Here is a 120,979-nt window from a genome sequence, read left to right as displayed (position 1 = left end):
GTGTAGAAACCATGTCTCATGTAAAACATGGTGTCCTTCTCTTTCCTCATTTATTCACTTGCCACATTATTTTTTATCCTAGGTGGTAACTTATTTAATGCTATGGATACCATTTATAGGGTTAGGAATGGCCTAATCCGTTCGAACGACTGCCTTGACCCAAGTTTTTTTTGGAAGTCAGATGTTAAAAAGGACCAAATGGTTGCCAAGAGCTAATTAATTGGTGTTCATTAACTTCTGGCGAAGAGATGTGTTCAAGTTCAAGTTCAACAACGTGTGCTGATCGGTGAGCAACTGTCGCGTAGAGATACGTAACACTTGTCGCAATAAAAAACGTTAAAACACTAGTACGATACTCCCTCCATCTCTAAATCAAATATTTGACGCTATTGACTTTTTAAAACACGTTTGACTGTTCGTCTTATTCAAAAAATTTAAGTAATTATTAATTTTTTTTCATATCATTTGATTTATTGTTAAATATTGCCAGCTCTCGTTTGTTGTCAACTTGGCACTATCATTCATCAATTTTGTAATAGGGCCCGTGCACACCTATCTGACAACCATTCAATATTTTGGGCTGTTCAAATTGTAGCCAAAATAAACCTTATCAAATTTTGATAATTTAATAATATTATTAAAATTTTAGTAGGATTTCTTATGTACTAAAGTTTGGCAAAAACTCTACCAAAAAAATGATATGATTTGAAATGACATCAATATGAACAAGCCATTCAACATATTTTTTTTTCATAAAAACTAATCTAAAATAAAACATGATGTTTTTTTAATATACATTGTACTAGTAAATGTCATATTTCATCAATAGATCGTTCTTTTATGGGACAGTGGGAATAGGAGCAGCCTAACCACCAACCGACGTCCCACCACATGTTGGAATGCATATGACAGTTGATCACAGTCTGACCGCCGGAGATGTACGTACGGCGGCAGACAATGTTGCGTGGGGGTCGGCCACTCGGCTGGACATATCCGCGCCGTCGATCGATCGTGTACGTACGGCGTCCCACTACTCACCGCGCATAGTACTGTACACGTACGACGTATACTACTCCTACCTAAGACCGGTCGAACTAATCGGCAAAATACGACGGCGGCGCCGCACGCACGCGCGCGAGCCTTTGACAACGCGGGACGGGACGGGACGTACACGTTCGTCGATCGATCGATCACCCACACGCCACCACACGTCCACGTACGTTGTTGAAGTTATGATCCAAATTTATTTGCACTTAACAAAGGCCAGCTCCACGCTAAAATCTCGTGTTTTTATGATTGATCTATTATTATTTATCGTTTGTTTGTCTATCATTTCCTAACATACGTATAACTGGGCCAACACGCTCGGGAAGAACGCTCGCGCGCGCCAGGGAGACGACGAGAAAATTGGAGACCGGTATGTGTGACAGCGAGACGCCTTGCCCCCGCGGGCGTACCCGTACGTATACGGAGTACGTTCGTACGCGCGACCGCGACCAACGATGCGCCGCGACTCGCGGGACCGATCGAGCGGACCACTACCCGTACGTCCTGCGCCTGCGTGCGTCCGCGGCTCGGCGGCTGGCTGAGCTGCGTGGATCGCTGTAGCGATCGATCGATCGATCGCCCAGGTGAGGTGGTGGGAACGCACGCGCTCGAGCTCGGCAAGATGTGGTAGTATCAGCGACCGCGGAATTTTCGTTTTCGCTATTCCCAAGTGGGTTCTTCCGGTCGGATGGGCGGGCGGGTGACGCGCCACATCACCCACAGCAAGTATAATAGAAGTACTTTGTAGTGAGGATAATTCTATCATACACTTATACGAAGAGTGTGAGCTCTTATGTAAAACTAGCTTAATACATGTTACAAGACAAATATATTAAAATTAAAGCTAATCCTATAATTAATTTATTATATATATATGTTGGTTTTAAAATATGCAAATAGCTGGTAGTGAGCTCTTAAACTTGCTCTCAGCCGCGTTCGTCAGCAACTTTGTTTATTCCTCTATTCTCCTGCGAACGACACCCAGACTGTTCCTATTGAACAACAAGCTGACATTTTTGAACGAACAGATAAACATAACAGGCACATGCACGTGCTTAATTTTGTTTGCTGTGTACGAGTAGTATCTATAGCATGGATCGACCAAGCACGAGCACATGAGGTGGGGGTGCGAGGTGCAGCTCACCTGGCATGGGTGCCGGATTGCTTTTGACCATAAACTGATAACAAGCTGCATGTGATCTGATCTGTGTTTTTTCTTTATGCTTTACTTACTCCGTGTTCTGTGTGGATTTTGCTGGTCAGTACGTTCGCGCTAGTATATACTTATATCGACAATCAGTTGGTTAATCTAATAATCTCTCGGACTTTGTATCCAACCGTCTGAATTTTGGACCCTTGTCGGTCACATTGTATTTGTATATTCAGAGTAAGCATCGGGCACCTCTCAACCATAAGTACGCGGATAGAGAATAGAGTAGAGTACAAAACTGATGACCAGGTACGCGTTATACGCTACTCCTAACTAAGCTAATCGAGTGGCCGGTGTTGTGCCTTTAACCACTTTGCACGTCAAAATCACAGAGACTCCATCACTGATCAGCTAAAACTGCACTCAAAGACCACATCACAGTCTCTGTCTCCTCGCCCTACGGCGCCGGCGAGCGAGCCAAACCGAGCGCCACGCCATCGATCGGTTTTCAGAAGTAACTCGGTCCCAATTACTCCCCGTGAGCAACACGAATTAACCACGTGATGTTTAACGCGCGATTAAGCAAAGGAATTAGCCTGCTCATTAACAACAACTTGGTTCTGGAGTCCATCCTCTCGGTCTTTAGCTGGCGTTACCGCTTGTAGGGATTTCTCGAGAGTGTAGCGTAGCTTTGTCTTTTCCTACTGTTTGTAGTTGTGTTTAGCCGCTGTAGTTTTTTTTTTAGTTTCAATTTTTGTTTTGCTTTTTCTCCTTTCTCTTGACATAGGCCAATCTAACTGATTATGTTGTGTAACAAAACTATCTTTATTCTAATGTATCGACGTGTAATTATTTTACGTGAAAAATTGCTGATTAATAGCGGATTCGCGTGAGACGTGCCCGGTGGGGGCCCACGTGGAAGCGGACGTGGACGCTGGACCCGGTCCTGGCTGCTTCCGCGTTGCTGCTGCACACGTCCGCGTACACGCGGGAAAACGAACGTTAAGCAGTTAGCTCCAATCCTCCCAACCATTTTAACCGACTTCTCCTTCCACGCTAGCTAGCTCAAACCACCACACGAGGCGGCCTCTGATCTCTATATTTGTTTAGAAATATTAGGAGAGAAGTAAAAAAAAAATCGGAGGAGGAGGAGCTTAGAGAGGGAAGTCAAAGACTCTCTCCTTCTCGTCACCTTCTTCTTCCTCCCCACGCCGCGCTCTCCTCCCCTCTTAAACCACTAGCGCCGCCTCCGCGCTCTCTCCTGCCTCCTCTCCTCGCCTCTCCTCACCCTGTGGGTTGGTCGGCGTGTAGCTGCTTGCTTTGCTCTCACTGCCGGGGCTCGATCTGCTTGCTCTGCAGGTGATTCTTGCGTTCTTGTTGTCTGTGTGTGTGGAGTTCTTTCTTTTTCTTTTATTTTTCTGGTTTGGATTGGTTGGTGGTTGGTTTGGTTCCTAATTTGGGGGCGTTTGAGTGAGGATGACCAAGAACTCGTTAGGCTTTTACATTTGTTTCTATGTGGAGGAGTATGTTGCTGGGTTCCTCGCTCTCTATTTGCTTGAAATTGGGGATCGATTGCGCCTTTGCGGGAGCGACCTCCTCCCGTTCTACGAAATCGAGTTCCATGGATGTGATGCTTGGTTTAGGTCAGCGGGAAGTAGAAAGGGGATACCTTTTCTTGTGTTTGTGATGCATCATCTCATTTTGATGCATGCAAGATTTGGTTTCTGTAGCTGCCAATCCGATTTTTGTTAGGTAAAGCTATGAGGCAAATCCTGGCTTGAAGGAAATGCTAGTTACTCATCGGCGTATGGGAATATGCAGCTTGTTGCTTTCTTGTACTACAAAAGTATAAATAGTTACTCAACTGCTGTGCAATTGCGGAATTAGTTATAGATAGTTAGTATTACTGAAAATTAACAGGCTTTTGCTCTATATCTGAATCGAAATTCATTTCCAACGGGTTTGGTTGCTGCAAAATTTCCACTCGTCAACGGGGATAGTTGGTCCGTTGGGTCTATCAGGCGCTATTCCTTTCAGAAAGACAGGATTAAGGTTGCTTGTGGCAACCGACGTTTCATTTTCTTCAAATTGCTCAGCAAATGGGGTGGATGACTTCTGCCTTGACTTGGTTTTAAGTCTCTTTACATCTTCTTTCTTTGGTGGTTTCACATTTTTATTTCTTTCCATCGTACTAAATGTAGACTTTTTGATAGTAACTTGAGCCATTAATCAAACAAGCAAAGATGTGGTTTCAGTGCAGTTGGTGGTTATCGATGCGCAAATTGTTGTTTAAACAATAACAACTGGCATGTGGGGTCATTAACTTGCTAAGAGTCCTGTACACCTCATTTTACGTTAGTTTATTGTTGCAATATGAATTTACAGTTGTTCTGATGGCTATTTACCTTTGCTCTGCAGAAATTCTTTCCAATTCATTGCTTCTTGTGGCCTGTGGGCACCTCTACAATTTGATTTCAGATGGATTGCTGCTTTATGTTCAGAAAAAAACAACCTGTTGAAGGTGATGATGGTGAGCAGCGTTTGTATATTAGCACGCTTCTTACCTGTATTGTTCAAAACAATTCATCATTCTTACATGCTTGAGTTTGTTGTTTTGTTGTTCCAGGTGAACATAGAGTGAAGATATTTTCTTACAGTGAGTTGAGAAAGGCTACCCATGATTTTAGTGGGGCAAATAAGATTGGAGAGGGTGGCTTTGGCTCTGTGTTCAGGGTAAATATGTCTTACATTTTGTTCACCCTATCAGTGTCTCATGCCCATAGTGTCAAAACAAATCATCTTACATTTCATTTTGTTAATCAGGGAGTGCTTAGAGATGGGACAACCGTTGCCGTAAAGGTGCTGTCTGCTACTTCAAGACAAGGCGTCCGAGAGTTCTTGACTGAACTTACAGCAATTTCTGACATCAAGCATGAAAACCTCGTCACACTTATTGGTTGCTGTGCTGAAGGATCTCATAGGATCCTTGTTTACAATTATCTTGAGAACAACAGTCTTGCGCAGACATTGCTAGGTAACACATTATTCTTTTAAAAAAAGAAAGTAGTAACACATTATTTTGCCGAACTTGTCCTTTACCAACTCCTTCCTTCGCTGCCATACTTAGAAATGTTCTGGCTGTGATATTACAGGATACAAATGTTCTGGCTGTGATATTACAGGATCTAGGGGTAGCAACATCCGGTTCGATTGGAGGACCCGTGTAAAAATTGCTGTGGGTGTTGCTCGTGGAATTGCATTTTTACATGAGGAAATTCGCCCTCCGATTATCCACCGTGACATAAAGGCGAGCAACATTCTTCTTGACAAGGACCTCACCCCAAAAATTTCTGATTTCGGATTGGCAAGGCTCCTTCCACCCAACGCAACTCATGTGAGCACCCGAGTTGCAGGCACATTGTAAGCATAACTAAATCCAAATTTATTTACTCGGTTTACATCGGAAAGTTCTTTCGTTCTGACTTGAAATTCACTTCTGTTCAGAGGATACCTGGCACCTGAATACGCTATCCGAGGCCAGGTGACAAAGAAATCCGACATCTATAGCTTCGGTGTTCTTCTACTGGAAATCGTTAGCGGCAGATGCAACACCAACACAAGATTGCCTTATGAAGATCAATTTCTTCTCGAAAGGGTAAGTTCCCATCATCAAACTGTAAACAACAAAATGAACTCAGTTTTTTTCTTCTCATATAATCAACTAAATTAGAAACTTACCACCAAATCCACCATACAAAGAAACATTACTGAATGCGAGAAAACCTGCAGACATGGGTACGCTACGAGCAAGAACGCCTGGCTGAGATCATCGATGCTGACCTGGGGAATGACCTGGACGTCGACGAGGCATGCCGGTTCCTGAAGATTGGCCTGCTATGCACACAGGATGCAATGGCGCGCCGCCCCAACATGAGCACCGTCGTCAGGATGCTCAGCGGGGAGAAGCACTTCTCGGTGCACCGGATCACCAGGCCGGCCATGATCACCGACTTCGCCGACCTCAAGGTCAGCAGCAGCCAGCAGAAGGAGAACGAGACAACACGGTCATCCAACATGAGATCGTTCAGCACCACTGATGAGACGGAGCCTTTCTCATCGTCAGAGACGCCGACGCAGACGTCTATCTGAAAAAAAAAAACAAAAAGAAGAACTGGAAATGTGGAGACAGGACTAGTGTTTTTTTTGTGTTTGTATATTATTGCTCCGAAAGGGGATAGGATTACGTTCAATTTTTTTTTCTCTTTTTGGAGAGAGTTTCGTGTTTGTTTGATTTTTGTGACGAGGAGATGTTTAAGATAGGCAGCGTATTGCTTCTCGATCTGGGTGTAAATATCTCGAAATGAAGATGTTCAAAGCCTCAAAGATAAGCTCTGCACGATTCACATCTCTGAGTTGTCATCAGTCTATCACATTGCAAATGTTTCTCTGCAACGAACTAACAAACCACTTGGCCAAATCATACACAAAAATTGTCTGAACTCAAATATATTTCAGAAATGAGATCTTAGCTCGAAGCTGTACGTATGCCATGGCGTCTGCAGCTCATCATGCTGATCTGTCAGTAGGAAGAAAATGTCCAAAGGGTGGCAACATCACACACACAATTGCATTACAGGGATGGTCAAGTGGCTCCAAGTCTCTACGGACACTGACGTTTTGGACAAGTTTGGAACGGATCAAAAAGCTCCGAAATCCTGGAAAAGATATCTGAACCCTGAAGTTTGTTAGGCCATGTACGTGGCCATCATCCGTCTCTGTGCGTATGACGTATTCAGAAAAAAAAACTGCCCGGCCTGAATATGTCAAATATGCTTTCTGGATCGTACTCTACCACCGTTTGCTTCGTCAACTCTTTAAAGTGAGATTTCAACAAAGCACAAGTCAGATAATATGTAGGAGTATTCATAACCCATTCACATTTATTTACATGGACATGGACATGTTTTTAGAGAGAGTTGCAGTTCAATGTCTGTCGCTTGCAAGTGGGCCCTAATAGCCAAAAGTGTTCGATGATGAGATTAAAACCATCCGTGAAGTAAACGAAGTAGAAAAAATTGGAGCCGAAGAATCACGAAAAAAAAGGATAGAAAAGGTCCCGGGTCAAACTGTTACACTGATAAACTTGGTCATGCCACTGACTTATAGAAGTACACAGAACCTGAAAATTGTACATATTGCCAGAAATCACTTTCAGAGAGTGTACTGGTAAGGTAGCAAAAGCAGCTTTTTACCGCCAATTGTACCACTCTGAAATTTCTAATAACAAGGAAAGCTGAGCATTGGAAACATCTGACAGTGCACAATTATAAGGTGGGTTCATCAAACCACCGACATTTGCACAGTGCAGACATGAATCAGGGGAAGATGGTAGAAATGGGATTGAACTCAGAACAACAGATATTGCATGGTGCAGACATGAATCAGGAAAGAGAGAAATGTGATTGAACTCAGGACAATAAAACAGGCACACTTTCCAGCAAGGATGATGAATAAAGAATACTGCATAAATTTCATAATGGACAAGAAGAACAAATTTTGAACGAGTTAAAAGAAGTTCCAGGTAAACTGAACTGAATGCTCTATGCTCTCTCCCAAACATTTCATTGAGAGCTCCACGAAAAGGGGGGTGTCATTTTTCTGAATTACAGGTCATTATAGGGGGTAGCTAAGCAGCAGCAAGAAATGGGTGGGTTGCTAAACAAGAGGCATATACGGATTATACCGAAAGAAATGTAATTCAGCACCCCATTATTGCGCAGTTATAAACGAATACACCAGCACGCTCCTTCACCGAGAGCACTTCCCAGTCAGCACCACCATTCCCATCTTCAGGGCACCAAGAATGCAGCAATATTACTTCACCACGGGGTACTCTATGGCCACCAATAACAAGCAATCTATCACCACATGCCTTGAAAGCTAGGCCCCAACCATTGGAAGAGTCAGCTCTGACTGGCAATGGCTTCACTATGTTCCAGGTGTTATTTCCTTTGTCGTACTTCTTTACCACATTTGTTGCCTGATCAGCTGCATAAAGCTGATTATTCACAACAGCAACTAGGGGAGGAGATTGAGAGGCACTAGTCCCTCCAGGGTACATATCATGTATTCTTCTCCATGTCCTTGTTTCAAGATTGTATTCCTCTCCACAAGTCAAAGAATCCCTCTGACTTGACACACCCCCAATGACATAAAACTTTCCATCCATGAAGAAACCGGATGAGAGCCTCCTCGGCAAGTTCATGTCTGGCAAAGTCTCCCAATGACCAGTCTCTGAATTGTACAGCTCGGCAGATTTCAGCACCTGTCCATTCTTATCACACCCACCAGCAACAATAGCAATCTCACCAAAGCTTCCTGAGGCAAAGAGGCAGCGAGGCAGGTTCATTGGAGTGCATCGGGACCAACCACGGGCCAGTAAATTGTACATCCAAATAGCAAGACCTGTATATTCACGGCCAAACACAAGCAGTTGTGTCCCGACGGCAAGCGATTCCTTGTCTGCACAAGAGAAGCACTCGTCGCATGGCATTCTTGGGAGCCTCATCCATCGCTTGCGTGAAGGATCAAATGCTTCCCAGGGCATCAAGCTACACGCTAGATACACCCAGTGTTCAACAATGCCATATTTTCTTCTCAGTCTGTACAGATACCCGCTGTTGATTAACAAATTGAACTTCTTATTCAAACAAGAAAGCGATGGGTAGTCTGATCTGCTCGCCCAAGCAAGGCAGTCCTGAGCCAGGTCGTCGTGAAGGCCAGGAAAGAAGCAATCATTTGATCCACTGGCACTTGAGTCACCTTTTGATTGAGTCTTGACAACAGGTTTCTGCAACTTAAGCTCCAGTTCTTTACTATCCAAATCAGCATACAGCACATCCAAATCTAATTCTGAATCATCACAGCAGTCAAGAAGTTGGTTCTTCCCATCTGAATGCTTCCTTGAATCCCTAGAGAAGTACTCATTCCTGACCAAAAGAAAGTAGGCTAATGTGTACTTCTGCCAGGAATTATCCTGCTGATTAAACAGCCTAAAGAGGTGCAGAACCACAGAACCAGGAACAGCAACAAGGCTTTTGCAGTCACAATCTTGTAAATCTTCCATCTTTTTTGTTAACTGTGGAATGAGCCCGAGTACACAAAGGTTGGACAGATCACAGATCACATCTGGAAAATATTTTGAGATAAATAGCAAAATGAGCACAGCGTATTTGAAATGCACTAAATTTCTGGATCAAGAACAGAGCAAACAATATACATAATTTTAGCTCAGATACCACTACAGAGTTAAACAATGGACTCATCTAGGCATGTTCGTCTTAATAGGTACATTTATTTCACTAAAAAAAATCTTCAGAGTTGATTTGATGGAAAAATATATATTTCCCCCAGCTTTGGCGTATTCAGAATCAAGTAAACAACTAAAATTTTGTACCACTAAGACCAACGATTCCAAATCTTCCGTTAGTAATCATATGCAATCATTTTTTTATTGTTGATACCAACAAAAAATATTTGCCTACATGGCTGATTCTGCTAGCCTGGGCATCCAAACTGGTTTCTGCTTCTTAGCCAACTTGATCCAAAAAAGCATTTGCCTCAAGAAACAAATTATATCCAAAACATTTCTACCATCAAGTTTCATCTAAAACAGAGGAATAATTAAACTTTGTACCAAAGCACCGGCTAGTACATTACTACTATCATCTGCTAGTTCTAGATTTGGATTCAACACAAGAAAAAAATAACCTCTAAGGTGGCTATCTGACCTGACCAATTCACACGGAAGACGACAACTAATTATCTATCCTAACAAAAAGGAAAATCCAGCAAAACAGAAAATAACCCCAAGATTTGCAGAATGCAAGCAAAAAAACCTCTCTATTCTCACCCAAAAAAAAAGAAACATCCGCAAGCAAAAGAAACGGCCACATCTGGTTGCTGCTCTCCATGACACAAAGCTCTCCAAAAATCTCGCATTTTTCTCGCTCTGAACCAAACAGAAAAAAAAATGCAGACGTTTTCCCCAACTAATTCACCAACCACTAACTCACAACAAAACAGAATTAACTTTCCTCTAAATCTACGAGCCACGACTTCAGCTCAAGCACTCACCAAACAAAAAGAGAGAAAAAAAAACAGAAAGACCTTCGCAACCAAACACGAGAGAATTGAGCCACATCCTGACCTCACCGAGGCGCGCCGCCGGCGAGATCCCGGCCGCCACCGCCCGCGCGAGCGCCGGCCGCCTCCATTCCCCCCGGCGCCACCCCAGCCACGACGAGCGGCTCCAAGAAAACCTGCGCGTTGGCGCACGGGCCACAAGGAAGCAAGAGAGGAGAGCGGTTACGCGGGTTTCTCGTGGGACAACGCGCCGCGCGCCGGGGAGGAGAGAGAGAGTGGGGGGGAGCTCACCGGAGACGGCCGGATCTCGTCGGCGGGGAGGGGGTCGCCGGAGCTAGCGGTCGGTCGCCGACGAGCGGGGCCCACGGGGGGGAGCGTGGGGCGGTGGGGACCACCGTCAGTGAGACGGGGAGGGCATGGAGAGCAAGTTTTGGAGGGCTAGGGGGAAAGCCGTATATATATATGTGCCCCCCACCCCATGTGCTTAAGCCCACACAAGGGCTCAAGTGCCAAATGGATTAATTGCAAAGCTTTGCTTTTTTTTTTCCCTTTTCTTTTCCCTTTCTTTATTATTACAGTATTATTTTTTCTTGCCTTCTCTTTCATCACACCACACAAACAATGCTTCTTTTTTTACCACCTCGGTAAACATGCTTGATCCTACTGTTATCTCGAAACCACCCCCACTAATTAAAAAATTCCACTCTTCCTATTGGCGGCATTCTTCTGCCTTGGAGTACAATTTGCAGTACTGATATACTAGTAGTACAAATTTCTGTGTAATTTTCACTAGTACTAGTTTTGACATCTGAAGTAAAATCAACATGTCTACTTTTTTTTCTTGTAAAATCAATGAAGAATCTTTGAGTGAATGCAGGATGAGGATGAACTGATATATATAATACAAGTACTAATTTCTGTGTAATTTTCACTAGTTTTTAAATCTGAAGTAAAATCAACATGTCTCTTTTTTTTTTGTAAAATCCAAGACAAAATGGAAAATCTTTGAGTGAATGCAGGATGAGGACGAGGACACACGACCATGCATGCGCACAAGCACAGCTGCTGAACATGTTGCAGGAGGCTGGCTGTACTTTGCTCTTCTTTTCCTGCCTCTCAACTCTTTTTTTTTTCTTCTTGTTATAATGGAATGTTTTTTTTTCACAGTGTACTTTCCTTTCTTCTCTTGGATTCAGGGCAGCGAGGTTGGAATGGAAAAGAATCTCTAGAGAGAGAGAGAGAATGAAAGAGAGAGAGAGAGAGAGAGGTGGTGACCGAAAGCCACCACTTGGTGTAGGCCATGCACGACCAAATTAATTTACGCACGTTGAAACGGCAGACAGATGAAAAGGACGCCGCATTATCCTGTGATTATTTATTCGTGATTTTCTGCTTTATATTAAGAGGGAAATGGGATTACTGTTATGTAGTACTCCCACCGTCCCAAAAATATAAAAATATAGTATTATCGGAAGAGATATTTAATGTTTGCTCAGATTCGTAGTTTTTATATTTTCGGATGGAAAATTTATACCACCTAATAGAATATAAAAATAAAAAACAATGCATTATCCCTCAATTATTTCTAGTGCCTGATATGAGAGAGGTTGATCCAAACAAAAGGCAATAATATAGTGAATTATTTACGCAAAATTAAGAGGACGGTGCATGATCAGAGATGGATTGGAACTGCACGGGCATACAGTACCTGGAGTTTATGCCAAAAAAATGTATAGTAGAGCATTTTATTTTATTATTACCTGTAGTGAGAGAAACTATAGACTCATTAGTAGGAAAACATTACTTTATTAACCGAGAGATCTGTATTTTATTCCACCTACATTTGTTTAATCTGGTGCCAGGCTGTCCGGTGTGGATAAGGACGGCTGTCTTCTCAACCGGGTAAAGTTACCGCCCCGGTAAACGTGAAAGTTACGCACTAATCGCGCTCGCTAATGGCTGGTCAAGCACCCATCGATTAGCTTCCAAGTGGCCAATTCCCTTTTTTTTTTTACTGAACAGTCACACGTTTGACCCCGACTGCGGAAAAAGTTACCGCACCAGCGTTTGACCCTCCGGCTTTTCTGAAACTTTTTTTTTGGGGGGGGGGGGGGGGGGTTGAGCTAGTGCAGTTAGGTGATGTCAGCAATGAACCGATGAGATAAAAAGGAGAAGAGAAAAAAAAGAGAAAAGTTTGATCTGTTATTATTATTACTACGTTTACATCCGTATACCCGGATCGCTCGTGCCAACGTACGCAAAAAGAAAGTCAGAGATCGTACTTCAGGTAACGGACAAAACTCCTGGGAAACAAACTGTACGTTGTGAATGAATGTGACTTTTATTACTAGTAGGATATCAATGAGCATTTGCCTCAATTTTTGTGAAGCTTTCTTCCAAAATTCGTTCAGCAACCAACACCGTTCACATATATAGCCAGAAATACTTAGGCTGTGTTTAGTTTCCCCCCGTTCTCAACTTTCTATCACATAAAAAACTTTTCTACACACATAAATTTCCAACTTTCTTTAAACTTCTAATTTTTTTCAGAAACTAAACACACCCTTAGGGTCTTTAAGTTTTGTAGGAATTTTCACACATAAAAATAGAAAAAAAAAAGGGGAATAAACCCACATTCCTTTTACTTTTCCTAAACCCACATTCCTATAAACCGAAAGACACTCATAAGAAAAAAAATCCTTAAAAATTTAAATTCTTTAGGTTTTCTTCAAACCAAACAAACCCTTAAATCAGACAACGAAATGCCTGGCTAAGAGAACAGGACACGATAACACGAATGGATCAAAGAACTATCATGGATGATGGAATATGGTTGTAGCAAGGCGAGAAGCAAGCACGACGAGATGGCCCAAGAAGAAGAATGGTACGTACTCCTCCGCTGGCGTGGAGTAGTAGTAGGCGAGTATAACGCTAGCTGTTGCATGGAAATGTGCAGATCTAGTTGCCACATCCGGGAGGCCGCCTAGCCTAGCTTAGCCCGGCCGGGGAGGCCCCACCCAAACAAACAGGGTGGCACATTGCCCCCTGTAGCCTGCACTGCAACAAACACACATCAACAACAACACCACACACACTCGCACAACACTCTCTCACCTGCAACAACAAAGAAGAAAAGAAAAGCTTTCTGTTTCTGTTCCATAGATGCACACGCCACACAGTAGCAGTATATAAATGTGTACACGTATAGCTGTGTATATTTGGCAATGCCAGGGAGTAGCTTTACGATTCGGTTGAGGCTCATCAGCTGCAGCTGCAGCTGCTGTTGCTGCTGGCAGAGTGACTTGATTGCGTGCTGCCGTGCTACGTATACTACTGTATCCGTGGTAGATATAGACCATGTTTAGTTCCTACACAAAAATTTTACACCATGTCATATCAAACGTTTGAACATCTGTATAAAGTATTAAATATGAGCTAATAAATAAATAATTATACAGATTACGACTAATTTGCGAGATGAATATTTTAAACCTAGTTGCTCCATGATTCGATAATGTGGTGCTACAGTAAACATTTGCTAATGACGGATTAATTATGTTTAATAAATTTGTATCATTGTATCGTTGTTTACTGATAGATTTTATAATTCGTTTTTTATTAGTGTCTGAACACCTCATATGACACCTTATATAATACTCGATATGACACACCAAAACTTTATGCCTCTTGATCTAAACACCCCGATAGATAGATAGCTCGATACTATTACTACTAGAAAGGGAGGAGAATCATATGCTACAAGAGGGATGCACGAATACACTGCTACCATAATAAGGGTACTACTACGACTCCAGCAGCATGTGATGCGTCATTATGGAGATTCAAGGCGCCTGACATTGCATACTAGCGCACTTAATAACTGTGCGAATGGGGGTGAACCCTTGTACGTCACCGCCTCAAAAGCTAGAGAATTAGTAGTAGATCAAGTATTAACATGCGTAGAAGTAGAGCACATCGAGTTATGATGCGGATACACACTACAGTGGCATCTACCAGTCATCACAGTGTTTGTTGGTGTGACCTAAAGCTTTGGTTAATAACCAGAAACCGCAGAATGTCGCTACACATGCAGCAACCATTGATCGATCGCATTGATCAGTAGGGCCGTGCCGGCAGGAGGCAAGGGCACTAGTAGATCTATCCATCCATCTATCCCTATAGCTGCGCGAAGAACGCGCAGCGGTATTTATTAGTGCCGAAAATTAGGTGCCTAATTTATTAATCACTTTTTTCACTAACATAAGCACGGCATTAGGCTGCGATTAATTAAAACCCTTTTTATTTATTTTTAACCTCCTGCTTCTCCGTGCAGACGTGTTGATGGATGGGTACTAGGAGTACTAGTAGCTTGGTATGCAAAGGCAAAGGAGGAGCTTGCAGCTGCAGCAGCAGGAGAAGGGGGGATACTGTACTAGGGCAAATGGAGATGTGGATGCATGAGAAAACCTACTACCACAAGTGGAAAGAAGGGGAAGGGGGGAAACGGGAGGGGAGGGGGGGAATTGTTCCATCACATGATGCTCACATGCTGCATGCTCGCATGGTGGTGGTGTGGTGGTGGCGCTAACCAACCAACCCGCGGTCCTTCCCTCTTCTCAGACTCTCACTCACCCACGGCATTTTCTCGCTCTCCTCTCGGCTAATAGCAGGTACAATATAAGATTATTAGCTAGCTATAAACATATTTTAATGAGATAAAAGATGAGAGAGAAGCAGCAGGCCTAGCTGCAGCGCGGATTCCAAGACGCAATGTGTGTATGATATGTGTGACCGTATTAATAATATATTAAATAACTATTATATAAATTAGATATTAAATTAGCTATAATTAAATTGGAGCTAGCAGTGAGCTATAATATTAAAGTTGCTCTAATAAGAGCTTGGTGGTGTTGTTTGCCTTGATGGGTGGAGGTGGTGGTGGCGGTGACAGCGGTGCGGGGGAGCTGGGTGGTGGGGGCCCACGTCGCTCCGCCCTCTTCTCTTCTCGCCTCACTCCTACTGTTCCTGATAGATCCACCAACCGAGCTTTTGCCTCCTTTTCTTCCGTTGGGGGTGGCCCCCCTCCGCCATGTTTTGGACGCTTCCTCCTCCTCCCTTCCTTGCCTGTACTGTATACACACCCTGTCTTTTCTTTTCTAAGATTGAAAATTGTGTATTCACTAAAAAAAATATTTTTGTGATCACCCATGCTCGCTTCAGTTGAGATTTGATTGAATGACAAATAAATTGAAACAGTATGATTATTTAGCAAGGGAGGGAGTCATAGTTGGTAATATGACAAAAGGAGTCATAGTTGGTAATATAGCGCAGCAGTTATATTGGTGTTTTATAAGTGATATACTTTGTGGTAAACAAAAGATCAGGTGCATCCGTGCACAGCAGTATAATAGCACCGTCCAATAATATAGTAGTAGTATAGTAAGATGCCAAGGAATGGGATGGTGAAACACCGAACAGTAGCAGACAAACGAGCAAGGGTATCAATAAGAAATGTTTGACTAACAGCTCGGTAAAACAGTGCTGGTTTTCAGCGTGCCTGTGCACCAGTGCATATGTCGAGTGAGCGAGGCCATGAAAGGGCAGGATTTGACACGAGTTTGGGCTCTGTAGGGGGGGCAGACAACCAAAGTGGAAGCGATCCAAATTTTCGCTTAGATCGCGGCGAAGAAGCAAGAAAACCGGTGGCATCCTTTAACTCCAAGATTGTTGTAGGTGCGCGCGCCGGTGGCGGTGGCACCGGTGGTTCCACGTTAATCCACCCCATCTATCTATCTATCTATCCATCCATTCATCCATCATCCCCAATTCCCTCTCCTCGCACTCCCCCATGTGACCATCGCCAGTGGCAGGTCGCGCTTAATTATTCGCGGCCCCATCCTTCGAGCTCCAGGGTCCCCCCCTTCCCTCCCCTTTTCCCTCTCTTCTCCTCCAACCCTCTCTTTGCCTCACGATATCGATAGCGTTTCGCACGCAGCCGCGGTTTTCGCCACACAAACCAAAAGCCCCAGGTGCAACGCAGAAAAGTGTTATATTACATTGCAACTACACCTCTTCTCGAATCAATGGCCTGGGACTTGGGATGCTGCGTTAGTTAATCTGTATAATCTAAGGTTTTGATGCGTTGCCAGCAACTGAAACCGTTAAGAAAGCATGTCTTTCTTTTTTTCGCCTTTGGGTGGAGGATGGGTAGGAAGGGTACCTTTTGTGCTGGCCGCTATCGACCTGAGGAGACTTTATAAATTGGGGAGCTCATAAGAAAGCTTTTTTAGGCTCGTCCGCAGATACGCCTTAGATCTTCAAAGATCACAGCGAAGTATTATAATGCATCAACTGTAGAGTAAGATAGCAGGAAAAAATATTAGTAGTGGTATGATCATAGATAGGTAGCCCCTGATCTAGGGGCAAGATTCCATGTTTGGTCAGTACCATTAAGCAAGCCAACCAAAACCATCACTATTACACGTTTTTTACCGTTTGTTCGTTTCTGTACGATATCCAATAACTGCACAGAATAAGTACTACAGGATTGAGAACATGGCGGCACAATTTGTGGTAAAATACCAGGATAGCCTAAAATACACTTTTGCCCATACCTTGGTATCTTCCTGGAGAGTGGACACACCATGGAGCAAATGGAACTTAGGAGAGGCACCTGGGCTTAACAGTGCCACGTCTCCAACCCCACAGATCTACCAAGGCTACTACTACTACTACCAACATCATGCTCTAGCTGCTACATGCTTCTACTTTAAGTTGTCTTTAGGTAGTTACTTATAGTGCCACCTAAGTTTGTCAACCTAAGTGCAGACACTTTTAAAGCTTGACAGTTATCATAACTTCAGTTTAAACGCAAAGCAATGTGACAGAAAGAACCATTGGTTCAGGCTCTGCGATTTCGTGGGAGAGCATATGCATGGGCAAGTACCGCTGGTCACTGAAGTTTTCACCACCTGTGTCAGTTGATCAGCTTGGAGTGAATTTTTTCTCAGGTTTTTTTACATGTCATGTGCCGTTGGTACCTGGCCCTGTCGTTGCTGTCGGTGAGGGCTCGAAATCTGCTCCAAACCTGCAGCAGCAGATGCGCTAGAAAGCTACTACTACCACTGAATTCTTACTCACAGTTAAGTCCACTGCAGGTTCAGTTCTTCGGTCCCTTTGAAGGTGGCGGAGGCATTGCTCCCAGCATGGGCGCTTCGTTTGATGTTCGGAAAAGTGCTCGACCTGGCAAAGAAATGCTGAGTAACAGGTTTCTGAATATGGCAAGTTGGAGTATATCTGTACGAGGCACACATTACCAAATGTAAAGTAATTGCGTAATGGAACAGGGAATATCATAGCCACCTTTTTGGCCCATAGCATGGGCGTCAGACTCCTAGGATGCTCTTTCTCCACCACAGAGAGGCCACTGGCGTTGGCGTCACTTGCTTGCCTAAAATCATATTGAAATCACACAATATGATTTAAATAACTCCAACATCACCCAAAAAGCTCACATTGTTGTGTATTTCTGTTAGCAATCCAGAAAATGGTTTTGCACTTAAATGTCAGTATAAATACTGAACATACATACATGATATAGCTGTGCTCAATATTAAACCAAAGAAAAGGAAAATCTGGGGAAGAAAACTACTATGGATCATAAGCCCATGAACCTATGAATTCCAATGAAGGCCTTAGAAGATGCAATAATAATTAAGAAACCATAGTGGCATACTAATATCAAAACACTTGAACTTCAATGTTAGAAGTATCCAAGTCTGTTCTGAACATACCTTCATTTTGCATTGCCACTTGACTTAACAAGGTATGGTGTTTTGCTGAGAGCTTGAGCTCTCATCTTTTTTGCAGACATTGAAAGCGAGTGAGAGGATATCATTTCCTTGGTTTACATTCAGGCATCTTGTCTGCTGCATCTTACTTGGTGACAAATGCCTCCGTCTGTACCATATAAGAAAAAAGGACATAGGAGGTCAGGATAAGCACCATTTGATGCATCTGTTGCACCAGAGGTCAAATAAAAGTAGCATACAAACCGAACAAGCAGAAATTATCATGAAATAAGAAAAATATGGTATATCTAAACTCTACATATCCAGAGGTATGGAAAAAATGAGAGGCCATAAAAATTGGCTAAATCATTAGTGGCTCAAAGATGCAGTTCAGTACATCAGACTTATTCATTATATGCATGGGAGACCCAGGAGTGAGAAGGGTAAGACGGGGTGCTAACGAGAACTCACCAGTCACCACTTGATCAAATTCATCAGTTCTTTCTATGCAAATATATTATTGTTTGTGGTTGTGCCCCCCAATCTGAGCCCTCACTGAGCACTTCATACAGAACTGCAAAGCACCAGCCAAACCATTGCCAACTAGAACAACTTCATCTACAATCATATTCAGTTCAACATCTTCTGCCTTTTCATCTTTTATCAGGTCTTCAATGTTAGTTTCCTCTTTGATCACTGCTAACTTGTCATGTCCTTTGCTAGATGACCTGAAGGAAACCGTTACTGTGTTCATCCATAAAAACATCTCTTGCTTCTGGCGCGCATGTCTCTGAGAAAAGATAATAACACAGTCAATATCAATACAACCGAGATATTAGTGAAATCTAGCATGCTTATTCCAAATTCATTTAAATAAAACTTCAGGCAGGTTACCTTATTCGGAACTACCTGAGATCACAAACTTCATTTGTAGGCCCCACACAAACTCTCCCACCTCGGTTATTTTGTGTGGACCTCCTGCAGCTCTTGGTCTTTGCTGGCAGTAGCTAGTATTGCTACAGCAAGAGGACCAGAATCTGCAGTCTCTTCCTGCTTGCTCCAGTGATTTCTGCAGATCTTCGTAGTCTTCACCCAAGAACTAGTTTTCTTCAACTTCGGTTGTATTTTTCAATGCTTTGTATGCCTCTTCTGCCTTTTGCAAGGACTGCTGCATGGTAGACAGCTTTCTCTTTTCAGCATCAGTCTTCCTCCCTAGCAGATCACCTGCTCCCTATGCAGCAGCACTAAGTTCTGATTCGAGTTCATCAGATCAAGTATTTCCTTCTTCCTAAGGGATTTCTCTTTCCCTGGTTTTTCAACTGAAACATTTCATCAGGAGTATATGTCTGATATCATGTTCATTGCAGAAGTAAGGTTTCCTGCTCTTTTTCTTGGAGACAACGGCCTTCCAATCTTCTGCAGAGCTGGCAACATGAAAATCCAGGTAAAGCAACAACTGCAGAATTTTCAGGATTGCCCACAATACCAATGTTCACATGTAAGGTTTCTAGGGACAAAATTCAGTTACCTCTTCGATATTATTTTCTAAGTCATTATTGAAATTCCCAACTTCATCAAGTGCCGTTCCCTGATGAGTGAAGCAAACAGTTAAAATAAATATCAACATGTGATAAAGCAAATGAAGCATAAAAGCATGCTTAGTTTACCTCTTCTTCCACTGGATCATCATAAACACGAGAGTATAGGTTTCCTTGAGAATGGATCATCACTGAACATACAATCGACATGCAAATTAATAGTACAAAAAGTACAATCTAAGAAACATTTTGCAACAACACAGCTATGAGTATAGTGAGTTGCTTGTCATCATGCATTACTTCCTTATTCCGTTTTTCGTGGACTTGTAAGGTTGAGGGCTTATTCAGAACACAGGATAGGAAAAATGCAAGAACAGGAAAAACACAGGAATAGTATAGGATTACATACGGAAAACAGAGGATTGAAAACTAAGGAATTTGATGACATGAAGCATTCAGAATACAGGAATATATACAACACAGGAATTTTACAATCAAGTAACCTCATAGATTATAATCTAATTAAGCAATAGAATACTATTTTCTATCTAGTCACTACTCTCAAGTACTCTCTAGACAGGAAAGCCTTATCTTATCCCCTTCATTCATCAGTTCATTCACCGCATCATCTTTTTCCCCAATGTTCCAGAGGCATGGGGAGCAGCAAACAGACAAAATCAACAGGGATGGCGAGCTCGGAGGTTGGCGGAGCAAGCGAGGCGGCGGTCGGGTGACGAGCTCGCACGGGCGCGTGGCAGGAGTGAGCTGCTGCTGTGGCCACTCACAAGGTCGAGCAGCTGGCAACCTCGACTTGCTTCTTCCCCTTGTTCTTTTTAATTGGATTGCGTCTTATTCCTATCCTCCATAGTTCTTGCTCAGTTGCTTCGCTTGTGTTCGTAAAAGTTCTTGTTTATTGCTTGATTGCCTCGGTCTTACGCGAAGGAAAACAAAAATGAGGTCGGAGTGGTGTTATTTTTCCTGTGTTTTTCCTATGTAATCAGCAGCAAAGGAATCTTTCCTTAGATTTTCCTATGAATTGTTTGTGCCTTCCGAATGATAGGAAAGGGAAAATTCCCAATGAACAGTATTCCTCCAAAAATCCTTTGAAAAATACTGTAATCCGAAGAGGCCCTCACATCTTTGCTTCTGCTAACAGATCTCAATGTACTCAAGCTGTCAAGCATACCAGTTTGACAGAGTCTACAAAATTATTTTTGCTTAACTTACAAAAATGGTCAAGTAGGGAACAAATATGTACACATACAAAAACAATTACTACCAGTGATAACCGATGATCCCATTGGTCAGAATGCAGGTGTCATATCCAAATCTGTAAACTGATACCGAACAAAGCATTCACTAACTACACTGAACAATTAGTTGATCTAATACCATAGATATACCACATTCGAATCTGATGGGTATTCAAATGTTTCCAATAAAATTGGACCGATGAGTCCATTCCGTAAAGGTTCCCCCATTTCCCATTGGTAGCTTTCCCACTAAGGTCCCGATCAATCAGAAAAAGATCCAACACTAAACTACTGCTACGCATCACCAAACTCAACCGATCAGAAGTTCGGAACCTGAATAAACCCTAATCCTAGCTGAGCACTCGAGGTATGGAACTCCTAGTCTCAAACTGATTCGGAATTAATGGGTAGACGGAAGAGGACCTCGCGTTACCTAGGGGAGGGAAGAGGCAATGCGTATCCGAACGCCGAGGAGGAGGACGCGAGAACCCGCAGAAGGAGAGATCGTCGGCGCCGCCGGCCACCGGCCGCAGCGGCGCCGCCCCGGACGAGCGAGGGAGGAAGGAAGTGAGGCGGAGAGCACGACGGCGAGGGCAATTTTGTAATAAGCGCGTTTTGGGCTTTTACCAGGTAAGCGTTAGCTGTGGGCCTTTAGCGAGGAGGAGAGCTACGGCCCAATATGCTCAAGTCGACACGTGGCTCGCGCTCGCGTGTTCCACGGTGGTGTTGGGCTTCCCTGCCTTTGAATGGTCTCCAAGCCCACTACGAATATTTACTTTATATACGTACCTTTTTGTTTTTATCTTTTGGATGGAAAAAAATATTGTCCATCCCACTAGCTCTTTTTTGGAAAAACAAATGTCATCTGCAAGGTTTGAGACTTTCAGCCTTTCAGGGGACAAGCTATAATTTATGGCACCACATTTTCAAAAGAAAAAAAGTCAAATTATTCGTTTTTACATTGTAAATTATCTACATTTGCACACTAATTATTATTATGTAAATTTTAAAAGTTACACTGCAAATACATAGTATAATTTAATAAGTATATCATAAATTTTCTAATAAGCTATATAAGTGAATTATGATTAAAAGTAAAGTGATAGGAGAGGTATAAATATATACTGTACATAGAGACAACAATCACATAAGGAAAACTGTTATTGGAATCAATAAAAAAATGAGTGTCATATTTTTAGTAAGACTGTTTTTCAAATGTACTTACCTTCTTCAGGTTAGAAAGTCCAAATTCCCAATTGTGATTAGGACTTTGTTCATTAATTCATATAAAAATCCCAATTACATTTAGTCATTTACAGATGTCGTTGCCTGAATTTATTGTGATGACAAATAGTCATGCCGAACAATCATGATGAAGGACAAGGTTTGTGGGTTATCTTAACAGAAGGTACAAGGTTGCACGCACTAAGCGTAATTATATTGTTCAATCAACACGGGGATGACAATTCCATGCAAGGCAAGCAATCTAATTAAGTATCAGTACTCGAGCATGCTTGTAGTTTATAGTATACTCCTAGATGATTAGGTTTGAATAGTTTTCTCACGTACGCGTATGTACGTGCATGGAGGCATCTCATCCATGAAATAATTCTATTTTATTCGTAAGCAAGCAGAAACGGTCAGTACAGTGATTTTCTAATTGACACGATTTTGCTGAGTTGGCTGGCAATTTGGTTCACCGATCCGCCGATAAACAGCTCGTCGGAATGCGCACGTGTGACGTTGTCTGCAGGGAAAGTTTGACAAAATTATGGGTGATGCCAATTTACAGATTTGGGTCAGATTCAGCGAATTCCAGCTCACGTGGTTTCAGCATGTGCTTAAATGATTAATTTACACTCGTAATCTTATCTGAAATGTCATGAAAGGAGCTGATTACAGCTCATTTCATTTTTAATCATCATACTCAAACTGTCAAACTTATGCAACCTTCAGTAGCGTGGAGCAGGGGGCAGTAACAGTGTGATGTTCAGATGAGATGGCAAGTTAGGAAATGTTCTTATGATAAACACCAACTTAGCATATAATTATATATCATGCTGCCGCCCTGCAGGTAGCGGGCTGCTCTGCAGACCTCACTGCTTTCGTCAAAATCACACACTGATTAGATGTGAGTAGATATATATCTACTGCAAGACGGCTATGATCTTCCCTGGTAAATTAATTTGACCAGATTAATATTGTAAAGGAGGTGACCAGAGTGAAACCTGCAGAGCCTTGGCTTACGTGTTTGATAGCCTTATTTTTATCCGATACTGCCAAAGATGACATTAGTTTGTTCAGGTGTATCAATCACAATATGTTACTCAGACCAACTCCCATGTACTTAAAAATTTTCTGAATTTTTGACTTGATGCTCAGTTAGATCTCCGTGGCTCATTCTGCCTCTGGTGATTTTAATTGATGATCTCCTTCCCTGAAAAGGACCGGCATTATGACTTGTAATGAGAGGACTGGACAAAACTGGCCACTGAACTGCTTATCAGGTGTTCAGAAAATTCAGAAGTTGTCAAAGTCATCGCCAAGACCAAGTACGGAGTGGATGGTGTTGTGTTCTTTCTTTCTTCTTCTCCCCATGTTCTTAATTTTGATTTCATCACGAGAACAGTCCATTCCATCCGTGTGCCTTGTTACCTGACGATGAGATGGCGAAAGCAGTTCGCAGAGTAGACTTTGAGAAGTTCGTGTTCAAACTTTCAGTGAGACATATTGCCTGAATTCAGTGACAGACACTGTGCAAGTTCCTTCGAGGCAGGCCAGTGGTAATAAGAGACGTACAACAAAGCACTTGGACTAGATCACTCACTCATCAGTTATCACTGTTAACCTCTTCCTTTTGCTGAAAATGGTTAGCAGCCATCAAGTTTTTCTTCACAAATCTTCAGAGAAAGCTGTAGCCTTTGTCACAGGTTTGCCGTCAGGTCAGGAGTTGCTCGGTAGTAGTGAACAATATGAAAATGCAAGGCATAAATAATACTGCTAATAAATTCAGGAGCAGCCATCTGTTCCTGACGTAATTAGCAAAAGTTTTTCTTCAGGTAGGCTGCTGAAATGGAAATATGCGCATCATGAACATCCTGCTGCTGATCAACAGGCGCGACCTGTTGCTACACATGCTTGGGTGATGCCATTAGACAGTGTTTGTTCGGCGGATTTGGACTAGTAATAAACCAGGGTTTAGTTCAGGGATCAAGTTTTTCTAGCTTTGGACGCGAGTCGCTGATTTGATGTTCCATTAATGACTAGCGGCTGTGTTGTTGTACTTGCGTATCATTTCTTGGGCGGTTTTGGCCCATGGATTTCGCACGGATCGTAGTACGAGAGGCCAAGCCGACCACGCGAATACGGCCTAATTTTTCGTCGTCGGCTCCAACGACAGCAGATTCACTGTTGTGGCGGTGTTGCCGTTGCAGTGACACCGCCGGTGATGACGCTCAGTAGATGCATGATGGAACGATGGATATATATATATATATATATATAATCCCTCCGTCCCATTTTAAACGTAGGCTATTAGTTTTCTGGTCCAACTTTAATCGTCTGTCTTATTTAAATCTTTTTTAATGATTAATGTTTTTGTTGTTATTAGATGATAAAATACGAATAGTACTCTACACGTGACTTATGTATTTTTTTTATTTTTTTTAAAAAAAATTAATAAGATGGACGATCAAGATTGAACACGAAAACTCATGATTAACCTTGTAATGGGACGGATGGAGTATACGGGAAGGGATATCTGACGGCTGAACGGATCGGATGTGATCTGTGACTTCAAATTCTCATATGATTTGGCTGTTATATCTAGGCTAATGTTTGACTGATACTAGATTTGGACATTTGGATGTACATCAGGATAACTACAACAGAACAATGTTCGGGGAGAAAAAACATCACCTAGTGCACATGCTCTTGTACGGGAAAAAAACATCTTTTTTCTTTTTTAAAAAATATAAATTATAATTTCACATAGGGGCATCACTTTATATAGATAAATGAGCAAGGATAAATTAAATTTTCACACTTGGAATGAAAGAAACTAAAATCTAGATATAGTTATATCTCTAAGTAAATTTAGAGGGAGCCGTAGATTCGGAAGACAGTTGGTAAGCGTCCAACTAACTACTACTAGTTAGATATTAGTTTTTTACTCCATCTGTTTCATAATGTAAGACTTTTTAGCATTGCTCACATTTATATAGATGCTAATGAATCTATATACGTTTTACAATGTAAGACTTTTTAGCATTACATGCTAATAATATCTAAATTCATTAGCATCTATATGAATATGGACAATGCTAAAAAGTCTTACATTATGAAACGGGGGAAGTATTATATACTCCCTCCATTTATTTTTGATAGGCATATTTCGAAATCTGAAAAATTATTTTTGATAGTCATATTTCAATCCAACAACATATCATCTTAATGACTTACTCGGATTTAATGTGCGACTCTCTATTCTTCCACACAAGATTGGCTACATGGACATCGAGAAATGTAAATATCAATGAATCGCTTGTTTACGAGGAATAACTAGTAGCATGTTTAAATGTGTGATAAGTAAAATTACTTATCCTTAATATATGTGTCAAGATGAAATATAACTATCAAAAATAGATGGAGAGAGTAATAACTATAAATTCTCGTAATCGGGATGAGAATACGTTTGATAGAGCAAGAGATTAATGGAGTATACTTGCAATTAGTATAAGTTCCACAATTCAAACATACCTTATTCATAACCCATCCATTTTAGATTTTACAATTTTTTTTATGGTATCAATTATCAAACTTGGCAGATGCTTAAAACAAACTGGCGCATATGCCTTGAGCTTAAAATTCCAACTCCGTATAGTATCAAGTACAGCAATTTCTATTGTGTGGCGTGCGTCATCCACAGTAGCCGTCGTTGCGTCAGTTCTTTTCATGGCATGATATAAGAAAAAACATATGTGGTCTTTGCCTACCTACATAGATCTCCCCTATTAATACTCCATCGTGTCCGTGTCCTAGAAAAACTTCTGCACACGCAGCCGACGCCCTTCTCTATCTAGCTAAATCTCCATTTTAATTCCTCTCTCTCTCTCTCTCTCTCTCTCTCTCTCTCTATCTCTGTCTTTCTCAAGGAAGAATTAACCATCAAATCAATATATACAATGAGCTTGATCAGCATGATGGAGGCGAACCTGCCGCCGGGGTTCCGGTTCCACCCCAGGGACGAGGAGCTCGTCGTCGACTACCTCTACCACAAGCTCTCCGGCGGCGCCGGCGAGTTCTTCGGCGGCGTGGCCATGGTCGACGTCGACCTCAACAAGTGCGAGCCGTGGGAGCTTCCAGGTACGGATCAGATCATCTCGTGCAAAACTTCAGCTTAATTTTCTTTCGGAAAGGTGATGGCAGATGCATATATTGATTAGCTCCGAGCAGCACGAACTGTGTGTAATTAATTAGCTTTGCACCCTCTGCACCGATCCAATGGTACATGCATAATTGCATAGCAGTCGCATAACCTGAAGAAAGAACTGTGTGATTATTAACATCTGCAGCTTGCACCCATGACCCATCCATCTGCAATATCTGATTTTCTTTTTTCAGAAAGGCTATACAGAACATCCGCAGCCTGCACAATTCAGAAAATGATTTTAGAAAGGCTATTCAGAACATATGCAGCTTTCACGAATTCAGGCAAAAAAAAAAAGAGTGAGAAAATTGGCGTCACCCGGACTCGAACCGGAGACCTTCAGTGTGTTAGACTGACGTGATAACCAACTACACCACGACACCTTTGTGTTACCCAAATTTAGACTAAACTATATATCTTTAAGATATCATCTTGCACGAATTACTAAGAGCACCAGCTGCACCTCTGTAGATCTCGTTTCGATTTTCCTTTAATTTTGAAACAAGTTCCATTTGCACATTTCTTCACGTCACTAGTTGCACTTGACCTATCTGAACTATATGGTTTTTTTTACTTGCCATGAATCGTTAGCATATTTCTTGCACAATCTGATCATCTTCCCTGCACGCGCACGCGCACGCGCCGCCGGCCGCCGGCGACGAGCAGACGCCGCGCGGGTGGGCGCCACGGAGTGGTACTTCTTCAGTCTGCACGACCGCAAGTACGCCACGGGGCAGCGCACCAACCGCGCCACCCGCTCCGGCTACTGGAAGGCCACCGGCAAGGACCGCGCCATCGTCACCCGCCGCCGCGCCGCCGCCGGCGAAGCCGTCGCCGGCGGCGAGGTGGTCGGGATGAGGAAGACGCTGGTGTTCTACCAAGGGAGAGCCCCCCGGGGCAGCAAGACGGAGTGGGTCATGCACGAGTTCCGCGTGGACGGACATGCCGTTGCCGACCACCCCTCCTCGTCCACCTCCTCCTCCTCATCTAATCTTCTCAAGGTACTATACCACTCGATCTCTGCCACTACATGCCCAGCATTTGTTTTGCGTGATCTCAGCAGTAATTAATTATCGGTGATTAATCACCCAAGCTGGTAAAAAGAGTGAAAAAAAAGAGAGATAAATAATTACTCCCTTGGGTTAAAAAAAACTGACGTTTAGGGTAAGATTTATTCAGTTAAAATTTTGAATTCTAACAATCTAAAAAGTTCATAAACATTTATAAAACTAATAAATTCACACAACACTATCTCCGTACCGAAATATAAATATTTTTAAATGTGAATCTAGATAAGCAAGAAATAATGCTTATATTTTAGGTCAGAGGTACGTACTAGTATTCTTTCGGACACATCTACACACACCAATATTTCCTTTTTAAAACTAAGTATTTGAGAAATGAAGAATGGTTAAAATTTCAAAAATTGATCAGATATTGTCCTGTGCGCCAAATATTAATGATTCTAATGACTAGATTAATTACGTACTGAGATAATACTTATATAAAGTGCGTACTAGGAAGCTTCGTCAGTGTTAGAAGAGTTCTACTCTTGTAAATGCCCATGATTGCACGTCTCTTGGTAAGTGACAGCCAGAGTTAGGATAGTAGTAGCAACATGTTTCTTTCACAGTTTTGTTTTGTTTGGCTCTACAGACTTTAGCCGAATGCTGTTTTTTTTTCCTTTTTCTGAACATTCTGATGTGATAAACTAGTTATGCAACTTGCCAATGATTGTTTCTACTTGACCTAGTCCCATCCAATCATTCCCAAACCTTGTACGTATCACCAATGCTTGCCACTCGAGGTTTGTTCGATTGGCTCCATCGCTGTGCATCATCAGCAACACTAAATTACAATCCTGGATATGTAGGGGAACAATTTGAAAAGGATTTGACTGCTTTTATAGCACAGATTCTTTATTCCAAGTTGTTAGTTGTTCTGTTAAATGATGATTTAAGCACTCAGATTATTGAGGTTTCCACAATATCAAGCATCGTACGAACTGTATATATATCTATCTATCTTTACAAGATAATATAAACTTCATCCCAACCTGAGGTCACCAAATCTTATTTTAAACACGAATGGTAAGTTAAGTACAACTTATTAATCTACTTTGTCTGAATTTTTTTTTGACAAAAAAAAAATGCAGGAGGACTGGGTGCTGTGCAGGGTGTTCTACAAGAGCAGAACAGCCAACCCAAGGCCAGTAGTCTCCGGCGAGGCTGCCGTGTCACTGTCCGGTGAGCTCAGTTTGCCGCCGCCGCCGCCGCCGCCGCTGCCCGTTGCCCCCGCCGTCGTCGACGGCTACACCGGCGGCGGCTACTACGAGCAAGACAGCTCAGCTGGGTATCACCACCACCCCCACCGGCCGCCGACGTCGGCAGCATTGCCGTTCAAGGACCTGACGGACTTCAGGGACCTGCTGAGCAACATGGTGCAAGGCGGCGGCGGCGGCGCCGCCGCCGCCGCCGCGGCGAAGTCGGAGGGGTTCCATCTTGGCTGGAGCGAGGAGGAGTCCTCCGGCTACGTGCAGCAGAGCTCCATGGCGTCGCAGGCGTGGAACCCGTTCTAGCTTAGCTAGAGCTAGAGCTATATATAGCTGATATAAGCTGATCCAGTTCTGAACTTTTTTCAGAAATGGTGATGATATACAAAGGCAAAGTTTGAGGGTGTAGCTTAGACAATGTAAATGTAATATATCTTCGTTGTTTCAGTAATTTTTCCTTTGTTAATTAGCGTGGTTGATTCCTAGTTGTGCTACTGCTAGTTACAGCGTAGTGACAAACAATTTGTAAATGTGGAGATGGCTTGGCTTACACCTTACAGTAACTTTTGAGATATACAAAGGATTGCTCCATTCAGTTCATTGGTTGCTAAAGAAGAGAAATAGGATTCGTTACTCATCTTCCAATGATCCTCTTAGCAAAAGTGGTGCAATTAGATATCTGTTTTGGATGCTTTGTTTTGTTCAACATTTGCTTTATTATGGGCTGCAAGTTTTATTAGCATGCATTGTGATGGTCCAGTGAAGTCCAATTATGGCCCATAATCAAGGCAGGCCCATCACAGCCTGCCTAGATGAATATCTGTCTGAAGTCTGAACATATGATCCTCTTGTGATTTTTCATCAGAAGTTGATGTACTGCACTTGTTGGATTCCTCCCCATTACGGCATCACGGACATCTGCAGTAGTTGATGACACTTGATGGTAAGGCAGTTTTGTACCGGAGTGACCAGACTCTGATATGTCAAGAGCAGACATAATGTTTCTATGCCTCAGCGAAGTACTATAGTAATCAACATGGTTCAACCATGCATTCTTAAATGTTAACAACTGATACATGCACCAAATGTTTATAATTGAGCTTATGCTTCTCATCGAAAGAAAAAAAAGAAGGAGAAGAGCAGGAGGGGATGATTCACAACATACCTGATACTAGTTGCTAATAGATTACGGTTCACTACTTTTCAGAGACAAAAATGCTCTAGTTGAAATGATTGCCACAGGGTGTGGCTTTGCTAGCTGTTGCCCTTGTCAGAGAACATTCTTCATGGAAGTATCATAGTGTTGTGTCTTTAGGTAGATGAATAAATAAAATAGATTGATAAATGCAGAAAGCTTTGGTAAAGTGATTAGCAGCAAGCTAGGCCATGTTCCAAAATCCAAACGGCCTCAAAAATAAAAGCAATGGTTTGCTTCCTCTGGGCGGCCAGATGAAGAGGGACCCAAGTGTTAGAGCATCTTTTGCTCATAGCCCTCACATGGATTGCCCCCCATGCCGGAGATTACAGAGGATTAAAGGGAACATTTGTGACTGTTTAATATAATAGTGATCATACTAAGCACTGGTGTCCCAACTAGTACAAATGTTGCAAACTTCTTTCAGAGACCTGTCCCAATTAATCCAGCATCTGGTGTTAAGTCACCACACTTCTTTTCAGGGAGTCTGATTGATCCAACATCTTGTGTTATGTAACTCTTGGGATGCTAAACCTAAAAAAATCAAATGATAGAAGAGATGATTAAAGAAGGGGTAGGAGTACTTTGCTAGTTCTACATGGATGACAGATTTCAGTAGGTTTGGTATAGTTTGATTGATGAGCAGGTAATAAAGACATGCATGTCCTGCAGAGCTAGATTCTTTTTCCCCTTTGTCTTTGGCAAGGGTAGTTGCAACAAGCTAGTAAGCCAAACTGCCAAGACAGTCGACAGAGACTAATTGATCTCTAGCTGGATTATTACTGTGGCATGTCGAGTAACTAACCAACTTGTGAGCAACTTCTTGATTGATTTTGATTTTGGAATTTAGACCTTCTCTTGATCTGATCTGAACTTATGGTCGCATTTACTTCTTTATGTTTTCTCTTAACGAAAACGTATAGGGGCTTACTTACGTATCTCTGTTGTAATAATAAGATAGAAAAAAGAATTAGTCCGCAATTCGGATTAGTTCAACTAAACAACTATGTATATCATCTACATAATGTACATCTTTATTGCCTGTCTCCTGCATCACGTTTTTCTGGTAAATGTATCAATCAAGTTTCAATGAAATATGTCGGCTGACATTACATGATCTCATTTAAGAAACAGTTTACTGGACCGACGGAAACTGAACAAAAAAGTTCAAAATGAAACCTAAATCTTCTTCAATGATCCGATTAAAAAAAAGCAGATTTTCTGTGTGTTTGCTAGTGAACGTGTCGTTCATCTGATCTACCAAAGTTTCATGTGCGATTCTCATCTATAGTCAGAGGAGAGATATCGTGGTTTCATTACGAATATCCCAACTAATTAGAATGTTTGTCCTCTGCATGCTATGCAGCTCACATTCTAAATAGGCATGGTACGATCACCTCTTTGTCATATCTTTCAATCATTCGACCATTAACAGGGGGCACAACACGAGAGCTTTTGTAAATCGAAACCAGGACATGCTCCAAATCAAACAAGGGATACGGAAATGTAAAGAAATGGAGCAATTATAAACACCGGCGGATTTACGGGCTCTAAAACTCTTGATAAATTTCACTATAGAAAATTACGACTTCGTGGTTTTAACTGTAGGACAAAGTACAAACTCACTTTTAAAGGTTGTTATTTGCTAGCACTCATAAAAATAATGTATTCATACCGACAAGATAACAAGGCCCGATATTTTACACGTTGAGACTCCGCCGCACCGTCCTCGACCAACCTCATCGCCGGGATGCAAGGCTGAACTTCGCTGTTTGGTTCGTGTGGATCTGACCTAAGGGTCCACGCAGTCTTCACCTCTTGGCTGCTGTGGAAGAGGCAATTCTCGCCACCGTCGAACTACACACCCAGATTTGCCTCGTCGGCGTGTTGGAGACTAGTTTGGTTCGCATTTGTTCGAGCCAAACCAGCTCAATATGATCCGGACCTGCACGCAAGGGCAGTTTAGTCACTCCGCGTAAAATATCGGGCCCACGTTGTCTCATCAGCATGAATACATATTTTAATGAGCACAATTTTTATTGATAAATAACCATGTTTAGAGAGTGTTTTTTCTCAAAACCAAGTTTGTGTGGGGTCCTACAATTAAAACTTCGAATACACGATATCCTGTAGTAAAATTTGCCAATTTTTTCATGTTCTGCCATTGTTTTAATCGAACTCAACTTACTTATGTCTAAATATTTTTAAAAAAGTTTAGCAGTATGATACTTAGTTGAAGGTGAGGGGAGGATGGGTTAGTTAGTGACATGGAAAACGAAGCGCCCGATTAGAGCATATTAACTATTATAAATTTAAAATATTTTTTATTAAAAATCTTCTATATATTTTTCTAGTGAAGCACACCGCTTAGCCATTCAGAAAATATGCTCACGATGAATCAGGAAGTAGCTAATCTACATAGAATTCCCTAAATCTAGTCGCACAATTAGTTATATGAATTCTTGAGTTAATAATCTGATATGACAAGCAATGAATACTTAGAAAAATAACAACACCCTAATCCTTTTAAGATAAGATAAGTAGTGACTACAACAAGAGCAATAAGAGTTGGCACCGCCCGGTGACCGCCGCGGCGGTGGTATTGGCGACATGTTCATCTACTACACCTCATTATATACCATTAGTTTTAGAATGTTTCATTTCGTAGCTCTCTACATTGCTCTATTATTAAAAAACACATATATTATTTGCACAAGTTTTCCATGGGAAAATCAGATTGGTCTTAGCCGCTGTGGTGCAAACCTGAAACTAGGCAGGTCCACCGTCCACGCCTCCACTAGAGCCATTTCAGCTGCGCTGCTGATTGCTGAAGCAGTGAAGCTGACCTATGCACACCGGTTTGCCTCGTATTCTCTCTTCTCGGATCCGGTTCACCCCCGCCCGTTAACCCGAAATCACCCGAATATATAGCGAACTTTCCGTGACACAGTGGAGTTAACCACCACTCCGCTAACCAACCTCACGAGCTGAGCTTAATTGATGCGCCATCGCCGCCGGCAATGGCCGCCGCCGCAGTGAAGTCGCCGGAGCCGCCGTTCGCGTTCCGCCCCGCCCGTCCCCCGCTCCCGCCGCTGCTGGACGACGAGGAGGATGGCGAGTTCGAATTCAGCGTCCCCGCGGCCGCCGCCGTGCTGTCCGCCGCCGACGAGCTGTTCTCCGGCGGGAGGCTCGTGCCGATGCTCCCCCTGCCACCGCGTCGTCCCCCTTCTTCTTCTTCCCCGCCGTGCTCGCCCCCGCCGTGCCTGGAGGTTCCCCCCTCCGAGCCGGCGTCCCCTCGCGCCCCGCGGTGTGGTGGGCATCGGTGGCGCGATCTGCTCACGCTCGTGTCGAAGAGGACGAGCGACGGCGAGGCGAAGGATCGGGTGGGTGGGAGTCCGAGGCGGCGGGAGGCGCACGCCCAGCCGCTCCTCTCGCGGGCCTCGTCGTCGTCCTCGTCGGCCTCGTCGTGCGACTCCGGGATCAGGAACGCGCGGCGGCCGCCGCGGACGCGCTCCGCGCCGGTGGCGAGCCTCCTCCACCTCATGTCCAAGAAGCCCGCCGCCGTGGACGCGCCGCCGAAGCGGCGAGACCACCATCACCAGCCGTTCCTGGCCCGCGTCTCGTCGTCGTCGTCGTCCTCGGCCTCCTCCTCCTCCGACTCCGGGAGGAACTCCCGCGCGCCGTGGCACCCGCCCGGCCCCGCGCGGCCGCGTCCGGCGGCGGCCGCCGAGAGCCCGCGGGTGAGCGCGTCCGGGCGCGTGGTGTTCCGCGGCCTGGAGCGCTGCTCGAGCTCGCCGGCGACGGCGGGCATCGGCCCGCGGCGGCCGCGGCCGAGAGGCATGGAGCGGTCGTTCTCGGCCAATGTGCGCGTGGATCCGGTGATCAACGTGTTCGGATTCGGGCATCTGTTCCTGCCATCCTCGCCATCCAAGGAGAAGAAGGCCGACAAGGACAGGGACATCGCCGGCGGCGGCGGTGGCCGGAGGAACAGGCCGGCGAAGCTAGCCATGGTGCTGAGAGATCCGCAAGATTAGGTGGTGGCCATGCTGGAAATAATGCATGATATTCTTCCTGTCTTTGGATTTTTTTTGTAACTTCTTGCTGCTGCTTGATCTAATTCTTCTTTGTCTTTCAGTTGTTGTACACTTGCACTGTAATATACTCTAGATTTAGAACAACAATTTGCAAAATTTCAGAGACACTTCGGTGAATCTGAATTCACTGTTAGCTGTAACTCTGATTAAATGTCCATGTAAAGAAAGGAACTTGATAAAGAACATCCGGTACACCAAAACCCAACCAAAACAAATGACTAAAACGAGTACTGGTACTAAAATGCAATCAAGCTGCAAATAGGATCACAACCACTGGAGAAAATGTGACACCAAAGTTTTGAAATTTCTCCTCGTCCTCGACAGTACGGTAGAACAGGATGCAGTGACTCCTCCTCCCCCTGCTGCTAGAGGGAGAGAAACGAGTTGATTAGCCTCGTGATCTGTGCAGGTTTTGGGGCTCTGTGCTGCTCTGTCCCCACGGTTGCAATTCAAAAAAGATAAAAATATGGTTTGAACAGACCAGTTGTATTTGGATTTATTTGTTTCCAAATCATTTTAAAGTTCACCCGTCGTGTTTTGACACAAACATGAGGATCTCTCGGTACTTGTTGCCGATGCTTTCTTTGGTGCCGGTAGTGACATATTCTTACGAATCTCTGCCTTTTTCTTAAAGCGAAAAATGGGCACACAAGTTCAAGTTGTGTTCTTGTGAGGTGGATCAAGTCCCAGTTGTCACCATCATCCTCGGTTTTTTTTTTTTTTTTTTTTTTTTTTTTTTTTTTTGCGGGGCACCATCATCCTCGTTGATGTTAGCATTATCTCGGATCGGAAGCCAAGCAGAGGCAGCACGACTGGAAACTCATTTTTTCAATCGCCCAAAAGCAGTAGAATACTCATCTACCTAACCAGGATTTGCTGCCGTTGATGGCGACGGCTTACGGCGCCGCTGTCTCGCCGCCACACGCCGGTAAATGTGTTATATGCGCATTAAGAAAAAAATATGAGCGTATTAAGAATTGAACACGGGAGCTACTGAAAACGCTGTGTGCTTTTCTGCTGCCAATGCACTGGAGAAAAATGATGGCGGAGTTGTTGAGCTGACGCGTGTGACCCGAGAGAACGGAAGTGAAAACCGCAACGGCCGCCGGCAACAACAACTACTCCCGTATTGGCAGCAACAGCAACGCGACCTGACGAAACTTTTCAGCTCCACGGAAAGGAAAAGGGATATTTTCCTTTCCTTATTTTTGGGTGATATCATATGATCTCTCCCCGGTGGTCAACGACTCCGCCCCCGACCGCGTCACATTACAACTCACACGCGACGCTGATGGATGGATCATGGATCACAGCAGCATCAGCCTGATTCAGCGTTGGATCAGCAAGCAGCAAAACCGCTCGCGAGGCCGTGACCACCACCACCACCACCACATGTACGTCCACATGCGCGAATTGGCGATGGAAACGGGACGGCGTCGCGTTGCGGCAACGGAGACCTGCGAGAGACGAGAGACAGAGGGCTAGTTTGGGGGGAGTTTCGCTCAATTTTTAAGAAACTATAGTTGTAGAATGAAAGAGAGACTAGAGAACGGGATCCCGTTAGGACATGATATCTTAAGTGACTCCTTCCTGATACTTGGTACCACCTGATACCGTGGTAGCCTGGTATCGAGCTAGTACCTAGGTATCAGAACTTGTATCTAGATACCAGACGTGATACCCCAAGAGAGAGCGAACGAGATGCCGCCACCGCCCGCCTGGTATCCAGGTAGGGCATGTTAGAGTATATGGTAGTTAGAGTCATATTAGAATATGATTGATTTGCGTGGATTCCTTCTATACCTGTAATCCTTCCTTATTTCCTCTCCATGTACTCCTATATATATCGGCCCCCTAAGACTCAATACAATGTGATCCACGTTAAGCAGTATATCTTTCTTCCTATACTATCCAACATGGTATCAGAGCGGGTGATCTAACGCCGCTCTCACGCTTCCACCACCGCTGCCCCCGGGAGTAGCGCGATCTCCCGGGGATGGCCACTGTTTTCTTTTTCCATTCGTCGTGTCATCGCCGTTTGTCGCACACCCAGAGGATTCGATCTCCTAGTGTTGCGCTATCGTTGTCGTCGTCGTCTTGGAGAGATCAATCTTCATGATCGTTCTTCATCGAGTCGTCATCGTCAAGCAGCTTCAGTAGCACATCGGTTTGGACTCGGCGGCCGCCGCCACGAGCACCTCGTCGAGGTCAGCTCCGATCCAATCTGCTCCACCGCCGCCGCACTATACGTCGTCACTGCCGCGGGCATCGACACCGCTGCCTCACCTCCTGCTCCGGCTGGTTGCGCTGGCTCCGTCGCGTCGTCTCTGTCGGCGCCGCCACCGCCGCACTGTACGTTGTCACCGCCGCTGGCATCGACACCTCTGCCTCACCTCTTGCTCCGGCTGGCTCCGCCGCGCCATCCCCGTCGGCGCCGCCGCCGCCATCCACCGCTGTCTGCCGAGCAGCTGCGCAAGCGCCTCGGCAAGAGCCGGTCTGTGTCCTCCTCCATGGCCGCCGCGTCGTCTCCGTCGCCACCTGCCGCAGTCGACCTCCTCTGCCACTAGCCTCACCGGGGATTGCTGGGATTGGAGGGCCTCGTGGACTCCTTCCTTATATGTAATCCTTCCTTATCTCCTCCCCATGTACTATATATATATATATATATATATATATATATATATATATATATATATATATATATATATATATATATATATATATATATATATATATATATATATATATATATATATATATATATATCCCCCTGAGGCTCAATACAATGTGATCCGCGTTACATAGTATATCTCTCTTCCTACACTATCCAACAGGGCATCTCGGCTTCGCTTGAGGCGGAGAGACGCCACTGGCCGCCGCGACTGCTGCTCACATGGGGCAAGACCACGACGGTGCAGCACGTGGCGGTGCGACACCTAGACCACACCTTCGAGAAGCTTGCGTCACGCACCTCCCGCTCGTGGCGGCAACGCCGCTGGTGGACGTGCTACGCGCGTCGCCCGCCGAGCCGCTCGCGCTCTTCAACCTCGGCCGCCGCCTCCTGCTCCGGCTCCACCGGCGAGGCGCACTCTACTTCCTCTGTCTCTTCCCTCACATGTTCGGCCTCCGCGCCCCGCTCCCGCTCTCCCTCTCGCTCACCGCGCCTGCCACCGAGCTCCTCGCCGTCGCCGCCTCCCCTATGGCGGCGGCCGCCGGCTCCGGCGAGCGGTGGGGCGACAGCGACGGGGAGGGCTGCACCTTGGGTGCCATCTGATTTGGGGGAGGAGAGTGAGGGTAGGAGGAGGGGATCTGGATTAGTATCCGGTGTATAGAATTTCTCTTGTAGAATTCAGAAGATTGGTTTTCCAGTTTCTTCAAATTCTCATTAATTATTTGTTAGAACCTTAAGCTTTCTTAATAGGATCGGTCGATCGGAGTACACTCTGCTGAGACGGCGGGATGGACGCCCCGGTTGATTGGTCCCAATTCGCGTGGAATCTCGCCGCCTCGACGACATGTCACGGCGCCACCACACGACCCGCCACGCCACGGCGCAGTTCGTGTCGCGGAACAGGAGGATGCATCATGCATGGGCCTCGCGCGGCGTGTGGGGGAAGCTGCGAATCTCGCGTGCGGATCGTCGCCTCGTCCTCGTCGGCGGGTGGAAGGATTTCTTGGCGCATGCGGTGACGGCACGCACCCTCTGGCCCAGTAGTACTACCCGTAGGGCCCAAGGTGAAGGCCTGGCTGATAATTGCGCACGTTGCGTGATGGGCCTGGCCTGGCGGGGCTGTCAGGCCGTACAGGCCGAGATTTGCAGGAGCCGCAGGTTTTTTGGCTGGTGTTGCCGCTGCCGGTGCCAGCAAAAGGTTCACGAACCCGGCACAGGTTCACAAAACGTCAAAACCGATGAAATTTCACGAAAAGGTTTATGTGACACAGCAGGGTCTCTGTTTATAAAAACCGGTCGGTATTAACCGGTTTTCGTATGATATTGATAAAAACTCGTCGGTTTTTACCGGCTTTTGGTAAACAGGTGAGGAGAGATTTTTACTTTAAAATCGAAAAGTTAAACCGTGCCCAGCCGCTGTGTGTTCGTGTTTTTATTATGATGATCCTTCTGTAACGCTTTCGGACATTTCTACTATGGAGTACATGTTTCACAGATCTCGCTGCGGCAGCCTGCACGTCCCGGTGGTTGCTTCACGGCAGCAAGAGGATCATTTCGGGTCTGCCTATGATGTCGTTGGAGGAGCTCAAGATCATGAAATGTAGCTAAGTAAGTTGTGTGTTAATAAGAATTCAGAAAAGTTAACACGGGTAAAAATCTGAACGGTTTAGGAACATAAAATTCTGAAGGTACTCCCTAATCAAGATCTATATCTCGATCCTCTCGGGCAGTGTGTGGTGTGTGCCAGCTGATGCTATTGAGGCTCAACCAAACAACTTCAATGTGCAAATGGCAATTCACCAATAGAAAAATATATATTCACACAATCAACCTCTTTATCTTACCATGAACTTTTATAATAGTTTCAACTAGTAAAACAACACAGAAATAATAATATTTACATACACACAAGACAAAATGATTTACATGAAAAAATATCCTCAGTGTGATGAGTAAAAAAACACGAGACCATCGGTCCACTCGAAACACCCGCTATAGTCAATAATGGGTATGAATGAAGTATTGTCTAGAGTGCCTAGAGGCATCATCAAGTTACATAGTACTTGGTATCAACATCAATCATAACAACCAAGAGGTATATCAGCAATAAGTGGAGAAATGGCAGATTCTATCCCATTGGTTCGCAGTTGAGATCTCTCAAACCATATAAGCAAACTGCACAAAAATAAACAAAAATGATGGTCTATGAGTCCCTCCCAAGCCATCCAAAATTCAGTCCAATCGAACACTATTTAATCCATCAAACTGACAATCTACCACAAACCGCATATGTTAACCGCAATTACTCGAGCTAAAAAAAAAACCACCACAATTCGGTGCTCTACTCAACCGATCACTCAAATTAATCAGATTGAAGTGCTCCAAATGAGGACTCACCAAGTTTGGTGTCAATCTGATCACGTTTAACACTTCAATCACTGACTTGATGAAGATCAGATAAGAGCCACTAAGCTATATGAACTACACCACCTCTTCTCCACTCTTCATTTCCTCTCTTGTGTTTTGCTGGTTAGCTTTTCTTCTATGCCTACTGCCGACCCTCCTCTCTCCTAAAGGGAAGTTAGGGTCTTTCTTTCCATCTTTATTAGGAGAGTCAATCTCCACCATTGATAGAGATAAATCAATAGCTCATATGTTTTGGATCTTTGAGCTACAATGGGCCAAGAGCAAAAGCTCCCTACAGAGAGAATTTAGCCCAACAGCCTGTACCAATTGGACTCCATGCAGGTGAAGGCTTTGCCGCACTGCCCAGAGCGACTTGTGGAAACGACAGGAGTCCTCTCAAACAAAAGGAGTAAAAGAAACAACAGTACTAGTCAAAATCGGTCGTTGGCCACTGATCACTCGCTGACTCGGCCTTCAAAATCATGCATGGCGGCTGATGGTGGCGCCGGTCGATCGAGACAAAAACGCATGCGTGGATGCATGGTCATGTCCCCCTCCTCGCATCTTGCAGTTTATTGCATGTCGCGCCCACTCGCGCGCGCCGCCGTCGTGGTGTTCGTCCAGTAATCCGGCCAGCATTTGCGTTCAGACTTCAGCAAGTACTGCCACTTACGTTGATGCTAGACTGCTAGTGCTCTTGATTATTGCTATATTCTCTCATAATCAGATGCTATGATTTGTGATAATGACAGTTTTCTAATCTTTAGTTATAGCCGTGGTCCATGATATTACCTGAGCTGATGATCAGTCAAAAGTATATTCATTTGCTTCTGAAATATGGATAAAGTTGTGAAAGTGGCCTTGCTGGTTGCACAAAAAGCTAACCCGATCTTAAATTTGAATATACCAACAAACAGATTAGCAAGCGAACTTCGTTGAAAACTACTAATAGTTCTTGGATTACCCGGCTCGATCTATATATGTCTTGTTATTTTCCCAAGATCGTTCAAAATTTTCAGCTCGGTCGGTGAAGCCAACAAAAATTCCCCTCGGCAAGTTGGTACTTGGTAGCAGACGACGACTAAGCACCATGAGTCCGAGTCATTGCCCTTGTTTTTAGCTAAGCGTGCGTTGATCTGAGCAGTCCAACAAGTGATACACAGAGTTTTCTTTAGCAAATGAAATCGGTGCATTGCAGTTAGCACACTGCAGTATTCAGATTTCAGTATCAACTCGCCTGCTGTTCTGGAACATCCTTCCCTAACTCTTAGACCAGCAATTCAGAAAGTACTACTTGGAAATCTTGATCTCAATGGCAAGAACAATGAACAAACAGAATTGAGCTTTTACACTCGAACAGACTAACAGAACCTTCAGAAATCACGAATTCTCTGGCCAGTAAAGTGACCCAGGTCTGAACATTTTGGCAGTCGAGAAATTTTACGGTTCTTAAAAGTACCTCAAGATATTTATTTTTTGCATTAAAAATCTTAGTACCTCAGGATATTTAGCATCCGAAGTTACCAAATTTTATAGTAGAAAATATGGTACCTCCTGTACTTTTTGAAATATATGATAAATTGTTCTTGACAATAAGGGCCTGTTCTTGGTATAGTTGTCAAAATTTTAGCAACTTGCCAAAATTTTGGCAGGATTTCTTATATAGTTACCAAAATTTGACATCAAACTAAATGTAGCTAATTTTTTTGCAACTTTACTAAAATTTGGTAAGATTGAAAATTAAATCAAAGTGAACAGGCCCTAAGGCAATCACAGATGCTACAATTATGTCGGCATGGCAACCATATCTCAGAATTTCGATGCAACTAGCCGTAGTAGCCTCTGCTAGTTGACTTGCCCGTAACGTAAAGCCGCATGCATATGGTACGCCCATCTCAATCTTCTCCTGCATATATCGTTCCCGCCAAATTTCAAGTCAAAACCTCTCGCCAAACTGACACCTCTCGTCAACCGCGGACTCTTGACCGAAGTTGACGGCTGATGCAATCTGTTCTCTATGGGTGCGTTCGTTTTGGGGGATTGGGTGAGAAAGAGACATCGTTTTCCACGCACACGCTTCCCAAACTACTAAACGGTGTGTTTTTTGTAAAAATTTTCTATAGGAAAGTTGCTTTAAAAAATCATATTAATCCATTTTTGAAGTTTAACATAGTTAATACTCAATTAATCATACGCTAATGGCTCACCTCGTTTTGCGTATCTTTCTAATCTTTTCTATCTTCTTCTCCTCAAACACAACCTAAATGCATAATGCACTTTGCGAATTGAGATTTGATCATGTGTTTGCGTGTAAAAGGGAGAAAATTTGCGAGCAAAATGGTGCATCGCAATTCGCAAGCCATGCATACGCGTGGTGATGGGCTAGGCTCAGAGGTGGATCTACAATATAAGTGTCGGTGTCAGACTGCTATCTATATATTATAACACAATGATTTAAATATAATTAGCATACTATTATACCGATGGACACGTTATGACACCAACGAATCAATTTTCTGGATCCGCCACTGGCTGGGCTGGCCTTCGCTTGGCCATGTCTGTTTCCTAGCTCGAGAAATTTTACAGTCTTTGAAGCCACTAATATAAATTTTTGATACCTTGTAGTATCAGATGCATCAGGAGATATTCTACGTTAGAAAATATGGTATCTTTTAATATTTTCTCAGTGACTTTAAAATCACTCTACCTCGCTTAGTTGCACGCATCGATTCTTTGCATCTGTCACACATGTGAGATGCCACTCACCGAGATGGCTGCGCCATCTTGTTGCTTCATCCACTAACGCAAGATTTGGGTTCAGACTTCAGCTGAATCTACTGGTTTTGTAGCTTCTTTCTTCTTCTTTTTTTCCTCTCTTTTGCCGGGGCACCCCAAGCAGAGTGCTCCTCGCACTATGAGGTTGCCAATGATGATGACAGTGTTCTTTGATTAGTCCATGCTAACGGCCGAGCGAAACCAACCGAAACTAACTATATTCAACTAAAATCTATTCCTGGCTTTCTGAGTCATGCATGGTATGCTGGAAGTGTATTCAATTACAAGTGGCTGCTTTTTAATTTTTTTAAGGGTATTTTACACACGTCTCTTTTCCATATGGCTAAGATTTCTTTTTCTTTTTTTTTTTGCGGGGACATATGGCTAAGATTTCTGATTAGTGGTGAAGCCAACCTTTCTTAACATTAACCAAAGCATGTGAACTTGCTTCTGTCTTGTTCGTCTTGTGCACGCTGCACAGTCCAAAATCTTCAGCCTGATATCTCCGAAAATTTTATACTGCTGCTCTCTCGGTGATCAACTGATCAAGTACCAAAATGACTCTGAAATGCAGTATTAAATTTTTTTTGTGTGTGTGTCAGTACTAGTATTCTCCATTGTGCAATCTTAATTTTCTTTCTGGCAGATATATGAACATGCTTTAAACCGCTCGTACGAAAGGTTTATTATTGGTCCTGTGTTTGATTAGAACGGTGCCCAAGCTAACATTGCCCTGGGTCCTGGGCAAGTTGGTACGAATCAAAGACCAAGAGTGTCCTTGTTTATACCTAAGCATGCGCTGATCTTAATCCTGATTCCTGAAGAGTCCAAAAAGTGTTCGTCCTATTTAATGGCACAACTGATTGCTGAAAAGAAACCACTTTCAACTGGTACAAGGACAAATTTAACACGGTGGATTCAGAATATACCACTTTCAACAGGTCTACCGTTTTGACCACCCCTTTTGAGCCAGCAAAGGATTTTACAACAGAAGAAAAAAGAAGTCCATTTTACTCTCTTAAATAATTTTATTAGATCACTTAACCTCTAAATTATTTTTTGCTAATTTTACTTCTAAACTATTGAAAATAGTCCACTTTACTCCATAATAACATTTCTCCTTTTGTTTCTCTTTATATAAGCTATATTAATTTTAAGCTATGATTTTGTAGAGCCATGTGACACCATTATCAAAGTTCTAAAAATACATTCAGTTTTTCTTTCATGACTGTTTGTTTGAACTTCATAATCTAGATGTTCAAATCAATTCTAGGTACTTCCAACCTAGATAAAACTGTGGCATGAACAACATAAAAATATTGAGACGTGAGTTGTAATACATATATCATCGTCCTACCAAATTCCACTGCACAATACAACTTATACATGTAGAATCATAAAGAGAAATACCATCAGGGAATAGTGAGTAAATTAATCCTGTTTAATAGTTTGGAGGTGTAAAATAAGCTTATAGGAGGTTAAGCGATCTAACGTACGGAGTAATAGTTTAACGGAGTAAAATGAACTCTTTTTTTTTCCCCTTAAAGAATGCCAACCCCGAAGCAACAACGCTTACCAAACTGAACTCTGAACTGAAAGATTAAAAACTTTTTCGGAGCCAACAGAAACGATGAAGCCTTCGCCGTGGTACTGCCCAGAATGCGGCGCGCGCGGCATCTTGGATCGTTTGGTCACATGGAGGCTACGACCATGTCGGCACGGCAAGCAAACGATATCTGAATTTCGATGCAGGAGTAAACTCTGAATTTATTGGTTGCGTGCAGCATCGGGCCGTATGGCCCCATCTCGTCCTCGCCGCAACGGCCAACCTGCCAACCTGGTGTCCTCCTACTACTTCCCGCCACTTTTGGAGTCAAACTGTGGCCTATCTCTTCACACGTTGACGCGACCAGGGAGCTCGTTGACTTCACAGTGGATTGCCACACCAATTCGAAGTTCTTTATATGCACTTGCGATTTTGATTTTGATTTGATCCCATGGTTGCATGGAGAGGAATAAATTTGCAAGCAAAATGTCGCAGCATTACACGAAGACGATTTGCATTGCCGTCGTCTTGGTGGCCGTGGTGTTCTCGTCGGCAGCGGCGGCCGCCGGCTCCGGTGCGTCGGTGTCCGTGCAGCTCGAGGCGCTGCTGGAGTTCAAGGACGGCGTCGCCGACGACCCGCTCGGCGTGCTGGCCGGCTGGAGGGTGGGGAAGTCCGGTGACGGCGCCGTCCGCGGCGGCGCGCTGCCGCGGCATTGCAACTGGACGGGCGTCGCCTGCGACGGCGCGGGCCAGGTGACGTCCATCCAGCTGCCGGAGTCGAAGCTCCGGGGCACGCTCTCCCCGTTCCTCGGCAACATCTCGACGCTCCAGGTCATCGACCTGACGTCGAACGCCTTCGCCGGCGGCATCCCGCCGCAGCTCGGCCGCCTCGGCGAGCTCGAACAGCTAGTCCTCTACGACAACGGCTTCACCGGCGGCATCCCGCCGGAGCTCGGCGGGTTGGCGAGCCTGCAGCTGCTCGACCTCTCCAACAACTCCCTCGCCGGCGGCGTCCCGAGCCGCCTCTGCAACTGCTCGGCGATGTGGGCTCTCGGCTTGGACGTCAACAACCTCACCGGCGCGATCCCTTCTTGCATCGGGGACTTGTCCAAGCTAAGGATATTCCAGGCCTCCATGAACAATCTCGACGGCGAGCTGCCGCCGTCGTTCGCGAAGCTCACGGCTCTCGAGACCGTCGTCCTCAGCTTCAACCAGCTCTCCGGCTCGATCCCGCCGAAGATCGGCGATTTCTCGAACCTGCAGATTCTTCAGCTGATCGGGAACCGGTTCACCGGTGCCATCCCGGGCGAGCTCGGCCGGTGCAAGAACCTGACGCGGCTCGACCTGTACGGCAACGGGTTCACCGGCGCGATCCCCGGCGAGCTCGGCGACCTCGCGAACCTGCAGGCGCTGCGGCTGTTCGACAACGCGCTCACGTCGGCGATCCCGCCGTCGCTCGGGCGTTGCGCGTCGCTGGAATTGCTCGCGCTGTCGACGAACCAGCTCACCGGCTCGATCCCGCCAGAGCTCGGCGAGCTCCGGTCGCTCCGGTGGCTGTCGCTCCATGCCAATCGCCTCACCGGCGCTGTTCCGGCGACCCTGACGAGTCTCGTCAACCTGACTTACCTCTCGTTCAGCAGCAACTCCATCTCCGGCCCTCTTCCGGCGAGCATCGGGTCGCTCCGGAATCTCCAGCGTCTCGTCGTCCAGAACAACTCGCTCTCCGGCCAAATTCCGGCGAGCATCACCAACTGCACGCAGCTGACCAACGTGAGCATGAGCTTCAACATGTTCTCCGGTCCCTTGCCGGCGGGGTTCGGGCGGCTACAGGAGCTCGAGTTCTTGTCGCTCGGCAACAACTCGTTGTCCGGCGACATACCGGACGACCTGTTCGACTGCGGCAACCTCACGACGCTGAACCTCGCGTTCAACAACTTCTCCGGCGGCCTGAGCCGCCGCGTCGGCCGGCTCGGCGACCTCGAGTTGCTGCAGCTGCAGGGGAACTCCCTGTCAGGTGAGATACCGGAGGAGGTCGGCAACCTGACGAAGCTCATCGGCCTGGAGCTCCGGATGAACCGGTTCGCCGGACACGTTCCGGCGAGCATCTCGAACATGTCCTCCCTCCAGCTGCTCGATCTGGGGCACAATCACCTCGACGGCGTGTTCCCGGCTGAGGTGTTCGAGCTGCGGCAGCTCACCATCCTCGACGCCGGGTCGAACAGGTTCGCCGGCCGCATCCCCGACGCCGTCGCCAACCTCCGGTCGCTCTCCCTCCTGGACCTGTCGAGCAACATGCTCAACGGCACGGTGCCTGGGGCGCTGGGCAGGCTCGACCAGCTCCTCACGTTGGACCTCTCGCACAACCGCCTCGCCGGCGCCATCCCCGGCGCGGTGATCGCGAGCATGAGCAACGTGCAGATGTACCTCAACCTGTCGAATAACGCGTTCACGGGCGCGATCCCGTCGGAGATCGGCGGCCTCGTGATGGTCCAGGCCATCGACCTGTCGAACAACCAGCTGTCCGGCGGCGTCCCGGCGACGCTCACCGGGTGCAAGAACCTCTACTCGCTCGACCTCTCCGGCAACAGCCTCACCGGCGAACTCCCGGCCAACCTCTTCCCCCAGCTCGACCTTCTGACGACCCTGAACATCTCCGGCAACGAGCTCGACGGGGAAATCCCCGCCGACATCGCCGCGCTGAAGCACATACAGACGCTCGACGTGTCGAGGAACGCGTTCGCGGGGGGCATACCGCCGGCGCTGGCGAACCTGACGACGCTCCGGTCTCTCAACCTCTCGTCGAACACCTTCGAGGGCCCCGTCCCCGACGGCGGCGTGTTCCGGAACCTGACCATGTCGAGCCTGCAGGGGAACGCCGGCCTCTGCGGCGGGAAGCTCCTCGCGCCATGCCACGGCCACGCCGCCGGGAAGAAGCGGGTGTTCTCGCGGACGGGGCTCGTGATCCTCGTCGTGCTCATCGCGCTGTCGACGCTGCTCCTCCTCATGGTCGCGACGATCCTGCTCGTCAGCTACCGCCGGTACAGGAGGAAGAGACGTGCCGCCGACATCGCCGGCGACTCGCCGGAGGCCGCCGTCGTGGTGCCGGAGCTGAGGAGGTTCAGTTACGGCCAGCTGGCGGCCGCCACCAACTCGTTCGACCAAGGCAACGTCATCGGGAGCAGCAACCTGAGCACGGTGTACAAGGGCGTGCTCGCCGGCGACGCCGACGGCGGCATGGTCGTCGCCGTGAAGCGGCTGAACCTGGAGCAGTTCCCGTCCAAGTCCGACAAGTGCTTCCTCACCGAGCTCGCCACGCTGAGCCGGCTGCGGCACAAGAACCTGGCGCGTGTGGTCGGGTACGCGTGGGAGGCCGGCAAGATCAAGGCCCTGGTCCTCGACTACATGGTCAACGGCGACCTGGACGGCGCGATACACGGCGGCGCCGCCGCGCCGCCGCCGGCGCCGTCGCGGTGGACGGTCAGGGAGCGGCTGCGGGTGTGCGTGTCGGTGGCGCACGGGCTGGTGTACCTCCACTCCGGGTACGACTTCCCCGTCGTGCACTGCGACGTCAAGCCGTCCAACGTCCTGCTCGACGGCGACTGGGAGGCGCGCGTCAGCGACTTCGGCACCGCGCGCATGCTGGGCGTCCACCTGCCCACCGCCGCCGACGCCGCGGCGCAGTCGACGGCCACCTCGTCGGCGTTCCGGGGCACCGTGGGTTACATGGCTCCAGGTAAAAGCTACTTCCTCCATTTCAGTTTATAAAACGTTTTGACTTTTATTAAGGTTAAATCGTTTTAAGTTTGACGAAGTTTATAGAAAAAAAATAATAATATTTTTAACTCACGACAAAATTATTATGAAAATATATTCAATTATTGATTTGATGAAACTAATTTAGTTTAACTTAGTTAAACTTAAAAATGGTTAACTTTGATTAAAATTAAAACGTCTGGTAATCGGAGGGAGTACCAAACTACCAATCCAACCATTTCGTCTCAGTGATCTCTGAACTGAAAACGTCTAACTCTGTGCTGAAAAAATTCAGAGTTCGCGTACATGAGGACGGTGTCGACGAAGGCGGACGTGTTCAGCTTCGGGGTGCTGGCGATGGAGCTCTTCACCGGGCGGCGGCCGACGGGGACGATCGAGGAGGACGGCGTGCCGCTGACGCTGCAGCAGCTCGTCGACAACGCGGTCTCGAGGGGGCTCGACGGCGTCCACGCCGTCCTGGACCCCCGCATGAAGGTCGCCACCGAGGCCGACCTGTCCACGGCGGCGGACGTGCTCGCCGTTGCCCTGTCCTGCGCCGCGTTCGAGCCGGCCGACCGGCCCGACATGGGCGCCGTGCTCTCGTCCTTGCTCAAGATGAGCAAGCTCGTCGGAGAAGACTGAACAAAAAAAAAAAAGAAGAGAAAAGCTAAACTCTCGCTGCAATTCTGCAGAATGCAGCAGCGAAAACGTGCAAATTTCTTGGAAGATTCAGAGTTCAGTTCATGATGATATCAAATGGTTTTTCGAGTTGTTTGCATTGCGAACTTTCTCCATTGATGAGGTGTACTGTTGCTACTGTGCATGGTCAAGGAGCCGTTCGTGTGAGCTTACTGAGGGTGTGTTAGTTCTTCGGGAGTAAAAGCTTTTGAATTATACGGCCACATATTTGAAGTATTAAACGTATACTAATAACAAAACAAATTACAGATTCTGCCTGTGAGATAAATTTATTAAGCCTAATTAGTTCATCATTAGCAAATATTTATTGTAGCATCACATTGTTAAATCATGGCGTAATTTGGCTCAAAAGATTCGTCTCAAAATTTTCATGTAAACTGTGCAATTGTCAAATCATCTGTAATTCTGCACAATGCAGCAGTGAAAACGTGCAAATTTCTTGGAAGATTCAGAGTTCAGTTCATGATGATATGGTTTTTCGAGTTCTTTGCATTGCGAACTTTCTCCATTGATGAGGTGTACTACTTATTTGCTACTGTGCATGGTCAAGGATCCGTTCGTGTGAGTTTGCTGAGCTGAATTAATTGCGAGGAACAGTGCAGGTGCAGTGGTTAGGTATCAATCTCGCCCATGCTGCCTGAAAGCATGGGTCTGAAGTGGTACCAAAGTTTCTGCCTTTTGACCCTCCCAAAACTTTCAGAGCTGCAACATACCTGTATGCGCAGGCCCTGCAGGTGAGAATGGAAGCTGAAAGATTGAAAGATTCGACGGAGCTGAAAACAATATATTACTCGAGCTGCATGAGTGCGAACAAAAGTGGTGAACTCATCACAAACATGTAAACGTGAATTATGGCTTCTCAGATGTAGATGTGTCTTTTGAATCCCCGGCAGTAGCTTGTTGCTGGGCAGAAGAATGTCTCCTGATAACTCTCATTTACTACTACTCAAGATTAGGTGCAGATAATCAATGCCAGTTTTGTCATTACAATCCGTTCATATCACAAGTACATATTTAGCTAGGAAATATCCATTGCTGCAATTCTCTGGAGTACTTGATTAAATTAGCCATGTTGATTTGCTTGTCAGAGCACATAAGCATCAGCAGCAGGAAGTAGACTGTCTGCTAATATACAGTACAGACATCACAAAAAACGCTTTAGATCTTGTATGCACAGAACATGACGAGGAAGCAAGATCAGGATCACCACTATTTATTGACGTACAAAATTAACTAGTTAACTGCATGCAGTAGATTCATCACTCCATTGAGCAACTTGTTTCATCTCCAGGAACACCATGAACTGAATGAAGGTTATGCAGTCTAGAGTAGTAGAGTCTAGACTGCATCTGCTTCTGGATCTCTTAGTAACTCGTCAGGTGGTCATCACTCCAAGAAGTTGTACGATGAATTCCTCTCCGTGATCCAACCGCTGTTGTGGCCACTGCTACTAGCTAGACCTCTTCTCTGCTGCTCCTGCATTAGGGATGAACAACTACTCATCAGCCATGACGCATAGCATTTTTTTTTGAACGAATCGGCAAGCTGCCAATTTCATTGAATAGAGAAGGAGTAAACTTTACAAGTAAGAAAAACCAGGCCTAGGACCGAAGGTCCTACTGAGCTAAAAATAAAAAGCAAGCCAGCTACCAAGAATGACGCATAGCATTGTTCATGTGCAGAAAGTCTCCTTTTTCTCAAGCACTTATAGTACATGTAAATACTTTTCTGAAGTGTTAATTAGTACATATCATGTAACAATCAAACACCATAGACATACATAACCTCATATCAGGAAGATAAAAGCTGTACTAATAATGGCGATAAAGGAGTATATATGGACTACGTACCGGCGTGTACAACTGCAATTTTGGTGGTCTGAGGAAATTTTGAGGTGGCTCTGAAGGGTGCAAATTCTGCATCTGGCTCAAGAAATCCGACTCGACGTTAGACTGTCTCTGTTGGGTGGCGTGGGTTATCTGAAATGGCCGCGGCTCGGAGGGGCGTATGGGAGGAATTTGAGAAGGATCAGCTGTGATATAGTGCATGTATTGTTGCAGCTCAGGAGGAACAACCGGTGCCATTCCCTTCCCCATGACCAGCATCTGTGTGCATGACATGATTATGATCAGAAATCACATGAAATAAATTGCATCACTTGATCTCTACCACAGTTTCAGATATAACTTGCATAAAAAGATCAGGTCTTGGTTCTAATAAACCTGATCATATCTTATGTTTGATGCTATTTGTACCTGGAGTTGTAGTTGGAGTGATTTCAGGTAGTCGATCGCTTCATCCAGCATCGAAACTTTGTCGGTCTGAAGAAACAAGAAGATTAGAAGTTCAGAACTGAATGGCTCTACAATATCGAGATATGTATGACCAAAGATGCACCACATATATTGCATACCTTGGTGCAATTTGGAAGTAGCTCTTGCAGCGCCTTCAGCTTCTCATTGATCCTATCCCTTCTCCTCTACAGGTATCCAGATCAAAGATAAGAAACACCAAGTGCTTATAAACCAGCAATTCTGATCGATTTGCATGATAACAACCTACCCTTTCTGAAAAATTGTGGAACTCAGCAGATCTGCTTCTCCTGGTAGGGGTAGGCCTTCTTGCTTCCATCGGATCTTTTCAAGAATATATTCACCTTCCTGGAAACAAGATGTGCAATAACAGATCTAACATTTAAAGATAACATACAAACAAGAAGAACAATGGTAAAACTGTCTGAAACATATGAACTACTCCTAAGATCATCAGCAGAGATAGGATCATGTTCTTCCTTGTCATGCATACCTGAGTTTTGGTGTCTGCTCTTCTTCTTGGCTAGCTGCCTCCTTGCCTTCACCTCCTCCCCTTATGAACTGATACAGGCTACCAATGGCTGCTAGCTGGTCCAGCCCTAAGCTGGCCTAGAGATGGAGAGTTCTGAGAGCTTTCTTGGTGACAAGATGGTCTCCTCGACCCACCAACCTTTAGCTCCAGGGATAGTAGTATTTATGGCATCTGAATTCTATAACCTTTTGCACCATGGCATGCAGGGTCTGCGCACTGTAGTTATCCTTATCTTTTTCACTCACCGGCCGTGGAATTTCTTGTTTGGATCGATCGTCAGCCTCTACCATGTATCTGAGTCTCTGATGGGACTTTGTTTACGATTTTTGGAGAGGCGCCCATAAGGTCAATCATTTCACCTACCTTGCTATAGGTGATGGCTCTAACTTGACTTGCAAAGAAAGAGTTCGTCAAGGTACAGTACTATGCATAGATTGTTTCTTCAGAGTTCAGAGTAGTGAGGGCTTTCTGCATAAAGACATATACAGTAGATTAGTAAATGTTGAGAGAAATCATGACTGATGAATGTGAAACTAGTATGATGTTTGTCCTACTGTAATCTGTAATCCTTACATGCATATGTTGTTCAGCAATATTTTTTTTGAATGACCTACACCAAACATTGCGAAGATTCATTGAATAGAGTAGGAAAAAAAAATTGCAAGACTAGAACCCTGGGATGCAATAGCCAGGAAAGAATGAAGAAATAACCACCCCCACGCGCCGACAACACCTTCACACAACCCAGGAGAAGGCTAGCACTGGACAGACCGCGCTAGACCAACAAAGAAACTACAACCGAGATCGCCCAAAACCCAAACCTAACAACCATGACCAGACACCACTCTATCCACATCTTTGGATTGTTCAGCAATAATTTCAATTATGATTGAGGATTTGTTAATACTTGGGTATTATCTGAAAAATTTAGACATGATTCTTGAGCTGCTAACCACCAACACTGTTTGCTCATAAAACCGCTAAACTTTATTTTTAGATAATGATAGAAGAATAAAACTAGTGACAAGAAAATTGCTAGTAATAAAAATGATAGTCTGGTTCTGGAAAATTTGAAGATCCAAGATTAATTAGCATCTGATTGGCTGCTCATGTGCATCCTTTATGAACAGATGTGACTACTGATGATCACAATTAAAAAGCATCGAGTAGACATGTGCAGTGAGGATGCTGGCATGCTGCTAGTAGTGCTAGTACCTAACATGATGAGCAGCTAGCTAGCAAGCAGCCCATGCGTTATTTCTGAACACAAAACCCTCGGAACCAGAAGAATGCATGGTATGGTGAAGCAAATTGAAGCAGCAAAGAAACAAAGAACACAATCTTCTCCTCACCCCTAACCCCTACACACATACAATTCTCCTTAATTAATTCGATCGACATCGATCTTGATGATTCCCTGCAAAACCAAGAGATAACTTTCATCATTACATATATACATTCAGGTGAAGAAATTCTGACGATGATGTGGTGAGGTGAGGTAATTAAGGGTGAGCTAGCATCGTCACCGGAAAGGGTAGAGTCCAAGAATCGCCCATGCCGCTGTTGCGAGGGGGGGATGAGGTGGAAGACGCAGGAAGGGAACAAAGGAGGCAGTCACCTCCATTATTTTGGTTGCTTTCGTAGCCCGAATGCAGCAGCTAGTAGAGGCCAACTCCTAGCCCTAGCCCTCCTCCTACTCCTCTGCAATGGTAGATTGCGCCGGTGACTGCACGCGCGTGCGAGCGAGCAGCCGAGCATGCGTACTGCCAGGTTCAGGTTCGGTGACCACGCTGACAACAGACAGATTCCGGCAGCCACCGCGCGCACGCGTGACAACGCCCGATTCGCTGCGTGCGCGACTCGTCGCCGTCGCCATCGCCGCCGCCGCCGCCGCAGGTGGGCGGTGCCCGCGGCGGCGGCGTTGGTTAGTTGGTTAGGGCCGAATAGATCCGCGCGAGATGGGCCGAATTCGCCGGGAAAAATTGGGCCTCCTCGAGGAGACTCATGGGCCACGTTAGGGTGGAGCTGAACTGATGGGCCGAACTATGTATGGTTGGGCCGGGGATGGGCCGACGCCGCGCGAATCTCGAGGAGGAACCGGATGCCTCGTTCTCCCTTCTCCGAGACGAGATCACGAGACAGCTTGGCTGCTCGACTCAACGCAGAACACGCAAGAGGAGTCGTGGGAGTCCAGGAGAGGAGGCGGAGGCGCGGAGGAGAGAGGAGGAGGAGGAGGAGGAGGTGGTTGGTCTCCGCCATGGCGAGCTCGTCGTCCGACCCCGACAAGCTCATGTCCAAGGCCGACAAGCTGCAAGTCCCTTCATCCCCCCATCTCTCTCGCTTTTCTAACTCCAGATGATCCGCGAGCGCCCCATCCGATTTCTGTCCCTTGTTTTTTTAGATTACGGATTTTTTGCGTATTTTCTGTGAATGAGGCCCCTTACTCGAGCGTATTAAGCTGCGCCCTCGTCAAATTCATCACGTCGTAGTTGGCGAATGTTAGATTTTGCGTTTTGGATCAAGGACTGGGAACTCGTGCGGATCTGTACCTGATCTGTAGATGGGGGCAGGGCTACCGTTCCTATTTCCAATTTCGTGGTACCGATTTAGGATTTTCTCAGGAGAGGAATTGCCTGTTAGTTTAGTTTTAGCTTAGTTTGTTTGGTGCAAATTTGGTGAGATTTTATTCAAGGTCATGCCATGTTTTGGGGGGAAAGGTCATAGAAGCGAGCGCGGACGCTTTGTTTTGCGGCAATTTTGTTTACATATGTGTGCTGTGTGGGAGTTACCAGCAGACTTTATCTCCTACTATGTAGTATTCGATTTTCTGTTCAAATATCTTCAGAATACAGAATGCAAGTACGATACTTGTGCTACCTGTATCAATTCAGCAGTGGATGTGCTTGTCTGTGTAACTTCAGAAGTGGAAAATCAGCTACTCGTCATCATTTACAATATTGTTTAGAATGGATATATGTGGTGCACCATTGTTTAGACATGCAAACTAGAGTTCACTTCCAGCACTCGCACAAAAAGATTACTTCTCAATGTGTCTGATTGGGATATCTTGTTTGCTCTCGTTTTCATGCCAGTGCTTTTGAGTTGATTTTGATTTAAATACTGTCATTGTTTTCATGTACTTCCTCTGTTTCGCGTTATAAGACGTTTTGGGTTTTAAATAGATTCGTGTATGATCCATGTATGTGCTTCATATGTATGTCAAAATTCATATGAATGTTAGTGAATCTAGACGAGTGATGGAGGACCCAAAATGTTCTAAGTACTCTCTGTCTTAAATTGCTCCCAGTTCATCCACTTCAGAGTTAGCTATATGCTAAATATGAACATTCCTTTTGCTTCGCAGAACAAAATTGAGCTTCACGAGATGGAATGCCGATTGGAAGAGTGCTACCTCCTTGTATGAGCAAGCTGGTCCGTTACTTTTTTTGCCATGTTCTATTTTCTTTCTGTCAATTTGCTTCCCTGTGGTGTATATGACAGAACTTTCATATCTACTTTAAAGCTATTGCTTATAGGTTCAAAAAGGAGAATGAGAAAGCAAAGGATGCCTTTGAGAAGGCTTCAAAAGGACAGGAAATGATTTCTTCGTATCCTTCAGAAAAAAAATTTATAGCTGTTGTATTTTCACATGATTGAACTATCACTTAATGCACCCTTAACTAGTTTAATATACCCTGGGATGCTGCTAAACACATGGAATCTGCTGGTGCTTTAGCGAAAGAGCTTGGACGCTGGAATGAAGTTTCAGATTTTTATCGCAGAGCATCAGAATTCTATCGTGAATGTGGAAGAGCACAACCTGCCTCTGATGCTCTTGCAAAGGGTGCCAGGTAATTCAAAAGAAATCTGAAACTTACGTGAACATTGTGAAGGATTATTGTTCTAACTTGATGATATCAGTTTCTTGGAGGATAACACTCCAGACGAAGCAATAAAAATGTATGATGAGGCCTGTTCAATTCTAGAAGAGGATGGAAAGGAACAGATGGCTTTCGATTTGTATCGTGCTGCTGCAAGTTTATATGTCAAGCTCGAGAAGTAAGGATATTCCAACATATTCCAACCTGCTTAATATTTGTTTATTATATTATTCTTCTTTCCATTTTTTCTTTTACGGATAGTTTTTAATCTTTTTCTTTCTTGCTGGGTAAGTTGTCATTGTAGAAGGAATTGTCAAGTAAACCAATAATATTTGATCCTTTGTGGCACTTGCTTTAATATCGATTATATGTGGACTGTCTCTGTTTTGATATAATCACTTCCCATTTCACACTTCTCATTAATTACAGGAAGTTCTTTTCATAGACCTACTAGCATATCTGTGCCGGTCCATTTTTCCTGAACAGTTTAACCTTACTACTGTGACGGTTCTTGATAGATTTTTACATTCACCCTTTGAATGATTAGAGCCTATCAAATTGTTTAATTGTTGATGATTTCCATTCTTACTACAACCTTTCAAGCTTGAAGTTATCGGGAATCAATAAATTGTCATTACTATGCATGGTTTTATTTAATTCTGCAACAATACTAGGAGGTTTCGCTGTACATCTGTTTATTATAACTATTGAGGTCAAATGTACCTGGCTTTGATGTGCTGTTTAGGCGTACCCTTTTGCTCTTTGCTTGCACATGTTTTCACACTTTCTTCTATGGTTTTGCTCTTTGTTTGCACGCATTACTGCTAATCTCATTTCTTTGCTCATTTGCATTTATTCCTATCTTTGGCGATCTCTCACAGGTATTCAGATGCTGCAGCAACTTTTCTAAGACTTGGTTCAGCTGCTGATAAGTGTAATGCCATCAACAGCCAGTGCAAGGTAATATTTAAATTGTTTATACTGAGAATGTGGCTGCTTAATTTCGTAGGGGTTTGTACTTGATGACCAAAGCTTAGCTACTAGCTAGAAATACTATGCAATGCAATCTGAGAATTTCCTTTTACAGATAATAAGACACTTCCTTGAAATTGTAAATTTGTTTATGAATTCCAAATGGGAATGGAATAAATATTGATTATCCATGTAAGCATTATCGAAATTTGAGCAATAAACTTATCTGATTCTGTAATTGTTACTTTTAATATGCAGGGCTATTTGAGTGCAATCATCATCTACCTTTATGCCCATGATTTTCAACAAGCTCAGAAATGTTACAATGACTGCTCAGAGTAAGTTGTACATTCATGGTAGTTACTATCACTGTAAAAGTTGGTACATGTGCATTGCCATTGATATATTTTCTTGCACCAAAGCCCAAACATCACTTTCATTGTTATTACCTTCTGCTACATTACAGGGTTCAAGCCTTCCTTAACAGTGACCAGAATCGATGTGCAATGAAACTGCTGTCTGCTTATGAGGAAGGTGATGCTGAAGGAATCAAACAGGCTGCACAATCAAGTGCCATCAAACACCTTGACCATGTGGTAATATTTTGAGTTTCTTAGTTACAAGGCCATCCGATATCTGAACTATATATACCAGGCTGTTATTTCAATCTCATACGATTAGACAGATTGGATAGTTAGTATGCGTAAAACAGTGTGCTAGGAGCTGAGGCGTTACAGGTTGAAGATGTTACTCATGATCTCTTTTTTAGTCAACATTACCACTCTATACTATATTGATTCCTGGATCATTTGATTAAGCAGTGATACCTCATCAATTATCAGGCCATCACTTATCATCATACCATAGGACAAATAATAGTATTATCAGCTAAAACATAGTCTGTTCCATCTAAAATGATATCCGCTCGATTGTTCGTGTGCTTGTTCATCCTTCTTCACTTCGATTTATGGTGAATATTACTGCAGGTAATTCGACTTGCAAAGAAACTACCTACGGGTGATCTGCAGACCATCAAGAAATTGGCAGACGATGACGGCGAGGATTCTTTGGACGAGAATGACCTAACTTAATACCAAACTACCCGTACCGGGAGACGCTGAGAAAGCAAATATTTGAGGTTGACTCATGTTACCGTTGATGAACATGAGCGATTTGTAAAAAGAAGATATCGATGTACACGGTACAAAGTACAAACTTGTGTGAGGCAGTCTGTATCTTGATATTTATCATGCTCAGCTCAACTGTCATATCTGATTTCTGCACATATACATCCTACATTGTTTGGTTTGTTATTCTCGTGCAGCTTGATCTATCTGTACTTCTATACCGATGTACTACGAGGGCAACCGAACCGGCTGTTCTGTTGCGATTGTATTCAGATGGCGAAACTCCAGCCAGTTGTGGATTTGGATCATTTGCCGATGAATTACATTTGTTTTAGTACTTGATTAGTGTGATCTTGTTACTGCTCACTGTCATGAGGGTCTAGGGGCCCACATGTCAGTGACCCTCACTTGCATGTCATGGGAGTCTGAGGGTCTATGGGTCCACATGTCAGTGATCCTCACTTGCATATGTGGAGTGCGATCTTTCTTTTTAGATCTTTTTATGTTTTAATTTTATTAATAGATCTTTTTAGAAAATATTTTTGAAAATTGAACATTTTGGCCACCCCAGCCGAGTGGCTGGCGGTGGTGGCGTGACAAGAGGCTTGCGTGACAGAATAACACTCCCAAACCAGCTACACGTGACGTGATAGAGTTATTTGGCCATGTCAGGCAGGCTGGTGTGGTCAAAAGGTTTAGATTTGAAAATACTTTTGGAAATGGTCTATAACTAAAATTAAAACATAAAAAGTCTAAAAAAATAATAAAAAAAATCCGTGATTGAACACTAGTCGAAGGTCACAAGATGGTTCGAAACTTTGAACTCCGAACCCCCAATGACGGTATTGCTATGAGCAATCTCCATGGAACGCTGAATTTTACGACTAGTTGGGATCTGCTAATACAAGCAACTAGTCCAATCGGTTGTGTCTGGATGTGTCAATGTTGATTGTGTATTAATTCGTCGATGAACTTGTGAAATCTAACTTCATTTTATTTCTAATGGATTTTTTGGATGAACTTCATCTTCTCTCTGTGTGGACTCTGGGGACGTTCAATATTGATTTTGTGATTGTGTCCTTAGGTGACGGGGATGATGGTGAACTCGGGGGGAGCTTGGTGATTGAGATCGAGCTGCTCGATAAATCGGCTCGAAAACCTCAAAAGTGTCAGTTCCGACACATTTATTCCTCCTCACACTAGAGACATTTGCCGGGTGTCGGTTAGAAAATCTGGTAACTATTGAGCGGACTCCAATTTATCTTTTTATATTAGTGTTACCTATATTTTTACCACATATCAACGTGTATTTACGATTCATCGTTAACTGCAAAAGATTAAGGAGAGCTGACACGTCATAAAAAGACCGATGGTTTTCACGTAAAGAACACACCACAACGATCCTCTCAAGGACTCTCTGCTTTGGTACACAACAGAGTATTATTACTACCTCTCAACAACAAGCTTATCTTAAAAAGACATGATGATGAAGAGAGCTATGGAGATTTGTTGTTGACGACGGAGTTGCGAGCAGGAGGATTCCCGGGGACGATGGGCGGCAGCGGCAGGTTGGGTATCAGAGGCGGCAGCAACGACGCCTTCTCCTCGACGACTCCACCGCCGCTGGTGGCCTCGCTTCCCCTCAGCTGTCTCCTACCATCGCAGGGCGGCGCAAGAAGCAGCAGGACGATCGACGCCGCTAGCATCAGCAGAGCGACGACGACGGAGAGACGACGATTGTGGTGCTTGGCCATGACTGCTGCTATAGCTTTCCACTGTTCGGCGAATTCTTTCGCTGTGGGCGGTGTGGCTGCTTAGCTTGATTTGTGTTTGCAACTTTGCATGGGCATATTTATAGGCGAGATGGTGCAACATTGCGAGGATGGAGCAGGGGTGTCGTGTCGATGTAGTGGACTGCCGAGGAGAGGAAAACTGAGAAGTGAAGGCGGCGACTGCGCCGCGCGTCTTCTAGCTTGGGGAAGTAGTACGTGTACGTGCATGCAGTGCAGGGGCGGAGTCACGGGCGCGCGCGGGGGAGGGAGGTATGGAGCGCGGCATGTGCGCGCGCGCGGGCGCCGGTGAAGTGGTTTGTCCGTGGTGAACCTTGGGGCGCGCGCGGCCGCTTCGGCGCCGGCCGGTGGGCGTGGGGATTACACGCAGACTACGCAGTTACTTCCGCACCAATCCACTGTTCGCCACGTCGCAGATTCATCAGACCTATGGTTATGCAAGCACTCATAGTGAACTCTTTCTGTGCACAGCCCTTTTATCGTTGCTGCAGCAAGCTCAGCGTCGAAAGATACGCAAGCCTTATGCGTATTCTAAAAAAAAAAAAATTGTGCAGACCAACGAATGATGTTAAATATATTATTAGCTGGACGGACTACGGAGACCGACCTTAGCTCAGTTGGTAGAGCGGAGGACTGTAGTGTTGCAGATTAATCCTTAGGTCGCTGGTTCGAATCCGGCAGGTCGGATTTTTTTTCCTTTTTCTAATACTATTTTTTAAAATTCTTTTTACGCTTTCCGCAATTCCGCATGTAAAAACGCAAACGTTTTCAAATATTTTATTCCATTTTACGTTCTTCCTATGTATAAAATGCAAACGAAACCAGTATTTTATTCCCTTTTACGTTCTTCCTATGTATAAAAACGCAAACGAAACCGGGAGGAAGGCCACATCATGCTATGTATAAAACGCAAACGAAACCTCACCGTCACGCGGTCACGCGGTCACGCCTCGGCAGCAGCAGAGGCAATCAAACGACGCGCCCTCACCGTGGCGAGGCCACGAGAGGACGCGGCGCGCACGCGCCTGGGCCGCGGCGCTTTGTTCTTCTCTCCCGCTTCCGTCTCGCGGAGACGTAGTACGAGACGACGAGAAAGATCGCGAGCGAGGTCAGCGCGGCGCACGTGGGGGCGGTGGAAAGTGGAAACGCAAACGCTGACTCCGATCGACCTATGGTAAAATTTCCCATGGAACAACGACGACATGGACACACACATGTCGTCTCCACTGACCTCTCTCGCCTCACCGCGCCGTCATCGTCAAGTACGTCGTACACTCGTACTCGTACTTTGAACCATGACAACGACGACGACGACGACGTACGCGACGCCCACACACCTGGTGCTAGAGTTTCCGCGCCCCTTCCAAACACCTTCCCCCGCGGCGACGACGGCGCCCTCAATCTCGCGGGAGAAGCTAGCGACGTATGTGCGCTCCTCCACGAGCGGACGGCGACGGCAGATCACACCATCGTTTTTGCCGGTGCTTTCAGGCTTTCAGACAAACAAAAGAACCTTAATTTGTACGTACTCAAATATGGTAGTACATATAGCTTGGCTTTTATGAGATTAATGTGGATCGGACTCAAAAGGCTGTCAGAATCAGTGGAGATCAGAGTCTGTCACTACCGATGACAGAAGAGGAAAATTCAGGAGAAATGCCGTGTACTGTGCAGGACTAGGAATGTGGCTACCAAACCCTTCCCCTGGCGAGATTATAAGATAGTAATAACACCGGTCACTCTCTTGGCCGCAGCAGCCAGGAAGCTGCAAATCATGTGAAAATTAAATTACCATATTAACGTGCTTTGCTACTTGCTAGTATACTAGAAGCACCAAAGTCCAAACCTCCCGTCGTCTTTCACGCATTCTTGTTTTCTCTTCACCTCAAACCACTCTCAGAACTTGGAAGCAATATTAATTGCAGACTGCATACTGTTGTCTGCTTTTTTTTTTTCTTAGAAGTTACCTGATGATAAAATCATATAATATCTTTGTACGTAGTATGAAATAAATCACCAGATATATACCAACCTGCTACTATGAAGCTTGTCTGGTCAAGAACTCAAGAAATCGTCTGAAAACTTTAATAGATCCGTCTCTTTTACATGTCAATCCCGCAGCGCCTTTTCTGAATAAAAAGCGGGCGAGCATCACCTCATCATATGGCTTCTCAACTAATAAACTAATTTGTTGATCGACAAGTCCAATGCGAAAAGCTGGAACTAATTAAATAGGGCAGGTTTCCTTTTGCAAGATTGGGAAGTATCCGAGAAGCACTCGTCGCGTGACGACGCCGAACCGGCGATTATCTTTGGGGGAGTTGTCATTCAAAAAAAAGAAAAATATAAAGTTTTGGCGTGTCATATCGAATAGTAGGTAAGGTGTTATATAGCGTATTTGGTACTAATAAAAAAACTAATTACATAATCCATCGGTAAACCATGAGACGAATTTATTAAGCATAATTAATTCATCATTAGCAAATATTTACTGTAACACCATATTGTCAGATCATGAAGCAATTAGGTTTAAAAGATTCGTCTCGCAAATTAGTTGCAATTTGTATAATTAGTTATTTTTTCAATCTATATTTAATACTTCATAAATGTGTCCAAACATTCGATGTGGTAGGGTGTAAATTTTTTACGTGGAAACTAAACACATCCTTTCAAGCTCGACGTAAATTTTCGAAGATAATACTACTACGGTTTCAAGTGCAATTTCGGGCTAAATTCCCATGCGGCCATGCTCACACACCTCTTTCCACCTCGCTCGCTCGCTCGCCTCTCCGCACACATAGATAGTATATATAGGCGACTGACACGACACAAGCTTTAACTTGGCTGGCGCTCCCGCCTCCCGCTTCTCGCACTCGTAGGGCTCCTTCCTCGTGGCTTCCTCGCCACGCCTCGTCCGCCGCCGCCGCTCGCCGCCGGCGACGAACAATGCGCCGGCAACCAGGGCGCCCCTACCAACCGCGAGGCGGAGGCGGCGGGGACCTCGTCGGCACGGGCTTCGCGACGGTGCTCACGGCGGTGTCCTTCCTGACCCTCAACACCATCGGCGGCGGCGGCGGCGAGGGGGGCGGGGCGCCGCCGGTGGAAGGATCCGAGCAGCTGCAGCTCGTCCTGGCGTGCGCGATCCTCGCGGCGGGGCTGCTGTTCATCATGTACGGGATGCGGGGGCGCGGCGCCGCCGCGCCGCCGCCGCCGGCGGGGGCGGTCCTGTTCCTCCGCCGCGCCGTGGACGTGGCGGCGGCGGTCCTCTGGAACGCCGACGGCGTCGAGCGGCCGCTGCCGACGCCGGTGATGGTCCTGCTGCTGTGCCCTCTTCTTGCAGAATGGCTCGGTTTCGTCTGAACAGCGAGGCGCAGAGAGAGACAGCAGATCAAGTTCAGGGTAAACGTAGCCCTTTCTTTCTTTCTTCTTCTCTTATCTTCTCTTTTTCTTCAGAATACGCGGTAGAGGTGCTTACCATTGCATTGTTTGTTCTTCTCTTCTGAAGAACTGTAGTTGCGAATAACATGTACATAATTAATCTTCTCTTCTGAAGAAGTGTAGCTGCGAATTAACGTTCCATGTACATACGGTATAATCCAACCACTTGTACTCTAGTTACATGTAAGAAATGTTTTTGCAAGTGAGACCAGGAGTTGTGCACAGCAATGCATTGTCCCCAGTCCCCCCTTGCTTCACATACAAGAAATTTAACTGCTGAGCTTGCCAAAATGGAAATTTAACTTCCAATAATAAGCAAACATCTACTTATTCATATATCCTTTCATTCAACACCATGAATGTTCATACATGATAGTTATCTACCTTGTCTACAACACATTTTCTATTGGTTATTATATTATGCTTTAACGAGTAGAAAAGATTAAAAGAAATGTCAAGAAAAAAAAACTATATGTATGATCCTAAGCCAGGAATAGACGGGCCATTCTTTCTGTATCTTCTTCCAAATGCTGCCAAAAAAAATTCAGAACACTTCTGTGCCTGGCACTATGTTTGTGCTGAAGAACCGATTTTCTGAAGGATATATGATTTCTGCACATGGACCTGAGAATCTGTGTACCTTAAGTCTGAATCTATTAAACCCTGAATCAGGCCGATCCATACCCATTCGGGTGTGCTTTCTGCCATTTCCATGCAGTTGAAAGGCTTTCGCGAAGATCAGTGTAACGGGCTGTCCAGTTCAGCTCGTCATGGATTTTGGATGGGTCACTGTAAACTTCAGCATAGTCTCCTGGTCTCCGGGTAAGGAATGAAACCTTGATGCTAGCTCCTGTTGCGCTCTTACATGCTTCTACAAACTCCTTCACTGATCTACCTGATAAAATCATGAGCAAAGCACAATCAGAAACAAGGAAATACATGCAGAGAAATGAGTACATAATTGTGCATGTGTTGAGATGATTAGTGATATTTTTAACAACCATGTCCTGTGCCAACATTGTAGATTCCAACTTTGCCAGGCTGAGCTTTATCAAGAGCTTTCACATGAGCATCAACGAGATCCGTGACATCAATATAGTCCCTTATGCAAGTTCCATCAGCTGTAGGGTAATCAGTTCCCCGAACCTAAAGCAGGGTGAAATTCATATACCATAGTATGTTACCATGTGAAAAGTCAGGACACATGCTGAAGTGAGCATGTTCAGTACCTTCAAACCTGGAATGATTCCCAGTGCTGCATCAAAGCAAGCACCAGAAATCCGTCCATGCTCACGCAGCTCTGGTCGTGGAGCTTCCCCTAACCGCCCCCCTGGGTCTGATCCAATGACGTTGAAGTATCTAATTCAAAAGAAAACGAAGTGAGTTTTCTCTACGAATTAAATTTTAGTATAGGCTATAGGAGAGGCGGACCTTAAGATCATGACTGCCATTTCTGATCTCTTAGAGAAATCTAAAATGATGTCCTCTGCCATCTTTTTTGCCTTCCCATATGGATTGATAGGATTCTGCATTGGTTAAAAGATTGTCTAGAATCAGTGAATTGTGCATGATATTCTTTAAACTTTGAGATAAGAAGTCCATGCATTGATAAGCCAACCTGAGGGGTTGCTTCTGTGATAGGCATTGTGTCAGGTTCACCATATGTTGCACAAGTACTTGAGTATATCAGAGTTTTTACATTATATGCTGCCATTGCCTCAAGCACTGTCAATGTATTTGATGTTATGTTGTGGTAGTACCTGTTATTGCAGCACTAGCACAGATCATGTAATAGTAACAGCATTAACAACAGATTATTTCTGAAGGATACACAAAAAGGAAAACAAATTATCAACTAAAATCACATACATTTACATTAGGCAGTCTTTCACACTAATCTTCACAGTTCAAATTGCTCGTGCCAAAAGTATGTTATCGGCAAAAAATACCAACATTGAAAAAGATGGAATGCCTATATTTTCCATTTTCACTATATAGTATGTTTTCAATATAGATTGTCATGTTTAGCAGTTTTGTTTAATAATAGAGATAACCAAGAGCAGTTTGCATTGCTCTGAACACATCAAAGGATTGCACATGAACATGCAATATATAAATAACCACCATCTATGTAACATGAGTACAAGAACATTAGCACATCAATGCCTTACCTCAGTGGCTCCAACGTGCTCTCACCAACGTAAGCAACGGCAGCAAAGTGCATAACAGCATCGAATGCATTTTCTGAAAATATTTTGTTAACCTGGCTATTGGTTAAGTGCAAAACAGATCACACCAACACATGAATGTATGGAAAAATGGCTATAATAAGGTATTAAAGTTCACATTGTAGAGAAAAAGGATACAGCTTTCGCATCGCCTAAATCAGCATAAATAAACTGAAGCCTCCCAGGCTCTGGAAACAAACGTTGAAGGACTCTGACAGCTCCCATGTTCCCTCTAGAAAGGTTATCCTGTAAAGATCACATGGAAGAAATTGCTGTAACATAAAAGCTCTTTGAGTTAGGAATAAAAACATGAAGCTGGAATAAGAAATTTACCACAATGGTAACTCGGTAGTTGTCCCTAAGTAGACGAAGAGTAGCATGTGACCCAATGTATCCAGCTCCTCCAGTCACCAACACATGAGTCACACCAATTTCATGGCGAGAGAACTATAGAGCATGTGAATGTATCATGAAAACTAGATCAGATGACAATCTGAAATGCTTCACAAAAACAGCTTTGCTTCCAATGGAATTATGAATGTGCTTTATCGGAAACTATGATGGTGCATAGAAAATAACCACTACTAGCACAGAACACAGATAAATGAACAGTGAATTCATCAAATGGAATGGACGATCAATGTGTTTCTTTCAATCATGTTAAAGGAACCTCTTTCTGTCAGACAATATGCGATTGTTCCAAATGAAACTTACGTGTCACAATTAAATCAAGTTTGAACAATACAACAACGAGAAGTGAGGACTCAACAGCAATCGACAATTCGACAGTGAAGTGGGCTAGTTGTGGAGAGATTCGGCACTTACCACACTTGTACTGGTAAAACCAGGCGACTGTTTCAACACAATGATGCACATGACCGTGAGTGCAACAGCTACGGTGAACTTCCCGACGACATTAGGCTTGCGTCTAGAATCACCGAAGTCCATACCTGCAAATGTGACTTGGCAAATTAAAAGTTGTACCGGCAAATTCGGGTGTAAATTCAGAATTTCCTGCCTCCAACTCTGTATTGAAAGCCACCACAAGGTGTACAACATTCACCCATTTGAGGAAATCAGTATTGCATTTACACGTAAGTACAGGTTAGAAAAAAAAATTGCTAGAAAATTTGATCGGGCATACACACAGTCGAAGCTAAAATTACAAGATAACACACCTCATTAATTAAAACCTAATTCATGAACAACCCAAAATTGGGGCATATTTATATTTGGAAAAAAAAAATGGGTGAAAACAAACTGGAATAAGACTGCGCATCAAAATCAAACGAAGGAAATCATCAGGAGCAAAACGGACGGTTAATTCGACTGAAATAAATCAATCAATCGAAGGATTCCTTTGGAACGCAGCACCTTCACGGGAATCCCGTAAGCAATAAGAACCAGACAAAAATTCCCGCGTTGCAAAAAGAAAGTCACCACCAGTCCGGACGGATCTCCAGACTAAACGCAAGCGGGAGAGAGACCGAGAGAGAGATGCATGCAAATACCTTCACCTTCAAGCCGATCCGAACCGAGAGGCGCAGGGCGGTGGAATGAGGCCCCGAGGCCCGAGGCCCAGCCTGCTCGCCGGAGGCGGCCCCGCGCAGCGTGGAGAGGCTAGCTCGGCGACGGGAAGGAGGGGAGGTCGAGGCGGGCGGCCCGTTCGCCGGAGCCCCCGCGGGCGAGGCGGCGAGAGAGAGGCGGCGGTGGCTCCGGCTGGCTGCGCAGATCGGAGGAGAGAGAGATGGCGAGAGAGGAGAGGAGAGGAGAGGAGAGGGAAGGAGAGAAATAGACGGTGGCGCGACAGTTTGGTCCATTTTTTCTTCTCGGGTTTTCTTTATTTTCGAAATTAACGTCGCTGTCAGTTACTCGGACCCTACGTACAGTACAGCCATGTAGGGGAATTTTTGAAAAGTCAAATTTGTACTCCCTGCTTTGGGACTAGATTTTAATCAGCAATTACTATAGATTTTGTATCATAGATTTAACGTTAAATTTGTAAGAAAAATATATTTAAAACTAAGTATCGTAAAACTATAATATAAATTTATTGTTGAAGTTATCTAGAAACTAATATTTTGAAGGAGCTTAAATTTCTAGTACTAATGTTATGTGGGTGTTATAAACATTGTAGTTTTGTGATTAAATCAACACTAAATTTATAGCTTTTGTGATAAATTTGCTACATAATCCGTAGTTTTGTCATATTTCATCTTAAATCTGTTTTGTGATAGTTTGATCAAAATAGAATAAATTTACTCTACTTAAAAATTTAATACAAATATAGAAAAATATAAGTTATGCTTAAATTACATTTAGTGATATCGCAATAAATGATACTCGTATAGTTTTTTAAGAAGACAAACAGTTGGTTTTATAGGTTTAAAAATATATTTTGTGAGCAAGTAATAAAGGTCAAATTTTGATAATAATGTTCTTTCCATTCTTGACATTTAAATGAATAAAGAATACACCTAGCGTCCCGGGTTTACGTAGGGATTCAATCGTAGAAACAACTTTATGTATTTCCAAAGGATCTACAGTTTGCTTGCGAGCAATATCTACGCAAGAATATATTTTTAGCTTGCCATGGCAACGATAAATAAACTGATAAAGCCATCAGATTTGTGCAAGTCAAAGCTCCACAATTCTGCCACGCTGCTCCTGCGATTGCAAGGCGCCTTCCTCACTTGTTTTACCTTGCCGACCGATTCGTCAGTGCAATTATGTGTGGTGCTGCCTCCAATAAACACAGGTCTCTCTGAATTAAAAATACAGTAATAATAATCTACCAGTAAGTACTTCATCAGTAAAAATACTAAACAACACCAGGAATACGATTCGAATCAGTTCCTAAATACGATAGTATAATGATTCAAACCAATTACGAATCAAATCTGGATACATCGGTGGATCAAGTGTCAGTATTTTGTCGGTGAAAACCAACAATAAATAAACACGAAGAAAAAAAAAAGGATGATGATGATAGAAGCCTACAAGTATAAACGAGCACTGCTGGGTCGGTTGATTGATTGTTTCAGGTTGGCGCGTGCGCAGAGAGAGAGATGGTCAACACTTTCATGCCAAGAGATTTTGAGATTGTGCCTAACAATTCCTACTTAAACGTCAGCACTTGAATTTCTTTTCCATCCATTACGTCTGTTTCCTCCTCTTTTTTTCTTCTCTATTTATTTATTTCTGGGAATCTTCTGTTCTTGCTCTCTGATTGGGCTTCAGCTATGCATGCACTTGCAAGAGTATAGATCGCATCCTGCCTAACTTGCTGCAAATCACTCGTTTTTCATTTAGTTTTTGATGGATCTTTGTGCGTTTGGAGGAACTGCAATCAAGGAGAAAATTTGGTCAGGCTCAACAGTTTCAGTACTCCAGTAGTGGTACTAATGGTCATGGGGCAGAATGGCAGATGGCCCACCTCAGAAACAGTACACGTCTTATGATGGGCTCATTGAAATGATGAAATGTTCAATGTTCAGATCAAGAAAATGATTGATGCATTTGATACCGAAGTTAGGTAGGAGGAAACCCAGCCAAGCCGATGATAGACACGTTTTCAGTAGCGACCAGGCTGAAATGAGATGGGTTAAAATGAAGGCGAAAGCAGCCAAAACCTGAACTTTCCAGCACCAGAGCACCGTTCAGTCACCTGTCTGATTCCTGCAGCATGTGCTGGTCTAGATTGATGCACATTGTGATGACCCTGTTGTCATGTGCAGTGGCTAACCGGCTGTTCTTGTTGGCATTTGCAAACTGAGCACCAGTTCATCAGCATGGACACATGTCCCAGCTTCTCTGCAGTCTGCATAAGCCCAGGGATCTGTGGAGTCTGGACATCTGTCAAGGTAAATCTCAGCTTAGATAGAACAATTAGATGTAAATAAGCTTCTTTTCCATGGAGGCTCCATCATCTCCAGCTTCGTTCATGGCGATGGCGACGATGGGTTCGCCCATGACACGTCGTTCTCAGATCCCCTGTTGCTGCCTGCACTTTTGTCAACCCATTAGTATGACATTGCAACTACTAGCTCTAAAACACTGGAGGCATAAACAGAAATCGCCTTACCAAAGGATTTATTTTTCAGTTTATGTTTCACCAGATCAAAAGTTAATGAGACAGGAGAAATTGTAAGACTAAAGTTAGCTGTAATAGGCAATAGTTCTGTACTTCTGTACCAGCACTGTACTGCAAGATATGCAATTTTTATTCAAGATTTCTGGTGCGGATAGTTGACTAATCATAGTTTACAATGTCAAAGTGTCCAACACAAACTCATGATTATTTTTAGTACGCCGTACATATTAGTCGCTTTTACTTGGTGCAATCAACTGACCAAGTCATCTCAGACTAGTTCCTGATCAACCAATAGACAACTGTTGGTTTGTTGGGCAATCCAGAGATGCGAATTGAACATATAGATATGCATGCCATGCCCGATAAGTTGCTTCGTGCAAAAAACAGAAGACAGGCAATTTCTTGCTCATGCAACCACTATTATCCTTTAATCCTGACTCCTGAACTTCACTTCTTCATGAAGTTACCTCTTTACCGCACCAGATTCTTTTCCTTATAGTACACCCTCTGAAAACTGTAACAAAAAAAAAAAAACTGGGTCCATCATTGTGATTGAAAAATTTTCACCACTTACAGTTCAACAAGACTGTGAGGGTCTCACAGATGTCAGTGAAACCCAGGAAGGCAGGAAGATAGGTGTACTGGCATGATGGATGGTTCAACAATCACATAGTAAAGGAAGGAGGCGAAAAACTATTTTGTAAACACTGTTCCCAGAAAGAAACGGTATGGACGTGAAAAAAAAAAGCAATATCATAAGATGTAAAAGACAACAAAATACCTCATCATGTGCATCTTTCAGGTTGCATGCATGAAATTTAATGGCAAGAAGGTCCAGATTCAGAAGAAAATGATGGGAAGGCCAGAAGGCAAGACTATAAGAGTGAAGATCAGCTGCAATTATATACATTCTCTTCAGATATTTCACATTTTCAATCTCATGGTGGACAAAAGATAGTTACTTTTTGTAAATAATTATCTAATCTCACAAACTTACCAAAACGAACAATACCTTTCCCAGCTTCACACAATCCCGATCTATATTAGATCCTGATCACATACAGCCCTAGTGAAAAGGTCTTGGCCATTATAAGACCCCAATAGTACCAAGCTACCATATCAGAAATATTACTATTTGAATATTTGAGTTGTTCCATAAATCACTGGCATGAGACCACAATCTAGCACATTGATGTAACAAGTTTTGTCCAAGTACCCACCCGAGGAACGAAACCTTGCTCCACCATTTGCTTCAAGACAAGATGCGCGTCGTCTAAACAGTTTACGCTACAGAGTCCATCTATCAGTAACTTGAACGATGAGAAACTGGGCCTCATACGTTCTGCCCTCATCATGCTAACAAGGCCCTTTGCCTCTACAAACTTTCCTGAGCTCAAAAGACCATCAAGAAGTACCTGATATGTCCCTGAATTGGGATAGCATCCCTTAGGAACCATTGACTTAAACAAATTGAATGCCTCTGTTACCCTTTGTTCTCTGCAAAGACCAGCGATCAAAATATTGTAGACAACTGCATCTGCAACAATATCCTCCTTCTGCATTCTCTCACAAAGCTCGAATGCTTTGTCCACCTGACCATGTTGACAGAGGAAATTCATCAATGTAGAGTAGGTCGTCACATTAGGCACGCAACCTTGCTTCGGCATCTCATACAACAGCGAAATCGCATCGCCAAATTTGCTGAACTGACACAAGCCCTTGACAAGAATATTGAAGCAGCAGGTGTCCAATGTCACTCCCAACCTTGACGCGCTCAAGTAGACCTCATGGACAACTTCGTACTGCCTCTTACACACAAGCATGTGAAGAACATAGTTAAAAGTCTTGGTCGACGGCCAACAGTTATACCCGGGCATCGCAAAGAGAGTCTCGATTGCTTTCTCGGGATGGTTCGCCACATTGCCGTACATCTTGATCAGCCTGTAGAAGAACTCATCAGAAAACCTGAACCTCTCAGCTCTTGCCCTGGCCAGCAACTCCTCCACATCACTGAACCTCCTGCAGGATGCTAGCCTGTCGATCATCATGCTATAGAGTGCCTCATTGGGCTTGTAATCCCTTCTATCACAAGCTCTCTTGAAGGAACTGGTAATAAGGCTAGGATCCCTGATGTTCGCGAAGATCTTGAGCAATTCGTTGGGGGAAAGCCAATCCTTGTGGTCCAACCTACCGATCCAGTATCCGTCGTCGCACACCGCGGAGCGCAGCCTCAAGAACGGCGGCAACGATCGGCGCGCCACGGCTCTCGACATGCTGTTGGCTGTGGCAAGAACAAGAAGAAGACATGAACAGTGTGTGTTTGAAAGGCGGGCGCAAGATAAGCGAGGGAGGAGAGGTTGGGGGGGGGGGGGGGGGAGTGAAGGAGTAGTACCTTGGCTGGCGGGAGGTGAACGGTGAACCGGAGTTGGGGTTTGAGGATTCGGGCGGCGGGCGGCCGGCGGCCGGCGGCGGGGGAGGAAGAAGAGAAGGAGGCGGTGGTTGCCACCGCGGGCGACAGCGGCGATGTGGTGCGCGGACTGGACCAGGATGGTGGGCCTTGGGCTCTTTCTTACCAAAAAGCCCAAGTACGATAGTTTTTCTATTTTATAAAGTTTTGTGCTGGGCGATCATACGAAGTGACCGCGTGGCCTAATGGATAAGGCGCTCGCCTCCGGAGCGGGAGATTGTGGGTTCGAGTCCCATCGTGGTCGTTTTTTTCTCTTACAATGTTTTTGAACGTTGAATTCCCAACAGGAAAGGATTCGCATGGTGGTAATTACGATGTAGTACTACATTCAGCAATGTCTACTAGGAATATGCATGCAAATATCTTGATAGTTTTTGCAAAGTAAAGATATAAGGGGTTGTTCAAATTTATGTCAATTTAAATCTTATTATTTTTTTAAGTTATCAAAGATGTACATATATTTAGTCCTTGCACTGTGTTCTTAAAATCAACTACTAATTACATTTCAAAATGGATGACACCATTAATTTTTTCTCGTAATGTTTGATCACTCGTCTTATTCAAAACTTTAATATAAACATGTAAAAATATAAGTTACTATTATATTTTTTATTTGATGATAAAACAAGTTAAAGAATAGATAATATTTATAGTTTTAATAAAACAAAAGATCAAGTTATATGAAAAGTCAACGGTATCATACTTTTGAAATAAAGAAAGTATAACATCCATACTACTATAAAAGACAATAGTGATGGTGGTGGCTTTATCACCAGCCCAGCACCACTACTTTTGCACATTATGTAATAGTTTAATATTTGGTTGAATCAAATGAACATCATATATATTTTAATAAGTATGGACATTTTACCCATAGCAAAGCATGGGTATTTTGCTATTAAAGTTATAATATATGCTCACCTAAGAAGCATGAAAATGAGTGTTTGTGACGAACCGCATCCTACAGTGTCGAGATTATTATCATAGTGAGGCTAGCTCTGTAATAGATGGTTGAATGAACTTGGCCAAACTTCTCTTCTTTTTTATAAAATGCCAAGTCCCACCTCCCATGGTCGATACGTGTCCTAGTGTGTTAGCATTGGATAAAGAAAGTATCTTCATAAATAACTCAAACCTCTACTGCATAAACACACACAAAGCTGGGGTTTAGGTGCTATGCATATCGCTCTTCCTTTCCAAGATATCTGTGAGAATGTGACCCCTTCTCACTGCACAGCCGCCACACCCATCAATCTTGGGCAATTAAAAGTCAAAAATTTATGCATATCCAGGATAAGCACTAGAAAATGGGACATGACCTAATAGCATTATGTTGCGATCGCAGGCGTCACCCGATGAGAAACTGATGATCGACCACTATTAGACATCGGGTTATCAGAGGCGATCCAAAAACCCCCACTAGAGATGGTTTTGTGATTTGTCTATGCACGTGCGTCATTGCAATCTGCCTTAGACATATTTCAACAAACAAGTCAGAAAAACCTACCCACATAATCTACTTATCAGAGATAGTAAAAAAACCGCCTTAGACATATGTCTTGTCAATACAATTATGAACGAGGTACCATATTATATTATATATATTTATAGACAATTCTGTCCTATGAGGATTTCTTATTTAATATTTATGGTTTTATGGATCTATCTTATGACTATATCTCTAGAATTAATTAGTACTCCACCTCAAACATCATGTCCTAGTTAGGCCCGTTCGGTTTATATTATTGAGTGGATAAAATTGACATATATTATTTACTTAATTTTAGAGATAGAATAAATATTTTAAAATATAAACTTAAAAAATATCATCCTAAGATATAAGCATTAGTGGCTATGATTTTAGACTACATTTATCCAGATTGATAGCTAAAAATAGTTATATTTTGGGATAAAGGTAGTACCTTAAAACAAGTGGTCTAAACAATCCAATACAAGGATGCATTTTTGAAGCGTTGAGCGAATAATCCATTTGCATAATCCAGCGAATATGTTGTTGTATGTATCGGACATTGACAATATTATCTGTAGAATATAGCTTTAATCTCCAATTTTTATTTAAAAAATATGTTATATTTGAAAAGATAATGAAATTTGTGATCGTGTTTGGATTCAACCCGAGTTCAAATCCTGGTTAAAAATAGAAACATTTACGCTTAGAATCGACCTATAGAGACAGGGTCCTCGTGTATTAGACACGGGTTGCTTGTTTGGTAGAGCTCCAACTCCTAAATTTAGCTCCAGGAGTTGGGTCTAGAGTGGAGTTGTGGAGCTGCCTAAACCCAACTCCACCTCTCTAGTTCATTCTGTGAGAGAGCTCCACCTAACTCTGCTTCTATTTTAGGTGGAGCTGGAGTTGAAGCTATGCCAAATAGGCCCTTAATTAAGGCACGATTCATAGGGGATAGCTCCTGTCATCCTGTGCAGGGACCTGCTTCTATGGCCTTTCTTGAATCCAAATTTAGGTATTTCTTATTTGAAATACCTTGGGTAGGTATTTAATTTCCCTTAAAGCCGAGGGTTTCTTTAAAAAAAGAAATGAAATTTCGATATTTTGATAGTATTGTTTTTCAATAGAATTTTTTTTCATGTTTTCAATCTACTCATTCCTATTCAGAGAAGTACTGACAGCAATGTTTAACCCCACCTAACCCAAAATCACTAATTTTTTGTACTCAATGGAGTATCTTGCTAGATTTTCCAATTAAGCACATAATCGTACATGCATGCATGTACATTCCACAAAGGATGTATACCTGCATACTCCAGGAGTATTAGTGATGTCATCCGCAAGGATATGGAACTGTCACTTCTTCAGAGACTTCAGTGAAAAGTAACACTTGTTTTAAGAACAGAGATATCCTATATCCAACGTCGCCGCAGGTAGTGGAGTTTACAGAAATCTTTTAACTTGCTAGTGGACGCACGACGCATGTTGGGGCGAAACTGCGTATGAAAATTTTCGTTATCTTCCCCAAATTTTCCACCCATATCGTGCAGGTATTCCACAGACCAAGGATACATATATTATGCATATTTATGCACGTGATTACACTGCATAAACAAACAGTTAGTGGGACTGTAACAAGACAATCAAGCAAAAATAGGTTGTGTCTTACGTAAGAGTAATAATTAAGACAGACACAGCTAGCTCGTATTGTGGTTTAATTGTGGATTCCTACTCAAACTACACACAATGAACAGATTAATTTGGAGTAGTAGTGGAATGCAGTGAATATAATCATGTACTGTATACAGCAGTATATTATGCAAGTAGTCCACTTCTTCAGGGTTCAGGGGTTGCCTTTTACGCCTGTATAAATTGGTACTCTTGCGTAGTTTACAAGCAGCTCAAAACACTTAGCTAGCTAGCTCACAAAAGCATGAGAGTTAACGTACACTCATCTAGCTAGGGAAGAAGAAGCTAACTAAGCCATGGCTTCTCGTGCATTTGCTGCAGTGTTTGCAGCAGTAGCACTTGTAGTGTGTTCTTCAGTCTTGCCTCGTGCTCTGGCCTCTGACCCGAGCCAGCTCCAAGATTTCTGCGTTGCTGACAAACTCAGTGCTGGTATATATATACAAACTCATTTCATCAATATATATGTTGCTACGTGTAAATTACAGGGATATGTCAGGTGCTAATTAAGTCACGGTATTGATAACAAACTTGTTATTCGCCGTTTAATTTAAACGGCTTACTGCATATTCTTTTCAGCATCATGCAGTTGGGTACGTTTTATTATAACAACATAACTTGCAGCAACCCAACTAGCCAGCCCGTGGGGCCATATATATATTTGTCAAAAATACAGTAATGAAATGAGAACAAAAATACACCATCAAATTTGTGATGAGAACATTTTTGAGACTGTATACATTTACTGCACCACATTTTTCATCAGAAAACACTTAAATTTTCCAAGGCATGGTATTTTACCAGCATATTGAATCATATAAGGAACTTCACGTATATATCATCTCGGTCTTTAATTTGCAAAATTGTAATGCAGTGTTTGTGAATGGTTATGAAACTTTGACTACAAAATCCAATAAATTTATAGTATTATGATATTACTTTTCAAAGAAAATCTACGTATACCATTCCTTATGTTTTTAAAACAATCATTTAAAAAAGATATTTTTTATAGTTTTTGAGATGGTACTAAAAATTTAGAACTGTAAAATTTCTCTTTGAAAAAATATTAATGATCAAAGTTTTAAATGTTTGACTAAATCTTATCATAAATGTCAAATAGGTTTGATCAAAGTATTAATCTATGAACAATAAATTGCAAATGCAGTGTTCGTGAATGGTTTCGTGTGCAAGAACCCGAAGCAGGTGACGGCGAACGACTTCTTCCTCCCTAAAGTCCTGGGCGTTCCAGGCAACACCGTGAACGCACAGGGCTCCGCGGTAACCCCTGTGACGGTGAACGAGCTGCCGGGCCTCAACACGCTCGGCATCTCGTTCGCCCGCATCGACTTTGCCCCCAACGGGCAAAACCCACCGCACACCCACCCTCGTGCCACCGAGATCCTCACCGTCCTCCAGGGCACCCTCCTCGTCGGCTTCGTCACATCCAACCAGCCGGGCGGTGGCAACTTGCAGTTCACCAAGCTGCTCGGCCCCGGAGATGTCTTCGTCTTCCCGCAGGGTCTCATCCACTTCCAGCTCAATAATGGCGCCGTCCCGGCCGTCGCCATCGCCGCGCTCAGCAGCCAGAACCCTGGGGTGATCACCATCGCTAATGCCGTGTTTGGATCCACCCCGCCCATCCTCGACGACGTCCTCGCCAAGGCGTTCATGATTGATAAGGATCAGGTCGACTGGATCCAGGCCAAGTTCGCCGCGCCACCGGCTGCCTCTGGTGGTGGCGGTGGCTTCATTGGCGGCGGCGGTGGTGGCGGCTTCCCCGGCGGCGGCGCGCCATAGACGGCCTCATTCTCGACGCGCTTAGCAATGCATGCAAAGGCGTCGTCGTCGTCATGCATAATGCATGTTACTATCTTATAAAACCTTTATTACACATGTAAGCTGCGTGTCTACGTAGCTTGACACGTAGGATACATCTCGATCGTGTCCAATAATCTGGTGAAATCGCATCAGTGTATTATGCTAAAAATGTTACACCTCTTTATGAAATAATAACAAAGTTGGATATTTATGTGCTGCCTATGCACAGGAAGAGCAAATATGATTGGAGTCTGGCAGAAACGTAGGTGCAAAACTTATTTATTCCCTTGAAAATACAGAGGTTCAGCAACATGACCAACTCTGAACTCATACAGATTGAAACTGAGCTGCTAGACACGCCGTTTGATGGACAACACAGATGACAACTCAAGACATCTAGCATCCAAAATTGCAATAACGGCCGGACATGTTTATTTCGAATGCTAAATGTTACAGAAGAATAGATCATGAGAACAGTGCTAAATTTGTTCCTCTTTTGGTGATCTCATTAGCAATGGCTTCATGTTCTGTTATCGCAACCAACGGAGATTCCCAGGGTAAGTAGGAACCGAGGAGCTGTAGAGGCCATTCCATTTGTTTCCTTTGAATATTGCAATCTACAAGGAACAGTAGCATGCACCCCTTGTTTTCCAAACCTGCAACACTATGACCTTGACAACACACCTTTTGAGCTGCGATCAAGTCAAGAAAGATACGTTAATGTTTCAATATCAGCACAGGTCAGAGATAAACCATATGCTTAGCAGGTGTGAAGTTTTTGAATCAGGCATCAACAGTGTAGTTGGGCACAACATAGAATTTCCTAAACGCTATTTGCAATAAGCTAAAACGAACCTGGGGACAGTGCCGCGTCGGCGCAAGTCATATTCTGTTGCTTGTCGAAGGGCTCTAGCAAATGCTTTGAAAGTTGCCTCAATAATATGGTGTGAGTTTTTTCCAGCAAGCTTCATAAGAGCAAAGAAAAGGCAGGCTCAGGTATGATATACGTACTTCTTAGCTCGCTTAACTGGAGGAAAAGCAAAGCTTGACTCTTATGTTCAACTAGGGATGCAATTTATTCAGTGCCAAACAGCACTCTTGTAATAATGATCCAACACTGGATGGAAATTTGATCTGGACCAAAGCAATATGTACCTGACGGATGTGAAGTGTCATCCCAGATGTATTCACAAGAGATTGGAAAAAGTGCTCAACTAGCTGGTCATCAAAGTGAATAAATCAATAGCTGTCTAAGATGATAGCAGGAGTATACATGACTGAAAAGATAGCATGGCATCAATGATAAAAAAAAAGAAGTATTATTTAAATATTTCATCAAAAAGAATTGTCCAATGATAGGAAGAACGTCAGAGGATGAATACGAATGATGCAAGACAACCCAATAGCCATGTCACATTAGACGATTAAGGATAAGCTATATTGGATCTGGCATGACGAAAAGAAACCATCACAAGTTTTTCCCAAAAAAAAAAGGATAATAGCTACATAATTTCAGGAATTACCTGAGTATCGTATGTGCCAACTCTCTCAGTCGGAATACTTAAGCCACAACTCAAATGAGGACGACCAGATAGATCCTAGATATGGGGGAATAGTACATAATAGAGTAAGTCACATTATCAATTAGCCTGACTGATGAAGTGGTAGACATGGATATCCGCACTAACAAAAAAAATTAAGCTAAGATGAACCCAAAATGGCAAATAATTGGTGTATATATGACAAAGGCCAGATGACTGCAGTCATCTTCTTGCTAATGACGTTATAGTGTGATAGATGGGTCTGTGCTACAAAAACATTACTATTCAGTGCAAGTGTTCAAATGCCATTAGTGCAGATGGGCCAGTAAACCAGAACGATAGATACTCATGACAATTATAATATCATTAAAAACTTCATGACTAATTGCAGGACTCTAACTCAATTATGTGCTTGCATGGCATAAGAGAATTATGGCCACATGAATACAAACGTAGAAATGCAGGGAAGTATATACATTTGCAGTATGTAAACGCAATGGCAGGATGATAGCATGTACCAGTATAACCTCAACCGCTGCCTCATCAAGTGGTGCTGTAAAATGCCCAAACCGATTAATTCCTTTTCGATCTCCAAGTGCTTCAAGTAGTGCCTACAAGTGCCAAAAATAAAAAAGCAATCATACTAGACGTTTTGCTTACCTACACAGCTTGCAGACATTTACAGTACTGATGATTCAGCATGCAATCAACAATGTAAATAGTGTGTTGATAACGCGTTCAATTTTGCACAAATGAAGGGGGAAAAGAAGTATGAAATTATGGATACCCTAACCTTCAATTCATAATGATCCTACAAGTATTTCTAGAAGCAGAAATGATAAGGTGAAAGCAACAATTACCGTTCCAATTGCCAAAGCGATGTCTTCGTTTGAGTGATGGTCATCGATGTGAGTGTCACCTTTTGCCTTAACACATACGTCAAAGAGCCCATGAGATGCCAGTTGCTGTAAGTTATAGACACAGAATTAATGGCCAGATTTGACTAAAAGAGCATATTTATGCAGCATGTGTAAAGACTGGTACCTACAAGAGAAACATATACAATAGTAGAACCATTCAAAATGCAGCAAACTAGACAAAAACACTTCTTTCGAATGAAGCGCTGGCAATTTGCTACACGCAACTGATGTTGATAATTTTGCGTGATTTCTCTTGAAATATTGATTCGAGGTTAAAGGACTTGGTCACATGAAGTGGTCATTTATCATGCTCGTGGAATAACCAAAGCCATACATGAGTTAATAGGTGGAAGTTACATGTATCACATCATACCAGGAAAACAAAACTAAATAGCATTTCCCAAATAGTGAACTAATTGCTTGATAGAACAGTTCTTAGCGAACGGCAGCTAAAACACGTGGAACTTGAAAAGCGGCAGATTTTTTCCAAGTAGGACCTATTCAGGCTTTAATGGCCCCAACACATCACTTTCTCCCAACAATAATAAGATTGCACCAGTGGCACTCAAAAACGTCTGAAGTGAATGCAACTTAAGAGCGTCTATTCAACCATTTAGTGGATTTGACCTAAGATGTTTTCGTTAGTTTAATAGGTATTGTTTCCCCTTCCGCACTAAGCGATTGCTTTTCCTCTTCGAATGGTTCAACTGATATTCTTGCTTTAGACAAGCCCCTAAGTCAAAAACCAAACATTTCTACACACAACAGTATACAAGCACATTCTATCTATATAGGAGAAATCCTCATTCACAATCGCTGCCACAGGAAAACCATACTTACATCGAGCATGTGATCCAAGAACGGTATCCCTGTGCTGCAATCGGCAACACCAGTGCCATCCAGGTTGATCTTCACATGCACATTCGTCTCCTTGGTCACCCTCTTGACTTCTCCTATCCTGGACAACGCTGAGAATTCCGAACACAAACCAGAGTTTAAAAAATCAAATTAAATAGGATTAGCTGTCACAAAAGAGAGTAAGAACTCTTGGAATAGCTACTGCTACTGCCTACTGCTAGTGGAGATGTCAAGCATAGCATGGTAGCAAATCACATGAAGCGCAACAGAACAAAAGCCTAATCGACGACGCAGAATCCACCTGTGGAGTCCTCCGGCGCGGAAGGAGAGCCGTTCCCGGCGGCGGCGGCGGAGGCCATAGCAGGCGGCCTCAGGTGGAGCGAGAGACCGTGCGGCCGAGCGGGGAGGGCGACCCCAGCCCTGGACAACCACGACGACCCGGAGACTCGGCCGGCCGGCGAGGGGGACACGCGCGAGAGGGAGGGGGAGACGAACCGCGCGGTGGTCATCGGCGTCGGCGAGAGCTCGCCGCCGGCGCCGCCGGTGACCGCGGGGGAGTGGAGGGGATTCGGGTGGTGTGGACTGCCTTGCGTTTGTTGGGCCTCCGCCCGCCCTCGTAGTCATTGGCTCATCCCTTAGTTGGGCCGGGCTTACATTTTAGGCCCATCTAGTGATGGGCCATAAGCCCAGGAGAGACACCAGGAGTGTTTGAGGAGGATTAGAGAAGATAGGTAAAACGAGTTAGAATCATTAGCAGTTTTTGATACTTAAAAAATAAATTGATATGATTTTTAAAGCAGTTTTTGTAAAGAATTTTTTTAAATAAATATTATTTAGCAGTTGTGGAAACGTGCAGGTGAACAATGCGCTTAAAAGAATCTTATAAACTTTTAACACTGATGTGACAAAATGTGATTATATATTGATTAACTGTAAGTACCAACTGATTAAATCGAACGACGGTTGAGATTTTTGTTTTTAAGAATTTAATAAGTATGTATATCTCTCTTTAAATTGAGTAAATCCTTGCTAATGTAAAGTAGAGGATTGCTAAAAAAAAAATTCTGAGCGTTAAATTTCTTGCAAATTTTGAACTTGTTTAGGCCCATCCGTACTACATGACTTTAATTAACTGGAAACACCTAATCCACATTCCAAACAGGGTCTACTATTAGAAGCATGTATTTAAAACGAAATAAATACAGGTTAATGTCATCCTGCTGGTAGTTGCATGTATACTACTACTCGATAATACCACAATCCTATACCGGCACGTACCAGGCGAGTATAATTGTCCAGAACTATATATAGCTACATCTAACCATATTTAGGAGTGATGATTACATATGCAGCAAATTAATTAACACCAATAGTTAATCACCATTCTTAGCATGCCAAATACCCGGCCCCTTCATAGCAATGAAATGATGAACAGTCCATTATCTCCTCCTATTAGTATCTTTCACTATCACAATGAACAGTGCTAGCTTCTCCTTCCATCTCATTTTTCTTTTTAGGGTGGAGGAGATAGAGAGAGCCATTCAAGGTGCATTAATTGCAACAGTTGGAGCAAATTGACATGCACTGTATACACAAGCCTGCTCTTTCTGTCTTAAAGTAAATTAATTTCTCAAACCCAAATTTGGACTTTAAATATCAAGAATCAAGAAGTTGTATTCTTAAGTATCTTCATCTATCCAGCGGTCAATATTATTTTTATTTTTCTATGTTAATGAAGGATGTTATAGTTTTTTATTAAAATTTATATCTAGATACGAGAGTTTGATTTATTTTATGACGGAGAAGAAAGAGGGAGTACTCCATCCTCCAACTCCAACTGCAGCCAAATGGATTTGGTGGAAGCTTAGATCACCAAGGGTTGATAAATGTGCATGTGTTTTGTTCCTTTGCAAGCATGGGGGGTGCATTAAATCCATAAAAACGACCTCACCCCACCTCTCCCTTCCTCCTGTGTGTGCATAAATTTTCAACTAGGAACCACTCTGCATTCATGGAACCATTAATTGTGCAGGCTTATTATTGAAGACTTGTACTTTTCCTACCTGCTGCTTGCTGCTTTTGTAGGGAGTAATGAACTTGTCTTCTGACTCCTCTCTCTCTTCTTTCTGCTAATCCTGAATATCTCCTCACATTATCCATGCAAATTAAACACAAATTATACAATTATGGAGATGTTTTTGCCATCAGCATGATGACAGTCATCAACTAGCACAGGTGCTGTGCATGCATGCATCTAGTCAATCTTTCTCCAAGCTTATAAGTCACAAGCTTAGAGCAAGTATAATAGTAGATTATAAGCCGACTAAATGTTGAGGTGGAGGAGAAAAGAGAAGAGAAGCGGTCTGTAAATTTACAGTCGGCTTAGACACAAGAATCAAAAAACTCTGTGTGAGAGACAAGTGTGTCCTATATTAATCGTAAAGAGCTAAATATTATATGAATAGACTGAGAGAAGTCTAAAACAAATCTTATAGCCAACAAGTCAGCTATATTATTAGCCTCGCTCTTAATGGAGTTTGTAGAGAACTTGCAATAGCATATTTTAGAGCAACTTTTCAACCTTGTAATAGTAGTTAATTTATTTAATTCGGACGAAAAGACCTACTAGGCATGATCAGTCAAAGGTTCTCCAAACCTACAAGTCACAAGGTTGAAATAGTTTTTCAGAGAATTTGCAACCCATGGAATATAAATTCTAAAACCTTATTAGTACACTGCAGAACGACAGTGCTGCTCATGACTCTGTATTACCAGGCTGACGTGGATCCATCATCGGATAATTAAGGAGTTCGATTGTAGCATCAGGTACAGAGATAACTAACGCCTAAGCAAATGGGACTGGTTCTGGTTCAGTATCACAGTTTTTTCAGACGAAAATTATGGGTGTCACACAAGTACAGAATTGACATTCTGAACATGATGCTGCAGTGTTTTAATTGGGCTCTGCAATTAACTGCAAAATTTTGGTACTACAATGACTGAAGAATACTGCTCCACTACAAGCCAACTACTGCTTGCCAATGCATTTTTCTGTTAATTAACAGAAGCAAGCTACACTGCTCTGGAGTACGTACTTGTTGCAACAGTAGTAATTAATTCCTCGTTTTAATTAGCAGCGTAGCGAGAGTACGTTCGTCCTGCAGACTGCATATACGACTACTGGCAATGGCAATAATCAATGTTGGGTTTTCAGCATTTGGACGAAAAGCATACGTACGCCAATTAAGCTACAATTGTTCTTTTCGTTCATTTATTAATATTACTTTTTTGCTTCTGGTCTCGATCGATCAATCGATGTATATCAATTGGAAGAACGGCGTTGCAAATGCTGCTGCAGTTAATTGAATCTGTACCACTTGGTTCGGTATAGAGACAGTACTGTCCATCCAGTTGTTGATCAACTTGACCTCTGAACAAATCAGCAAATTTGTTTGGTTTAATTGTAAGCAGATAGAAGTCTATGTTTTGTACTGCGCATTGATCGCTTAGCTACACCTAGAAAAATATATACAGGTGGCATCATTATTTAATTGTTATTATTAATTGTCCATGCAAGTTGAGAAATGGGAAACCATATTCAACCTCATATTTTTTTTCTTTCTAAAATAATGAGAAGCCAAGCATTCAACTTGTGAATTTCTTATCCATTTCAGTGGGTGAGAGTCAGCCTTCAGCATGTCATGATCTCTTTTTTTTTTCCTTTTTGACACATTGACTACTACAATTATATGAAGTTTAGTTTTTCAGAGCCGCATAAGAGGACGAGTTTTTTGTTCTCTAGTCAGTTTGATAATGAATTAAACCGGGATTAATTAATAATATGAACACCAATTCAGTACTCTCGATACAGCTGGGCCGTGCATGCATCATATTGCATCACTGTGCTCGATTTGCAAGCTGTGCTTATTGACGGTCAAATTGAGCCGACACGCACCGGCAAATGAAAGATATCTCTGATAATCTCGCTTAATTTCACGAAAGTGAGAGATGGACATTAATTGTAACTACCACTAAATCTGAATAGATCCATTTTTCCACCGTCTCAAATCTGAATGTCAATATCTTGTCGAGTGACCTACGGACACGCGTAAATTTTATACTATCATTCTGGAAGAAATTTTTGTTGAAACATCAGCGTTACTCCAAATAGAATTCTTCCCATGATCACTCCCTCCCTTCCTCTTAAACCGACTCCTAAATATTTTTTAGACAATAAAATGGAAATAGTTTAGGGTGTGTTTCGTTGGATGGATGAAGCTAGATAGGAGATAGCCGTAGGGGTATAAATGGGTCGCCGCGAACCCACTTATAGGTCAAAATAATCAGGTTCGCGGCTTATTTTAGCTTATAAGTGGGTTTCGCTGGTTAGCCACTTACACCCCTAGATAGCCGGCCGATTTTTTTTAGAGGCCAAGATGGATGTGGTCCACAAAAGATAATATTTTCTCAATATACTGGATAAGTAGAATCCGGCATATTTAGCCGGAGGAATCCATCCATGTTTTGGTATTTGGGTGATGTGGCATATTCCGATTTGGCTATGGTTGATTTAATTTTATGTTAGCAAATTCCAAATGATTGTTTTTCTCCTAAACCGTTTGTCTAATTTGTGATCTGATTATACCTTTATATTTACTACAATTAATTTTTTAAAATAATATATCGGATGAAAAGTGTACATGCATTTCCCCCTCACGGTGCGCACGAACATGAGAGAGTAGAACGGTATTGATTCTACAGTGGTGGAGTCGTGTACGTATGATCCTGTTCACCGTAATTTAAATCTTGAGTAAATTACATCCACGGTACAACAACTTGGCAGGTGGGTATGATATAATGCAAGAACTTGAGAATTGAACGTCCGAGTATAACAACTTAACAAGTGGGTGCGTTCTAGTACAAGAACTTGACAATTTAGGATTTTGGTGAATCAATTTGGCTAAGCATATGCTAGGTGAGGTTTTTCACGATGTCAATATGCCAATAAACAGTAATCCTATGGATATTACCTTATAATATTGAATTTAATCTTTAAGAATTATATTGCACATACAATTTACATTCAGTTACCTTTAAGAAGTTTTTGTTTTCTTCATCTTCTCAAATATCAACCGAAATATAATAATTTCTACATCCAGTTTAATTGACTTTCAGTTATTAGTTATTAGAGTTATTAGTTATTAGGATAAAAATATAAATATGTTTACAAATCCACGCTAGTATATTGTCAAGTACTTAAAATTATGAATTTATATAAAAAATGCTCTAAATAATTAAGTTGTCACAACTTCTTAATTTATTGTATCAAAATCGTACCTACCTTGCAAGTTGTTGCATTTATACGATCACATATAAAGTTATTATACTAAATTGCACCTTCTTACCAAGTTGTTGCATTAGAACGCTCATTTTTCAAGTTATTACACCAAATTGCACCCACCTGCCAAGTCGTTGCACCGTGGGTGCAATTTACTCTTAAATCTTAATGCTTATATATATAGATTTGTCTTACAAAAGTACTATAATGAAACTAAACATGCATTTAGTTATCGCATATATCATAATAAAAATACATAACTAACGATATATTTCGGAGCCCGTATCATTGTCTAAAAGACAAGACAAGAATTATGAAACTGAAGGGAATTGACGTATATTAGTGTGTGAGTGTGGGTCTTCCCGTGAAAAAAACAGTAAATATTAGAGAATTACCTAATATCAAATACAAGCGGGCTAACTCACCACCTTGTGAAGCTATCCGGAATACCCTATGTATTTCTAGGTGGGTCTTCCCAGTAAAACAAAACACGTTGAGAGCACACATGTCAACTCGGTGCATCCCCCACAGAGAATCCTGCATTAGCATTGCCTCGCATTAAATGCGAGGATAACCAAAGGCCCAAACAATCCGTTCATTAATAAGTGCAGTCCAAGTATCAAGAAGTTGATCGCATTTAATGGCTGTTTAACTCGTGAGTGTGAAGATTTAGGAAGCTACTTTTCCCATGAGCATTCAGTCGTTGGTGGTTAATTAATTTGGTTTGTTGGAGGTCGTTTTACCTGGCCCTACATCGAACCAATATTGTTTTTAAATTAATTATTAATGCACCTTAACATACTGTTCCAGAAGATAATTCGTCCAACGTAGCAGAAAATAAAATCAGAGTACGTACTGTACGCAGAAAAGGGAAATGGAGAAGATGATTATTGTAACCCTGTTCAAAGCTTTTTTTCTAAAAGAAAAACGAAAACATGTTTCTGAATTAACCGAAAATAATTTTAGCATAATAATTATATTCTTCTATCCTAGCAATCTATAACCCAGCTGAGTTACGAAAGCAGTTGAAAACCTTCTATGTTAATTCTAAAAATTATTTCCTCTGTTCGAAAGTATAGCTAACTTAGTTAATACTCCAACTGTTAGGAGTATATTTTGGGATTAAAGGAGTAGTTCCTAAAAATACAGGTCAAAACACATGTGGAAATATTTTCTGCTTTTCAATCAAACGTTAGATACATGCCATGTATTTATGGTCAAGCTAATGTTAGGAGAGATTAATGGGAGGAAAAGAATTCTTCATCTGTAAACTCAAGTACAGCTAACTACTCCCTCCCAGCTACTCTGGTACTCCTACTTAATTAAGACGTTGATCTGATTCGAAATATCAAAAGTTGCAAACGGGTTTAAAGAGAGACAAATCCAGCGTACTGAATACTACTGAATAGTGTCTTGCAAATTGCAATGCTTGTCGATTCAAATTCAATGTGATCAAGCGAGAGGTTGATCCAGCTTGCGTGCAAATAAAGATCGTCTTCTTCACAGGTTGGTTGCCCATTAAAACCTTTCTATTTTCCTGTACTAGTTATGGAAAACAATCTTCGCTTATTTAATTCGTGATTAGACCCGTTGTGATTACAATATTTGTACAGCTTTTATAACAAAAGATACGTGCACGATCCCTTTTTTTTTCTCCATCTTAATAATGTCGACCTGCTGCAATTGAAATATTGAATCGTTTAGCAATCTGAAAATTGATAGCAATGCTTACCTGTTCTTACTTGCGAGTTGTCTGAATTGTGAACTTCATCAAAGACATATTGTTTTAATTTTTAGAGTGAATTGATGACACCCTATTTGGCCACTAAAATTTTACTGTCATATGCCTGAACTATTTTTTCTTCAATATTCGGATCATATCATTATTAGTAAGATTATACTTCCTTAATATTGGTGTGGGTTGCCACAGATTTACGGAATTGGATCACGAATACATGCCATTTGGCATATCAGCACCATCTTTATAATATTACCACCATTTTAAAATATAGATATTTTTACATGTTTTTAAAAATATATACGGACATCCCTCCATTTTCTAATTTGGAACAAAGAGTAATTAAAAAAATCCTAAAATTGCAATATTATGAAAACAAATTTTTATCTATCTATCTATCTATCTATCGCTTGGCAATGTATTCTATGCACGCACCAGCCCTCATGCACTAATGCAATCAACCCTTTGATTTTAATCCAAAGGATATAATTCAGCCAGAGCGTTTGTATAGAAAGCCATCACACATCTCCTGTTACAAGTTCGCATATAACCGCTCGTTGTATTTCCTCTTCTCTGTCCAACTCCCTTGGATAGTTGGATCTATCCCCAAATCCCTCTCCGTGCGGCAGGGTTAGAGGGTGACGACGGTGGCATCTTGAATCCCTATGTCGACGAACACGCCATCTATCTATTTATCTATCTATCTACCTATCTATCATCTTGTCTATAAAAGAGTGTAGAAAGTAGATATATTAGACTGTTTAAAAGAATATATATCTAGTGTGAGAGAGCCCTTTACGTTAACAAAAAGATATGGTACTAACCGTTGATTAAGTTGATTGTATTATCACGGCTATATATCATATTGAGATTTAGTGTGATATAAAACATGCCAATATACATGGAGTCTTGAGTTTAAGTTTTTTCCAAAGTTCAATAATTTGTAACTAATAAATATGAAGTTGTACCACTTAGAATTATGCTATCAATTTATTATGAAATTAAAATTAATAATTATCATATTATAAATGACATGGATTCCCTTTTAAATCTAAGCAATACTATCACCGTCCCATAATAATTGTATCTGTACGTTTTAAATTTGTGCCAAAATAGTTGTTATAATAGAGTACTAATTTTCCCTTTAATCACTTCTGATTTAAAATTTTCCCTATTCTACCCCCAACCACCACCCCACTCTTACCTATACTCCATTTAATGAGGGACACCTTAGTCTTTCTTCTCAAATCTTAATATATGCTAAATAATACGAAAATAGGACAAAGGTAGTAGTAGTAATTTGGAGAAAAAGTAATCTATGTATTGAACATATGATTCGAATTCTAAGATTTACCTTATGAATAATTGTAGCCATGCATCGCACGAGTTGACGACTATTATTTACAAAATTCGTTGAGATCATATTGAGAGCTAATTTTTAAGATAATTATGAATATATGAGTTTTATACAATCAATCTAAAAAGTTGTTGCCATTCAAAGAATTAAAGGTTTGTTTGGGACGTTTTAATGTTTTTACGACTGCTGGAGTATCCATACCGTGCATGTACTCCAGTATATGACTTTTGACAAAGAGATTAATATTATTCAGCTCCAAGAAATATACGATAACACGTTTTAGCTACGTTCGTTGACAAATCATTGTGATTTATTTTTAATAAGATTATATATCTAAAAACAGATGACGCGCCATGCATATAAATTAATATAGCATGTTCTTTCATGGTAGATGGAACTAATAATGAATATCATAATGGACATCTGTTTCTAGATGAACTAATAACTACACATAAGGAACTGAATAATGCAAATAAATTGAGGATCATTTCTCATTAAAGACATGACACTAAATGAATATATTTGCATCACTGCATAAAAATAGCCCTCTCTAAATGAACCATTACTACAATTTACAGGTGGGCAGATCAGGTTTTCTTCATCTTTTTCTGAATGCCAAATGTGGCACCACACCACAGGTATATGGAATGCAGAATAAATGCAAACTTTAAACCAAAACAAATCCAAAAAATCAAAATGCATTTAAAACTCGACTAGATCAAACCACAGAGAGAGGCCTTCTTTCTTTCTCCTCCTCCTCCTTCCCCCTAGAAATCGGAATTAATTGGCATTAAATAATTCCCCCAACCATTTCCCAACAACACCAATAAATTAGTGGCCGCCCATTCCTTCACTTATATTCATTGACCCCCCCTACCCCCACTGACGCGTGGGTCCCACCTGTCGGCCACGGCGGCGCGCGCCCTCTATATATATAGGCGAGCCGCGCCCACCTCCACCAGCGCCACCGCTTCTTCTTCTTTCGATTCTTCTTCTTCTTGCGGCGACGCGGAGAAGCAGAGGAAAGCCGCCACGGGGGAGAGGGGAATGGCGGCGGACGTGAGCTCTGTGGCGAGGCTGCTGCGAGGGGAGGCCGGGAGGAGGGGCGGGGCGGCGGGGGAGGTCGTGACGATGGATCTGCTCGGCGGGTGCGGCGGCGACAGCCGCGGCGGCGTCGTCGGCGGCGGCGGAGGGGAGGACGAGGTGGTCGACCTCGAGGTGAAGGTTCCCGCCGGGTGGGAGAGGCGGCTTGATCTCATGGTGAGTCCTCGCTCTCTCTGATCTCGTGAGCGCTGGTGATTTCTGAGTTTCGGTTTATGTTTCTTCCTCTGACGAAATTTGAGACGAACTGTTCCATTCGTTCAGTTATTGTTTTTTTTTCTTTGATCGGAGACAAATTCTGCAATGTTTGCAACGATTAGAGATCGGTTCATGTGTTGCATGCTGTATTTCTTCCGAATATTAGGAGATTAAGCACTCTGTTCTTAATATGAAGAACATAAAAAAAACTTGTTCCATCTGAATTTAGTTTCATGAGGCTCTGATCTTGCCATGTTCTTGGTTTGATCTTGAAGAAATGGAGTTTACTGATTTTTTTTTTGTTCTTCTTCTTGCAGTCAGGGAAGACGTTCTTGACTCCTCGGCTCCAGGGCGTCCATGTCGGCCACCAAGACCTCAACCTGCCTCCGCCGCCGTCCTCCGCCGCCGCGGCCGCGTCGACGTCGGCCGCGGTCTGCACGCTCGACATGGTCCGCTCCGCGCTCGAGCGCGCCACGGCCGGGAGGTCGGCCGCGGCCGCCGCCGCCGCCGCGCGTGGCTCCCCGGCCACGTCGTCGTCGTCGTCGGCGTCCACCTCCTCGTCCTCCTCCTCCATCGGCAAGCGCCACCGCTCGCCGCCCTCAGGCGGCGCCGCCGCGACGCCCGCGAGCCCGTCCATGCGTGCGGCCGCCTGCCCGTCCTGCCTCACCTACGTGCTCATCGCCGAGGCGGACCCCCGGTGCCCGCGTTGCGCCGGCAACGTCCCGCCGCTCGCCGGAAAGCCCCGGGAAGCCTCCGCCGGCGCCGGCGACGGCAGCGGGAAGAAGCCCAAGATTGACCTGAATGCGGCGGCCGACGACACCGAGTGATCAGAGAAAAATATTTGGAAAAGAAAAAAAAAAATTGGAAACGAATTTTTTTTTCAGTTAATTTCTTTTCTTTTTTTAGTGATACAGAAACATTCTGATAAGTTTTACTTATTGAGATGGATCAGTCGTGTAGGTCTATATATATACCTCCTGAAAAAAAATTAAATAGATATTATGATCGTAGGATCGGATCAAACCTGCAGCTGGGCAAATATATAGAAGCCCAACCTTTGTTAATCTCTTTGTTCCTTATTTGTTGGTTTTTCTTCAATTTGTAGCTGTACAAACTAATTAGTTGAAACATGTCTTTTGTCAATTTTATTGCTTGTTTATTTGTTTCTTTTGACGTACAAATCAAATCTGATATTACTAAGAGAAAAGGCTAAAAATAGGGCTTCCATCTTCTTTTTTTCACCTATCAATATTGTGGACATCAATAATTAACTTCATACTATACCTTCATAGTTTAGAGCAGATAAATTTATTATCATTTATTTTTAACAAACTGTGGAGAATTCACTTATATACGCCTCCTAAAACCTGAAGTGTGAAACGGTAATAGGTTTTATGTTTTTATCTAATTGCATCGCAGCTAAGGACTTAGCTGGATTCGAATTCGAGGTCTTTTGTGCTGATACCATATTGAATTACATTAATTAATGCACCAAACATATTTGAATTTGAGATCTCAAACTGTGACACTATATTGAATCTTATGCACTAAATAGTTTAACCCAAAAGTTTATGCTAATGAGAAAAATGTATAAATTCACTATACACCAACATCTATAATGCACATGTTTAATCATATTGTTTTTTTTCTAATTATACATCGATAAAAATAGTCAATGGTATAAGTGCAAAAGTATTTCCGTGATAAGCTTAGAAACATCATTTCCACATATTAAATCTTAACTTGTGTGTACATAAGTGACGTAAGATTCTAATTAAGGTTTGATTGTCATCATTAATTGTAAAATGACATCTCTAGTTTATAGAAAAAAAGAAGGTAAGACTAAGCTGAGTGGAAGAAAAAGAGAGACAAAGACTTATATATGCTGAGTAATTTATAGAACAGTGTAGTGTGCATAATACAATACAAGTATTTATAGAAATAAACTTTAATCTTGCTTCAAGTAATTTTACACATGGAGTTCATCTCTAGTTACTGCCTATATGAACAATGTTAGGACATTTATACTACATGGCAGGACCTGTCTTTGCATGGAAAAAACTGTTGTCATACTTGCTAAGTTGCTAACATGGAGTATATATCTCTATGAGCACCATTTATACGTATACCAGAAATAATAATAACATAGATAGTTTACTTAAGTTAATCATGTATTTTATACTATACGCAATACGAGAGTGTCATTGTCCATAATGTTACTATAAAAATGACTAGTGTCACTCCATGATGTTACTATAAAAATGCGTGGTCTCATCCAAGTAAACCAAAGCTTATCAATCTCGCGACAGTGATAGGATATAACTACTGGACAAGAACTCATCGTGAGATAGTTATTTTTTGGCTCCCATCATCTCTATTGGCTTCACATCGACAAGTCATCGAATTGAAATAAATATGCAATTCAATTGCGTTGATATGTCCATCAAATTTATTAATTTCATTATATGCTGAAGATCTGAAATTCAATTATTCTGATAAAGCATACTCCTATCAATTCAACGGCAGCATCTCTCCCGTGTTCAAACTCAGATAATTATTTTTTTTCTTTTACAATTTTCTGTTCAAGGATAAGACCACTATGTACTACTATATAATTAATGAACAGATTATTTTGCCAATTCATTTATCTTGGTTACAAAATATCTTCATTCATTTCATACTAGCTACTACCCTTGATTTTTTTTTTCCAAATATAAAGCAACTTCTCTTAAGTACATCACTAGCCTGTACGGCCATATGAAATAAAACCAAGTTCCAACTCATCCAATGAAAATAAAACGGAGTACAACATAAACCAAGTAGTACTAGTACATCTGTCTATCGAATTGCAGAAATTTCAGGAACGAAATGGTCATAGCTGCTTATGGATGAATTTCAATCATTTTGCACGTACGAATTAAATTGAAATTGGTCGACCTCCATGTGTACAATGGACGTACGCCCTCTTTTTATTTTTCAACGGCATATCCTCACATCTACGTATCTTAATTAAGCAACATTAATCATCATCAATGATGAACACGAGCCGATCGATCAATATACAGGAGAGCTATAGCTAGCTAATTACCTACAGTACGTATTCGGCACACGATCTACTAAACTAATTTTAGTACTTATAATTTCTCTATAAACTTTGTATCAAAAAAAATTATAATCATATAAAAGTATATTGAAATATACTCCAATTATATTGTTTTCAGCAAATAAAATTCAATACATATTATACTAATTGTTAATTAATTAAATGTTTTGAAAGTTAAATCTTAAAATGCGTGTGCGTCTTACGCTATGGAATGGAGGAAGTACGTGGCAGCAAAGGAAAGGGGATTAATTAATTAACTAATTAAGAGAGGCAATTAATTAGCATGGCGATTATCACCGCAATTAACTGGCAAATTGGCGAGTGCAGTGCAAGCAAGGCCAGGCGAAGGGATAGTATAGAATGATGCATGCATGCGTCTACCTAGAGCTAGCTAGCTATATCTCAATTAATGCACATTAATCCATGCAGATACGATCCAATGGGGTTACGGTTAATTACTGCAATTAATCACGATGATTAATGACGACGACGATTTCTTTCTTTTCATATCTGTAGCCGATCAAATTAATTAATACTCCTCTCCCCGGCTAGCTTGCTTAATTGGAGTCCTCCCATTGGCCATGCAAGTAAAGTCTTCTCGATCAATTGAACAACTAATTAATATAGCACGTTTGGGTATTTACTGCCGATAGCTGCGTCCACCTAATTTATTCATTTAATTTTATTTGGGTTTTTGTTCTCTTGGTCAATTTAATTAATTAATTAATTAATAGTATTAACTACCTTGGACTTGCCACCGTGGGTGCTAATCAGGTGAGGTTGTGTCACGGAGAAGCTTTTGTTTTAGATTAAATTCGGCTGCAGCTTGCTGCTGGTGGTGGATTAACTGTCTTAATACGTCACTAGCTAGCTGGAGCAATTAATCGCAGCTGACACGTCCATGGTTTCATTTGTATACCGCGATTTGCAAAGGAGGAGTAGGTTTCATATTTCATTCGCTGTGGAGAAGAATTTGAAAGGGAAAGAGATGAATGCCTGAATTTTCACTACTGGCTGGCTGGCTGGGATAGATTGAGAAGTGAGTTAAGACGATCTAATCTAATTAATCGAACCTAACCTATAGTTGGACTAGCCGGCAAATCCAATCAGTTTCTCGAAGTCGCGGTGTAGCTGATTTGACATAGATAAGCACTAATATTTTGTACTACTACTCCGTACATTATCAGGAGAGGACTAATAAATTAAAACGAGCTCTCATAGTTTGTTTTTGAAGGCCTAAAAACAGTACTATTAAATGGAGGGAAAATTTCACTACAAATGGAGTATATGGTTGGAGTAGAAACACCCCTATACGATGGTGGAGTCATAGATGCATGGTTTAAATCTGGTATTACAAATATTTTCAATAAAATTTTGTTAACAAATGTATAACAAATTCAATTTCATTGTGTAAATATAGAAAATGGTGATAGACTTGTATAACAAATACAATTCTACTACAAATAGCATGCATAAGTTGTATGTGAAATTCGAATGGTTATTGCTCCATTAAGTCATCACAACATCTCCATATAAACTTAGTAAATACTATATATATGTATATTTATAATGATATATTCAGAATTTAATTCCAAATCCTTGTTTTGACTAGCACACACTAAAACAAACATCATTGACTTATATAGAGAGAGCTTTATCTCTTCTCTTACTCTCTTTTTTGGGCGTAGACAGATCGCAGTTGGACATCGTAATACTCCCTCCTTCCAAAAATCTGAGACCTATTTCTTTTTCATCAAAACCAAGAAGCAATTAACGTACTCACCATGTGGCAAAACCAATGAACATGCAACCAATAAATACTAGAATGACTTTTTGGTTTCTAATCAATAATTTAATTTACCACATAGTGACTACAAATAGGACTTAAATTTTTGGAGAAACCAATGAATGAAATAGGTCTCAGATTTTTGGAAGGATGGAGTAATGTGTTTCAATTAATAATACAACGTGAAATAGTTTAACGAATTAAATATTTCTCAGTTGTGTTGATTTGAATTGAAACGAGATGGAAAACTGTCCATACTTTGGTCAACATTTTCATAGAAACCGACCGAAATAGCTTACCAACTACCCTTGTCTAAATCTAACATGGCCCGCTTGGTCCATCCTTTTGTGGATTTTCAGCTCTTAATTCAAAATTGGAGTGTTAGAAATAGATGATTTAAAGAAGAGACATGACGATTATACCTTGCAAAACATACCTGCTTGCGTTAATGGGCCTACTGGACTGGACTCAATCCTAGTGCATATTTATAAGGGCTTATTTTGACCGAAAATCAAGACCTTCATCAATAGTCATACACTACTGCCTCTATTTTTAAATATAGGAAAAAGTTCATTTCACTCTCCCGAACTATTTCATTGGATCACTTAACCCCCTAAATTATTTTTTTCTTATTTCACCCCCAAACTATTAGAAATGGTTCATCTTAATCCTTAATTAACAGTATATATCAATCCTACAAATTAAATTCCATTACAAAATATGACTTATAAAGCGAGGAAAAAAGGAGATGCCATTAAAGATTAAGATGAACCGTTTTCAATAGTTCAGAGTGTAAAATGAGCTGAGAAATTGTTTAGGGGTTAAGTGCCCCGGCGAAATAGTTCGAGTGAGTAAAATAGACTATTTTCTTAAATAAATGATGATGTTGACCATTCATATTGTTATAAAAAATGTAAGCATCACTTATTTTGTTGTGATTTTGTTTATCATCGAAGATACTTTAAGTATGACTTGCATTTTGCATATTTGCACTAAGTTCTTAATACAATAAATGACCATGCTCAAATATTGACAACGCGATGTAATTAAAAACTAAAAAAACGGAGATACTAGTACTCCTATGTCATATAAAAAATTTTAATACTAGCTATGAATCTGAATATGTGTAGATTGAATTTTTTATGGGACGGAGGGTGTAAATTGGATATTATATAGTTGAAATATCTAGTACTAACACACATACACCCATCTGATCAAAGAGTAGATATTTCTGTTCATTTCCAATACATAAAAAAAAAAAGAAGAGAAATTGGTCCATATATCTCCAAGCTAGCATTTCGTAGCTTCTAGCTAGCATGATCACTTCACCGATAGCTAGACGGATGGATGGAACCCATCCGTATGAACATGACGGGGCAGGTGAGAAGCGATCGTCGTCGTCGTCGCTTGCTCGAAGCCGCTCTGCGCTATTCATCCCCGTTCATCAGTTCAGGTCACAGACGACGACGACGACGGCGAGGAGGAGAACATTTATGGGCGGGTGATGTGTGCACCGAAACTGGGTTATGCCTTGCAATTTATTGCAAGCGCTAGCAGTACGCTCGCCTACGTCCTCCTCCTCCTACTGCCGCCGCTAGCTGCTGTCTTGGATCGATCGCCCGTAGATAGAGTAGCCATAGGTAAAGGTAGGTAGGCTGCTGGAGCTAGCGACCGTCAGTGGCAGTGACTGCAGCAGATATAGCTAGCTGAAGCTGATCTGACGTAGTAGTAACGTGGTACGAGTACAGAGAGTACTCGATCGGTCTCTCCCTTTGGATGATCGGTGGTGATGATGAATTGATCGATGATGCTGGGATGCATGGATTGTAGTGGATGATCCACTTGATCAGTGTCTGAACTCTGAAGTCTGAACCGATGTGCTCTCCAGATTCGAGTCTGTACACGGATACAAACGGCTGCAGGATGCATAGGTGGAGTAGTCGTAATAAGAGCAAGTATACTAGTAGGTTATAAGCCAACTATAAATGTGAATGAAAGAGAATTTGAAAAATAGAGAGGGTTGGCTCTCATGCAAGAGCTAGCTATTCACATACTTCAAGATAAATACATTAAATGCATAGGTGAGAGATAGAGAGAGAAGGAGAAAAAAAAAGATAACCTTGTAGCTCACTTACTATACATGCTAACTTTAATATAAGCTATAAGCTCATAGTTGGCTCCATTATTAAACTTGCTCTAATACTGTTCAGGTACCTGCAGATTGTTTCAGACTCGGATCTGCACTGTCTGAAAGACGAAATCCGGCAGAAATATTTGACTTCGGGCATGTTTAGTTCACGAAAAGAAGATTTTTGGGTGTCACATAGGATGTTTGACTGAATATCGGAAGGATTTTTCGGACACAAATAAAAAAAATAATTTCATAACTCGTCTGGAAACCGCGAGACGAATATTTTGAGCCTAATTAATCCGTCATTACCACATGTGGGTTACTGTAACACTTATGACTAATCATAGACTAATTATGCTAAAAAGATTCGTCTCGTGATTTTTCTCCTACCTGTGTACTTCCTCCGTTTCACAATGTAAGGCCCTGTTTGTTTCCGCTTAAGATAATTGTAATCTAGATTATTAAATCATATTACTCTAAGCTGGATTATAATAAGCTGACATAGAATAAGCTATGAATTGTTTGTTTCTTTGGATTATTGGAGGCATCTAAGGGTAGTGGGTCTTTAAGAGATTATTAGATTATACTAATATGGCTTATAGATTATTATAATCTAGCATAATAATATAATTTTTTGTTTCAGCTTACTCCTAATAATCCAGATTATAATAATCCTAAGCTGAATCAAACATAGCCTAAGTCATTCTAACATTTCCCATATTCATATTGATGTTAATGAATCTAGATAGATATGAATATGGGAAATGTTATAATGACTAACATTGTGAAACGGAGGAAGTAATTAGTTTTTTTTATTTATCTATATTTAATGTTTCATGCATGTGTCCAAAAATTCGATGTGATGTTTTTGCGGGGGTTCATCGCTATTCGCCGAAACAGGTCGTGATTAAGCATAAGTTACTCAAATTGTATCACGACAAAGCTAAGTTTAGGTACATATTTAGCGTACACCAGATGGGCCATAAGACGAGGTAACAAATTAAGCATGATTGAATACAAACTACAGTAACCGACTAAAAACATTCGTTCATCATCTACTACCAAACTACGGCGAAAGATGTTCTAGACGTACGTGGCAAACAACAACGTGGTTTTCAGACTATTTCATCCCCATAATTAAGGCGATGACATCCTTGCGCAACCTGTGCAAGTAACCAGTAATTAAAACCGGGTCGCTCTCGGAGAAAGAATTAGGCAGGCGATTGCATTGAACATCTTGAACACGATATGATATGATCGGCGTACGTGAGCACGTATAGTAGTAAATAAACTAGCAGTGGTAGCCATACTACATGCATAATGCATCTAGCTATACTAGCTAGAATGACTCGGGCTCTGTCGCGCTCACGCATTCACTACTGCTCGACCCGATCGATCGATCAGACTTAAGTTGAGAACGTTGAATTCGTGTTAGTCTCTAAGCTAGCTAAGCTCTCGCATTGATTTGAAGGAGTTGATGAGTGAGCACGTCGACGTCGTACGTCGAGAGTTATTGCTAGCTGAGGTGCGTGCGTGCGTGTGTGCAGCATCGATTTCCGATCGTTTTGACTGACGATCGACGAGGAGTTTGGCCTGATCCTGCGGATCCGGCCGCTTGCAGATCGCAGTGGTTAATCGTTCGGGAAAACTGAAAGGGATCATGCACTGTTCAGATTAGTATCATTTCTTGATAAAATTGTTAAAGATATGTATACATTTAGTTTTTTTTTTGCCAAACCTTAATATATACATAAAGAATCCTGTCGAAGTTTTAATAATAATGTCAACCTACCAAAATTTTAGCATTGTTAAAATTTGATAAGATCCATTTTGGTTACAATCTAAGGGCATGTTTGGTACAGCTCCAACTCCTAAATTTAGCTTCAGGAGTTAGGTTTGGAGTGGAGTTGTGGAGCTTGTGAGAGAGCTCCACAGCTCTAGTTCATTTTGTGAGAGAGCTCCACCCAACTCCACTCCCAGTTTTGGTGGAGCTGAAACTGTTTGACTAGTTTTAGTGGAGCTGAAACTGTTTGACTGAGATGCAGCTCCACCCAACCCTTAGGGTCTATTTGGCATAGCTCCAGCTTAAGCTCCACCCAACCCTTAGGGTCTGTTTAGCACAGCTCCAGCTTCAGCTCCTGGAGCTGCATCTCAGCGAAACAGTTTCAACTCCATCAAAATTGGGAGTGGAGTTGGGTGGAGCTCTCTCACAAAATGAACTAGAGTTGTGGAGCTGGGTTTAGGCAGCTCCACAACTCCACTCCAAACCCAACTCCTGAAGCTAAATTTAGGAGTTGGAGCTGTACCAAACAGGCCCTAAATGTAAATGCCCCCTATGTGATTTTGCTATCTTCTCGCTCGACCTCGGGTCATCTCCGTGACTCCGTGTCTGCCAAAGTACCACGGCGGCGGCCGAATCTTGCAGCCGTGAGGCCGGGCGGTCCACCGGTCGGACACCGGCGGCTGGCCGTGTGGTGGCGCGGCGTGGCTTGCGTGTGTTGTGTCGTCGGCGGGGGATTTGCAATAATGACACTGCAAACATTAACCTTTGCTATAATGACACTAGACCCACATTTCATAGATATAGATGGACCCATTTGTCATCCACTTAGAGTGTCAAAACAGCGAAGCCCCGATATTTGCCACTCTCAATATTGCAATTTTCTCGTCGCGGGCGCGGCAACCGCGCGCGCCATGAGACCGCGGCGTGGCTTCGCAGACGCAAACGTGGGCTGGATTTTTTCGACAGGCGGCGTGTGGATTGTGTTGTTGGGCTGGGCGGGGCCGCGTCTGATCTGCTAGCTGACCCAACGCATATGGGCTCCCACATTCCACTAGTTTGTAGTACATTTTTTGGTTCCTAAAAAGTTTTTTTTTTAAAATAGTCTTTGATAAAAACTTGAAGCAGTAAATTACAGTTTTCAGTTCTGTTTTGCTAATCGTGCTTGTCTGCACGATTACGATTAAACTTTCTCCAGAAGGCTGTTTCGCACGTACGGTGCATACCATATATTCAGTCTGATGATCCATGCTGTCTATCTCTCTGTGTAATTCAGTCGCAGATTAAAGAGACAGATGGCAAAAAAACAATTTTATCATGAAATCGATTTGAACTCTAAACTGTCCCAGTAATCAATTTGGCAGCAGTTCGTTAGCCCTACGGCTTTCCTCTCCTCGAAATTTCTCTCTTTTCTATCTTTTCTCATATTTACAGCTAATTATTCTTCAGTGGTAAGAGATATATCTGTTGACAACGAAACGTATGTGATAATTTCATTAATCTAAACATATGCAAGCACAGTTTTTCGAAAGTGCTTATAAGAGTAGGATATTCGTGTATGTGTTTATACAAGTGAGTAAACGCGTGTTATGGGCGTTTATGTTTGTACTATATTTTTTCTGAAAAAAATGTAAATTGTCAGGTTCATTGATTTCAGCTCAGGTCGTGTTTAGATTCAAAATTTTTTAGTCAAACTTCCAACTTTTTCGTCACATTAAATATTTGGATATATGCATGGAGCATTAAATGTGGACGAAAAAAATCAATTGTACGGTTTGTATGTAAATTGCGAGACAAATCTTTTGAGCCTAATTACACCATTATTTGACAATATAATGCTATAATAGCCATTTACTACTAATAAATTAATTAGACTTAATAAATTCGTTCGCAGTTTAGAGCGGAATCTGTAGTTTAACACAGCCTCAGTCGGTTTACTGATTTCTCTGAACCTCTCTCTCCTCTTCTCCCTCGTGTGGACTCTCCTCTTCTCTCTCCCCTCTCTCTCTCGCGCGCGCGTCGCAGCCATGGTGGAGGCGACGCGGCAGCGGAGGAAGCCGCTGGTGCTGGCCTCCACGCAGGCGCTGCTCGACTCGCTGCCGGGGGACCGCCGCGGGTCGGCCCTTCCGCCGCCGCCGCCGCCGGAGCCGGTGCGCATCAGGGCCGGGGTGCTCCGCTTCCCCAACTCCTCCTCCTCGTCGTCTTCCGCGGGCGGAGGCGAGTTCGGGGAGGCCGCCTCCTTCGTCGCCCTCCCCTCGTCCGCGCTCCGCCGGCTCGCCGTCGTCACCGGCACGCCGGTAAGTGGACTGGTCCCCTCCCCGCGCCTTCTCGGATCAAATATCCCATTATCTCGTCTCAGTTAGATCGTTATGATTGAGTAATTCGGTGGAAAATCTGGTCAGTGAATTGGATTTTAGTCGATTTTGGATGGTCACATATGGGGTTTACCTGTACACTGTTCTGAATTCTGATTAGTTGGATGGGAATTGATGATTAGCTTAGCCAAATTGAGCTGTAATAAGTACAATGGCAAGTGATGCCTAGAGCAATGGTGCTACAAAATTTACCTTTGTGAGCATATGATTGCATTTATGTTACACTTGATTCAGGCAATCTAAATGATGATAGAAGTGCGCTAGTGTATACTCCTAGCATAAGGTTGGGCAGTATGTAGGAATCTATTGTGCTGAAAGTAATAAAGGGCTTTCAATCTGCAGGTGCTTGTGAAGAATGCTGACAATAATGTCGGAAGGATTGCCAAAGCAGTAGTACTTGATCACCCATGCCTTGATGATTCCCTGACAGAACATACTGAGCCTGTGGACGCAGCCTCTCCCTTGGATAATGCCATGGGTATCTTACCCTGTCACTCTTTTCCAACAAACGGCTTTCCGCCCTTGGATGAAGAGGTCGCTTATGTTAGCCCACTTCTGGCATTCAATCTGGGAGTCCATGTCTCTTGTCTCAAGCTTCTTGTTCAAAAAGGAGAGAAACCTTTCAAGTTCTGTTCTAAAGTTGAAGATAGTGATCTGGCTGCTGGTGAAGAAAGTAATCCTATTCTTCACTTAGAGATTCTTCCATCCCCTCAAGTGCCGAAACATGCTTTGCATTTGCGGGTTTCTGTTGTGAGGATTCCTGAATGTGGTGTGTTTGCTTCTCTAAAGGCAAATTCAGCCATTGGAGGAAGTGACTACCAAGATATGATTGATCAAGCTCTGAATGAGCACTTTAAGTTTGATAGGTTCCTAGCGAGAGGGGATGTTTTTTGCATAAGGAACAATTGGAATTGTGGCGCAACCTCCTGCCTTGCATGCAACAGGGAGGACAATAGACTCCATCCTCATGATATGATTTACTTCAAGGTAACTTACCTATCCGTCATCCTCCATACATGTTTTAATTAATATGCTGGAGAAAGGTGATCTAACGTTTAGCTTATGACTGGCTTTATGCAATCATTCATAAGCTTGATATGTTAACATTGTAACCCCTGCACTAGGTGACTGGCATGGAACCATCAGATGAACCAGTTCATCGCGTCAACTGTAATCAAACAGCCCTTGTTCTTGGGGGAGGTGCTTCTGCTTCAATACCCCCTTACAGCTTGTTTGCTTCTCCTGGTGCTTCAGTTCCTTTGCACAGTGAAATAGTGGAGCATTTAGCATCTATCATTGCACCAGCACTATGTCCTTCAAACATTTTGCCAAAAGTCAAGTTTTCCACTTTCTTATATGGGCCTTCAGGTTATTTCACTCAAGCTGTAATTTCCAGAAATTTATTTTCAGTGTTTACTACTCAGCTTGAACTAAACCGTTACTAACGAAAATGATGAAAGTGCAGGATGTGGGAAGCGGACGGTAGTCAAGCATGTTGCCAACCATTTTGGTTTGCATGTGGTTGAGTGTAGCTGTCATGATCTAATGACTTCATCAGATAGCGGGGCAGCAGCTGCACTAGTGGCTGCCTTCAAAGAAGCTCATAAGTACTCATTTTCTTGTGTCCTATTACCTTCTTATTCTCTACCGATGAAATCTATTCATGCTTTAGTCATCAAATGATCAAAAACATTTTCTGTAGTTCGTTTGTTTTCTTCAGGTACTGATTTTTTTACTTTGTTCACATAATTAAGCTGAATAACTTTTCATGAAGGTATTCACCATGTATAATACTTCTTCGCCACTTTGATGCTATTGGGAATACATCCTCCAACGAAGGGACACAATCTGCGCAATCTGGCACTGCAGCAAACATTGAATCCGTCATCAAGCAGTACATTGGACAACATTGGGTTGCTACGGAATCGCTCCCAGCAAGAGATATAAATGGAAATCCAGTAAGTATTCCTTCCACCTTCCTTTAGGTTATCCCTCGTTTTGTGGTATAAGACCATCATGTTCCTTATCATCAAACCTCCCTTTATTTCAGTACCTTGTGGAACCTGAATGTGTAAGCCCACTTCAAGTTATACTAGTTGCAACTGCAGATCGTGCTGAAGGAATGCCACAATCAATTAGGCGATGTTTCCGCCATGAGATAAACATGAAAAGTATAAATGAAGAACAGAGGAGGAACTTGATATCTGAAACACTCCATTGTGTTTCAACGTCAGCTGATGAGGTAGAATTTTCTCGCTATTGATCCAAAAGTGAAGTTTTGTGCTTTTACGTTACATTTGATGCTTATTTTATTTCAATTTCAGAGTATAAATGACAAGTTCGTAAAAGATTTAGCAGTACAAACGTCTGGTTTCATGCCAAGGGATATACTTGCATTGGTTGCAGATGCTGGCATATCTTTTGCACATAAAGTTGAAACGGATAAAAATAATAGCGAAGGTGATAAGCTTAAAGGCATCCTTCCTACAAGCTCTTCTAGCTCTCAAAATGAAGAAAAAACTTTTTGCAAAGAATATATTTTGTCTTCTCTAGAACGGGCCAAGAAAAGGAATCGTGCTGCACTGGGTACACCCAAAGTAAGACATTTTAACATCTTGTTTTTTGATATCTTATATTCTTCTAGCTCTCAGACCCATTAGCAGACTGCTTTGGCATCGTGTATATGTGATTTAACTTGCTTTCATCAAGTACTTGATTTGGATTTTTATGTGCTACAGGTTCCTAATGTCAAATGGGAGGACGTTGGTGGTCTTGAGGAAGTGAAAAAGGTTATTCTAGATACTATTCAGGTAAAATTTTCTTATGTTCATCAATGTTTATTGTAACTTAAGAATATGAAGCTGCTTTAGTAAGTTTGTGAATAGTAATTTGCCTCTTTTCTTTGCTATACAGTTACCTCTGTTGTATAAGCACCTTTTTTCTTCTAAATTGGGGAAGCGGTCAGGTGTCCTGTTGTATGGACCTCCTGGCACAGGGAAGGTTGGTTTACGGTGTTTTTCTATTTTATACTTTGTTTTTAGTTAAGCTTTACCTTTTCGTTTCTTCCCATCTGTCCAAAGAGGATAAGCACATAGAAAAGCAATGTATACGTGCTCATTATTATTATGTTTCAATTTGCAGACATTATTGGCAAAAGCTGTAGCAACAGAGTGCTCTTTAAACTTTCTTAGTGTAAAAGGTCCAGAATTGATTAACATGTATGTTGGAGAATCAGAGAAGAATGTAAGGGACATTTTTGAGAAGGTAAATTGATTTACACAACCATACAATTGCCATAAGATGTGCATATATGCTTACGGTTGCAACTCTTCTGTCAACCTCAGGCAAGATCTGCACGGCCATGTGTAATTTTCTTTGATGAGCTTGATTCCCTTGCTCCTGCACGAGGATCCTCCTCAGATTCCGCAGGTGTGATGGATAGAGTAGTTTCACAGGTATGGTTGTTTTCATCACTGAGGCAGTGTCTCAATGTTTTTTTTATTATCTCTGTTCAAATATTGGACTTAGTGGTCTCAGTTTCCCCTTTCCTCTCTTTGACTCTTTGTTAGTTGCTTGTGGAGATTGATGGGTTAAGCGATAACAGTCAGGTATTATCCTTGTTCATACCAATTTGTTTTCCTACTTGTTTTTTTTTTTTCCTGAGATGCTTTGACATGAAGGGGAACCATTTTCCCAATTCTTTTCTAGGATCTTTTCATTATTGGAGCTACAAATAGGCCTGACCTTCTTGATTCTGCACTTCTCCGGCCTGGCCGCTTTGATAAGCTTCTCTATGTTGGTGTAAATTCAGATGCATCATATAGAGAAAGGTTGGCATCTGTATTTGCTCATAAAATTCCAGATTTCGTTGCAAAAATTGCACCTTTGATCCAAGTGTAATTGATGTGCAGGATCCTGAAAGCACAGACACGCAAGTATAAGCTCCATGAGAATGTTTCTCTCTTGTCAATTGCTCAGCAATGTCCTCCAAACTTTACCGGTGCTGATATTTATGCGTTATGCGCAGACGCATGGTATCATGCTGCTAAGAACTTGGTGAGTAGCAGGCAGTTCCTTCCCACTTCACTGACCTTTTCTTGTCTTTGCTCTGTTGGACTTACACCTGGTATTTCAAGGCCAAAACACTTGAGGCTGATCCTTCAAGAACCAGTGAAGCCAGTGCTGATGACGTCATTGTTGAGATAAATGATTTCATGACAGTAAGACTTTATATCATTTTGGGCATGACAATAAGTATGATTTGTTCATATCAACTAATTTCATTGCTATTCAGGTGTTAGGGGATATCGCACCATCGTTGTCTATAGAAGAATTACAAAACTATGAACAGTTGAGGAAGAAGATTGAGGGACCATCTAGATGACGTCAGTTAAGCCTTCATTGTGTGCTACCATAGCAACCTAAGGTTCATATTCGTTTTCCTGACGTGAAAATGTTTACATTATTTCCTCCCAAGGTTTCATGAAATTCCACGTCCGAATGATTTCATTCTTCAGTTTCAGTGTATTTGACACATGGTGGCCATGACGAAAGCATTGGCTAGTGATGAATGTGGCACCATTTTTCTTTCCACCATGCCAGATCTTCCGGGCTCTAGTTATATTTTGACTTCAACACGAGCTAACTGACCTTATCTGCAAAGGCATTATCATCTAGAATCTAGACAGTTTCTGGTTCTGCTTTAGTTAGGGTTCAACGAATTGACTCAAAATTGCAAACGCTGCATAGCATTCATATATAGAAAGTGAGTATACTCATGTATCATCTCAACTATGTATCCTCCTGTCCTCTATCCTTCAGAGGACAATACTGCTACGTTTTGTTGGCAACCTTTTCCTTTGTCAACTAGATAGTCTGCACCTTCAGCAAACTAATCCTAGCATACTTTTCTTTCTAACATTTGATTCATTTGTTGATGCCCTTGAATAATTGTCATAAACTCGTTGTCATCAATCATCTACGAACGCATCCTCCTGAGTCTACGAAATTAAAGTTACCAATATTTCTTCAGCAATTCACTCTCGCTGGACGTACAACGCGTCTGATGCGGTCGCCTCACCACGGCGTCCAGACGGTCCGGCCGTTTACACAGTAGTACTGAGCTAGTACAAGGTCTGCTAGGTTGGGGTCTCCCGGTCCCCGGAGACCGACGCTGGCATTGGCTAACGAAACTTTGGATAAGCGATGTGAGGTAGTACTACATACGCGGAGCACTCGTGCTACCCTGTTTAAATGGGAAAACTTTTAAGTCCCTATCACATCGGATGTTTGGAAATTAATTATAAATATTAAACGTAGACTATTAATAAAACACATCCATAATCTTGGACTAATTCGTGAGACGAATCTATTAAGCCTAATTAATCCATGATTAGCCTATGTGATGCTACCATAAACATTCTCTAATTATGATTAATCAGGCTTAAAAAATTTGTCTCGCAAATTAGCTTTCATTTATTTAATTAGTTTTGTAAGTAGTCTATATTTAGTACTTTAAATTAGTGTCTAAATACAGAGACTAAAGTTAAGTCCCTGTATCCAAACACCATCTCACGTAGTAGAGCAGCTGCTGCTGCTGGTATTGCGCATGCAGATATGTAGTACTCCTACGTGACAGGTACAGCCGCTGGCCACCGCGGCGACGACGACGAAGACTGCACGTATGGCTGTGGGCGCGGCTCGAATCGGCAGAACAGGGATTCGGTACAGCTGAGCTCCCCGATGTGATCCCGCTGGCGCGGTGAAGCAAGCGACCACACCTATCGTTCTCGCCCAAACAGGCGGAGATCGACCGACCGATTCGTCGGCGCACGGCAGGTCGGCACGCGCGGCCAGCGCGCGGCCCCGCCCGGCGCTGCAGCCGACGAGAGAGACGAGCCCCACAGCTAGCAGCGGCTAGCGCGCGCGCGCGAAGGCGACGACGGCGACCTACGCAACCAAGATTGCGCGTAGCGATGCAAGTGGACCGACCCGCAAGTTTACTTATAAATCAAATATATGATAATTCATGAATTTTTCGTATCGTGGCCCGGTTTGCCGTGTCTAGATATACAAATGTATCGATCTATAGACCCATTTATAAGTCAATTTAATAGATAACCTGCTAATCAAATCCACGGGTTACGCACTAATTTTGCCTATAAACGGATTCGTGGATAAGCCTACTTGCGAATCAACCTCTAATTGTGCGGTGCGCGAGTGGTGGCGGAGCCGGTTGCTACAAATTGTCGCATTCCCGATCAGCCGAGCGCCGTTCTCCTTTTTTATAACGGATACTGTTTCTGACCGTTGCTGTCTTTTGCTATACATAATTTTTGTTTTTTTTATTTTTTTTTCTATATCGTATTGATTAAATGATAAATATGATCGATTACCAATGGATCAAACGTCGTTTCTAAAGAAGATGCTACCGATTCCGCCCCCTAGCTGCAATCTGACGCGGTTTAACACGGGAAGGTGAGGGGGGAGAGAGTCACGGACGTCGCGAGCTCGATCGGCGGCGCGGGCTGTAGCAGATTCGCGTATCCGACGGAGTCAAATAATATAACCGGCTTTCACTCGACTGGCACGTGTTGTGAATATACAAGGACCGACTGAGTGATCACTGACTGCATGGTGCATGCATTTGCAGGTTGTACTGAAAGCCTGACGGTACAAACGTCGCAAGTGGAGAGCGTGCTAGCCTGCTGGGGAGTTCAGACTTCAGACTGCAAAAAAAAAAGGAAATTTAACAAGCCTGAAACGAACCATCCACCAACTCGAATTCAACTCTCGCCGTTCGCCGAGGCATCGGAGGAGGGGGTGAGGGATGCGCGGCGTCGGCGAGCGTCGCGATACACCAAATTACGCCCAAAACCAGCGAACTGAGACCCCCGGATCAGGTCAGCGTGCACGCCTGAATCGTCATCGTTCATGCAGCGTGCGTGCGTGCAGCAAGCATCGAGAAATAATTTGGCAGGCACGAGAAGAGCCCAACGCGCAACTAATTAAGGGTCTCTGTGTGGAGAGGTTTTAGCTGTTGCAGTTTCTTAAGAATCAGTAGATCACTTTAACTTTAACAGTTCAGCTTTTGATTCAAATTCTGAGAAGTTATAGTCGTAGAATTCAAAAATTGAACTAGAAACCAAAAGGAAAAAGCTGGGAAACCTAGCTTTTTTAGATTCTTAGAAACTGGCTACCCCTTCTATCTCATAATATAAGGGAGGGATGTGACATCCTAGATATGTCATATCCCTCTAAAATCTCTTGTATTATAGGACAGAGAGTACCAACTAGTCACAGACAAAAACTGAAACTTGAGATTAGAGGAGTGCGATTGATTTTGAGTAATCCGCTTTTGATTGGATTCTCCATGTATTCATCTCAAATCATCCCCAATATAAACACTTGCAGATCACGATCATCATCCAAAGATCGATCATGCGTTTGTCCTTCCAAGTTCTACCCTCTACGCTCTATGCAAGTTCAAGCCTATGTACTGTACGTCTCGTCAACCCCCTACACGTGCACGAAAGGCACGAAAGCCCCCCTATACACACACACCATGAACACCGCACACGCGCGCACGTCGCGTGCACGCAAACACGTACGGCGCGCGGCGTCATCGCCGGCGGCACGGAGCTCCGGCGGCGGCGGCGCCGCCGTCCGCCGTGAGAGCTTGTCGGAACTCGCCGGCGGAGCAAGGGACACGCAGAACGCCCTTCTGGTCGTACCCGAACTCCCTCGCCGCCTTCTCCAGCAGCGCCCCCACCCGCGGCCGCTCCAGCGCGCGCACCTCCACCACCACGCGCTCGCCGTCGTCGCCGTCGCCGCCGCCGCCGCCGCCGTTCCCGACCAGCAACAGCGCCACGCACCCTCTCGGCACGGCCGCCGCCTTCTCGCCGCCGGCGCCGCCGCAACCGGGAACCAACCGCTCGCGCGCCTCATCTTCGCCGGCGGCGGCGACCACCCTGCTCCTCCTCCAGCTCACCATGGCGAATTGGCGTTCACTTCGCCGGCGGCGAGGCTAAGAAAAATTTGCAGGTGAAACTAAAATGATTTGCCAATCATGGAGCAGTATGTGGGGATGCACCAAGATCCGGGGTGCATTTTATAGGCGAGAAGAGCGAGCGTGCGCATGTGTTCGTCCCAATGGTCAACGTGTAAGAAAACCAAGAATGTCATGTGACGGCGACGGCGCACTAGCGCGAGACGTTGTCGTCGTCCAATTCTTGACCGATCTTCCATTCGTTGCCAAAACAAGCGAGCCTCTGGCTCTGACCGGGCCCAAACCGAATATTTTTGTACTGTAACTCACTAACTCGCAGCAGACAGATCGAGCCCAACTGACGCAGAAAACGTTGACATGGGGTCATGTACGTGACATAATTCAAACAGCTTTTTTGTTTTTTGTTTTTGCTGTAGCAAAAAAAATCTGACTTGGTCCAGATTATGTGCTGTTATCTGAGATATTGACAGGAAGTCAGGAACAGAGACACTTTGTGATTGGCCAAACCAGGAAATCAAAAAGGAGTAGTAGTAGAGTATATCCTTGAAACAAATTAAGCCCATCTTATTTTACCAAAGTTGCATATGTTTATGTACATTCTCTTCTGGCGATGAACACCTCTAACTAAAATTGCACGTGCAGACGCAAACACCGCTAAAACGTGATTCAGACAGGTAACGTGAAACGTTGAATATGACTTCAGGAGGAAAACCTAGTATATGAGGAGAATTTACCTTTTGTTCGTAAAGGCAAAACGAGAATCAAATTAAAGGCGTCAATTGATCCAGTCGATTCGAAAAGAAAGCTTACGAAGGAAAAACACGTGTGCCTCCAAAAACGAGCAAGCAATTAACTACTACTAATCAACTAGTAAAAGTGGACGGTGTGAGTACATATAAAACCAGTGTGCGCTGCAATTAGTTAACTTATAATTAAGCAACTTTAGCGTTTGAGCCCAAGTGTCAAACATGATTAATCGCCGTAATCAGCAGCGTTGAAATTAGCGGGCAGGGGATCGAGCCAAACTAAACCCATCCGCCTCTATCACCAGCTAGTCCTACGTGAGAACGTACTAAGTATAATCCTTGGTTCAACTGTTCAAGGATAGCAGCATGATTAATGGAGATGGATTAATTGGAGCCCAATCATGCCCATCCATCGATCCCTATGAAATCGCTGTCAGCACAAATATTTGACTTGGACTTCATGAAGGATATAATAAGCTAGCAAGTAGCTCCTGCAAGGGGTTGACCCCACGTACGTACAAACTGTGTAAAATGAATGGCCAGGGTGTCACGAATAGGTAGTTAAAGGAGTTTTGTGCCAGGATCGAGTTGAAACCATATTTTTTTTTAAAGCAATTTGGCAAGTCGTTGTGTGGATGCATGTAACATCTGAAGTTTCTGGACTCGGTTTTGCCGAACTTGATCGGTTTTGGTGGACTGAAATCATCCGCTCCGGCCCAAGGGAGGAAGAATATATATAGTGTAAACAACATATTTAGCGAAAACCTGGAAACTATCATTGATTAAAAATAAACGTTTGAGATTTGTTCAAGTCACTAAAAGTTAAATTCACTCTCATTAAAAGTTTTACTCGCGATTAAATCTGTAAGTAAAATTTCTTAGACATTACTTCCTCCGTTTCATATTATAAGACTTTATAGTATTGTTTAGATTTATTAACATATATATGAATGTGGGCAATACTAGAAAGTCTTATAACTTAAAACGGACGTAGTAACATTTTATCCAGCAGTAGCTTTCAGATTTTCATTATATTTGTGCTTTGCACTATTTTTTTTCTCCGAAAAGAGAAGCGGCCTCTTGCAGATGCGGCGTATCACATGGAGAACATCAGAACAAGTCAACAAGAAGCCCCCCGTCAGACTCCCACTCTCGATGGGGCATCGATCGATCCATCGTTGTCCATCCTCACTCCCTGCGCACGCGCGTGCGTGCGCCTAGAGTCTGAGTAGTGGATGTTCAGTGAGATCGAGCAAAACAGGCTAAAGTCGCGACCCCTGCAAGGGTGCAAGAGAAAAACGTGTAGTGTAGTGTGTACTCCAGTAGGAGATCCTCCCTTATATATGTTTGTTGTCGTTGCACGTGCTACGCGAGTACAGTTGGATTACAGAGAACTATACATGCCATTTCGCACACAAAAGAAATGATGCGAGAATGGGTATATACGGCCAAGTAAAATACGGGGTACTATTCTAGTAAAAAACTAGTAGAAAGAAAAATAATTTCGTACCGAGGAGTTTAAACTAGATTCTAGGCTATGTTCAGAGATATTGGTAGAAACTTGTATCCTTGAAACGTAAAACGATGGGATAGATTAGCGTATAATTAATTTTGTATTAGCTAAAAAAATGAAAATAGATTAGTATGATTTTTTAAAGTAATTTATCTATAATTTGTTTAAAATATACCGTTTAGTAATTTGAGAAACGTGTGTGACCGAAATTTCTTAACCAATTTGTTAAAAGCCGGTTTGGTGGGTGCAAGTGCAACACCTTATTCCCGTCGTCCGAACCAACCGAAGGATTGGAGCCTGAGACCAACAGCGATCGATCGCGGCGGCGCGTGTCCCACAGGCCTCGCTTGCTGCACGAGTTCCTCCCGCAGGTGCGCCACACGGCAAGGATGAGGAGATCGATCGACGACGCGCGTCAGATCGAGTCCGTCAGATCGGATTCGCGGAGCCATTGGTCCATCCTTTGCTCTGCTCCCTGCGCGCGGCGTAGCGGAGTAGCAACACAGGACACGCGAAAAACATAGTACTACGAAACCAAGGTGGCTAGCTCTCAAGGCTTGGGTTGGGACTTGGTAGACAGAGGAAGAGCTGGGCACCGCACAATGACACTTTAATGGAGTCACTGTTGTAATTTTGTTGTTGGCACCGCACAAGTAATTATTTGTCTGATACTCTGAACCTTATACAGTCGCGAATTAATCACTAACACTTCTTCTTTTTTTCCCTGAAAGAATGAATACATATGAACTACTACTACTATCATATTTGCCGTCAAATGTTACATTTACGTAAGTACATGCCCAACCCAAGGCCGGCAGCTCCGGGGCGCCGAACACTTGCGTACATGTACGCGCGCGCGCGCGGGCGTACGTCAGCGTCACCGCGCGCACCGAGCCCCGGCGGCGGCGTCGGCGGCGAGGGCTCGTCGGAACTCGTCGGCGGAGCAGGGGACGCGCAGGACGCCCTCCTGGTCGTACCCGTACTCCCCTGCCGCCCTCTCCAGCAGCATCCCCACCCGCGGCTGCCCCAGCGCCCGCACCTCCACCACCACCCTGATCTCCTCCCCTCCTCCGCCGCCGTCCCCGACCAGCAGCAGCGCCACGCACCCTCTCGGCACGGCCGCGCCGCCGCCGCCGCCGCCGTCGTCGTTCCTCTTCCTCCAGCCCATCGATCTCGACGGTGGAGCAGCACGGCGGCGACGACCGATGGTGGCGGTGTATTGATCGGTTGGATCGATCGATCGAGACCGGTGCAACTTTGCAACAATGCGAGAGGCGTTTGAAGAGGCATATATAGAGGCGTACGTAGGTGGCGTCTGGCGTGGCGAGAGGGATATCGGACTATCGGAGTGCGTGCGAGCAGTGGTCAACTTGTGGGGCTATCTATCCGGTGATCGATCGAAAGGAATGTCTCACACATTGTCACCCGATCGTGACGAGCGCACTAGCGTTAAATTGCCCCGATAGTTGGTTGACGCGGATACATACTCGCTCCGTAATTAAATGTATGACACCGTTGACTTTTTACCAACGTTTGACCCTTTGTTTTATTTAAAATTTTTGTGTAAATGAAAATATTTATATCGTGCTTAAAGAACATTTGACGATGAATCAAGTCACAGTAAAATAAATGACAATCACATAAACTTTTTCAATAAGACGAATGATCAAACGTTAGAAAAAAAATTAACAGCGTAATTAAAATATGGAGATAGTATTTCGTATTCCATATAGGCAAATAAAACGACCGTCTCTCTGTCCAATCGACCGACCGGCCGGTCTGGGGCCAAACTCGTCCGGACCTAGCCAAAATACTGTAACTACCAGTGACGCAGAAAAGGAATTCGTGTCTATTCATCAGATGCCGTTCCCTCGTTTTCTTTATGTCGTAAAAAAAGTCATCGAAAATTTAAATTGAACTTATATAAAATAGTAAAAACAATAAAGTTGAACGTGTAATTTACAATTAAATTTGTTGTTTTAATTTTATTGTTTAAATTTAAATCCATATGTTTGTAGAGTGGTATCTATTTTACTATTGTTTTTTAAAATATAATGATTTTCTAGGTAACTTATACAAAACGAGGGGATGATTCCTAGAGAGAGAGAAAAATACATCTCCATGTATGTAAGTATAGTACTCCATCCGTCCCAAAATGTAAGCATGTGTCTAAATTTATACCTAAAAATGCTTATATTTTGGGAGCGAGGGAGTACGTGTGTAGCGCCCGTTCCGTCGTGGCGCATAGCGGGAAAATTTAAATTCTAAAAACCCTAATTGCGAAAATTGTTTCCTTGCTTGTAGTCAGTCTCCGTGCCAATTCCAGATCTCAAATCCCGAATCCAATTTCTTCCCAAATCGAATTCCTCCGCAAAAGTCTAGTGTGCCTCCCTCAGGTTCAGTGGGCCGATTTCCCTCTCGGCCCATCTTTCTCTCTCTCTCTCTCTCCCTCCCCTCTCTCGCTCTATCGCGCGTGCGCACGCGCGTGCGCGAGAGCCGCGCCGAGCGCCGCCCCCTCGCTCTCCCTCTCCCCGCCTCCATCCCCAGCGAGCTCCCCGCCCGTGAAATCGGCCCCCGCGCGCCGTTGCTTCGCGCGCGCGCCCGCGTCGTCGCCGCTCGTGCCGCGCCTCGCCGTCTGCGTCGCCCGGCCCCGCTGCCCTGCCGCGCCTGTAGCCGCGCAGCCGCTCGGCCCCGCGAGCCAGCACGCGTGCCCGAGCCGCGCCGCTCAAATCGCCGCGCGCCGTTGCTTCCCGCGCGCGCGCCGTGGTGGCCGACCGCCTGGTCGTCGCCGCCGTCAGCGTCTGCCGCGCCTGCCCGCGCCTACCGCCCGTGTCGCCGCTCCGCTCCACACCACCCCGCCGTCATCGCCGTCGTCACGACCCGACCCCGCCACCTCCGCGCAAGCTTCCAAGGGATGGAGGCAGAGCCCCTTCTCCCATTGCCCCGTCGTTCTCTCTCTCCCTCCTCCTTTTCCCAAAGTAGCAAGGGGCAAGCCCTCCTTTCTTTCTTCTTTTTCCTTTTTCTCTTCCTCCGCCGGCATCATCCTCCCTGTCGCTGTTTTGGCCGCTAGCCGGAGCACCAGCTCGCTGGCTTGACCACCCAATGTCGGTTCCTCCCTCCCAAACCGACATTGTCGCCCCTATAAATCCAAGGCGCCCTCCCTTCCTTTCCCTCTCCCTTTCGCCCTCGCTCCACCACGCCATTGCTGCCCCCCTCTGTCTCGCCTCCGCCGTTCGTCGCCAAAGCACCGGGAGAGCCGGGGCGTGCGAAGGACGCGTGAAGGGGACTCCGGGCGCACGTCTTCCTCCTCTTCCCTGGCCCGAGGCCGGAGCGATCACGCCCCGCGCTGTCGGCCATCGTCACTGCGCCCGCCCGCACGGTAGTGCATCTCCCCGTTCTCCCTCCTCGCTCTATCTCCTCCCCTTAGATTGTGTGGTAGCACTCGTAGTACCCCTAGAAGCTCGCAGGCGCCGCCCAAGACCTTCCCACCGCCCGGCGCGGCCTCGCCGCCGTTGCCGCTCGCCGCCGCAAACCGCCGCTCGTCGCCAGCTTCTCTCGGCGTAGCTCCGCCCAATCCGGTGCTAGGAATGCAATCCCGAGGTCGTGTAGATGCTCTAGTCCGGAGGAATCGAACCCTAGTCGTCTCGCCGTCGTTCCCCTCTTCTCTCGCCGCCGATGGCCGCCGCCGCAATCCTCCACCGACGAACTCCTTCCGGCGAATCCGAGCCGTTGGCTCGTCTCCCCTCATTCCGTGCAACCTCCCGGTGTGCTCGCCTTCGCCTGCCTCGCTGTAGATCAACCCGTCGCTCACCGCCGCCGTCCGCCGTCCGTTCCGGCCGGCGTCGTCGTCTTCCTCCAGCCGGCCCGCGTGGCAGCCACGTAGGCGCCACGTCGGTGCCAGCTCGGCCAAGACCGAGTCAAGCCGACCCCGGTCAGCCGCTCCCTCCGTCCCCGCTTGCGTGCGCGGGGCCCACGAAGAGCCAAGAGGCTGCGCGTGGGCCCGCCGCGCACCACGTCCACCGCGAGCCGCGCGCGTGCACCGCGCCTCCCCTCCCCAAACCCTAGCACGCCCCGCGTGCACCTCGCTCACGGTGAGCCGAGTCTCCAACAAGCGGGTCCCACTCGAGACCACGCGAGGTGAACCCGGCCCACCGGCTCCCTCTCTCCTCCCCTCCCCGCGAGCCCCCTTGGGCCGCCCCTCAGGCCGGCCGGCCCAATGGCAAGGCCGGGCCGCGCTCAAGACGCCCGCGAAGTCTATTCCCCCTCCCTCTTTCTTTTCTTTTTCAAAAAGGATTTAAATAAATCCTTTTCCTTTAGACCAAAAATCCAATAATCTTAGAAATTCAATATCTTCTCAACCGTGCATCCGTTTGACTCCGTTCAACTTCCAAAAATCCTCAAATCTCGAGATCTAGCTAATGGCACGCTTAGAGGTCAATAATAGGGCTTTATTTTCGCCGTTTGTTGAGTTGCCCGTTTCGCGTGTAGTTTCGGAGCCCGAAGACCCGCAGTGCGAGGATTTCGAAGATCAAGCTCAAGATCTCGTGCAAGGCAAGTCACCTTTGATCATCTTGCACCTATAATTTAAATCTAAGTATTTCTCTTCCGCAAATATTGCATGAATAGGATTAACACAAGTAAATCGGCCGCGGCTTGCGAGATAGCCTGCCGGCCCCAATCCTAATTGCTGCAATTACCCTCCTTGAATTATTGAACACTTAAACCTCCTTTGTAGACCGTTGTGCTTCGATGCACGGGCCTTCGGACACGCGCATCGGAACACCTCCCCTCAAATTTAAAATATCCAACGATGGGTAAAACTTGGGTTTTACAAAAGACTTGGAAAACCCGACACCTGGGTTGGTGCTTGCGAACTAAATGAATTTCCAAAATCGCGAACCGGGGAACGTACCGGGAGTACGGTTTCCCGCTCTTGCACTTAAGGACTGTTTCCTTGGAATTTCATCCGAACATAAGACAAGTGCGACCACATGGGTGGAGTGGGACACCCCTGGCTGAGTAACTAGCTAATCGGGGGAGCCATGATGCCAAGAGACATGTGGATTCAACGGGGTGGTGCCGGGGAGAACCCCCGGGTTTCCTGGCACAATATGGTCTGGGACCTAATCTGGTGTTGGTCTGGGACCCCTCTCGTTGGCATATGGTGAACCTGTGTCGGCTTTCGAAATGCCTTGTCATGAAAGCCTTAAGGTCTCTAGACGTGGCCGTTCTGCACAGGCTGGATGATCCGGGTTAGTAATGTCGTGTGGGTAAAGTGTACCCCCTTTGCAGAGGTTATTAAACTGTTCGAACAGCCGTGCCCACGGTCATGGGCGGATGTGAGGTGATTCCTAGCGTAGTTTTGTTTGACTACTGCTTTGTGAAATTGCTGCTGTGGAATGGGTTCGATGTTTGGAAAATCGGCGGCTGATGGGATCAGTCAGGCCCGGGTGGCAGTTTGAAAGTGTTTGGCCGGGTGCCAACCTTGAATCAATTCAAAGACTGATACATTGCACATACTCCGATCGGGCGTGACGCACTGTCTCATCCGTGTCGTTTGAGAAGCACTCACTTAGTTGTTTCAAAAAGGAGTTTAAATAAAATCAATTGCAAAACAACAGCCTTTCCTTTGAAACCTGCATTAAACACTTAATTCCCATGGCTTGCTGAGTACTCCTGTACTCACCCTTGCTCTATATAAATGATCCCCCCAGTCGCTGAAGAAGATGATGTGGATCCCGCTGACGAGGAGTTCTTCCAGGAGCAAGTCGGTTACGATGAGTTTTAGGGTTTCGGCCTAGTTCCCAAGTCGCGCCTGTGATGATTGGTCCAAGTCTTGGCTTCCGCTTTCTCTTTTGTAATGCAGTTGTGAGCTCGGGATCTGTCCACAGCCCAACATGACTGTGCTCCTACTCTATAATAAAGAGACCTCTGTTGCTGTGATATTCTGTCTTCCTGTGATACCAGTACTGTTTCCTGAGACTGGTATCGATTAACAGGTTAAATTGGAGCGTCACGGGCTAGTTCTGTTCAGTGCTAGTTCGGGACGTGACAACATGTTACGGTGTACAGTACATGACAGGATGCAGAAACGTTGTTGGTTTCTGACTTGACGCAACTGGGTCCAGATTACATTACTCGCGCCGCTATCTGAAAGGCAAGTCACGATTCCGTGACGAACAACTGTTACCGAGACCGATCGGATCCTTAATTAGCCCATCATATTTTACCTACATGCAGAAGTTGCATACATTCTCTTCCTTCTTGGGTGATTGATACATGCAAAAGTTGCACGTGCAGAGTGACACGCAATGCGGCGAAACTTCAGTTCCCGAATCCTGGGTGCTACTCATGTGAATATACTTCCTCCGTCTGACACCATCTTTTCAAATAAAATTAAACTCGATAACTTTTTACTAATAATCATACTAACCATATAATGCTAAAAATTACTAAAAATTATTATATTATATTACTATATTTTAAAGTATTTTCATGTGATGTTAATTTCATATTCGTTAGAAACATCGTATGAAATAAATTAATGATCAAAGCATATCACTGGACACCGTATAAGAAAATATAAATCTTATAATTTAGGGTGGAGGCAGTATGTTCCATCAGATTTGATTTGGATTCCTGAATTCTCACTAGCTTTGCCCACCTGTTAATCTTTATTTTCAACGTCGCTGCAAGCCGGATTCAATCCAGTCTCCCTGATTTTATTAAATTGCGCCAGTAATTCTACTGCTGAATGAACACAACATCCAGAGCACGTAAACGTTCAGACGACGACGGAGGAGAAAGCTGGCAGCATCATGACCATGGTCAGCAAAATCACCGGTCGTTTCCTAAAGGCAAAACAAGATGGAATTGATCCTCTGCATCAAAAGGCATGCCATGCATCACTTGGAAAAAAAGAGGAAACAAACAAGAAATTGATACAAAAAGCATGTGCCTGAGAAAATGATGGAACAAATTATGAAAAAAAAAAAATCAAACCACAGTACATACATACAGAAAAATCAACGTGCGCGCCCAGGATCTGTGAAGAATTTTCTGTTCTTGAAATTCAACCGAATGTCATGTCGGAGCAAGCTGCCGAAGAGAGTAACTGTGGTTCTGCAGCCAGCTAGTCATTAGTCTTTTTTTCTTCTTCTTTTGTTGCTAATCACAAGTCTCGATCACGAGAGAGAAACTAATCTTGATCTCGTAAAGCGTCCCCTTCCAGATCGTTGCCATCCCCAGATAATTCACGATCAAATAATCTTGATCAGCCATGGATTTTGGGAACAGGAAAAGGGGAAAAAAACCTGCCTCAGTTATCAATTCCCTGTGCATGCCTAGCAATTACTGCTAGTAACGGTTCTTGGAGATGATTTGCAGTTTTGCACTTAGGCCCTGTTTAGATCCTCAGTTTTGCATGCCCTCAGTTTTGCACTAGTAGCAATTACTACTAGTTGTAGCACTTTTTGCCATTTTGTATCTAAACACTTGTAGCCAAAGTTGACAATTTGGTATTTAGCATTTGCTAGTCCATAGTAGCAAATTGTGCCAAAAAGTATTTTGGGACCACTCCCTCTCTCTTTCTCTCTCTCACTTTAGTGCTAGAATGGCAAAACTTTAACATGCATCTAAACACCAACTAGTACTTTTGCAATGCTAAAACTTTTGCCACCAAAACTTTTACCATTTGCCGTTTGCCATTCTAAATGGATCTAAACATGCCCTTATCTTCTTTGCTGTGCACTATAGATTCTAGCCATCTGTCTCATCAGACATTCAGATAAGTTCAACTTTCTTGAGTGCTTGTTTTCTAGAACCAAATTCTGATGGGAATAAGTTCACTTTAGGTCCCTCTATTTGACGTCCAGTCTGATTTTCGTCCCTGACCCGCAAAACCGGGTATAACTCGTCCCCCAACTTACGAAAACCGGACAAACGAGATCCCTTGGCGGTTTTGATAGCGGTTTTAGCTGACGTGGCGCCTACGTGGCTAATTTGACTCGGTCTTCATCTGACGAGGCGCTTACGTGGCAATTCATTCCTGAAAAATAATAAAACACATGGGACCCACATGTCAGTTTCACACACAAAATAATAAAAACAGATGGACCCACGTGGGCTCCACCTGTCATCCTCGCTCCTTTCTTCCTCCTCTCTCCCCATCTCCTCATCATATCTATCCCCTTTCCTCTCTCTTCTCTCTCCAGTGCCACCACCACGACTCCGCCGCTGCCGCTCCCGCCACCACCACATCCCTCGCCGCCGCTGTCGCTACCAACTCCGCCTCCACCACCACCCTCACCACCTCCGCCGCCGCCGCCTGCGCCTCCACCATCCCTCGTAGCTCTCCTCTTGCTTCTCAGTGGCCGTCTCTGCCGTGGGAGGTCGTGGCGGGCGGCAGCGGGAGGCCGCCTCCGCCGCGGCCACCTTGACGCTGAGGAGCCCTGCGATACTCGATGGGAGACGGAGTTGACATCGATTCTTGTTGCCGGTGGCCGCACCGTGGTCGGCGAGGCAGCTATGACGGGTTCTACAGTGGTCGGCGACGTGGTTAAGGCGGCTTTTGCTGCTATCAGCGGTGCACAAATGGCGGCTCCTGCAGCCGTGACTAGGTGCGGATGAGTTTCATGTGTTTTTTGCATTTTGTGTCGTTTGTTGATTCGAGCATTTTAGGTCGTTTGTTTTTTGTTTTTTGTTTTTTTTTTGTTTTTTGTTTTTTGTTTTTTTTTTGCAGTTGATGGAGCATGTAGCTTGTGGTGCTAGATAGGTTTAAGTTTTTTTTTAATTTGTCTGAAATGGATCGGAGTCTGCAACCTCTCACCGTCGGCCAAGAGCGTAGCTTGTGCCTTTTCTGGGAGGATGGGGAGGCGGCGGATGGCTTGTTATTGAGCTTGAGCTTGGCAAGGAGAGCCTTGTTCTCCTGGTCAAGTAGGTGTGCCTTCTTTCGCAGTGGCTCAATCTCGGCGGAGAACGGGAATGAGGCATGACCGGAGAAGATGCTCCCGCCGATGCCGCCGACGCTCTTCTCCACAACACCGGCACTCGCCGCCGTCTGCGCTCTATGGCTCCGCGCGCCGCAGACTTGACCTAGCCCGCCGTCGGCCACTGCCCCGCCCCGCTCCACCGGCTAGCCGCTCCGTCCCGCCCGTCGCCCGCTCCTGCCGGCCGGAGAGAGAGAAGGGATAGAGAAAAGAGGGGACAGATAGGATAGAGAGAAAAGGGAGGAGTGAGGATGACATGTGGGCCCATGTGGGTCCCAACATTTTTTAATTATTTTGTGTGTGAAACTGACACGTGGATCCACTGGTTTTATTATTTTTCGGGAATGAATTGCCACGTAAGCGCCACGTCAGTGCCACGTTAGATGAAGACCGAGTCAAATTAGCCACGTAGGCGCCACATCAGCCAAAACCGCTATCAAAACCACCGAGGGACTTAGTTTGCCTGGTTTTCGTAAGTTGGGGGACGAGTCGTACCCGGTTTTGCGGTTAAGGGACGAAAACAGACTGGGCGACAAATAGAGGGACCTAACCTGAACTTATTCTATTCTGACGGCCCTGATTGGAAGAAGCCCTTTCTTGGGCTGGGCCGGGCCTCACTGTCTTTTCTTTTTTAAACTGGGCCTCACAGCCCGGTGGCCTGCTAGCTAGGAGAACTTCTCTGATCCCTTCTCCATTTTCCCTTCTTGTCCTGCAGCTTGTGCACATGTGTGTGCCCCACTAGTCAGTCAACATTCGATTTTTTAAGAATTGTCAGCATAGTACGATCTAGTAACATCCCCTTTTCACTGAGCTGAGTCATTAGACACCACAGACTCACAGAGCATTTGCCCATCACTCAATCTTTTCCCCTAACAAAGCCCCGGTTAAGACTGATATACATGCATGCATGCCTATCTCAATCTCTCATCATCAGGAGGAAAATAAAAGAGAAAGTGATTGCTCTATGAACCGAACATGACAGTACAACTGAAGTGCAAAGTGGGGCCCACGCCGATCAACGTACACACAAGTAAAAGAAAGAGAAAGAAACGGATCACACTCATACCTCACACTAGCTGCCGATCTTAATGAAACGAAAACGAGCACCAAACGCTACCGAAACAAAACAAAACCAGACCGACGACCGTACGGCAGCATTTGGTACGGAGTCGTACGGTACGGCACGGTGCGGTCCAGCGAAAGGGAGCACCTAACCTCTCTCATTTTATACTCCCTCTATCCTATCCTATTGTAAGTATAGTCATAAATCTTCGTGTCCAACTTTGATCGTCCGTCTTACTATCCTATTATAAATATAATCATAAATTTTCGTGTCCAACTTTGATCATCCGTTTTCCTATCCTATTGTAAGTATAATCATAAATTTTCGTATCCAACTTTGATCGTTCGTTTTATTTGAAAGTTTGTTATGATTAGTATTTTATCGTTATTAGATGATAAAATTTATGATTAGTATTTTATCGTTATTAGATGATAAAATATAAATAGTACTTTATGCACGACTCATATTTTTTAACTTTTCAAAAAAACCTTTTAAATAAGACGGACGATCAAAATTGCACGAAAAATCATGGCTGTATTTTAGATGGGACGGAGTACTAGTTTTTTTTTTCGGTCGAGAGGAAAAAGAACTAATTCGATCACATAGCATGCACGCGTGATGACATGACACCCTCCCCGGTTTGATGGGTCACAGCCTTTGCGTTGCATCACCGGCAAGGGCTCTTTGTCTTGCGTGCCGTCTCATCTAGGAGGAAAAAAACACACGAGCTAGCTGTACGTTTCATGGCCGAATCAGCTGGCAGATCGATCGATCGGCTTCTTTATTCCGTGTAGGCACCGGAAAGTTTCAGATCGATTAGCCAGCTGTTTATGTCAGGTAGTTATAACTAGGAGTACTTGTT

The 120,979-nt window shown here is 43.6% G+C and overlaps 16 protein-coding genes, 2 long non-coding RNA genes and 3 other non-coding genes across 34 annotated transcripts; 11 read left to right on the top strand and 10 right to left on the bottom strand.

The window, feature by feature from the left end:
- The first annotated feature begins 3,304 nt into the window (after positions 1 to 3,304).
- Positions 3,305 to 6,604, top strand: LOC127772234 (cold-responsive protein kinase 1-like). 2 transcript variants are annotated; one of them, XM_052298246.1, is made up of 7 exons: positions 3,305 to 3,556; positions 4,616 to 4,727; positions 4,824 to 4,930; positions 5,021 to 5,231; positions 5,380 to 5,617; positions 5,702 to 5,852; positions 5,987 to 6,604. In XM_052298246.1, exons 2-7 carry the CDS (start codon positions 4,676 to 4,678, stop codon positions 6,344 to 6,346), a joined length of 1,119 nt encoding a protein of 372 aa, XP_052154206.1. In that variant the 5' UTR covers positions 3,305 to 3,556; positions 4,616 to 4,675; the 3' UTR covers positions 6,347 to 6,604. The 2 variants fall into 2 exon arrangements, with proteins under 2 accessions (XP_052154206.1, XP_052154205.1); XM_052298245.1 differs by having other exon boundaries at positions 3,306 to 3,556; positions 5,350 to 5,617.
- A 1,064-nt stretch (positions 6,605 to 7,668) lies between these two features.
- On the bottom strand, positions 7,669 to 10,782 carry LOC127771533 (F-box/kelch-repeat protein At5g60570-like). The gene is made up of 3 exons (XM_052297453.1): positions 10,634 to 10,782; positions 10,407 to 10,518; positions 7,669 to 9,385 (listed from the first exon to the last, which is right to left on the bottom strand). The coding sequence occupies exon 3, from the start codon at positions 9,321 to 9,323 to the stop codon at positions 7,956 to 7,958; it is 1,368 nt and encodes a 455-aa protein (XP_052153413.1). The 5' UTR covers positions 9,324 to 9,385; positions 10,407 to 10,518; positions 10,634 to 10,782; the 3' UTR covers positions 7,669 to 7,955.
- A 2,231-nt stretch (positions 10,783 to 13,013) lies between these two features.
- Positions 13,014 to 21,485, bottom strand: LOC127771444 (uncharacterized). 6 transcript variants are annotated; one of them, XR_008017151.1, is made up of 11 exons: positions 21,357 to 21,485; positions 19,800 to 19,861; positions 19,661 to 19,720; positions 19,027 to 19,556; positions 18,604 to 18,922; positions 18,136 to 18,301; positions 17,705 to 17,792; positions 16,957 to 17,584; positions 16,790 to 16,865; positions 16,563 to 16,693; positions 13,015 to 13,710 (listed from the first exon to the last, which is right to left on the bottom strand). It is a non-coding gene; the product is annotated as an uncharacterized LOC127771444 (long non-coding RNA). The 6 variants fall into 6 exon arrangements; XR_008017150.1 differs by having other exon boundaries at positions 13,014 to 13,710; positions 16,790 to 17,584; positions 19,027 to 19,588; XR_008017149.1 differs by having other exon boundaries at positions 13,014 to 13,710; positions 16,790 to 17,584; positions 19,042 to 19,556.
- Positions 19,269 to 20,412, top strand: LOC127771446 (uncharacterized). Its single transcript, XR_008017154.1, has 3 exons — positions 19,269 to 19,406; positions 19,500 to 19,576; positions 20,320 to 20,412. It is a non-coding gene; the product is annotated as an uncharacterized LOC127771446 (long non-coding RNA).
- A 4,497-nt stretch (positions 21,486 to 25,982) lies between the features above and the next one.
- Positions 25,983 to 29,223, top strand: LOC127769957 (NAC domain-containing protein 21/22-like). The gene is made up of 3 exons (XM_052295614.1): positions 25,983 to 26,287; positions 27,018 to 27,352; positions 28,507 to 29,223. Exons 1-3 carry the CDS (start codon positions 26,107 to 26,109, stop codon positions 28,927 to 28,929), a joined length of 939 nt encoding a protein of 312 aa, XP_052151574.1. The 5' UTR covers positions 25,983 to 26,106; the 3' UTR covers positions 28,930 to 29,223.
- On the bottom strand, positions 26,661 to 26,734 carry TRNAV-AAC (transfer RNA valine (anticodon AAC)). The gene has a single exon. It is a non-coding gene; the product is annotated as a tRNA-Val (tRNA).
- Positions 29,224 to 32,755: 3,532 nt separating the features above from the next.
- On the top strand, positions 32,756 to 34,339 carry LOC127771349 (proline-rich receptor-like protein kinase PERK9). Its single transcript, XM_052297241.1, has one exon. The coding sequence runs from the start codon at positions 32,839 to 32,841 to the stop codon at positions 33,850 to 33,852; it is 1,014 nt and encodes a 337-aa protein (XP_052153201.1). The 5' UTR covers positions 32,756 to 32,838; the 3' UTR covers positions 33,853 to 34,339.
- Positions 34,340 to 43,706: 9,367 nt separating this feature from the next.
- Positions 43,707 to 47,886, top strand: LOC127769536 (LRR receptor-like serine/threonine-protein kinase FLS2). The gene is made up of 2 exons (XM_052295129.1): positions 43,707 to 47,043; positions 47,359 to 47,886. Exons 1-2 carry the CDS (start codon positions 43,770 to 43,772, stop codon positions 47,703 to 47,705), a joined length of 3,621 nt encoding a protein of 1,206 aa, XP_052151089.1. The 5' UTR covers positions 43,707 to 43,769; the 3' UTR covers positions 47,706 to 47,886.
- A 767-nt stretch (positions 47,887 to 48,653) lies between these two features.
- LOC127769753 (transcription factor PIF1-like) lies at positions 48,654 to 52,539 on the bottom strand. Of its 4 annotated transcripts, none has more exons than XM_052295381.1 (8): positions 52,133 to 52,539; positions 51,822 to 52,023; positions 50,568 to 51,074; positions 50,325 to 50,422; positions 50,176 to 50,241; positions 50,018 to 50,083; positions 49,613 to 49,867; positions 48,654 to 49,238 (listed from the first exon to the last, which is right to left on the bottom strand). In XM_052295381.1, the coding sequence occupies exons 4-8, from the start codon at positions 50,391 to 50,393 to the stop codon at positions 49,149 to 49,151; spliced, it is 546 nt and encodes a 181-aa protein (XP_052151341.1). In that variant the 5' UTR covers positions 50,394 to 50,422; positions 50,568 to 51,074; positions 51,822 to 52,023; positions 52,133 to 52,539; the 3' UTR covers positions 48,654 to 49,148. The 4 variants fall into 4 exon arrangements, with proteins under 4 accessions (XP_052151341.1, XP_052151340.1, XP_052151342.1 ...); XM_052295380.1 differs by having other exon boundaries at positions 51,959 to 52,023; XM_052295382.1 differs by having other exon boundaries at positions 51,980 to 52,023.
- Positions 52,540 to 52,758: 219 nt separating this feature from the next.
- On the top strand, positions 52,759 to 56,923 carry LOC127769317 (gamma-soluble NSF attachment protein). The gene is made up of 9 exons (XM_052294858.1): positions 52,759 to 52,916; positions 53,971 to 54,038; positions 54,130 to 54,214; positions 54,299 to 54,457; positions 54,528 to 54,665; positions 55,369 to 55,447; positions 55,718 to 55,797; positions 55,926 to 56,055; positions 56,446 to 56,923. Exons 1-9 carry the CDS (start codon positions 52,864 to 52,866, stop codon positions 56,548 to 56,550), a joined length of 897 nt encoding a protein of 298 aa, XP_052150818.1. The 5' UTR covers positions 52,759 to 52,863; the 3' UTR covers positions 56,551 to 56,923.
- Positions 56,924 to 57,941: 1,018 nt separating this feature from the next.
- Positions 57,942 to 58,777, bottom strand: LOC127771933 (uncharacterized). Its single transcript, XM_052297880.1, has one exon. It carries the CDS (start codon positions 58,338 to 58,340, stop codon positions 58,083 to 58,085), a length of 258 nt encoding a protein of 85 aa, XP_052153840.1. The 5' UTR covers positions 58,341 to 58,777; the 3' UTR covers positions 57,942 to 58,082.
- A 201-nt stretch (positions 58,778 to 58,978) lies between these two features.
- On the top strand, positions 58,979 to 59,063 carry TRNAY-GUA (transfer RNA tyrosine (anticodon GUA)). The gene is given in 2 exon segments: positions 58,979 to 59,015; positions 59,028 to 59,063. It is a non-coding gene; the product is annotated as a tRNA-Tyr (tRNA).
- Positions 59,064 to 62,111: 3,048 nt separating this feature from the next.
- LOC127772017 (probable UDP-arabinose 4-epimerase 2) lies at positions 62,112 to 65,845 on the bottom strand. 2 transcript variants are annotated; one of them, XM_052297988.1, is made up of 10 exons: positions 65,554 to 65,845; positions 64,868 to 64,992; positions 64,376 to 64,489; positions 64,181 to 64,288; positions 63,986 to 64,077; positions 63,433 to 63,574; positions 63,246 to 63,340; positions 63,044 to 63,173; positions 62,816 to 62,960; positions 62,112 to 62,709 (listed from the first exon to the last, which is right to left on the bottom strand). In XM_052297988.1, the coding sequence occupies exons 2-10, from the start codon at positions 64,988 to 64,990 to the stop codon at positions 62,483 to 62,485; spliced, it is 1,176 nt and encodes a 391-aa protein (XP_052153948.1). In that variant the 5' UTR covers positions 64,991 to 64,992; positions 65,554 to 65,845; the 3' UTR covers positions 62,112 to 62,482. The 2 variants fall into 2 exon arrangements, with proteins under 2 accessions (XP_052153948.1, XP_052153949.1); XM_052297989.1 differs by having other exon boundaries at positions 65,560 to 65,845.
- A 1,047-nt stretch (positions 65,846 to 66,892) lies between these two features.
- LOC127769358 (pentatricopeptide repeat-containing protein At3g14580, mitochondrial-like) lies at positions 66,893 to 70,659 on the bottom strand. 3 transcript variants are annotated; one of them, XR_008016779.1, is made up of 7 exons: positions 70,528 to 70,659; positions 69,133 to 70,416; positions 68,917 to 69,029; positions 68,127 to 68,649; positions 67,710 to 68,045; positions 67,479 to 67,631; positions 66,893 to 67,385 (listed from the first exon to the last, which is right to left on the bottom strand). XR_008016779.1 is itself a non-coding variant. In XM_052294907.1 (2 exons), exon 2 carries the CDS (start codon positions 70,406 to 70,408, stop codon positions 69,317 to 69,319), a length of 1,092 nt encoding a protein of 363 aa, XP_052150867.1. In that variant the 5' UTR covers positions 70,409 to 70,416; positions 70,528 to 70,659; the 3' UTR covers positions 68,656 to 69,316. The 3 variants fall into 3 exon arrangements, 1 of the variants encoding a protein (XP_052150867.1); XR_008016778.1 differs by having other exon boundaries at positions 67,710 to 68,649; XM_052294907.1 differs by lacking the exons at positions 66,893 to 67,385; positions 67,479 to 67,631; positions 67,710 to 68,045; positions 68,127 to 68,649 and having other exon boundaries at positions 68,656 to 70,416.
- Positions 70,660 to 70,773: 114 nt separating this feature from the next.
- Positions 70,774 to 70,846, top strand: TRNAR-CCG (transfer RNA arginine (anticodon CCG)). Its single transcript has one exon. It is a non-coding gene; the product is annotated as a tRNA-Arg (tRNA).
- A 3,134-nt stretch (positions 70,847 to 73,980) lies between these two features.
- Positions 73,981 to 75,813, top strand: LOC127772026 (germin-like protein 4-1). Its single transcript, XM_052297995.1, has 2 exons — positions 73,981 to 74,188; positions 74,922 to 75,813. Exons 1-2 carry the CDS (start codon positions 74,056 to 74,058, stop codon positions 75,551 to 75,553), a joined length of 765 nt encoding a protein of 254 aa, XP_052153955.1. The 5' UTR covers positions 73,981 to 74,055; the 3' UTR covers positions 75,554 to 75,813.
- A 24-nt stretch (positions 75,814 to 75,837) lies between these two features.
- LOC127772025 (imidazoleglycerol-phosphate dehydratase 3, chloroplastic-like) lies at positions 75,838 to 79,479 on the bottom strand. Its single transcript, XM_052297994.1, has 8 exons — positions 79,195 to 79,479; positions 78,876 to 79,003; positions 77,976 to 78,080; positions 77,634 to 77,726; positions 77,098 to 77,172; positions 76,730 to 76,792; positions 76,430 to 76,539; positions 75,838 to 76,266 (listed from the first exon to the last, which is right to left on the bottom strand). Exons 1-8 carry the CDS (start codon positions 79,400 to 79,402, stop codon positions 76,239 to 76,241), a joined length of 810 nt encoding a protein of 269 aa, XP_052153954.1. The 5' UTR covers positions 79,403 to 79,479; the 3' UTR covers positions 75,838 to 76,238.
- Positions 79,480 to 88,300: 8,821 nt separating this feature from the next.
- LOC127771462 (uncharacterized) lies at positions 88,301 to 89,771 on the top strand. Its single transcript, XM_052297378.1, has 2 exons — positions 88,301 to 88,586; positions 88,943 to 89,771. Exons 1-2 carry the CDS (start codon positions 88,374 to 88,376, stop codon positions 89,450 to 89,452), a joined length of 723 nt encoding a protein of 240 aa, XP_052153338.1. The 5' UTR covers positions 88,301 to 88,373; the 3' UTR covers positions 89,453 to 89,771.
- A 9,618-nt stretch (positions 89,772 to 99,389) lies between these two features.
- On the top strand, positions 99,390 to 104,725 carry LOC127771593 (peroxisome biogenesis protein 6). Of its 2 annotated transcripts, none has more exons than XM_052297521.1 (17): positions 99,390 to 99,722; positions 100,143 to 100,787; positions 100,925 to 101,168; positions 101,266 to 101,407; positions 101,575 to 101,758; positions 101,851 to 102,042; positions 102,125 to 102,397; positions 102,539 to 102,610; positions 102,714 to 102,800; positions 102,942 to 103,064; positions 103,145 to 103,255; positions 103,370 to 103,408; positions 103,509 to 103,630; positions 103,712 to 103,856; positions 103,937 to 104,020; positions 104,095 to 104,226; positions 104,324 to 104,725. In XM_052297521.1, exons 1-16 carry the CDS (start codon positions 99,453 to 99,455, stop codon positions 104,182 to 104,184), a joined length of 2,823 nt encoding a protein of 940 aa, XP_052153481.1. In that variant the 5' UTR covers positions 99,390 to 99,452; the 3' UTR covers positions 104,185 to 104,226; positions 104,324 to 104,725. The 2 variants fall into 2 exon arrangements, with proteins under 2 accessions (XP_052153481.1, XP_052153480.1); XM_052297520.1 differs by having other exon boundaries at positions 104,318 to 104,725.
- A 2,415-nt stretch (positions 104,726 to 107,140) lies between these two features.
- On the bottom strand, positions 107,141 to 107,920 carry LOC127771930 (auxin-responsive protein SAUR72-like). Its single transcript, XM_052297877.1, has one exon. The coding sequence runs from the start codon at positions 107,791 to 107,793 to the stop codon at positions 107,422 to 107,424; it is 372 nt and encodes a 123-aa protein (XP_052153837.1). The 5' UTR covers positions 107,794 to 107,920; the 3' UTR covers positions 107,141 to 107,421.
- Positions 107,921 to 110,693: 2,773 nt separating this feature from the next.
- On the bottom strand, positions 110,694 to 111,317 carry LOC127772125 (auxin-responsive protein SAUR32-like). The gene has a single exon (XM_052298113.1). It carries the CDS (start codon positions 111,233 to 111,235, stop codon positions 110,945 to 110,947), a length of 291 nt encoding a protein of 96 aa, XP_052154073.1. The 5' UTR covers positions 111,236 to 111,317; the 3' UTR covers positions 110,694 to 110,944.
- Between the last annotated feature and the right edge of the window lie 9,662 nt (positions 111,318 to 120,979).

This window comes from Oryza glaberrima, chromosome 4, assembly GCF_000147395.1.
Source record: "Oryza glaberrima chromosome 4, OglaRS2, whole genome shotgun sequence".
In the NCBI taxonomy this organism is placed as follows: domain Eukaryota; kingdom Viridiplantae; phylum Streptophyta; class Magnoliopsida; order Poales; family Poaceae; genus Oryza; species Oryza glaberrima.
Note: the sequence above shows the minus strand (reverse complement) of the source record. Positions and strands in the feature narration are given on the sequence as shown.

Coding starts and splice junctions, on each gene's coding strand:
- LOC127772234 (XM_052298245.1), top strand. CDS start 4,676: ATGGATTGCTGCTTTATGTTCAGAAAAAAACAACCTGTTGAAGGTGAT. Junction 4,931..5,020: donor GCTTTGGCTCTGTGTTCAGG/GTAAATATGTCT, acceptor TTTGTTAATCAG/GGAGTGCTTAGAGATGGGAC. Junction 5,853..5,986: donor ATCAATTTCTTCTCGAAAGG/GTAAGTTCCCAT, acceptor GAAAACCTGCAG/ACATGGGTACGCTACGAGCA.
- LOC127771533 (XM_052297453.1), bottom strand. CDS start 9,323: ATGGAAGATTTACAAGATTGTGACTGCAAAAGCCTTGTTGCTGTTCCT.
- LOC127769957 (XM_052295614.1), top strand. CDS start 26,107: ATGAGCTTGATCAGCATGATGGAGGCGAACCTGCCGCCGGGGTTCCGG. Junction 26,288..27,017: donor CGAGCCGTGGGAGCTTCCAG/GTACGGATCAGA, acceptor GGCGACGAGCAG/ACGCCGCGCGGGTGGGCGCC. Junction 27,353..28,506: donor CCTCATCTAATCTTCTCAAG/GTACTATACCAC, acceptor AAAAAAATGCAG/GAGGACTGGGTGCTGTGCAG.
- LOC127771349 (XM_052297241.1), top strand. CDS start 32,839: ATGGCCGCCGCCGCAGTGAAGTCGCCGGAGCCGCCGTTCGCGTTCCGC.
- LOC127769536 (XM_052295129.1), top strand. CDS start 43,770: ATGGAGAGGAATAAATTTGCAAGCAAAATGTCGCAGCATTACACGAAG. Junction 47,044..47,358: donor CGTGGGTTACATGGCTCCAG/GTAAAAGCTACT, acceptor GAAAAAATTCAG/AGTTCGCGTACATGAGGACG.
- LOC127769753 (XM_052295381.1), bottom strand. CDS start 50,393: ATGGAAGCAAGAAGGCCTACCCCTACCAGGAGAAGCAGATCTGCTGAG. Junction 50,242..50,324: donor TCCACAATTTTTCAGAAAGG/GTAGGTTGTTAT, acceptor GGATACCTGTAG/AGGAGAAGGGATAGGATCAA. Junction 50,084..50,175: donor TACTTCCAAATTGCACCAAG/GTATGCAATATA, acceptor TTGTTTCTTCAG/ACCGACAAAGTTTCGATGCT.
- LOC127769317 (XM_052294858.1), top strand. CDS start 52,864: ATGGCGAGCTCGTCGTCCGACCCCGACAAGCTCATGTCCAAGGCCGAC. Junction 52,917..53,970: donor ATGTCCAAGGCCGACAAGCT/GCAAGTCCCTTC, acceptor TTTGCTTCGCAG/AACAAAATTGAGCTTCACGA. Junction 54,215..54,298: donor GGACAGGAAATGATTTCTTC/GTATCCTTCAGA, acceptor CTAGTTTAATAT/ACCCTGGGATGCTGCTAAAC.
- LOC127771933 (XM_052297880.1), bottom strand. CDS start 58,340: ATGGCCAAGCACCACAATCGTCGTCTCTCCGTCGTCGTCGCTCTGCTG.
- LOC127772017 (XM_052297988.1), bottom strand. CDS start 64,990: ATGGACTTCGGTGATTCTAGACGCAAGCCTAATGTCGTCGGGAAGTTC. Junction 64,289..64,375: donor ACTACCGAGTTACCATTGTG/GTAAATTTCTTA, acceptor TGATCTTTACAG/GATAACCTTTCTAGAGGGAA. Junction 63,174..63,245: donor ATGGCAGTCATGATCTTAAG/GTCCGCCTCTCC, acceptor CTTTTGAATTAG/ATACTTCAACGTCATTGGAT.
- LOC127769358 (XM_052294907.1), bottom strand. CDS start 70,408: ATGTCGAGAGCCGTGGCGCGCCGATCGTTGCCGCCGTTCTTGAGGCTG.
- LOC127772026 (XM_052297995.1), top strand. CDS start 74,056: ATGGCTTCTCGTGCATTTGCTGCAGTGTTTGCAGCAGTAGCACTTGTA. Junction 74,189..74,921: donor TGCTGACAAACTCAGTGCTG/GTATATATATAC, acceptor TTGCAAATGCAG/TGTTCGTGAATGGTTTCGTG.
- LOC127772025 (XM_052297994.1), bottom strand. CDS start 79,402: ATGACCACCGCGCGGTTCGTCTCCCCCTCCCTCTCGCGCGTGTCCCCC. Junction 77,173..77,633: donor CAGCGGTTGAGGTTATACTG/GTACATGCTATC, acceptor CCCCATATCTAG/GATCTATCTGGTCGTCCTCA. Junction 76,793..77,097: donor TTGGCACATACGATACTCAG/GTAATTCCTGAA, acceptor TTTGATGACCAG/CTAGTTGAGCACTTTTTCCA.
- LOC127771462 (XM_052297378.1), top strand. CDS start 88,374: ATGGCGGCGGACGTGAGCTCTGTGGCGAGGCTGCTGCGAGGGGAGGCC. Junction 88,587..88,942: donor AGAGGCGGCTTGATCTCATG/GTGAGTCCTCGC, acceptor TTCTTCTTGCAG/TCAGGGAAGACGTTCTTGAC.
- LOC127771593 (XM_052297521.1), top strand. CDS start 99,453: ATGGTGGAGGCGACGCGGCAGCGGAGGAAGCCGCTGGTGCTGGCCTCC. Junction 100,788..100,924: donor ATGATATGATTTACTTCAAG/GTAACTTACCTA, acceptor CCCCTGCACTAG/GTGACTGGCATGGAACCATC. Junction 103,631..103,711: donor GATGCATCATATAGAGAAAG/GTTGGCATCTGT, acceptor ATTGATGTGCAG/GATCCTGAAAGCACAGACAC.
- LOC127771930 (XM_052297877.1), bottom strand. CDS start 107,793: ATGGTGAGCTGGAGGAGGAGCAGGGTGGTCGCCGCCGCCGGCGAAGAT.
- LOC127772125 (XM_052298113.1), bottom strand. CDS start 111,235: ATGGGCTGGAGGAAGAGGAACGACGACGGCGGCGGCGGCGGCGGCGCG.